Source organism: Ammospiza caudacuta, chromosome 7, assembly GCF_027887145.1.
Source record: "Ammospiza caudacuta isolate bAmmCau1 chromosome 7, bAmmCau1.pri, whole genome shotgun sequence".
NCBI classification, from domain to species: domain Eukaryota; kingdom Metazoa; phylum Chordata; class Aves; order Passeriformes; family Passerellidae; genus Ammospiza; species Ammospiza caudacuta.
The window spans coordinates 34,320,928-34,465,106 of record NC_080599.1 but is presented as its reverse complement, the minus strand read 5'-3'; the positions used below and the strand labels follow the sequence as shown (position 1 = coordinate 34,465,106).

At 42.2% G+C, this 144,179-nt stretch overlaps 5 protein-coding genes across 5 annotated transcripts; 1 reads left to right on the top strand and 4 right to left on the bottom strand.

The window, feature by feature from the left end:
• Window positions 1-13,050: 13,050 nt before the first annotated feature.
• On the bottom strand, window positions 13,051-23,375 carry LPAR3 (lysophosphatidic acid receptor 3). Its single transcript, XM_058808915.1, has 3 exons — window positions 23,154-23,375; window positions 19,943-20,700; window positions 13,051-13,591 (listed from the first exon to the last, which is right to left on the bottom strand). Exons 2-3 carry the CDS (start codon window positions 20,676-20,678, stop codon window positions 13,242-13,244), a joined length of 1,086 nt encoding a protein of 361 aa, XP_058664898.1. The 5' UTR covers window positions 20,679-20,700; window positions 23,154-23,375; the 3' UTR covers window positions 13,051-13,241.
• A 9,560-nt stretch (window positions 23,376-32,935) lies between these two features.
• On the bottom strand, window positions 32,936-50,104 carry MCOLN2 (mucolipin TRP cation channel 2). The gene is made up of 14 exons (XM_058808557.1): window positions 49,976-50,104; window positions 46,289-46,448; window positions 44,429-44,602; window positions 44,158-44,302; window positions 43,538-43,625; window positions 43,311-43,407; window positions 42,996-43,095; window positions 41,451-41,566; window positions 40,183-40,332; window positions 38,767-38,868; window positions 38,527-38,649; window positions 35,870-36,076; window positions 34,630-34,745; window positions 32,936-33,395 (listed from the first exon to the last, which is right to left on the bottom strand). Exons 1-14 carry the CDS (start codon window positions 50,023-50,025, stop codon window positions 33,359-33,361), a joined length of 1,665 nt encoding a protein of 554 aa, XP_058664540.1. The 5' UTR covers window positions 50,026-50,104; the 3' UTR covers window positions 32,936-33,358.
• Window positions 50,105-52,425: 2,321 nt separating this feature from the next.
• Window positions 52,426-67,074, bottom strand: MCOLN3 (mucolipin TRP cation channel 3). The gene is made up of 14 exons (XM_058808289.1): window positions 66,980-67,074; window positions 64,967-65,196; window positions 63,049-63,216; window positions 62,366-62,519; window positions 61,816-61,900; window positions 61,639-61,735; window positions 60,936-61,035; window positions 59,442-59,554; window positions 59,215-59,364; window positions 57,196-57,297; window positions 56,962-57,084; window positions 56,232-56,438; window positions 55,744-55,873; window positions 52,426-54,559 (listed from the first exon to the last, which is right to left on the bottom strand). The coding sequence occupies exons 2-14, from the start codon at window positions 65,192-65,194 to the stop codon at window positions 54,540-54,542; spliced, it is 1,677 nt and encodes a 558-aa protein (XP_058664272.1). The 5' UTR covers window positions 65,195-65,196; window positions 66,980-67,074; the 3' UTR covers window positions 52,426-54,539.
• Window positions 67,075-68,326: 1,252 nt separating this feature from the next.
• DNAI3 (dynein axonemal intermediate chain 3) lies at window positions 68,327-95,400 on the top strand. Its single transcript, XM_058808082.1, has 22 exons — window positions 68,327-68,699; window positions 74,037-74,120; window positions 74,363-74,401; window positions 77,895-78,076; window positions 78,614-78,718; window positions 79,549-79,686; window positions 81,075-81,274; window positions 81,527-81,643; window positions 82,308-82,492; window positions 83,390-83,511; window positions 83,613-83,702; window positions 84,110-84,223; window positions 85,617-85,748; window positions 87,620-87,693; window positions 89,024-89,174; window positions 89,879-89,966; window positions 90,603-90,733; window positions 92,080-92,143; window positions 92,504-92,634; window positions 93,290-93,494; window positions 93,895-93,986; window positions 95,215-95,400. Exons 1-22 carry the CDS (start codon window positions 68,327-68,329, stop codon window positions 95,398-95,400), a joined length of 3,003 nt encoding a protein of 1,000 aa, XP_058664065.1.
• Window positions 95,401-99,895: 4,495 nt separating this feature from the next.
• On the bottom strand, window positions 99,896-127,222 carry SYDE2 (synapse defective Rho GTPase homolog 2). The gene is made up of 7 exons (XM_058808597.1): window positions 127,028-127,222; window positions 122,960-123,652; window positions 113,395-114,494; window positions 110,231-110,357; window positions 105,510-105,691; window positions 104,411-104,642; window positions 99,896-102,296 (listed from the first exon to the last, which is right to left on the bottom strand). The coding sequence occupies exons 1-7, from the start codon at window positions 127,134-127,136 to the stop codon at window positions 101,794-101,796; spliced, it is 2,946 nt and encodes a 981-aa protein (XP_058664580.1). The 5' UTR covers window positions 127,137-127,222; the 3' UTR covers window positions 99,896-101,793.
• Window positions 127,223-144,179: the final 16,957 nt, after the last annotated feature.

Below are 144,179 nucleotides of genomic sequence, written 5' to 3'. Positions count from 1 at the left end.
GAACAGTTCTGCCTCAGAGTTGGTGCTGTTTCGTTGGTCCTGCTCACCCTCTACCTGTTTTAATCCCCAAGAGCAGTTGCATTTGCCTTGGCTGGCAAAACCAGACCCACCTCAACCATGATTGTGGAGAGCAGCAGGAGGACAGCTCTGCCCCACCTGAGCCACAGCCTCATTCTTCTGCTGGGCAGGAGGGGTTTCCTGCCCTAATAGCCTCTCCTTCCAGAATGTTCTGTGTAGATTCATTGCACTGAACCCCATCTCACCCACCTACAAGGTGCTTGTAAAGGAGGAAGAATCTCCAGGGCTCACCACTCCCAGTCCTGGTTCTGAGAAGATGATCCTTAACAGCTCTGTCTTTGGTTTTTCTACAGGATTTGTTACTGGCAGTCATGACCCTCTGCTGATCTCCCATCTCAGCCTTCCACCAGCAGCATGTTCAGCCCTGAAGAGGAGAGGCTCATGAGCAATGTTATTTCTTTATGCCAAAAAAATGCAAATAAACAGGCAAACCTCTTATTTCCTAATGTGCCTAACGTACCCCATGGCTATTAACCGGATGTGTGCAGCACGGTCAGCCTGGAGAGGAAGGCTCATGAAGTATGTTATTTCTTTATGCCAGAAAAAATGCAAGTAAACAGGCAAACCTCTAATGTACCCTAATGTGCCTAATGTACCCTATGGTTATTAACTGGATGTCTGCTGCTTTTAGTGTCTCTTTTAAGCTGTTTTCTAGAATTGTTAGGTCTGAAATGGGAGTGTGTAAGGCACCGCTTGGTTCATGGTTCTAAGATGATTTTTAATTACTGAGCCTAGCACTCGAATGCTCAGAGCTATCTTTCACTAATAAAACAGGTTATTTCTGTATCTCTCCTGCTGTAACTGCCTGCTGTATAACATCTTTTATTTTAATTTTATTTTCTTAAACAGGGCAAAGAAAGAAGCAGGACCCAGCCAGCTCCTGCAGACTTGTGCTTTGGCTAAAACACCAGCAGCTATCAAGGTTCCAACCTGCATTCTGGTGCTGGTCAAAGTAACTGAGCAGAAGGCCATGGGGGGTTTGTTATGCTGTGGTTGCCATAGAATTACTTAAAAGGTATTTCATTGCAGGACAGAAAACTTCGAAAAACAATAACATGAGTCTTTCACATTTTTCTTCAGTTACCCTTGCTCCTGTTTGTAAGTGCAAATATTTATATATGAGCCAGGATAGTTTATCCCTCCTGCCGCCTTAACAGCAACATGATATTACTTAGCAGATCTTTAGTTCCACTCACAGAGACCTCAGTCCAGTTCAGGAAAGAGTTTAGCTGTTTAACCCCTTTGAGAAGTCCAGGGATTGTAAGATTATTACCTGCAGATAATGCTGCAGTGAAACCAGTAGTGGGGTCTGGGAGCTGTGGTTGTGAGGTCTTGTGCTGCCAGCCTGCCTTCCTCCCACTCCATCCTGCAAAACAAGAAGGGTGAAAAGTTTAAAACCCCAGTTCAGCATCTGCAATAACACAGGAAGACCCCAGAACACAGTACTGGATGGAACCTAAGGTTGTTCTGTTTAAGATGCACCTAACCACACCTGAGGCTCCAACATGCACACCCATCTCTTTTTGAAACACCCATTAATGATGCTTATCCTCTCTAATGAGAAAGGCCTAGGGTCCAGCTCGATTATTGCAGACTTTCCTCACTGGTCGTATTTTCTACAACTTCAGGGGGCAGCAGAACCTCCCTTGGCATTCACACCATGCACAATCCTCCCTTAGCCCGGGGCAGGAGGGGCACAGCCGGGCCCTGCAGCAGCCCTGCTCTGGCAAAGGGCACAGCTGGAGGAGGAGAGAGGACGTCAGGGCCATGGTAGCCATGGCTGGGGGGACAAGGGCAGCCCAAACCTGCAGCTGCCTGCCCTCACCGAGCTTAATCATTTTTAAATTCGGAGAATGAATGCCATGACCTGCAATCATTCATCTTTTGTGTTGTTAGCTACAGCTCTGCGCCCTGTGCCAAATCACACGGTTCCAGACCGGTTTGGTGGTTGGAGCCTTATCAACAACCCCATCTTTACACTGCTCTGCCTGCCCTCTCCCCAGAGCACCCACCACCCCTGCCCAGTCCCTGCTGAGGGGTTTCCGAGGGCTGGGCAGGATCAGCGCCCTGTGCAAAGTCCCCAAGGTGGGGAGGAGCCCTGGGGGTGGCACACGGCCAGCAGGCACCGCACAGCAGTGCCACCGAGGGGCTGGCTGTCCTGGCAGGCTGCAGGCAGCGGGGAGGAGGGGACAGGAGTGCCGTGTACCTTGCAGGGAACGTGCCGTGCCACCTCCCAGAGCGGCTCCTGCCGGCTGCCCCACGGCAGCACCAAGGGTGCTCTGTCAGGGAAAAACCAGCCACACCAAAAGCACTCCTTACCTGACAGATTGCAGTTGTCATCACCAGGAAGAGCCTGGGTCCCAGCACAACTGCTTCCCATTTCTGGTTTTAGCCCTAAAACATGCATTTGTCCGATGTGCTTTTCAGACACCCACAGCTGTGAGCAGGGAGATGCCCAGGAAATGCTGGGGAAGCTGCTGGTGCTGCCTCTGTGTCCTTCAGCTCTCAGGGAATGTGCAGCTGCCAAAGGGCACCACTCGCCTCTGGGACTACTTGTGGGGCAGACCAAACCCCAAGAGCAGCTGGTGGCCATTACACCATCACCCCTGTCCCTCCTGGGCTGTGACTGGAAGAACTGCGCTCTCCTGCAGTTTTCCAGCTTGGCTGAAGGACCAGCAGGGGCTGAGCCCGTGGGGACAGGGCTGTAAGAGCAGCCAGGAGCAGGAGCAGGGTGCCCAGGCCTCCTGCAGACACGCAGCTGGTCTGTGTGCAGCATCATGGAGCTGTAGTGTTGCAGAATTCCTTGGATGTTTCCATGTGCCTGGTCAAGACTGTGAGGCCTCTGAAGGAACTGCAGTCCATTAGGCAATGCTTATTAATGGCACACCTGTCCTCGAGGAGTCTTCAGATCCACTCAATTAGCATAAACAAGGTTAATTTGTTGCTGCAATTATCATTCATATTTAAATGCACTATTCACTACAGAATTGTAATTTTACATTTCTGAGTGATACACAGGACTTGGTTCAGGGCATCTCCTGCCTCATGAGCTATGCTTATGATTAGACTTTTGATTTGTCATGAAGTCATGGGGGTTACCCAGAAGATGAGACGTGGGTTTGGCCCAAGTGATCCTTTTTTATCCTATGTGAACTCCCTGAGTTGGGAAGCAACCAAACAGAACACTGCAGGCAGATATAACAGAGGGTTATATATTTGTACATGGGTTATAGACAATAACACAACATTGTTTAAACCAGGAATAAGCAAATAATTTTTCTTAAAATAATAGATTAGTACAACCTCCCTCCTACCAAAAATAAAATTTCAGAGGTGCTCAAAGTAGTAACATTTTTAAAATCAGACCCTAAGAAAACTTTATTGTAATAAAACTTGGCTTATCTTCAGTGGTATCAGGTTTTACTACTTTTTGAAGATGCCTAAATAGACCTTTGACAGCTGCTACTGTTATGGTATTTGTGCTGCTGGGGCCATGGCATCTAACAGATGGAAAAGCAGATAATGCAATAACAGCATTCATGAGTAATGTTTCAGAAGTAGGAGTCATGGTCTTTAAATAAAACTGGGCAAAGCAGAGCTGAGTCAACTTCACTCCTGGATCAGAGAAAGCTCCAGTTGCTTCAACTTTGACAATGTCAAAAAAGTTCCTTAAAAGCTAAAGGGTAAAAATTTAAACCTCATAGCTGGAAAGGTGCCTGAGTGCCTGTGGGCTGTCCCAGGAAAGCAGTCACGAGGAGCCTGCGAGGAGCCCCCATGCAGGAGGGAGGCAGCTACAGCACCGTGTCTGACCAGGACCACCAGGGCTGCAAGGCCACCCGCAGGCTCCTCCTGCTCCCAAAGTGTGCCAGGAGCTGTAAGGAGCTCCCAGCCCCATTTGGGGGGCAAGCAGTGCCAGCCTCTGTGGCAACTCCAGGAGCCCCGGGTCCTTACTCTCACAGTGACGTCTCCCACTGGAACCCATGCAGGAGGGAGGTGCACAGAAATGAGTGAGCAGAGCACAGCAGTGCCACCCTCTCACAGAGAACGTTTCCAGTGTGCTGTTCATAGAAACAACACATCAAAAGAGCGTTGCTTGTCTCCCAGCCAAACATGGAGACCAAATAAAACATTAGCAAAACCCCACTTTGCTGGGCTGGGTGAGGCACTGGTTGTGTCATCTCTGGCATGTTGATACAAATACACGCTGGATCCAGCTTGCCTTTCAAAATAATGGCTCACTCAATCTTCATTGTGGGATTAAATGAATCAACAGCCCTTCAGGACAGCTCCTGATGGAGCCTGTTACCACCATTTGTACTGAATCAGTGGTTATCAGTGCACAGGAAATTATTGTAGCAAGTCAAAATATTCAGTCTGACTGCCTCAGGGGAGGATGAACTGCTCATACCAAATCCGAGTGTTATCTCATCCCTGGCACCTCTTCCAATCAACGTTTGACTTGACTGGCCAAAAGGTTTTGTACTTCAACTCTGAAGCTTGAACTGCTGCTGCAAAGGGTGAGAAAGGACAGGAGGCAAGACAGGAGGGGATAGAGAGAGAAGTGAATTGTCATCCACCAGGGATTCCTTTCTAGAAACCCTCAGTGAGCTATTTGGGCTTCAATCCCTTGAGATACTGAGATGTCACCTCCCAATATTCCTTCCAGCTTCCTACCCTTGTGTCAGGACACTGAACACCAGCACCTGGTCCTGCTACCCCTGTACCATTCAGACAAAAACAACCACAATCACAACTTACAACCCCAGCTGGTACACAAGCAGTGCAATGAAGAGTCAGTAGCAGCAGATTTCGTTAACAAGGAGAGTTTCTGCACTGGGCATCTCCTGTGACCATCTGCGTCCCCTGAGCCCCCTCATGCCAATCCCTCTGTGATTCTGACTCATTTGAACCACTTCCACCAAATGAAAGGTCTCAGGACTCACACAGAGGTAAATCCTCAAGTCACTTTGCAAAACCTCTGAACCTCAGGCATCACAAAGTAAGCACACCATACACAAGGTGAGCAACCACAGAAGCCTGATTTTCTTTCACATACAGGTCTGTGTTCACAGATGGACTCACAGCTCTTTGCAAGTCATCCTGCCACCTTTTGGACAAGCCATATTCATACTCCTGCAAAGAGAAGGAGCCAAGACTACTTCACCTCAATAATTCTTTAACAATTTTGCTGACTACAAATTGGATAAAGATGGCAGACTGGCATTTTCTTGGCATTGGCTGGGGGCAAAGATTAGAGGCACAGCAGTGATGGGATATCAGGGTGCTGGAGACTTGCTGGGAAGCCCCTTTGGAGATGCCTTCATAATTTTCCTGCAAGTCCTCACCTATGCATAGGCAAGCATAAAATTACATCCATAAAACACTTGTATCCTGATTTCTGAATGGAATGAGGCATGGGCAGTGTGCCACTTTTTGCCTGACTAGTCCTTGAAATTTTTGAAATCATCACTTACTTTCAGTAAAACCAACAGGTTTTGGGAAAATAACCAGTTGGGCAGAGAGTCTGCTCCAGAGAAGCAAGGACCACGGAGCAATCTCAGCCACTACTGGGGACAGGAGGCACAAGCACTCAACAGAAAGTCTCCAGGCAGAGCTCACACTGTATTCTGCAGAGGTTCCTCCATCCTTGGCCTTGGTCTTGTTTCTGTAAATCAGCAAAGGCTCCTGGAGCCCCTGGAGACAGAAACACGGGCCTGGGTGGGGGAAGGGGTTCAGGAGATCTCCCTCCTGCCTGGATCCCCTCGTGCTGGGAAGGAGATAAATGCACATGGCAGCTTCTATCCAGTTCAAAGAAACCAATCAGGAAACAGATTTCTTTGCTTCTGTTGAGAAAACTCACAATTTAAAAGTTTAGAACTTCCTACTCATATTTTAACTACAAAAAATCAGCCATGAGCTCAGGGTTTCCTTTTTTTTTTGACAAAGAATTTTTCTCCAAAATCTTTAACTAATGCATGCAAGCATAACTATTTTTGTTATTTTTGGTATTCTGACCTTGCAAAAACTCAAGACTAAAATCTCTGCTCAACCGTCTTTATTTCTTTTTGTGGCTCTCTGGTCTGTAAAATTGAAGGGTTGCTATAGGATCCAATACTGCTGGAATTTATCTGTTTAGAGAGAAATGTGCTTTAGTTTGTGCTTTGAAGAACAAAGCAGAACACACAAAAAATTACATGCAAAGAGATTATAAAGGAGAAAACAGGACACAACAATGTAAGTCAAATCTGGGACATGATCCAATACTGTAAATTTGTGGGTATGAGCACAAATGTCTCCTCTTTAACATCAGTGATTGTGTCTGAGAGGGGCTGGTGTGTTTGTCAGCCAGCCTCTTGCTATAGGGACAGTTTCCCATACAGCAGGGACTTTCCATCTAACCACACCATTAAATGTCTTCACCCCACAGCTGCTGACACTCACAGGGCTCCTTTCACAGAAAGGGGCACTGAGTTAGAGCATGGGGGTGAGCAACTGCAAGTTCACCATTCACCAGCCCTACAGGCACAAACCCTTCCATTTCTAATTAAATTAACTCGTTTGTACCTGTGGGAAAATCGCAGCCCAGCATCACAGAGTGCACTGCACAAGCCAATACACTAACATTCATAACAACTGATGTGTTAACTGGGATTTGAATAGAGTCATTTAAGCATTAATAATATTTCCATCTCTGGAGATCAAGCCTTTCCACTTCTGTGCATTTTGACATCTTTTAGCAACTGAGCATATTGCTAACAAAAACCTAAGTAAAGCAAACACACCAAGCAGTTGTTTGCATAAATACAAATGGAACCTGGGGATAAAATTAGTGCTACAGAACTGTGAGAGTCTTCAGCATAAGCAAAAGAATCTTAACATTTAGGGACAATATGGTAGATAATATATTCTTACCAATTGCACATGTGAAATGCAGTAATGGGAGAACAATGATGCTCCCAGTCCAGTATCCCACCACCTTCCACAGAAGCTCTAGCAGGAAAGCTAAAGAACCTGCCTAGATAAGAAGCACATCCCCAGGAGATCACATACCAAACCCCTAAGCAATTACTTGTGTTCAGAAACAAGAATTCCTGATTTTCATATATCTCAGAGCAAGTCAGGGAAACTAAAGGGATGGTAAGTGTGCTGACTTACTCCTGGCCTACAGATATGCATAATGTTGGGTTTGGTGTGGATTTTTGCTTGCCATAGCCTTTTTAATGGGAGTTTTTGTTTATTTATTTTGGGATTTTTTTAGAGAAGTTAGGCCATATCTATGATTTCCATGAAATTAACATTTAACATACAGCTATTGTTGAGAACAGATTAACAAGTCATTTGTGCTTTTCTTATTCTGCATGTTGACTTTCTTAGAGTGCCATATATCAGAATCAGAAGTGCACAAATGGGATTTTAGTGAAGGCTAGCTCAGAGAAGAAAGCTGTGCCTGTGGCACAGTTGTCTGTGGTAAGTACAGCAGAGGGTGGTTTAAATGTTGGTTCTCTCAGCTCCCACAGGAGGAGATGCGTGGATGCACGTACAAGACAATTCACAGCAGCATACCTGTGAGCTGCAAAATAGCACTTCTAAGTGGGTTGGAAGAAAACAGATGCTTCTGCCTGCTGCAGTGAAAAAACACTCTCAATACTATAAAAATGTGTACAAAAGAAGCCAGAGACCAAATGGTACTTGAAAGATAAGCAGGATGTTTTGAGTCATGGCTTAAAGCAAATGAGTCTAAATTCCCTGTCTTCCAAAAGATCTTGTGGGTGGGGAAGAACTATCATGACCTAATTCCTCATTTCCAGATGGATTTATTTTTCCCTGATAGAAGCATGCCTAGTCACTGTGAAGTATAGCATTTAAGGGAGACTGTGTTTCACAAAGATTTCTAGAAAAAAAATTATCTGTGTGACTCCAAAAAGCAAGCAGAGGAAATAATGCAGCTGCTGGTTCATGACAAATAAAAAAATCTTCTGCAGTTACTAGCAAAATATGACATTCAGGGTTATTTTTCAGACCTACTACAGTTCACAATATGATCTCACAAATGGCTGTGCCAGCATGAGTGGGAGCAAGGGGGAAAATGGGATCACTTCTTTTAAGCGATTTAATTAGAATTATAGGGGTAAATAACAGAAGGTCCCTGCCTTCTTCTTTTTAACATTTCCATATATTTTCTTTTTTTGGCTCTAGTCTTGCAAGCCATTGCTTTGGGCAGGACCAAAGGCTGATCCTGCCCTGCATCTGCTTGGATGGTGACCTGTAGCCAGAACCATAGGGAAAAGCATAAGAAATATGTCAAGCTTAAAAGGACCCTTTCTCTGTCGTCTTCCATTAACCAGTAGTTTAGAATCTTCATGCATCTTCAGAGCTCACTAAAACTGTGAAAGAATCGTATCAGAAGTATTGCTCCTATAGTTCACTGCTACTTGGGAGAGAGTTTTAAGGGAAGAATATATATGGATATGCAAATTCCTCTTTTTTAAGGGAAAAAATATAAATATGTATAAAATAAAGATCTGATCAGAGAAAGGCACCATCAAAGAGCTGCAGTAATTATTGCAGTTCAAATACACGCACAAGCTGTCATATGCACAAATACAGATGTATTTCACCAGTCTGCAGGAAGTACTGAAAATAAAAGCTCACAAAAAAACCTATACAGAGGGAATCATGGTCATGGCAGAGCAGCCCCAAAGCAGTGGAAGGGTCGTGCTCTAGAGGCACTCAAGCTTTGGCAATCTGGCTGCTGTCCCAGAGGGACTCATCACCCACACCACCTAGGTCAGACTGACAGCACAGATATCAGGGAAACTTCTCTCCCACGCACACAGCTATTAAACAAGGATCAGTATAGCTGCTTATCCAGAAAGATCCAAAAGATCTCTCGTGTAAAGTAAAACCTCATTGTTCCCAGCTTTTAATAACAGTTCTCTGAAAAGCATCTCTAATGATTGTGACCACACAGGCTTTATGGGAGAGCAAATCACAGAGGACAGACCATACATCTTTGCCTGGGAAAAGCCATGGAGCGTTTCTTCCTGGACCCTATGATCAACTGGAAAAGCAACTTTGGTTTGGGAGCAGCTGAAGAGAGAAGAGGAGAATATCACAAAGGTTTTCAAACCATAATTGCTATGAAAATGTTGTCTTAGAAGGATCTGCTTGCTGCTTCCTGCAATACAGCAGCTCTCAAAAGCAGAAAGACCTCCAGCACCACCAGGAACATGCAGAATCTCATAACTCTCCGACCTAATGGTAACTCTTCCCTTTCCTTCCACTGCCTCCCATGAACCAATGTCCTGGGGATTCTGTGAGTGTTCACCCTAAAGCCCTCCCCAGCAGAACGTGCTTATACAAATAGGAGCAGGCATATGCCAAGTCAACTGACACAGATATTTGGGGATATTAGTGGAAAAGGGAACAAAGGAGCCCTGCAGAACTTGCCTTCACCAACTGCCCTATGTTCTTTTATTTTTTTTTCCTACTCAAGCGTAAATAGTGCTTTAATGGTTTCCTTGAGACAAACTATTCTGACAAATGTTTATGGAGTTAATAAGGAATTCCCTACTCTGTGAGTAGGTAGTTGTTTAGACAGTTTGATACTGGAAACATTACACAGCCTGTGCTGTAGCAGTTCATAGGAAAGTTTGATGCAACATCAGTTTCCTTTTCCACTCATGTCACATTGCAATTTATAGCAGTAGACCATGAATGTAGCAGCTCCAAGGAAAGCATTCTGCTGCAACAAAGGGCATGTCACTGCAAATAGTACCATTCTCCAAGTACCAGTTTGCAGGCTTTGGGATTTTTTTTTTCTCTTTAATTACACAACAGAAAGGATAAGAGACCTCAAACCCTCCTACTTACTTGCAGCTGAATGATTGGTAACACCTCTCAGACCTCAACCCAGATGAGGAGTCCACTGGATGAAGTGCTGTAAAAAAAACCTAAGTCCTTTACCTTCACAGAAGTCACCTTTTCCTGCTTACCTGGAAACATCAGCCACAGGTAGTTATTTTACACCCTAAATCCCAAGCTCTGCAGGAGAGACCTAATGTTTTTTCCCCTGCTGCAGATGCTCAAGATCTTCATCCAAGCTCTGTTCAGGGCCTGATTCAATCAAGCAATACACTGGCCAGTACTGCTAGTAAATAGGAAAATTTTATTAACACAACCCCCACTCCCACCTGGACCCCCAGTAACATGAAACAATATTTCCCCATTGTTGCTCCATCACCATTCAAACAGGAGGCAAAACAAGACTTGCATTTTGAAGTACCATTTTATTTTCTATTAGGTTTGCATACAGAGCCTCAGCCTAGCTCAGACCAACTGTGCACTGCAGTAGCTGTAGGGGTGTAGGGACAGGGGTGCCTTGGCAAGGCCACCTGGGCTGGCTTTACAGGGCAAGGTTTCCCCAGAGGCATGGGGAGGGAAACAGGGGTGGCTTTGGTGAGAGGACACCAGAAATTCCCTGTGTCTGCCAGACCCAATGCCAGCTGGCTCCAAGACAGACCCACCCTGTCCAAAGCTGAGTCCATCAGCAACAGTGGCAGCAGATCTGGGATAACTTAATAAGATGGATGGAAAAAACCTGTGCAACTGCAGCTGAAGTGGAGAGTGAGAATTTGTGAGAGAAACAACTGTGCCAACACCAAGGTGGGCAGGAGGCACCCCAGGCACCAGAGCTGAGCTTCTCCTGCAGCCCATGGAGGCCCATGGTGAGCAAAGATCTACCTGCAGCCTGTGGAGGATCTCATGCAGGAGAAGGGAATGCCCAAAGGAGGCTGTGAGCACTGGAAAGGCCATGCTGGAGCAGGTTTGCTGGCTAGTGACTCCATGGGGACCCATTCTCTTGGAGAAATTTGAGGAGAACTGTCTCCTGTGGGAGGGACCCCATAAAGGAGAGGGAAAGGGTTTGAGGAAACCTCACCATGAGGAGGAAGGAGTGGCAACAACTGATGAACCAACCCATTCTCTGTCCCCCTGCACCACTGTGGAATGGAGATAGAGAAAATCAGGAGTAAAGCTAAGCCCAAGAAAAACAGAGGATGGGAGGAAAGTATTAAGATCTGGGTTTATTTCCCATTATTCTACCCTGATGTGATTGGTAATAACTTAATTTTTATCCAAGTCAAGTCTATAATTGGTGATCAATCTCTCCCTGTCCTTATCTTGAGCCTTTTGTTTTATTTTCTCTCCCCTGTCCAGCTGAGGAGAGGAGTGATGGAGCAGCTTTGGTAGGCACCTGGTCTCCAGCCAGGCTCAGCCCACCACACCACTGTCTCTAAAAGCACCACTTTACATGCTTTTCAGAACACCAGAGCAGTGAAGTAGTATTTGCACAAAAAATTGCATTATAATAGCAAAAAAATGTGTAAACATTTTTAGCGTTGCTCAAATACAGCATCTACCTTGAATACTGGGCACATCCCTACCAGATGGGATGGGATGAGCATGCTGTGGGAGAGCTCTCTGAACAGGGCCTTACTGTGCTTGCAAGATATGCTAAGGCTGCTGTGAGGTCCCCAGTGCATTCTGCAAACCCCCTGCTCAGACTTTGAGCCAAGGGCTGGCTCTGTTTTGACCAACACAGTCCAGATATCCATGTGCAAGTGGCACCCAAGGAAGGATTTGTCCCAACCACAGCTGAACTTTATCTTCCAGCTTCATAAAGTATATTCTTGCTGTTGGCTCTTCATGTTGTTCTCTGATAATTCCAAGTGGCCAAAACTTCCAAAACTTTTCAAAGTGACCTCTGGTTGTGGTAACCTGCCTTGATACTAGGGATCAGACTTTCCCTAGGAGACAACACAGGAAACTCCTCTTGAAGTTAAAATGGCAACAGGGACTTCACTGCTGTTGAAACCAGGCAGAATGAACCAGCCTTTCAGAGTGCTGAGAAATTACAATCCAGTTCTTAATTTGAAAGTTTAAATAGAAGTTTACCATAGAGCTCTGTATGCTGGATCCTCTGTTACAGCGTAGTCCATGAGTCAAACTCCAGCTGTTTGGGCTGTGGCTGCATCAGCACTAGATTTGGTCAGTCACAATGCTGAAAGCCCTCCGTGGCTCGCTGCTTCATGGCCCCTTCCCCAAGTACCTGTTCCAGTAAGATCTGCTTGCAAACCAGAGGTTAAATGTGGTCCAGACAAGGCCTGACAATCAATGCATACTGTACTGTGGTAGGTGCTTACATTGATTTCAGGCTTTTTTTGCCTGTAAATTAATTTCTATTTTAATTTAAACTTCCCTTCGAAGTTCCCTTGTAAACCAGAGCTTTGGATCTCATTTCTCTCAGCGGCACAGCAGGTAAAGAAGAGCGAGCGCACCCATTTGATGTTGTCTAGGGAAGTAAAAAATGAGCACAATGAGCACAGCCTCGCTGCTTTTCTGTCAATCCACTCTCCGTGCCTGCCTGCACAACAGCAGCAGAGAGTGCACTGTCTGCCTGCAGCACTCACCCCTCTGTGAGTGGAAGAAAAATGGCTTTTCTGTGGAAGAAAAATGGCTTTTGTGCTTTCTGTACTCTCAGATCCTGGCAGTCCATGGTCAGACACTCACACACACTGACACCTGCTCTGGCTCTCCCATCACAGCCAGGTTTCTGGCATAGCTTTAATAAACTATCAAACTACCAATTTTGAAAGCAAGATAAGGAGGAGGAAGAGAAGAGGTAAGCATGAACTTTTTCATGAAATTCACAAACCAAGAAAACAGGTCACAATTCTGTCCAACCAAGCTGGCAATCCTCCTCAAGATGCACAGAAACTACTCAAAGCATAAATACTCAATGAATGCCAAACCTGCACAGTCAGGCAAGTTTCTTCTCTCTGTAGGAGCTTAAGGAAGGTCTCCTTACATTGCTTACACTTTGTTTCCATGCACAAGATGTCTCTGAGAGGTATTTATTCCATTCACATGAAAAAACAATTTCATGTACTTGAAAGACAAAAAGGATGGCAGTACAGAAAGTTTTCTTCATTACAAAGTGTTTTTCCATCAGGCAATTATTTATAAGAACTTTTGTTAACACTGGAGTTGAGGCTCTGGAACAAAGTGGATATATTGTTTACTAGCTTTGCCAGTCGATCTCCTCTTACAAAACCTCTCCCTCCCCCCTCTCCTTTTCCAGCCAAGTCAGTCCCTTGCATAGCTCAGGAGTTTCCTTTGTCACCAAGATCTCCTTTGCCACAAATTGTCCCTTGAATAATGCCATCTTCAATGTAGTGGCCCGAGATATCCGTGCTCCTGCAGAGAACTGTCGAGGGGATCCGGGACGAGCGTCTGTCCTGGCTCCTGTCCTCAGAGGAGCAGCAAATCATCCTTTTCATGGTAGCCCACATCTCATCATCTTTGTATGAATAAATTATTGGATTCATGACAGAGTTCAACAGGGCCAGGAGAAGAAACCACCTTTTAACATGCTGAATCCCACAGTCAGTACAGTTCAGCCCATCAAGCAACAAGACGACCAGGCCAGGGGTCCAGCAGACAACAAAGGCACCTAGAAATATAGGAAACAATAAAAAGAAAACCAAATCTGACTTCAAACTTCTAGTGTTGGTTTTGGAATGTTTAATATCTTACAAGATTATTGATTTTGTCAAAATTCTACACAAAAATGAGAAAAGCAGGCGAGGACAAAATTCTAACGACAGTAGCAAGATTATGTCTGCTACAGCTTCTCTAAGCAGGAGGCAGGGCAGCTCTCAGAAGACTGCAGGGAGCAAGAATCTGAGCTGCTGACAGCATCAACTCAAACACACATGGGAAAAGGTCATCACAACAATGATTTATCCATGCTGATAAATAAACAAGAGCTCTGGAGCATTTAAAAGCAGAGAACTGACACTGGAACACATTTCCTCTGTTCATCTCTTTCATGTACTGGAGGAGAAGATATCAAGTGGTTCACTTCCACCACTGCCATAATATGATCTAAAGAGACAAGCCACCCCACAGCTGACTCTGCAGTGCCAATTAATAAGACAGGTATCGCATAATTTCCACACGTCCTGGCAGGGAAACCCACAGCTAGTGTAGGATGTGTCTCTCCCTACAGTACACCAGCACCGTGGGCTCCCCTGTCAGAGCTGAGCCCACCTCCTGCCTCTGCTCCCTTCCAGGCTCTGCATGCTCAGACACAGTAATTCAGCTGCAGGAAAAAAAATTAGCTACACAGGAAAAGAGAGGAGGAACAAACAGATGAATTGGTGAAGGTGAAGTGAAGGGAAATGAAGGGGTAGGAAAAAAAAAACCAAAAGCAAAACAGAAAAAGTATGAGGAAGTAAGTGCTTAGTGGTGGGGGAAGAGAAAACTCTGAGAGGCAAAAAAAAAATTAAAGGGAGAATGAGGTAGATATTGGACTGAACACAGCACAAAGAAAGCATTAAAACCACAGCTTAGAAGGCAGTTAAATATTGCATTTGCACCTTCCCGTGTTCCTGCACACCCACACCATAAATGAGGGTGAGCAGGGGTAACATTGCTAGCAAATGCAGCCTCAGGCACCAGCTGGAGAGGGGCCCTGTCCTGCCCCATCTGCCCCTTGGTCTCCCCCTGCACTGCACCCTGTGATCCCTTGCCCAAGCCCAGGGAAGGAGTGGCCATATGCATGATAATACTAACTTAGCACAAGCCACAATTGCTGTCTGACATTCAGAAATAGAAAATTACAACTCTGCCCAGCAGTCACAGTTTGAACAATGTACCAAGGAAATTCCAACCACTTATCACAGCAGAGTTTCCCCATTTTGGAGCTTAGAAAACAAAAAAAAAACAAAAAAAATTCAACAAATAATAGCATCTACATGCCTAAAAGCTCTCTGGGGATGTGGATATCTGTTCAACAATTTTGGTAGAACAAGCAAGTCCACCTCATCCTTTCAAAGCTGGATATTCCCATCTCCGATCTGTGGAAGGCAGCAGAGGGAGGGAGCCTGGCAATGCCCAGGAGCAGCCAGGCACCCACCAGCAGTGCTGCACACACTGGCTGGGGTCAGCAGCACTGAGACTGCTCCCCATTGAGGACTGGGGTGGGCAATGCCCATGTGACAGGCAGGCCATAATGGCATGCTAAGGGGATTTGTGGATTTAGCAAGCGCTAGGGTTGCTGAAAAATGTATCAGACAAGGTATTGTGGATCTTGCTGCAACATTTTGCTCCTGGACTGCAGACAAAATCCAGCTGATTTACTCTGTTCTAGGCAATGCTGAACAGAAAGGCAAGAGACCACTTTGTTCAGAAACTGAATTTTCTCCTCTGCTGTACCAAGATTTTTGTGATGCTAAGTGCTAATTTCATGGTGTTAGTTTTGAGATACTGGTTAACATCAGTAACATTCCTCCATTGCCCACTGGCATTGGGAGCTGCATGCTGCTACCACAACACTTGTTTTCCCTGGTCAGTCTCTGTACTACACACTGGTTTGGCTCCTGCATGCTGAGTAAGCAGTTGAGAGCAGCTCTCTCTTATCATCTACAATGGACAAAACACTGCACAGAATGGCTGTCCTGGGGTTCACCAGCAAATCCCATCAGCTTTAACAAGTTCTGTAACCCAACCAACCACCCAGACAATACTGTGCCTGGTTAAGAGTCTCAGTGAGTGTTCAGACACAGAAGTTTCACTAAAAAGGGTCACTGGCAAAGCTGCCAATCCACCAGCTCCATGCAGAAACTGAGATGGTAACAAACCTTCCTTAAGAACAGACACTGAAAGCATTTTGACCATTGTACCATAAAGAGTGCAAGGTGCAACCACGCTTGTATGGAAGCCAGCAGGAGAGGAAAGAGACCCCAAAAGGCACATTTAACAAAAGACACAGAAATCTCTCCTTTAAACAGAACCCAAAACTGCAGGCAAGAGTGGCCACAAACTCATAGGATGTATTCCTGTCTATCTATACAAGTAAACCCTAAAAGGTTTCAAAAGTAAGGGAAGATAAAAGACACCTTCAGGCATGTCTCCACACATTTCCCACAACCAAAAACAACGACAGGGCAATGCAGTGTCCAAGTTACTGGATAATGCTTTCTTGGGGTTGCTTTGACTCCATCAAAAACACATTTTGCTCTTAGCACCGCTTAGAGATGAAAGTGAGGCACGTCTCAGACTCACAGCCTTGCTCAGATTTTTTTATTTTTACCACCAAGCTTTCAGAGGGAGCCATGGTTAAGCATAAAAATACACCTTAGTCTCAGCCCTTCAGCAATTTTCTTGTTTGCAGAATATTTATCCCATAGGAGCTCCCCTCCCTGACAAAGTGACACACTCTAAAAATAATTTGACTTCTGGGACTCATTAAAATTCACAAAAGTGACATGAAATACAGCCTGACTGCCACATAGATTGGAACAACTCCAAGTCTCTTCACCAAAGAGAGAGTTCACCATGCCTCAAGGTTAGTTTGAGGATTTTCCATTATATTTAACCATGGAATTTCTTGTATATTACATCATCTCTGTTTAAAAATTAATTCCTGTGGATCCAGAAGCACTACTGATGCTTCAACAGCATCATTTCATAAACTCCTGCACATCAAGGCTGTCCCTGAGCATGCCAAAACTGAGATTAAAAAAAAAGCACAGTAGGTTCCAGATGACAATGCCACATGTGCGACCAAGTTAAAACAGCAAGTTACCAATTAAACTATAAATTCACTGAAACTGAAAATCATCCCCTCCAAAGCTGCTATTTCAGCAGGAATCTCACTGCCAGGTTCAGAGGAGCTACCACATACACAACCACCTGAAAATCCCACACCCACACACCTGCAGCCTCTCTTCTTCAGAGCTGCAGCCACAGGCTGCGCTGGGACTGTGCCACAAGGTCAGCCCAAGAGGATTGTAGCCCCTTTTTCCTGGTTCCACATCTTCCAGTTTCACCTAGATAACACCCTGTGTTTCAGCATGCCAAGGGGAAAGCCTCACTCCCATGCCATGATGGACTATTTCAGGGGTCATGGCAGGAATATGCAGGTGACAGAGACCTGGCTCCCAGCCTCTGAAAGGGACCCTCCAAGCCTAAGGGACCACAAGCTGTGGTCACCAGGAATCCATGAAATGACACTAAAATCTCAATTCCCCCGGGTCTCAGCTGTAGGGCCACAGGAGGGGAGCACCCAGGGAGGACAGGGATGTTTGGCTGGAGGGGCAGCCAGCACAGCCCAGCCTTCCCAAGGAGGGAGCAGGAGGAAGCTGGCAGGAGCAGCAGTACCCAGCACACACAGCCTGCTTCCACACAGCAGCACAGCAGAGGGATTTGGTCCTGAATCTCCCATGAAAGCAATAGAGCCATGCGGTAACAAGAATATTGGGGATTATTATGCATTATCCAGCACAGCATCTTGGATTGGGCTTTTAGTTAAAATGGTGTCAGGTGTGTACTCCAAAGCATTTTCAGATATTTCAGAAAAAAGCATTTAAAATAACTGCTTTGGGCAAAACCCACGAGCTGCATATAGCTCCAGGCTCTTGCATCAGTGGTTATGAGCAGAATTTTGGAAGAATAACTTTTGGTGATTCCTGGTAATTGGAAAGTCCAGAAAAAAGCCATTTGGCTTTTAATGCATTTTGCACACAGTGCTTGAATGACTTGGCCAGGAGAGCACATTTCAAACTGTTCCAAAAAAATAAGTTCTCATTTTTGGAAATAAATGGTTATAAAATGCCACTCAGAGTCAAAATTTGGAGAACTGATATGAAGGAACATGCCAAGATATATTTCCTCTGACCATGAGCTTGCAGTAGACTGTACACCCAGCAACACCAGCACTAATTTAACTTCTTTGGAAGCAGGCTCTGTTTCAGTTTTGTTTCTGACTGACAAAGTACATATACAAAATTAGGATCTCTAAAGCAGCATGCAGGCTAAGTTAAATTTGCCTAGTCCAGCACACAATAGCATTAAATGTTCTGCCTGAATTGTAGTTCAATTTCATGGCTGAAAAGCCATATGTTGTGAGACAGAGGAAGATAACGCTGAACTTCTGATCAACCCATAGTCCTAAGGCCCCACTCCCTAGGAAAAGAAAAACCAAGTTCAAAATGAGATTTTAAGGGGTTTGTTTCCACATAGCAGCACAGAGAACACTGAAGGCTTGCCCAGGCTGAAGGACCTTGAGGGATGAGGGAATGGCAGCCACCAGCCCTGTCCCTCCAGCTCCCACACTGGCTGCAGGGTGCAGTCCTGCTTCAACAGAAATGCTCAGAAAACTGCTTTTTAAAAGTGCTCTGGTTTCTGTCTCTTTCCAGTGCAGCAGTTAACTACAGTCTAATCATCCCTATGCATTAGGGCAGGATCATATTTGGAGCAATTCAGAGTTTTCCTGCAGGGATTTTCTCCTTCCAGATGGATGGTTTAAGTTTCACTGCATGGGAGCTTAGGTGGGACAAAAGATGAAATCTTGCTCCTGCAAGTCAAGGGCAGAGGAACAGGAACAATCACCAAATTGACTCTCAAAAAAGAACAGTTGGGGGATGATTTAGAAGGAAAAGGCTTTGGCAGTGAACAAGCCAGCTCCGGAAGACACAGAAGAATAAGTGAGAACCTTGTACATACTTTCTTTTACAAGGTCAGGCAACGTGAAGTTTAATGGATTTCAGCTTCTGAAGCTCTTTAAGAGACAAAGGTGTTAAGCAGCACAGCAATATTATTTCAGAAATAAACCAATAAAATCAGATACCAAACGGTTCAAAGAGCCTCCAAAAACTGCAAGGGAAATAAAATGTCCTCAACTTGAACTTCTTACCCTGGCAAGTCCTCCCTCCATGAAAAATTACACTTTTGTCCCAGAGCTCTCTAATACTACCATGCTGCAGTATGACACACCAGGCACACATGACCATCACCTTTCCCAAAAGTTCCAGCTCTGCTGCACTGGCTCATCCAACCTCAGAACAGCTGTCCGAGCAGTAAAGCCATATTTGTGGGTTAAGAGTACACCAGCACCTGAGCCCATCTTCACAAACGTCTCAGCGTATCCCCAGCTCCACCTGGAGCCCTGCTGACATGATATTTGGTTTCCAGGACACATCTTGTTCAGATTCAAGTCATTCTGGAGAAAATTTACTGCCACAGCTGGTATTTGTTCCAAGGATCAGTCACCTGATCCTTTCATCTCTAATTTAATGTGCACTACATCACAATTCCCTGATGAAGTGATCTGAGCTGCTCAAGTATCAACAGTGCCTTTAGGCTAGAACCCAGGGCAAATCTCATGCTATGATTTAGAGATCTAATGCTAGACTGTACCATCATTATCTAAAAGTACGTTGCACCATGCAATATCCACAGAATGAACGTGCATCCTTCCCTTGAAAAGCAAACCTCTGTTAAAGTCACAGACCCACCAGACATTCTCTCCCTTCCCCAGGGAAGGTGCATTTCCAGGGGGAAGAAGTTTCTACGCCCAGGAAACAGCCAAGAGGAAGATGTGCAAAGAAAACTATCAACATCCAACATTAGCGCTCATGGCCTTCTGCAAATACTAAAAAATATTACTTTGAAAATGTTCTACATCATATGCCTTTCTCTATAGTGATTTTGTATCTTCCCACTTTAAAAAAAGCAAAAAAAAAAAAATCAGCCAAAAACCTTTACCTTCAAATTTGTGTTTTGAGTCCTCTGTCTCAAGTTTCTGCACAGTGCAACAGCTCTACAAGTGTCTAAAGTAAACAGAAGCCTAAATGCCTCCAGCACTTAAAAGTTCAGTGATGTTTCTTTGTGTTAGGAGGGCTGAGCAATTTTTGTGGAGTTTTTTGTTGGTTTGTTTCAAATAAAAACTAAACCAAACCAACACAAAGCAATTCACTGGCACTGCCAGCCTTGCCCAGCATGGTTTGTGGTCTCTTACCTAAGACAGTCATGACAGTCTTCATCAGCTTCACTGGGGTTCTCCTCCGGCTGATGGACCCGCTGGTATGTGAGGACAAGACGTTGGTTTTCCTCTGGACATACATGTAGATTCTTATGTAAACCACCACCATAATGAAGAAGACAACCAGGTTTAAGACACTCCAGAACACCAGGTAGCTTCTGCTGTAAATGGGTGCCAGGGACGAGCAGACAGTAATGTCACAGAGGCAGTTCCAGCCCAGGGTCGGAACGGCGCCCATGAAAATGGCAATGGCCCAGATGGATATGATGAGGAAGGTGACTCTCTTCTTGGTGAGGTTGCTGTGGATCTTCATGCGCATGATGGACATGTGGCGCTCCACGGCGATGACCAGCAGGTTCACCAGGGACGCCGTCAGGCTGGTGTCCAGCAGACCCTGGCGCAGGAACCAGCGGTTCACCGTCAGCGTCTTCGACACCGGGCCTGTGTTGAACATCAAGAACACGTAGGCGATTCCAGCAAAAAAGTCTGCAGCTGCTAGGTTGGCCAGAAGATAGTAAAAGGGAAAGTGAAACCTCTTGTTCTTCACCACAGCTGCTATGACCAAGGAATTTGAGATAAAAATGAAGAGGCAGAAGAAGGTGCCAAAGCACAGAACGCCGATGAGCTGTGGCCCTTTCCACTCATCCGCCGTGTCCGCCTTTGTCCTGTTGTAGAAAAAGTCCATGCGCTTGTCATAGTAGCATTCGTTCATCCTGGATTAAAGGCCCTGCATCCTAGGGAGGGTGGGAGGGGAAAAGGGGGAAGATTGTTAATCAGCTAATAGTCCTTGCTTCAACCACCATACCTTCCTTTTTGGGGACAAGGGGTTGTGACAGGGACATGAGAAGTAAAAATTCAAGCTGTACAGGGTGGATACAGAAGATACTCTGGAGGACCACAGTGCATGATGCTTGGATGACTAAGGAACTTTAAAAGATTTTCCTACTTAAAAAATTCCAGCACAGTTCTTTTGCACAAGCAATCATACTGTACAAGCAACAAAGTAGAAGTTAAAAAAATTACTTTCTGGAGGTCATGGAGAAAATCTGAGCAACAGCCAAGCCATTTTTGCTGTGAAATCCCATGTTTGAGCCACAGCCCCATCATTATTTCCATTTCTCAGTGTAGCCAGTTGGGATAGGGAAGCATAAATCATAACCCTTCTACTCTACTGACTAATTAATAAAAGACCCATTGCAGAAAAATATGAATTCAATTATATATTAATAAATGTAAAAAGGTATGTACATAAGATACTACAGGCATATATATATTCTGAGTGCATATCTGTTATTTACTACTAGAGAACTTCAGTATATGTGCTGAAAAGAGAAAAATATTTTCTAGATCTTTGACTAGTCTAAAGCCAGGAATTATTTTACTGGGCTCTCAAGCACCACACAGCCCAGTTATCTTTAAAACCAAAATCCAGTTCCCTACACAACCACAGGTTAAAGCAAGCCCCAGGAGCAGCAGTAGTGCTGGGGTTTACTTCTCATAGCCACTCAGCACTATTTTGGACACAGGGCTATTAAATCTGATGATGGAGAGGGAGTCCAAGTTCCAGCTTACATCACACTTGTGCTGCTCTGGTGAGGTCAATGTCAGCTGCTTTGGCAACGTGCCTGCCTTTTTTATGAACCAAACTGAACCTGCACTAATTCACACAGGACATCTGACAGCAATCACTCATGGCTGCTGGAGCCCATGCAGGGTCTCATAGCTCAGAAGGGAGAGTTTGTGTCTGACCATCACCATCCCTCACATTCACTGTCAGTTTCTGAAGAAAGGTTTTAACAGTTCATTAAGAGATATTGTATAGTTTTAGCAAAACCCAGGAACACAGCCATGGCACAAAATGCTAGCTATTATACAGAGTGGCACCAACAAAAAACCTAGATGAGGTGGTTACAGGCAGAAAGATTTTAAAAGCATAGGCCTGCTACCTCTGCAGCTAAAATTGTTAACAGATAAACATCAGGTTCACTTAGCCTATTATTACCCTGTGGTTATTTTACAGTTAAATCTCATCTCCCCAGGGACTGGGTAGAAAATTAAACAATCCCCAGCAGGCTTGTTAATGCACCACCGTTATATTAAAGGCTCCTTCCAAGCTTTGAACGAAAATGGTCCATCATTTGTCATTTACATTATGCTACCTGTGTTATTTCATGCAATATTTACAGTAATATTAAATCAAATGACACTATTCCATAATGAATATTTTCAGGAAATTTATCTTTTTTTAATATTCCATTTTTCTGAACTAGCTCCTTAGCCTTTTTCCTTGATTTTTCTTAATTCTCACCTAGTAGTCAACATGAAAGCAGGCCACTTGACATTGTTGTCCATTTTATTACCCTCAAGAACCTGGCCAGCCACTTTTTTTAACAAAGACTATTACTTATAGCATCAAATTTAAACACATAGTCAGAACTAAGAACTGCTACTTAAGGACAAGAAGTGGAAGGAAACAAGTAAATCATCCCTTGTGCTGAAATATTACAGAGCATCCATCTAAAAATAAAAAAGCCTCAGCAATGCAGATCCACTGCAATGAGTCAACAGGAACTCAACGCCCACTGCTCCCTGTTCAGGGAACAAGGGGGAGTTGGGCAGTCAGCACATTCCCCATTCTCACCTAGGAGCTACTCAAAAATCAAATCCACTCTGTAAGGGACCACAAGTCCCTGAGGAGCTGCAGACAACAGCTACTGGAGTAGCCCAGTGCTGGGGACCCTGCCAGCAGAGAAGCCTCTGCTCTAACACATCAAGGCACCAAAGGACTTACTAAGCTTGACATTAAGCTTTTACAGAGCAGCCCAAATGCCTGCAAATAGAAGCAGCATTTTGGGCAAGAATGGCAGGGAAAAGAAAAAAAAAAATCCCAAAAAGCCAAAACTGTGAAAATTATAGGGAAGGTTTTCTGAACATGTTGTATCTTACTGTGTAATCATCTCAACAGATGAATCCCTTGCTTGCAGTGACAGGAGAATAAAGAAATCTACAGATGCTTTCTGCATCTCATCTGTTTAAAAGCTTAAAGAAATCCAAAATATCAGCTATGAATTTATTCTAAATACTTCAGCTTAATGAGGTCCCATCCTTATGAAGTAGTAACCAAAGAAAAAGACACATTCACACATCCATAATTCTCCACTGAAATAATTACACTACAAACACTTACTGTCACACAGCAGAGCTCAAACGACAAATTATTTTGAAAGAGATGTCTTGAGGTATTGAGGTGAGATGAGAAGAAGCAGAAAAGCATCCAGCTGAGGTCTCAGAGTCACAGGGCAGACTCTGGAGATTTCCAAATGGAAGCTGCACCAAAGCAGAAGCTGAACTGGAGCAAGTTCACATCCCAGTCCTTCGAAGTGGAGATGCAGCACGTGGATGTTTGCACCAGCCTGGGTGCAAAAAGCACTTACACACCAAGGCCTTGCAGACAGTGCAAGGTTTTCTTCACACCTTCATCTGAAGCCCTCCCAGCAGAATGAGCCTGGTACAGCTGGGACAGAGCTATGCAGCTGGATCCTCAGTGGTCCTGCCCCAGTCCACAGCAGGCACAGGGATGGGATATTCCATAGTTCCTGGCATGTGACACGTCCTGGCAGGGCTTTCTTCTCCAGGTCTTCTCTTCTGCAGTCAGATCAGAGATGTTTACCTTAATCAGGGCAGGTTTAAACTTAAGAAGAAAAAAATAACCCTTAAATATAACCCTTTATTTAAAATAATCCTAAAATATTACATATTTCATATCTGCTTATTAAGTACACAAGAATTTGAGTATTCAGGCAAAATACTGTTCAGTTAGTAAAAAAACAGCTAAACTTGTTAGGCCAGACTTAAAAAGGCAGGAGAGTCATCCAGAGTTTGCAGCAGAGAGCTCTCCTGTTGTGCTACTCACTTAAAGAAGAATTGCCTTATTTTGATTTGAAATTGGCTCTCCCAAGTTTGAGAGTTCTTGGGTTTTTATGAGAAAGGACAGCAGATAATCTCTATTCACCTGTTCTACACCACTTGGTGTTTCCTATCCCCTCTGCAGATCTCCAGCAGTTATCACATACTGCATATTCTGCAGGGCAGTTGAGCTAACAGCTTGCTCTTTTACTCGCAGGCAAATACAACAAAACTTGTCAAGTGCCAAAAACATACCCTTGTCTAAAAGGTTCTTTCTCTCATTTCAACTTATTTAATTACCTCATTTCAACCAATAGTAGCCACAAAGACCACAAACTGATGGACTATGTACTGCATTTTCCAATACCGCTCTTGAGTAAACATTCAAGCTTTTTCTCTTTTTTGAGTGGGAAAAATCCTCTGTTCCAAAAATCTCAAAGGATTTGGCATTTTAGCTAAACTGTTTTCAAACTTAAAAGCACACTTCAAGAATTCTTCCCAATATATAACATCTTAAGCATTATTTGTCTTAATGACAGATGTATATATTTTAATTGCTTATAAATTCCTCTATGACAGTATAACTCCTACCAAGTCAGGATATGTTCTTCACTGTTCTTTAAATAAAAGTCAAGAATTTGCATGATTGTGTATGAATATATTACACTAGCTACCTGAATAAAGAGTTAGTGAAATAAAACAACACCTAAATTATGTTTTTGACAAAAGGTTTGGCTAGTTGCAAGCTAGCATGCTTTAATGGTTGTTATTCAATTGGAATCTTGTTTGCTTCAATAAATTCACTGAAAATCTGTATATTTATAATGAGATTTAATATCAGCTGTTTAAGTCAAGGATTTTGCTGATTGAAACTGTGATTAAAATTAGCTTTAAGTAATTTTGATTAAAAATTAAATCTCGCCTGTAAATCAGCTCTAAGTTGAGCTCCTCATTATTAATGCAAACATTTCTGAAGGAAAAAAACAAATAATATTTTAATGATAAAGTCATTATAAAATTTAGCCTGCAAGCCATAATGTAATTCAAGGCACACTCCCATGGTTTTCTTCCCTGTCCATTAAAAACCAAGATGTTTCAATACATTGGCTACAACTTAATTGAAGGGCTGGCGTCAGTTTGGGGGATTTTGATGGCTTCTGCCCTGTTTCTGCATAAATGCAAGAGGGAGGGAGCAGACAGAAAGTCATAGTGAGAGGGTTCAAGCCGGCTTTGGCGATGGACTGAAAGGTCCTGAGAGCAAAACTGAGCCTACAAAGAGGACAAAAGTGGTTTAGCCCTTTAGCAGGGCAGAAAGCCATCCCAGAGGAGAGGGAGCGTGTGCACCCAGGCAGAACTGCAGCCTGGCTCACTGAGCTGGCACAGCAATTTCTGTACAGAATTTCAGGGTAGCTCAACAGCCAAAGGAGCCACAGGGGAGCAGGAGAGATCCCAGAGGGAGCACAGCCCTGTGAGGGCAGCTCTGTGAGATGGCAGAGCAGAGAGCTGTGCCCACGCTCAGCCTGCCAAGCAGGCAGCCTGCCAGCCCTGCCCGAGCACTGGGCCTCCTGGCTCCCCTTCTCCATCAGCACACACCAGGCATTAAATACACATCTCTGAGAGACTTTGAAACTTATCACAAAAGTTGCTCTGAGTTTATCACAATGACTGATCACAGGCACAGGTGGCACACTGTGAAATACTCTCTGCACAGACTGTCACTGCAGAGAAACATCAGCAGCAATTGCCTACTTGCACACATTCCTTCAGCTGTTTAAATCTACCCTTCAAGCAGCAGATGGCTCTTGCAGAGCCCCACAAAAGGAGTGTCTGGAGGTTTGCAGCCAGGGCTCCCCAGAGCACACGTTTGCCTGCCCTCACCCTGTGCCACAGGCAGACACAGACACCCTCTGTCCTGCCCTCTTCTTTTGGATGAACCACCCCTGATGCTTTTGTTTTTCTCACTACTGAAAAGCCCTTGCTCACCTCGTTCCCCAGAGGAAGGCACAGGCAGGAGGAAGGCAGGTGCTGGGCAGCCACAGCAGCAGCACCAGCTCACAATGGGAATTGGTTCCTTGTTCCCCTCCACACCCTGCTACATGTATGGCCAGGGAGGAAAACACAACCCAATGATTGCACAGTAACCCAAGAAACCCATCCAGGTTACCTCAGCTTAGAAAGAAATACCAGTGCAGAAAAGGGTGTGGAACATAGCAGCAGCCAAAAATGTTAATATGTAACTGTAAGGAAGAGTTTTGTGAGGTAAGTGCTCTGGCTCACTTTTAATTGCCTTTAATAGTTTATTGATATTATAACCAAAATCAATTTAGAGAAACAAACTGAAAGGAAGCACATAAAGAACACAAAATTATTCATACAAATATATCTAAACTAAAGATTTTTTTTTTCATCTGGTACTACTAGAGGACGTTATTGAAGCCAACATTCATTTAACAGATCCTACAGAGACAAATTATCTCAGAAATGCAACTGTTTTACATTTTGTTTATTACAGAAATTGTACAGGCACTGCCTGTACTTGAAACAGCATGGTACACAGTACACTTCAAGGACCTGAGAAGGTCATTTTTCAAACACATTTTTTAAATGCAGCTTTACAAATTAAAAAAAAAAAAAGTTATTACTAAAAAACCATGAGGTCAAATGAATAAGTTTTTCAACCAGAGAACTTACTTATAAGTAAGGGAATCTACTTGTGGTTTTGTTTGGCTCTATTTTTTTCTTTAACTGTAGTATCTCCAAGTTCAGATAACTTGCTGAACTCAAACCAATCACTCCCAAGCATTATCCCACTACCTTGGTCTTCAATATCTTTTAGACTAAGGAGAGCAAAGTGCCACATCCATTTTCTCTCCAAGCCTGTTTCGCTTACATAATGGTAACTTATGGAAAGTACAGCAGCACTCATATTTCCACCACGGTTCTGGATATTTCCAGTAATAGTCCATTTCTGTGGTGTCATCTTTTGGACTGGGAAGGGAGTGGGGCAAAAGGAATGGAGATTACTCTTTGGCAACTCTTAAGTATCTGTGGTGGAAACACTAAGGTTTTTATTTACCATACATCCTGCATACCAATGCAATATGGTACAAATAGAGAGCCTCGAGAAAAGTATTAAACCTACCAAACTCTCAAGACTAAATATTTAGAGTTGCAGAGAGAGGAAGTAGCACCACCAGCCACGAACCACAGTGCTCTGTACACACAGTCTGATAAGAGGCTTTAAAATCACTGTCACACAAGAGTCATCCTGTGCATGTCAGTGACAGTGCTGTTCCTCTGCAGACTGCTGCAGGCTGACACTGACAGTTCAACTGTGACACAGAGATACAGGGGCACCTCCACCTAGGTATTACAAAGCTCAGGCTCCAGCTCCTGAAATCTCTCTAGCACAAAGCTGCTCTAATGCACTAAATTGTCTGAAAGCTCTGATACACTGCAGGAATTTGTAAGGGACAGATAGCAAGTAACTCACTAGTTACCACAAGTTTAGACTTCAGACTTTGGTAATTTAAGACTTTCTGAAATTATGGTTTACTAGATCTATATATGGAGTTCAAACTAAAAACTTTGCTGCAAAGCCTTCATTTAGTCTCCTTTAAGTGTGGTTCTGGAAAGAGCTGGCAGGTCATCCTATAATGCGGAAACAGACACAGCATTTAAAGTATTTAAAAGTCATTCAAACAGCCTATACATTGTGAAACATGCCTAGAAGAAAATACCTGTTCTGCTTCTAAAGTAAGTTTCCTATTTCTGCAGAACTTACAGGTCCTCTCACTGATCACTACCAGCTCCATTTTACCATTCAACAAATCAGCTTTCTTTACAAAGCCTACAGAATCCAATAGACACTATTTCAGCACAGTCCCAAACAAGTCAATTTAACTGTTTATTTTCAGGACATACTGATGAGGACCTAAATCACACCACTGCTGATTAAAACAAGTCACTTGACTGCATCTGATCTGTGAAGAGATTCAGAGCCTGGGTTCACAAGCAAATGTGTCAGTGGAGCTGTTATAAATGGCACACTCCAAGACCTTTTTGCTCAAGACATAGAAGTTGGCCTAATGGCATAATAGTAGAATTCAGGTATGTCAGTCTTTAACACCCAAGATAAATACATTCTCTAGAGCATCAAATCATATACTGCAGAGATTTTATTGCATTATCTGATAGCATAAAGCCTATGCTGTAAGACATTCCTAAAAGGTCAGTGTAGCACTCGAGGATAAGGACACAGCCAGTCTAACTTGTCTGAAACTTTTACCTAGCATTCTGAAAAAAAAGCTAAATACATCTCTCAGCTTTGCATGGTGGTAAGAACTGCTGCTTCTTTACTGATTATGCACATTTGGTTTGTGGGGCTGTTTGATTTGTTTCCTTTTAGTTTAATTTTCAGTACAGAGATAAGCTTAGTGAAATCAGATTTTTCACTGTATAACTGGATTTGAGCTATGCTTTCTACTGCACTTTTTGAAGACCTTAAGAGTATGCAAGAAACCACACACAGAGAATAGCTTAAAGAACAAAGCTACAGCAATGCAGCTTACCAGTCTGCAACAAGAAATGTCTTTTTCTAAACTCATATCACAGATAGGAGAGCAGACCCAAGTACATGATCTCTGGAAACACAAGGGTACAAAACTGCTTCCTCTCCCTCTCCCGCGGCCCCGACTTTGTTTCCTTAAGGGAAAGAACGTATCATGCAAAATAACGCAGTGTATTTTTTCGGTGTATTGCATGGAATAAGATAACACCGTATTAAAAAACCTCTTAACACGAGACCTTTGCCGGCGCCCGCAGTCCGTCCGAGCTGCCCGCGCCCCAGCAGGGCAGGACCCTGCGCCCAGGGCCGTGCGAGCGGCGTCTCCAATGCTTGGAAACTCACGTGTATGCTCCTGAATGCGTGTCCGTGTCCGCACACACCGCGGCGTCTGTCCGGGACAGAGAGAGAGCCCCGGCTGTGCCCGCCGGGCTCGGGCTGCGCTCCGGGCACTGGGCACTGCCCCGCTGGGCTCGGGCTGCGTTCCGGGCTCTGCCCGGCTCCGGACACTGGGCTCTGCCCCGCCGGGCTCGGGCTGGCTCCGGGCTCTGCCCCGCTGGGCTCGGGCTGCGTTTCGGGCACTGCCCCGCCGGGCTCGGGCTGGCTCCGGACACTGGGCACTGCCCCGCCCGGCTCGGGCTGCGCTCCGGGCTCTGGGCACTGCCCCGCCGGGCTCGGGCTGGCTCCGGGCTCTGCCCCGCCGGGCTCGGGCTGCGTTTCGGGCACTGCCCGCTCCGCTCCCCGGCACGGCCCGGGGCTCCGCTACCACCGCGGAGAGTTTTACAGAAGTGAAGAAGTTTTACCAGCCCGACTCGTAGAGCAAAGGCGCATTGCTCGCGGAGCTCGTCCCGCTCGCAGTAACAGCGCTCCTTCCCGCCGCTGCCCCCTCACCGAGCCACCGCCCCGGCCCCGCGGTCCGGTCGGTGGCAGGGGCTGAGCCTGCCCGCCCCGGCCCCACTCATTCACTCACTCACTGGCAGCCCCGGCCCCACTCACCGGTAACCCCGGCCCCACTCGCCCAGCGGCAGCCCCGGTCCTAGCGGAGCAGCGCCAGCGCCGCCGCCAGCGCGGGCCCGCCCGCCCCGCTCCGCTCCGCTCCCCTCCCCGGCCCGCCCCGCCGCCTTAACCCGTCCGGCCCCGCCCGCACCTGCCCCCAGCCCGAGAACGGCAGAACTCGCCCAGGACTTCGTTCCCTCCCCGGGACCAGGGTTTGGCTCTCCCCCGGCACGAGCGGCTGTAGAGAACGCTAGCGAGACCCCCGAGCTGCACAAGCCCAAAGGGCTGTGCCGCCCGAAAAGCCCGTCAGAAGGTCCATGATCATTCACACATTAGGAAACAAATGCAAAACCCAGATAAAACTGCAATAACTTCTGCGAATAGATCCGGACAGTACAGACAGCAGAGCACCACACGTAGCTGTTCTTTGAAACACAGTGTAAAAAGCAAACAAGAACCATTTCACACCCAGCAGTGTGATACAGAAACTTGGCGGCTCATGCCACCTCCAAGGGGCCGGAGTGAGCACACACAGCTTTGCAATCAAAGACAAGCCAAACTCAAAGTAGACGGTAGTACAGAATCACATTTATCTGATGCCTCTGATCAAGCAGATCCGACCCGTTGTTACCCACCTCAATCACTCACTGAGGGCAAGCATATGCCCAATAGTGCAGACCTAGGCACAGCTCTGCTCAGAGCTGAACTGACTAAACAAAAGCTCAGCAGAAGATCTCTGTCCCACTTCTCAGAAATCCTGGTAACAACTACAGCATGAAACTTAGGTGCTGAAGCCTAGGTACAACCTTGCATGTGAACATAATATATGAAATGCCAAACAGACTCCGTGTCAAATTTTTTTTCTGTTTTAAACAAAAAAGAAAAGCAAAACCTCAGAATAAGAGCCCAAAATCTTATTGACTCTATTCCCCTCACTTGAATGCTCACCTTGAAGATGGCTTAGGAAATTCTCTTCTCTTCTTTCCTGTCCAAGTCGCATCAAGCTTCTTATTGTCTCATCCATTTCTATCCTCCTTTTGTTAAGTCCTATAAGCAATTAGCAAAAGCTTCCTATTCCCAAAGAACAAGACTTTGAAAGGCAACATCCCTTTTTCAGAGCCCTTTGCAAAAGTTTATGTTCCAGTTCTGCTTCCATTATTGTGCATTACCTCCTTAGCAGCTGGAGTGGGACCACCTATTAGCCAGCAACTGTGTTCAAATCTGTATTAATGTGCAGAATTCAGAGTCAACATATGCCAGATTTCCTGTTAAGTTTCACCTCTGTGGAACAGAGAGACAGTAATAGCCTCCAGCAAGTGTGTCTTATCTTCTTTTTCACGAGGGAAAAAACCAGAACACCAGATGGTGAAGATAAAAAGTGGTTTCTACAGCACATTAGTGACCTGCTCTAATATGGTAGGGCTGAAGCAGCAACCTAGCTAGCAAGCATTTCATATGATTCAAATAATAAAAAATCAATACTGGACAAGAAAGCCTTATGATTCCATTACAGAAATCAAGTCTTAAAAACAGTTAAGAATTATTAGGTCTTCTTTGCATTTCTTTTGTTGATAATGCTTTCCCTCATTCCCTGAGGGATTCTCTCACAAACAAGTATTTATCTGAGCAGTGATTTTGGCAGGTCACATTAAGAAAGAGCCACAGCTCCTGCACCATGGCTCGGTGTCAGGGGCATGGGAGGCACCTCAGCTGCTCCAGAGAATAGGCACCAGCCTCTGGAGGGGATGAACCTCTTACATTGTTCATGCCTTACACCACTAATTACCCACACACTTGCTTTACCATCTGCTTCTGCTAGGTTCCAGTCTCTAACCCAAGATTTCTGCTAGAACTGGCAGAGGGCACAGCAGTAAGGAAAACTCAGCTCATTTTCAGACATGATGGATTTAAAATGTCTGATTTAGAAAGATGCACTCCAGAAAGCTAACCAGTAAAATAGCTGCAAATTCAGAAAACACCAGCATCTTGTACATCACCAAATAGACTGCACATTGTAAGGGACAGGGGGACCTTGGCAGCCAGTTAATGCTGACCCTCCTGCAGTCTGCAGAAGAGTTTTTGGCTTATCCAGGGCCCCAGAGCACACACCAAAATACTAACATTGCCCCAAACAAGTTCTGCAAATAAACACCAGGAGAAAGGTTGGCTCTTCTGTCAACAGTGGAAGACAGCAATGCTCTGTTCTAGATCACACAGTTTATGAAAAGACTGTTAGAGAAAATCTTTGCTAAGAGCACAATGTCTTGGTTATTGGTAGCAATTTCAGTTATGGCCACAGCAAGATGTTGCACAGCTGGGATGGGAAGAAAATTCACTGTCCCAAATACATCTCAGCAATAGAAGCATTAAAATGTGCAGAACCTGGACACATCAAAATCCTGACACCAAAAATCTGTTCTAGACACCTAGCTGCAGCCAAAGTAATGTCATTCACTTTCAACAACGATAAAAGTATAATTGTTACAAATGTAATCACTAGGCAGGAGATTAAAATAAACAAGAGAAAAGGGGAAAAAAAAAAGCTGCCACTCATCTCACTCTTATCAGGGCAGCATTTTGAATTGCCTTTGCCATTTGAAACACTGACAAGGCAGAAGCTGCAGAGAGCACCATTAGTAGTTAAGAACACACAGCAAGACTGAGTCAAAACCAACACACTGACATCACCGACTGAAGAGTGGCTTTTTTAGAGAGCAAATAGTGCAGAGACACAAGTGGAGCATCTCATATAATAGTACACCCAGCCCAGGAACTGCCAGCATCCCTGGAAGTTTCCAGAAGTACCTGGTTAACATTTATGCACTACTATCCTGGAAGTCCTTTTAAAGTTCCCCAAAGTCGTCTGTTCTCATTGAATAAAGCTTATAAGGAGGCAAAAGGAAAGTACAGTCTTTATAGCTGCCCATCCCAAAGACAGCTAGAAAGTCACCTGAACAAACCAACTGCAAGGCTCAGTTGCCACATATTTTCTTCCAATTAACATGTGCTTGAAATAGAAGCAAAATTCAATGGCACTGTTTTTGTCTGAATTTGTCCTCTGGATTATGACAGTACAACAGTATAATGTTACAAAAAAAAAAAAAAAAAAAAAAAAAAAACAACAAAAGAAGGAAAAAAAATATTTCCAGCAGTCTTCAGATAATGCTTACCATGAAAGTTTTCTACCCTGTAAAAGTATTTAATTATAGCTAAAGCGGTAAGTTGAATCTGGACACAGTATAAATCAATACTGTGGGTATAACAGAAAAGATAGCCAAAAAAGATAAAAGGATAACAAACTGCTTTTTAGTAAAGCTGTTAAAGAAAAGACTGTGACCTATAACTGGTTTGTGGTAAAATTATATACATGAGGGAAAACAACAGTTATTTTCCACTTTTGTGCAGCTTTTTTGTTTTACATAAATTTAATCCCAAAATATGAAATGTGCCAAGTAGAAATGACAGGCTGAATGCATCAAGTTAAGTGATAAACTCCTCCCTTCACGACTTCTTTTTATTTAATACTTTTAAACACAGGGTTATTTTTTAAAAATTATTTTTGCATAATTCTTTTTCTTATTAACAGCAGTTGATTCAAGGCCATTTTCCTTCCTCCCCAATGTCATTAGCCAGCAGAGCTTCCACAGACAATGATCAAGGATCAGTCTTCTCTAACATGACAGAACTTGAGGCAAGAATAAAGAATTCTTCACAGCTCTCCTCCAGACACAGCTTCTGGGTCTCCTGTTGGTCAGCCAGCTGCTGTCACATCAATAGATTTCTCCCCCCAAAACCTGAATTAGCTAAGACAAGTCTGTTCATGAGGCAGATCCAGATGGCAGGTTCCACTGCAATTTGGAGAATTATCCTTCTCCACACCACTATGTTTTCTTTGCATGTATGTAGTGAATTTCAATGTGCAGCCATCAATTAATGAGTATCAAGTTGTCATCACTCTGTTGTCTGCAAAGAAAAAATTCACAATTCTCCAATCAGCAAGAAATGCAACAGGAAGCACCTACCCATATGAGCTCAGTTTTGATCCTTCTGTTCTCTGCTCTCCCATTTCCACATACAACTCTGACTCCTGCACTGGACAATGATGCAAAACCTCCCACAGTAGCAAAAGCTTTAGATTATCACTCCATCACCAGGCTTGTGCCCTCAGTACTGTACAGCATATTATGGTCTATGTTTATTATGCTCAAGCACACAAATCTCTTACTCTGCACAGTGACTTGCAGGTGAAACCTGAAGCTGAAATTCTTGTTAATTAGTTGGTTTTCATTGCGTGCCCCCAGCAGGATACCTGCCCATCATCATCATCTCACATGTTCCTTTTGTGGCTATGGGTCCCCTTCTGCAAGGGTACACCAAAAGCATAAAATTGCATTTCACAAAAGCATCAGTATACCATTAGACAACAATCCTACTGCTAAAAGAGGATTTCTTACACCAATTGTGATTAAGTGTTCACATTTTAGTCTGCTCATTCTCTCATAGCCTGCCTTCCTTGCACAGTGCCCACAACCATTCTGTGCACATGAATGGATTATCCTGGACTGCCTAGGGACAGTGACAAGGCCCCTCCTGTCTCTAACAAGTTTCACAGCTGTGTTATGCTGCCTCAGAAACACAATTCAAAGCAGACCAGCAAGCACCAGATGAGACATTTGTCTCTCACCACCACCTTAAAAAGGACCCCTGCCACAATGCCTACAAGAAGACATTTACCAGTGAGTTTCCGATATTCTGGCAAATGGTATTCCAACAGTGTGCCTCTGACACTGCACAGTTTTGGGATCAAGCACCTGTGGCTGAATCACCCTCTCACTTTCTGCAACTTCTCCAAGCTTAGTAGCAAAGCTTTTTAGAAACAGACAGCTTGAAGCAAAGACTTGGTTTGCTCCAGAACCCTTGGTAGTTTATGCTGTTCTCCACAGTCCTCTCATCAGTTCCTGCATAGCATTTTTCATAAGAGTACAACAGTTAAAACATGTTTAAGCTCAGAACTGCTTCCTTTGCATCAGCAGCTGACTAAAGATCTAACATGAAGTAAAGTGCAGGAGGAACAGCAGCACCCAAATATTTCCAGGCTGAATTCTGGATACTCCAGCATTCGTGAAGCAGCATTTTGCAGTGAGAAGCTAACTGTAGTGCTTCTCAGGAAAACACACATTAAAAACACCCTACTGACCTCCTGCAGCAGCAGATGAGTGGAAAAGAAGTTCTGTCTTTTCTGTAGCCAGCACTGCTATGGTCTTTTAGAAATTCATGTAAATCTGTTGCTGGAAAACCACTTTGTTGGTATTTCTGAAAGAAAAAGCATTTCAATTACAACACATGAGAAGTTACTGGTCATGAAATGTTCTAAAATTTCCTCTAGAGTGTGACAGTTAAACCAGATTATTTGGTTCAATAATTCAATATGTCTGTAGGAAGGAAAGAATCCATTCCCATCCTAGAAACACTACATAGCTTGCTTTGCTCCACCAACAGTGTAAATTCACATTGTTCACTGATTCTTATGTTTTGTTTGCTGCCCATAAGGCCAAGCAAGTGATCTCAGGCCATGATGGTATTGAATTCTCCCTTGTTCACAGTGAGCTGCTGTTCTCACTGCAAGTGCCCTGGGCTCCTTTTCCCTAAAACCTTTAATTCTGGATTTGAAGGGTTCCAGTGTGACTATTCAATATTGCCATGCTGAAGAAATGCTATGAAAAAACAAGTTCAGCACACTGAAACAGCTCCCAATTGATCTGTGTAAAGTGCTCAGAGGGAAGAGTCAGTAAAACACCATTTTGCAGATCAGATCATCCAGTAAACTAAGAAGCACAGACAATTGAGCTATATTTTGAGGTGCTTCAAAAGTAAATCTCTTGCCTGGCCTGGAAGTTGTAGTTCATGTCAGACCAGCATTATTTTGCTGGCCTGTGTGTGACACCAAGACAAGCAAGAGATGAGGGCTGGAGGATGGGATCCACATTCCCTCCCCACTGGCCACTGAGGCCACCAGCAGCACAGAGGGCAGAGAGCACCTGAGGTCAGAACAGAAGGTAATTACTGAGAACTGAGGTTCACTTTCAGGCAGTCCATACTGGAAATGGATGGCACAATTCTAACTGGAATGAGAAGCAGTGCACCTCTCAGAAGACATTTCCTTTTAACCACACATTTCTAAGCAGCACATTAAGGAGGCCTAGACACCTAAATTACTTTAGAGTTATCTGCCTGAACCTTTCCAAACTCCTGCCAAAGGCACATCTCTGAGATGTCAGCAAACCCAGCCACCCTTCCAATTTTGCCACAGACTAAAGGAAAATATTTTTAATAATCTCATCACACATCAGAAGCAATGGTAGATGGTATGGTGTTGAGTGATTAACAAAAATGAATGCAAAACTGAATAGAAGTGTAACAGAAAACAAATGCTTTACCTTTATGGTGTCATAGGAGTCAGTAATGAGTGCAATGAAAAGGCTGAGGATCATGTATATAAACAGACTGATGAAGGAGTACAGATACAGTCGGCTGAACATCCACACCAGGGAACTCTTCTCTTGGATTTGAGCAAATGTTGCAAACATATCATCACCATTGACCAAAGAAAACAGACATTCAGCCACTGTGTTCAGATCCTCAAACTAGAAAATAAGTACAAATTATTAGCAGAATGTGAAGATCAATCAAGACTCAAAGACTGAGTTTTACTCAAAGCAGACAAAAAAGCCAACTCAGGCAATTAAATGCTACCACACTTTCCATTCAGCCCAAAATATACATCAGTAATAGAAACATGTAGAATTATCATCTTGACTAAGCACGATGTGTTGAGATCAAATATAAGAAAATTTATTATCAAGAAATCAAACTTGTGATGTTCAACAGGCAGAACAGTCAATAACTGACCACCACAGCAAGCTACTGAATTATAGACAATTTTGGACCTGCAGAAAAGTATCATTCCATTTCCCAAAGCACAGCTGAAGTGATTTCACAGAACCTATACAGTAAATTAGTGGTAGTATGCTGAGAACACACCCACATTCTCTGCTTCCCAGCTTTGCAGCATTACTGGAGTATGGGTAATAAATCAATACTGTGTTCAGGGGCCAGAGTCAGCACAGCCTTCAGAACTCAAATGGTCCAAGCTGAATTAACAATCTGTCACTCAGGAAGACCTCTATGAGCTGTAAGTACAAGCTACAGCTTTATTATGAAGCTACTGGAGCACACTCTGTACAAAAACCATGGTTTAATTTCAAGGACAGTCTCAAACTCCAAACTCCATTTCCCCAAACTGGAATGTGTCCTGAAGCTACCAGGTAAGCCCACTTCCCCTTTTGCTCTGCCCTTCCAAATAACTGGATTTCTTAACTCTAATTTAATGGACAATATGAATAATTAGCCACATTAAAACATTGTGCATTATCAATGAACTAACACAACTGTGGCCCCACAATGAAAACAAGATGTCAAGAGGTATATGCTTGTAAGGAGAATATATTGGTGCACAGGAACAGCAGGTCTGGTTCACACCTATGGCTTATTTTATCATTATTTTTTGAGTTGAATTTTAAAGCCATTGTGCAACTCAGCAGTACATTATCTGGGAAGAAAGGAGGCATGGCACAGGTAATTTTTGAGCAGCTCAAGTTTTGACACACTGACACAGGGACATTGCTAAGGGCTGCTCACCTGGAATCCCCAAGGGCTGCTCACCTGGAATCCCCTGGACTGACTTAGCACAAAATGCAGGACACCCACTCCCTCTCTCTGACTCTAGCAGAGGGTGTATTTCCATATTTTTGAGCATAAGGAGCTCTCCAGTGTTTCTGCACATCGGAGGAGACTCTTCCCCTCTCTTCCAGGAGGGCTCAGTGCTGGAGAGCCCGGGAAGGCAGCCCTGGGCTGGGCTGCCTTGCACAGTGCCACATTGCCTTCCTGTGGGACACTGGGGAACTGGCAGGAGCGGGAATCCTCCGTAGCTCCAGCTGCTTCCCTTGACATTGATCCATGACATTTAGGGAGGAGGTAACATTTTCATAGATAAGCATGCTGTTGATTGCTCCTCCTTTGGCTCAGATAAGGTTCTTGTTGCAGGGAGGTTACAACAGTAATTATGCTGTGCCTTATAATGTTATAAACAATTGAGCCTCCAATGTGGCAGAAGATCCCTCTGCATCCAGCATCCCACTCTGGAGAGAAATGGATTGTCATTTCTGGGGGGAACATGCAGGCTGAACACCTGCATTGCCCAAAGGGGGAATTACAGTAAGCTAGAGCAATGCAAGCTCTGGGGGCAGAGCAAGCTGGAAAAGCACTGTACATGTCCCCATCACACACACACTGTGTGCACCCAGAGATCCAGAACGAGGAGTCAGACATTTGTTAGTCATTAACAGACATTTAGAGTTTGCCACAACAAGAATCTGCCTCTGTTCAAACTGTCACACAGAGCATCTGCCAAGAGAAAAAGCAAACAAGCTTCGGGGTTGTTTTGGTTTGTGCTCTAGAATATATAAAGCCTTACTCCTGCACCCAGGTTGCAGACAAGACATACCAGGCATACACTTTGATACGAACCTTAAGAAAACAAACAAACAAACCAACAGCACGCCCCCACACAGGAAGCAAAGCAAACAAGACAAGCATTCATCCATCCCTCTATGAGTCACAATTTAGGAGCTGAAGTTACATGGCACGGAAAGATTTGGAAAAACAAGGCCAGAGCCAAGGAGACTAAAAAAAAAAGTAAGTTCCAGTGAACTATTTAGTGCCTCTGTAACCCAGCTGAAGTGGGATTGCCAGAAGAGGGCAGAAGAGACAGACCAATGGTCATAGCCTGGGCAAACTATCCCCTCACCAAAACAGCCTGGTGCTGGAGAGCACTCAGTAAAAGCAAGAATAGTTATTTTGTTAAAAGGAGCAGGTAGAAGGAAGTACAGATGGAATGACTTCCATGTTCACATTACAGCTATTAAACAGACATTTCCATTTAAGACACATTTCTGTTGGTTTGGCTAGGAGCTATACACACATACACAGATATTCCCATCATTGCACCACAAAAGGAGGGATACTGCTGATGTACCTTTTCATGATAAGGCCCCAGGACAATCCAACCACAGAAAGTATAGCCAAGATAGATCATCCCAGCACAACAACAGAACCGCAGCACTTTCGGCAGCGAGGCCTGCATAGTCAAAATGAGCACCTACAAAGTCAGAGGGAAGAAAAGATGGGGGGGAAAAAAGCAAAAAAAATTAGAGAGAGATCTGGAAAAAAGCATATATACATGCTTTAATTGTTAGACATTTGATTCTCTCCTTACATTGTAGGTTTGAAAATATCCCAGGTATCGGATGACTCCAACCCAGACAAACAGAGTTGATGTCCCAAGTAAAATGCTGCAGACATCATAACTTGTGAGGTTCTGAGGGATCCAAAGAGAGCAGGTGGTCAAGTTACAAAGCAGTAGATATGTCAGCTTGACAGCTATTCAAGTTCCAGCAGTTCAAACAAACAAAGCAGGACAGTCTAATACTGAAAGCCTGTTGCTACATCACAAAAATCAGATCAATGTGAGCTGCAGTTATTTACTGAGATCATTCAAACACAACAGTGCTGCAAATGAAAGTACACCTATGCTGATATTCTTGAAATTTTACATGAAGTGCAAAGTCTGGAAGAAGAAAAGCCCTTAGTTTGGTTACAACACCATTTCAAAATTAGACTGGATAACTCAAAACTTTTAAAAAGAAGGTTACTATTTGCTGTTGGGCAAAGAAGCTCTCATTCACTATTTAGAACACAGGAGCCATCATTTACATGAAAAGTGACCCTTGGGACTACAGCTCTTTCCATGCTCCCATGCATTTACATCTCTGAACAGGTTCTCTGCCAGCAGATCAGAACCTCAGCATTGTTTCTACTACAACTAAATCTACTTGCACTTTACTTTAGAAGGCTGGAACTGGTTGCAGTAGGCACAAGAGAGCCATCTAGCTCAAGTTTTCCTACCCTCAATCTACAGCCAGTGATTCCCAAGTGCTTCCTCTGAAGGCCACTCTGGGATCTGCCCTTTGAGCCTCAGTACACATGAAGCAGGAGCAGCACAGCACCTACTCTGCTTTTCCCAGAATACAAAGTTTTGTGAACACATGAATTGTTGACACACATCTATTGGAGATAAAAAAAAAAAAAAAAAATAGAAAAAAACACAAAACCAACCCCAAAATCCTCCTGCCAGCTGGACAAAGCACATTGATTACAGCAAGCCCAGGCAGGGAGGTCAAGGATGAGCAGGTCACACACTGTCTGTGCCAATGCTGGCCAGGAAAGCAAGCTGTGACAGCTGTGTGTCCAGCCCCACAAGCCATCAAGAGCCCTGTGTCATTCAAGGGGAGGTCTCGTGGCTCCCCAGTCCTGTATGTGCTACTTCTACAGAATGAACAACTCAAATTTTTGAGTCTTTCTGTTGGGAACTGCCTACCACAGGTCCCATACCAGGGATTGGGGGTCTTAGTACTGGAAATAAGATGTTTAAATGGCCTACGTGGTATTACTGAAAGACTCTGGGGAAGAGAGACTAAAGGTAGTTATTAGATAAACTAGGAAATTGACTGAAATAAGCAAACAGATGACTATTGACTGTTATAGCTCACTTCCACCTGTCCCCAAATTAAAGCACATTACACATGGTTGCAGCAAGATTAGCAATGTTTTAGCTGAAGTATGAGATCCTTACCTTGGCTTTTATCTCCATTTTTAGGATTGACCCAATGATTGTCATGACATCACTGATAATGACCAGGACGTACCAGCCGTTCAGGAACTCCAGGCGGTCAGCGTAGCACACACGCCGCTTGTGCTTCTCCAGGAAGAAATTCACAAATCTCTGTTGACAAGCATTAAGATCATTAATTACAGGTCACCTTGGATGAAAAACAAGGCAATGTTCAAGTTCCACACAACCCATTTTCCTATAGTATTCACTGGAATAGTAATTTAAAGCTGATTCTCAATGGCAACAGAAATAAATAGGAAAAAGCTTAAGATGGATTTAGGCCAGTGAAAATGAACTTTCCACAGAACACTTGATTTCATAATCCATTCCCACCAACGTAACCATGGCCTGTTATCCCCTTTACCATAGGTTCTATCCACCTCTAACAGAGCAAGGCACCCAACTAAAGAAGTGGAAAAGAACTCAAAGGCAACTACAGGGCAAGAGCTCTCATTTCCAATAGAGCAAACAATATCACCTCTGCCCAGCACAGCCCATCTGCTTTCACTTGCTCTTTTTGCTCAGGAATAAATGTGAAGTGCCTATTCCTGAGAGCAGTTTGACAATGCCTCTGTTGAATCATGTCCTCCTGATTCTTGGTCTTGTTTCCAAGCTACAAAAAGGATACATTGAGCTAGATAAACAAGTATTTGTGTTTTCATAGCCTACCTACCATGGACTCTTCTAACTCTCATGAGCCACATGCTTACAAAAAAACCAGCCAGAGTTAGATTATGTGCTGTGCTTTACATTTTCTAGAGTTAGAGCTGGCTTTGAGGGATATTCACTAAGGCATTAATTTATAACTAGACCTCCATGGGAATTCTACTCTGAAGCCAAGGAAGAAAGATTTGTGGTTTGGAGGTGCAGGACACATTGCCTGTTTGCAGCACAAAGACTCAGAATCATTTTGTCTAAAATTCTGTAAGAAAGAGGGGAAAAAAGTATGCTTCTTTTGCCCATGGACAGATACAACAAAATACTTCAAATTACAGTACTACACAAACAGAAATAAAATCCACTCACAGTTAGCAATTGTCCACCAAGATACTGTTAACAATTGTCCACCAAGATACCTGCACATCCTTCCTAGAGGTAACAGTAAGAGGGACATCTTGCAGGAGATTTTCTCACTTTAACACCCCCTGTTTCAGAAGGTTCCCCTCACAAGGCCAGCAGCAAAGCAGCAGAGACCAATCCAGCATTAGGGCCACGAGCCCTGTGCTCACCTTCTGCAGCCTCCAGGCAAGAACGATGGATCGTGTGCACAGGATGAGAGAGGCCAAGCAACTCAATATGACAAACCCATCAAAGACTAGAATATACTGAGTGTTCTTCTGGAGAACTGTAAAGAGACAAGGCAATAAGGTTAAATCTTTCCACATCTCTTTTAATGCAAGTCATGTGACATTTTGCAACAATTCAAATACTCTCGCCCCAAAGCAGATGGGTTACAAGCTATATTCTTCCTGCAAGTATATCTTGAACACAGCTCAGCAGAGAATTACATCAAGACAGTCATGGAGACTGGACCTCAAGAATGAAAAATATGTTCAAGTTCTTCAAAATAAACCCAAAAATGGGTACATTAATACAGGTATCCTCCTTTTTACCTGTCCATCTGTGCTTCCACAGTGTTACAACTACATGAGGCAAAAGAAATGCAGATTTGGTCTGTATCAACACCATTAAATTTTTAAAAAAATTCCACCTTAGTCTGCAATAAACTTGTTGGACTTTCTGTACTGTTTTCTTTTCATCCACAAATTTAAAACCCATAATGTGAACATAAATTAGGTCCTTGGCTTTCTCACATCAACAGTCCCTATCTTTTCCATAGCATACATTTTTAACTATATGAAAGAGGCCAACACTCATTTTTAATAATTGCAATAGCCCTTCAGCTCACCTTTATTACTGAAATATGCATGCTCCCTCAGCTGGTGATTAGACACAAAATAAAGTACTCGGGAACAGGTAGTTGAGGCAAGGCACTTTGAGGTTATTCAGAATATTCTATAAATTACCACTTTAATAGGGGTACAACACAGCGTTATCAGAGAAAAGCTGCCTTTGCCAAGGCAAAAGGCAGGCCACTTGATGTATTTATTAATCCATCATACTATATAGCACACTGAAAGATATTGTTCCATCACAGTCCTTTACAGAAAGTCACCACACAGGAGAAGCAGTTGCACAGTCTACCACAGCTGCTGTTTCTTTAAGGGCCCTTTAGTGCACATTTCTGAGCTGTCAGACCAAGCCCTAACACTGGAAATACATGGCAGGTGCCAGCCTTTGCTCATACATGTCATTAATCTACCAGCAGGGGCAAAAAAAGCACCAACAGGAAAAGCAAGCTTTCAGAAATAGTATGCTTCAATCAGTTAGAAAAAAACAAAATTGAAAGCTGTAGGAGGCTTCAGTTGGAAATCTATCCAGTGTTAGTGGGTTAAATTGAGTTGTCTCAGAGCAGCACAACAATTACAAATCTATGGAAGAAACATTCACCCTCCTTGCAGATGGAACTCACTGGTAACACACACTGGCATGGAGAGGTGATCATGTCATCTCACAACACACTCACAAAAGGGATTATTTCCCAGCTCTTGATTAGCAAGAGGTGATGAATTGCATTAGGCAAGTTGCATTGTTTTACAGGCAGGGGGATGAACAGGCTGGGGAATGTCCTGCTGGACAGACTGCCACAGACCAGGGAAAGCAAAGGGACACCCATAAGTGCTGCTCTGCAAACACAAATGCACCACACTTACCTGAGTTAAATATGTGCCAGTCTTTGCACTCCTGAATTTCAGTGTCACTATCAAAATAGACCTTGATTTTTCCGCTGTGGGCTCTATTGTTGAAAGTTATCTGAAAATACAGAGCTACATGAGAAACAGGAGTAGCAAGATTGCATCCCAGAAAAATAAATCCTGCTAAGTGCCTTGGACACAGCATGTATTAATATTGTTGATCAGAGAGGCTTTAAGAAAGTTGCCACCATAAAGGATGGTGTAGACATAATTTGAGTAGATGACATGTACTGCCTACAGAGCAGTATTCCAAGAGGCCAAACTTTCACTTACAGTGTTCTGAAATGCATAGCAGTCAGGCAATTCACGGGCATGGATTGTCTGAAGAGCAATGCCTTTCAGCTTGAAGGAGATTTCAACCTGTATAAGCCTGCATATTTGAAAAAGTGCACAAAGATATTTAAATATCACAGAGATATACACAGACTGCACAAATCAGAATCCATCATATTAACATGAAAGAACAAGTTGGAATAATTTAAAAAACCCCATGACTTTACCTGTAAAATTCAAGACTGAAAAAAGAAGAGTTCAGCTTCAGTTCTGCCTTCTTACCAGTTAGTTCCTTTGGCTTTAAAAGGATACATTCTGGAAAAACAAGAGGAAAATATGTTAGCATAAAAACTTCACAGTGAAAGTGGCATTAAACTGAGATGATCAGTGTGTACAGCAAGTCCTAATGAGGCAAAACATGAATTTTGAGCAAACCTATTCAGAGGCCCAGCTAGTGGGGTCAGAAGCAGGTTTGTGTACCAGCTCGTGAGCAGCCAGGACTCAGCTCTGAGAGGCAGAAAGGGCACCCAGCCAAGGAAGGTACAGACTGCCCAGCATCCAGAATTCCCTATTTGAACCTCCTGCACGGAGGGGAACAGGTGTGTTCAAGAAAAGGAACAACAAAACACCACCTCAGCATCAACTGCAAGGATTTGTAGGTGGTTGAAGAGAGCTCCTTATAATCACAGCAGTCTTTTCTAGACAGGTGCTAAAAGCCAAGAGGGAAATAGGCAAGAAGCATGGTAATGTTCCTGTGATTGCCACACAAAAAGCTATTTGTTTTAAGCTTCAAAACTAGAATTCAAATACTCCACAGCAAGACATTTTAAGTACAACAGTACTGTACCTGTTTCAGTAGAAACATCTATGTTCAGAGTATCATTGGAAGGGAGCATGGTGCCTCTCTTGTACTGCTGTTTACAGATTTTTAGACCTGATTCTTCATGTTCATAACCAAGGGTCCCCAGGGATATGTTCTTTAAGTTCCTGTACTAGTTTAAAAACAAAAACAGAAATAGAAGTTAGAGAAAGTAATCTTTTTTTTGCATTAGAAAGCAAACTGAAACCTCAAGGTTATATGTATCAATACAGGTTTTTAAATTAAAACTCACACCTACCTGATTAATAACATAAAAAATGCTATCATAAGCATCCTGTTGTGTATATATACTGCAGCTGTAGTCATCTTCATCAGTTCCAGAATAGCCTTTCAGGAATAGGTGTTTGAAAGCAACAGTGTTTTCCTCTTTGAATGAGACCACCAGCTGGTTACTCAAACCAAAAAAAACAAGCTAACAAGAGAAAAAGAAAGAAATAGATTTGAATTTTGAACAGTGGTCAAGCACCAGCATTTTGGAAACCGCTTTAAATTACAATAAACACAAACCAGACAGGTGCCTGTTGCTGTAACTCTGGCAGGAGCAGAGCACCCTTTAACCAATGCACAAGATTCCCAAAGGCAAGGTTATCACATGCAGGGTAAGTGAAACAGACTCTAACTGCAGCAGCTGAGCAGACAGCTCCATCACTTGCAGCTTTTACACCTCATGGATCAACAACTCCAGCTGGGATTTGCAAAACCTCTGTGGAGGATGCAAATGGCAGAGAAGCCAACTTAACAGCACACCCTGCTACCCCTGAAAGGCTCTGCTTTGCTATGGACAAACTCCTGCTCCTTTCCTACCCCTGCCATGGCACAGGATTAGAGCAATAAAGAGCCTCACCTGCCTGACCCAGGTGCTGCTTAAGGGAGCTGTAACAAGCAGGGACAGCAAACAGCAGAGTTACCACTGAAGACTTGTGTTCCCCTGCCATATGGATGTTCCCATTTCCACCACCACCACCAAGGAAAACATAAACAGAGCCTAGGAACTGCTTGGTTTTCCACAAAAGCTTCTTCGTAGGCACAGTAGCAGGAGGATATCCCCAAGCCTGACATCTGAGCAAAACCAAGGGCTGACAAGAAAAGTCTCAAGCAGCAGTCCAGAAAAATCTTGTGGCCTTTGAAAACCAAGCAGAAGAGCACTCCTTCTGCTCACAAAGGACAGTGGGAGACTGGGGCAGCAGACAGAAATATTACATGTTCAGTGATAGCCCCAGAAATGGAAGTCAGGTTAGTACAGGTGGCAGTACTGAACATTTCCAGAGACAGGTGAAGTTGTATTTTGTGTCATCATTCACATGCAAAGTCTGCTGTCCTGTCTTTGAGGGAAGAGGAACAACCCAGCATGTATATTTAGCTGTTCTTGCAAACCATCAGATGTCAGTCTTGCATTTCAAAGGTTCAGAAAAAGCAATTTCTACTTATGTGTGTGTCCCATTTTGCTTCCCTCCACATGCAGTCACTGTTAGAGGACTGTAACATAACCAACTGCACTGTGATACCAGTGCAGTTTACAAACACCCTCTTCTTTGCCTCCATGTAGTATCTCAAACAATAATGACTTTTCAAATGCATTATTTGATGACAAAAGCAAGAGGCACATCCAGTTCCTGTAGCCCAGCCATCCCATCATCATCAGAAACCAGAGCATCTTCACATTGAATGTGGACAACTTAATTTCCTGATTAGATATCAGGAAATATCACTTTTTAAATAGTCCAGTGAACTGTAATCCAAGAATGGAACAAAAAGCAGTACTGTGACAATGAGCCTGAAGACAGTGTTGAATTTCACAGCAAGAGAAATTTGCTTTAAAGTAAGGCAGAAATGGCAAAAATTTGACATAATAGTTTAAGGCAAATTACTGCCCTAAAAAAATACTTTAAAGTAATGACTGCCCTAAAAACCTCCAGGAGGCTTTTATAATTTATGTTATTCTTCCCACTAGAAACACCTTTCATAGTATTTTTCCTTTATGGACTGAAGTGGGAGGTTCAAGCCAGTAGCATGTACCCAGGGATGGCCAAGGCCCAGGAGCACAGACCTGCCTCTCTTGCACATCACTGCTACCCTAAGAGTAGAACCAGAGGCTCACCTGTGTTGTAACCATAAGTATCTTCAAAATCTGCAAAGCCAATTTCCATGGTATCTGACCTCTTGCTCTGTATTTTTCACATGGGTTCATGAAGTAAAACTTCAAATCCTCTTTCAAAGCCGTCTCTTTTAGATCTAAATCTGACTGAGTCATCATATTTCTGCCACAAAAAAAAAAAATATTAATTAGAAACCAACAGAATATTTTGGCAGACAATTTCCTCATTGCAGTATCACCTCAGATCACCATATGACATAAAAGGTCCAAAATAGTTTTTTGGGTTATCTTATGGAAATGCAAAAATATTTTCCTGTGATCACATCATTGAGAAGCATTCAAACACATCTGATCATTAAAACACACCATTTAGACAAACATTTAACAGGCATTAAATAAGATGGTCTGTAATAGAAAGAAATGTAGACTTGCTAGTAAAAAATTGCATTTGATACAAAGAGAGACCACTGTTACCATATTTTTCCGAATAACCTACATTCTAGCAGAAGCAAAAGGTGTCTTAAAGATTATACCAGAGCAGGCTTTACACACACTTCTGTTATGAACGTGCAGCTTCAATGCCTAAATTAACGGGCATTTATTTATTTAAATAGCTGGACATGTAAAAATCAGAGGACCAAGTACAAAGGACTGTTGTCTTTTAAATCACCTTGGGTTTCTCCTTTTCAACTGACTGGGACATTGAAAAAAACTTTACCCATCTCCTGATCATTTTAACCCTGTTTTCCAGTGCCATAAACTTTCGGAACTTTCCTACTTCACACACAGATCAGAACACAACTTGTAATTTTTTTCTCTCTTTACATGTTAAGAGGATCATATCTGACACCAGCTGATTATCAGGCACATTTACCATTCAGAATGTTGTTCCCAATGTTCTGAATTTTATAAAGGATAACATTTTGTCTGAGGCTCAAAACCAAAAGCATTGATTCCAAGTTTTCAGGTACTTGGAATACTTTTTCATTTTTACTTTTTGTGTCCTCACCAGTCTGAAGTGCACAGATATTTAAGCTCAAACTGTAGATCACAAAGCACATTTGATTTGCTAGAATCAGCTGTCCCACAAGAAGAGAAACTTCAGTTAAAGAAGCAGAGTAAAGCTGACACTGTGGGGTTTCCTCAGAAGAGGAAGCGAAAACAACAAAAAAATCTATTTTAATATTAAAAGCTCTAGAGCTATCTTTCCTACACAGCCTTAAATCAATCTTCCATGAAGATGATGAGAGGCAGGACCATTTTGGTTTTTGAAGCAGGAAAAACATGGGAAGCTTCCAAGAAAAAGAAACTATGGGCAGCATATCCCTGTTTAAATTTATAATAAAAACATACTGGACTGGCTTCAGTAACGTCTAAGATACAAAAACTTTGAAAGATGCAAACACACCGGCCAGAAGAGGATGTGATAGTTACAGCTGTGAGCACTGACCAAGGACTCGGGTACAAAGATGCTTCAGTCCTACACTGACCCCCAAAGGCATCACTGCTCTGTACCAGCCTCTCCCACAGGCAGCAGTGTCTGTGTTGGCACACAGTGAACAAGAGCCAACCCAGAGTGAAACTGACAGCCGGAGGCGGGCAGGAAAGAGGAAACAGAACAGGGTTAAGACAAATCTGGCCACATTTTAAAGCATGAAGGTATGACATAAGAGCCACGCCAAGACTTCAGCAAAATCCTTCCCTAATCTTCCAGTAAAAGCATATCAGAAGTGACAAATCTTTAAAAATAAAAAAAGCGAACAAACATAGGTCAAAACCCTCACAAATCAAACAGCAAACTTTATAATAAACTTTTTAAAAAAATATTCAAATACATAGCATGAAAAACATAATGCTTACTCCAAAGATGTGTCAAGACTTTACAGATATTCCAAAAACTTGATGTTGACTAATAACAGCACTTTCACCTTTACACAACTCTCACTTGTGGCTAGGGATTATTTTCATTGATGTCTTTAGCTCCCTTTATTAATTAACTGTAGCAATTATGAGCAGGAAATTTGTCAAAGAAAGCAGCACTTTTTTTTTTTTTTTTTTGCTTAAGAGAGATCAAAGATTCAAGCTTGTATCACTGTTGGACTTTGTCTTTCAATTAAAAAAGAGGCATTCTCTGGTGTAGTATTTAAGAATTCATTTTTAAACAGGTGAAACAGGTAACAGGGCAACAGGTGAAATAGATCAACCGGTTTTGAATTCATTCATTTCTAGGCCAGATTAAAAATTACATCCAAATAGACGACATTAAATCAGCAGAACTAGAACCTTCAACCAAAGCACTGAAGAAGTTTAAAAGCTCCAAGAGATTACCACTTATTTACCATATTTAAAACAAACCATCTAATTCTACCACATGGTCATTAGCCTAATAAACTAAACCTAATTGAAACACAGTACCCAGCTCAGCACAGAACAATGAAGCAATTAAATCCTGACACAGTAGTGTAATTACACCACTCAATGAGTTTCCACCGCGTGCTTTGTGAAGCACCGACACATTCAAATTTTTTTTGTGAATGAAGACTAACAGTATAATGCACGCTGAGGTGCACATCCAGGTGCCATGTGTCTCATATATTAAACTGGCACTAACTCAGTTCTAGCAGCTGCGTTGCTGTAACCAGCACTGCACTGCTGTACCTGGTAGGACAGTCTGCTGTTCAGCTGTTCTGTAGCGAGGCATTTTAGAGCTCAGCATTCCACTTAACAAAGAGGTTTCAACAGTAAGGACAACAATTTACAGCTACGTACTCCTGAAATACACGTGTAGTAGTTAGCTCTTCACCCGGCAGAAAAAGAACCATTGAATCAGGAGCTAAAATGCGCTTAGTAAGTGATCGCAGTCACTTTCGTTAATGAGTAACTCACTAGAGCAGCGACACGAACAGTGCCCATCAGAGCTCCGTATCAGCAACATTTATCTGCTTGAGCTCTGTATCTTGGAGAGCTATTAACGAGAGCCCTGCGGTTCTAAGGGGGCAAGAAGGAGAAAAAAAAAAACGGGGAAAAAAGCCATCACTGAATTGAGTTCTACACGTCAGCCTGGGCACCCCCAGCTTCACCTTCCCGATCTGTACTAAGCTCTCAGCACTCTGCCAGAGGACGGCACCGCTTCGTTCTTCTCAGAAACGGAGGGGAAAGCGCTCCCGTGCGGGGCTCACACCGTCACTGCCCTCTCAGAAAAGGAGGGGAAAGCGCTCCCGTGCGGGGCTCACACTGTCACTGCCCTCTCAGAAACGGAGGGGAAAGCGCTCCCGTGCGGGGCTCACACCGTCACTGCCCCGCTAAACGCGCCCGGCAGCCGCGGGCGGAGCGGCCGCAGCCGGGCCAGCGACGGTGTGAGCCCTGCAGGGAGCTCTGCGCTGCGAGCAGCGTCCCGGCGGCGGGCAGCACCCACCGTCCCACGCACCTACCTTGTGCAGCCCGAGGCACCCGCGCCCGCCGCCCCCCTGTGCCTCCCGAGCGGCTCCTGCCGTCCCCGTGCCCCGGCGCTACCGCGGCCCCGACCGCCGGGATGGGATGGGATGGGATGGGATGGGATGGCCCGGCCCGGTCCGCAGCCGCTGGCGAAGGCGCGCCCTGACCCCGCTGCCCGCCGGGCGGGCTGGCCCGAGGGCTCGGCACCGCGCCCAGCCCAGCCCGGCCCGGCCCGGCCCGGCCCGCTTCCCTCACCCGCTAACGGCGGCCCGCCCGCCGGGGAGGGACTTGAGGGGGATCTCCATGGGCCGCGGGGTCCGGCCGCTGCCCGGCCGGGGCACGACTGCGGCGGAGCAGCCCGGGCCCCGCTCCTGCCGCGCCGCCTTTATGGGTCCGGCGGAGGAGGGAGCCCCGCCGCACACGTGCCCTGAGCCCGCCCGGCCCCACTGCCCCGGCCCGAGCGCGGTGCTCTCACACACACCGTGTGACTCCTGGGGATGTCCTGTGCAGGGCTGGTGTGACTCCTGGGGATGTCCTGTGCAGGGCTGGGAGTTGGGCTGACTCCTTCTTGTGGGTCCCCTGCAACTCAGCATAATCTCTGTCGTAACAGGAGTTGCCTTACTGCCAAGTAGTAGTTGTAGACACGGTAGTAGTTGTAGACTGCAGGTGTAGCAGCTAGCCTCACCTGCAGTCTTCCCTGTAGCATGCAGGGAAGACTGCAGGTGAGATTAGCTGCTACAGAGTTAGCTGTCTTTGCGGGTCAAGAGGTATTTAGTTCCTCAAAGGATGTGGTTTAATGCAGTTACTCCAAACTAGGGTGTTCCAAACAGAATGTAGGCTCGTAAAAGGCATCATTGCAGCAGCTGAGCTCTCTACCTGCCCACACAGGGGACATGGGCAGCACAGGATTCTTACACAATGCTCTCAGATCACGCTGTATTTGGTTGTGGTCACACTGTAAGGGAGAAGAAGGAACAAAAGCCCAGACAAACATCCATATGCAGTTTCTCAACATTAGCTGCAAGAGCATTGTGTCAGCTAGTGCATGAAGGTTTTCTTAAGGCTTCTTCTGGCATTAGCTACTGCTTGAGGCAGGAGGATGCTCCTCACAGGTGCAGCCACAGGTTTTGTTTTATACAGCAGTGTCTGTGTGTTGTCCTACCTCTGTTTCCATTCCTGTCTCCCCATGTGCCAGATAAATTATGCCTTTACACATTTTAATACTGGATAGATGCTCATACCTCTGAATTTGATTTCTTACTCTTTTGTATATACACTGTTTACCTTCTCTTGAGAATGTGCTTCAATCCAACATGGAAACTGGTACTTAGAAACAAGTAAGCCCTCCACCTCTTCCTTTCAGTGTAACTTCATTATGTTAGAAGATCTGGGCTCGCTGAAAACAAGAAGTTCTCCCTAACTGTATATGCAAAACATTGGCATTGAAATGAGCCTTGGTAGGAGAACAGCTGCTGCCCAGTACAGCACTCTGTGACTTACTTTCATGAGGAAATACTGACTATTGGACTTTCCAGAGCCCACTGAGAATCAGAACAAAGAAAATCTCTTACCCCTCCACAGCTTCTTGGTCAGGAGGGCATATTTAAGCATGAGTTTATCAGATGCTTTATCTGCTTCCTTGTTTTCCCCAGCTGCATTTTACAGCTCTGTCTGTGCCTGGTTGATTGTATCAGCATAAAGATACCCATGTCTCCAGGATGCAGCTTTACATGTGCTACCAGCATTGCTAGTGCTGAAATCACTGATAATCAAGTCACAAGGGATTTTTAGAATAAAGTCATTGTCACACATCTTGGCTCTGCAAGGCCATAACCAGCACATCATATGTTAATAAGATTAAAAAGCCTCACCACACACAACAGCAGCAGCCACAGATCTGGCTGAGCTGTACTTCATCTCAAAAGCAGCCAGCAGGCTAGAAAACACAGCATTGACTGGCTTCTTCTCAGGTGAGCAAAATAGTCAGGCAGATGAATATCTTTAGCACCAAGGATCACACAGGTCAGAAACCTGGACAAGTAAGCACTTAGACTGCAGCAGTAGCACCAAGGTGAACAACACAAGTTTGAGTGTCTGCTTCTTACTTTAAAAAAACCCAGAATGTAAGTATCATATATATAATACAAGCAGCATTTATTTTCCCAGTCGGAACTGGACATTTTGAGCAGTTGGAAGCCTGTAACCTTTCAGGGTACTGTTCTTCTTTCCCAGTGTAACAGCCTGCACCCATAGCCAGAAATACACGATTGCTGCCCTGCTAAATTTATAAGCAGTCCCTTTCTTTCCCCTCACCCCATCCCATCCTTGCTTTAAACATCCTTCTCCTTCTTTTAGCTAGCCCTCCCCTCTGGCCTCACAGTCTGCCCCTGCCCACTACTGTCTGAAGGCAACTTGTAATTTATCAACTCTTTCCTCCCCAAACCCACACAACTCCCAGCAATGCTAAATTAAAAGTTATGGAATCCAGCAGCAGTAACACAGACCTTGGTTTTCCAAGTAATTTCTGCATCTCAGTTTATTGACTTTTTAGCTGTAGCACAACCACCTGTCATCACTTAAAGATCTACCAGGGATTTCCAGTGCTTCACTTCAGGCAACAGAAACCAATCTTCAGTGGAAGGCTTCACCACTTGTATTAGTAATAGAAAGACTCTGTATACAGTGTATTTTCCTGCTTTGTGGTCACCTGTTGATTTCCATGCCTTATGCTCATGCTGCAGGCTTCTATTAACATGCTTTCTCTCTGTTATTCTAAAACTCTGTAAGAATTTGATACTTTAGAGCTCTGTCAAATTTTCTTGAAACTTGCTGCCAAGTCACTAAGTTAATGGTGACAAAGCACATGTTCTATCCCTTTTCTAAATGAAATCAGATCATTTTTTGCTTTATAATTGTATTGGCAAAGTATTCCATAGCTCTTTACAAAATGTACCTGCATTTTAAGTGAATTATTAATCTTTGCTTTCTCTTAACTCTGTATGAAAAAGCCATGCAAGTCTGCCTTCTGCATTTCATTGATCTTAAAGTGCTTGCCACCCTTGCCAGAGCTCCTTACATCAATCACTGTACACAATAGAGATGTGCACATTATATTTTGTGCATTGTCAAAGATCCATAAGGAGTTAATCATGTCAAGAGAAAACATGGTCACTTCATATTTGCTTTTTAAGGCAAGACTGCCTTGTGTCTTCTTGAAAAGTCTTCAGTTTTAGGTTTTGAAAGAGAAGGACCTCAGTACACAAAACTTTCAGATACTGTGAATAATCTGTTCTGCCTATGCCTTTGATTTGCCTTTGCTGAATTTGAGGAGTGTTTTTAGTGTAAGGTTAAATACTTGAATATTTGTTTCTATGGCAAATTCTGAAATGCTGTTAAACATCAGCTGGAAGCACGTCTTCACCAGGGTCCACAGGAACTGGCATGGCCATAGGAAATCCAAGTTCACACACTCCACTCTCCATTTCATGCCAGAAATTGCATAGCATTATTAAAAAACAAAACTCCTATATTAACCTGGCAACATATTTACTCTTAGAATGAATTCTGACACACTCAATAATTACTGCAGCTGTAAGTGTTTATTGTAGCACATTTAAAATGTGTAAGCATTGAGAACATGTTTAGTGTCCTCTACAGCATGATGCATTGTCACACACAGCTGCAGCAATGCTGCTCACAAATGCAAATTCTCTAAAATATGCTTCCCTTTAGTTTTCTATTCTGCTCCCAGAGTGAATAGACTTTATAAAATAAGGCATCCATTAAATAGTATCACAATCAACAAAGAATATAAACTAAGTTGTCAAAACTGAACTTCCGTACGAACTAATGTTTCATCCAGCCACTGACAGTAGCAGATTATTAGGTTGCTAGGAAACATCCAGTTTCTAAAGTGTGGAGAGATTAGACTCAAACATATACCCTGTGTCTTTAAATCAGTTTACACTTCAGGTTTACAGACCTGTATGCCAGAGGAAGATTTCAAATTTTTTTTAAAAAATAGGTATTTTGAAAGTGTTTTTGTCTGATTTTCCCTCTAAAAATGTAAGATCCAAACACTGTTAAGCTGAAGACTGTAACTGACTCTGCCCAGTGCTTGATACATGAGAACTTTTCCCACTCAGCTCATCCCTGGAACTTCAGTTCAGCCTGGCACATCCCAGCCTCTCTGAGAATAGATTGCCACTTACAACCAGTGGTACTTGTGTTAAAAGAAATATTTATTTTGTGCTTTCAGCTATATTTGAGTGGTTTGTGTATCAACTCAGTGTAATGACTCCAGAAACAAATTACACTAAATTTCATAGTATTTATTTTTACTATGTGAGTGCAAAAAACCAAAAAATGCTGAGGGCTCTAGTGAGCTTTCATTCCTTCAGTAACAGGTCAGCCACAGACAGATAATGCCTGCAGTTCTGAGGGCTAGGTTGGTGTTCAAAGCTGAAGATGTCTGACACTAGCTCTACTTAGAGTTGAAGTTACTACATTTATATTCTACTTCTATAATCTAGCCAAGTCTCTGAACACAAACAGGTTTTTATGCCATTTGCATTCTAGCATAATTTAACTAAGGAATCAAATAGAATAAAACTACTAAAAACCATCCCCAAACCCCCTGAAATAGCAGTGTGTCCAATCAAAAGTCTGTAAGTTTAGCATAAACTTCTGCCATAGGCTTACACTGTTTTTTGAGAAAAGCAAATTAAGTCTTCAGAAATAAGGTTTTCCACCAGCTCCATTGTCAAGTTCTTGCAATGTGTGCTGCTTCAAAGCCTCCATGATACACTCCCACAATCCATTAAATATGGCCACTACAACCTGTACAAGAGAGGAGAGGGAAGTTGTCAGGTACATGCATCAAAATAATAGTTTCACCGTACAAGGAGCCTTAAAAATGCAACTGAACTATTAATAATTTGACATCCATTGACAAGAAACTGCTAGGAACCACCAGAAAACATTCTGAATATGAGACTGCTCTCCTAGATGCCTGATCCCCACTGCACAGTCAGTTGGAAGATTATTGCATCCCCACCCTGACCCATCTTCTGCTAGCTTTCTTGTCTGGTTAAACTGAGAGGTGTGTGCAGAAAAGGAAATATTAATGTGTCCATGCCCGTCACCCAGGAGCAAGATGCCCTGCTCTGCTTCATCCCACACTTTTATCTCCAGCAAAACACTTGCTCAGAACAGGGGCTGGCTCACAGCAGGCTCTGTCATCTCCTTGCTCCAAAATACATCCCCATCTCCTCCCTCTCATAAACATGTTCTATCAGGCATAGAACAACACTGCCCACCAGAAAAGCCCAATACAAGGAGTTGCACCTCAGATCTTTTTAATCAAGAGGCAAATATTTTCTAGCTCCCCCACCAAAAGCCTCTTCAGCAAGGAAGACTCAGACTTGTTGCCAGGCAGGTTAAATATAAACCATATATCCTGCAATCAGTATTCCTGAAGAAACACAACTTCAAATAACTGAAGCATTTTCCCTCCATAATGGGAGTTAGGCAATGTTTTCCAAGTGCTGTGGTAGTATCTTAAACTGCATGCTGTCTGAAAACCTTGACAAGCTGATTTTCTCCCCAAGTTTCAGGCCTGTGACCTGCACAAGGTGTGATTACAAAGTGGATAAGAGGACACTAAAGGAGTTCTCTTAGTCCTGCCTGTCACAGTGACTACAGGAAATGTTAATGCCTACACATTACACTTATGGTGTTCCCAAGTTACTGTATGTCTTATCTTACTTTCTGTATAATTTTTTGCATTAAGTGCTTCTTAATTTGGAAGTTCCCTCACATTTTCTAAGAAAATTGTTGGCTGTAGACATTTTGCTGAAGTTCTCTGTTCATTAGAAATAGTTTGGGATTTTTGTGTGGGTTTCTCCCACATATACAACTTCCCCCAAAATTTAAGTACTTTTCATAAACATTGTACCAGGGACATTTTTTAGCACGTTCTTTTTGTATATACCTTAATAGGTAATTTTAATATAGATACATACCATTACAACAGCAGAAGAGTGATGCAGAACTTTCCTCCTCTAACCTGTATTTTCCAGAGTTTGGTGAGTCTTTGCACTGTGATATAAATTTCTGAAGTTCTGTCTCTGGAAAGCCATCTTGCTGATAGTGCTAAAAATTGATAATTCATTAAACTTTTAACAAGGCAAAAACCTACACCAACCCAAATTCTCTCCAGACCACTTTTGACACTGCTCAAGTCTGAAATTGGAAGATTCACAGAACCTAATGTGAAAATAGTGTTGTTTAGTTGATATTTAGCTTCCATTGGAGCAGAAAAACCGACTTTTTAAGAAAAACAAAGTAGAGAGAGATTGAAAACCCTCCCATCATCAATTTGCACCCTCAGAAGTAGCAATTATATTTATTCTTTAGATTGGCATGCACTGAAAGTTAAAAGATTGAGGGAGATGACAGTTTGATAGCACCAATCTTGCACTGTTATTCCAAATGAAGAGTCTGTGCTTACCTTGACTGTTTCATATGTATCTGTAATGAGTGCAATGAAGAGACTCAGCACCATGTAGATGAACAGACTGATGAAGGAGTAGAGGTAGATCCTACTGAATAACCAAACCAAGTAACTTTTCTGCTGCATTTGTGCAAAGGTGGCAAACATGTCATCTCCATTGATCAATGAAAAAAGGCATTCAGAAACCATGTTCAGAGTGCGAAACTAGAGGAGGGAAGACAAGGCTTTGTCACTGCTTTATTTGGACACAAAGACTGTACATAACATGAAGAACATTCACTGAGATGACCGGCTGCCTCAGATCTCTTCCTACACCCAGGGGATGACAAGGTGCAAACAGTAAAACATCTGAGGAACAAACAGCTTGGCACCTCCTATATGCATGCACATTCAATTCAGATAAGCAAACTTCTCTCATAAGAGGGATAAGCATAAAGTCTCCTAAGTTTTAGTCTGATACTCGTGTTCTGCAAAATGGAAATTATTTCTTAAAATATCAGCATGTGATTGGGAGTCACGGCAGCTTCCACTTCTGACTTGGAGCTTTCATAACTTGAGGAAAGTCTGATTGAGTCATGGAAGTCAGACTCCTCAAACAGAGCAGCATCATGTTGAAGATGCACTATTTTTACATTAAGGGAAGCCTTGACATGGAGAACTAGAAAACAGCAGTAGTCACCTCTCATTCTGTTATTCAAGCTATCTTTTCTCATGGTCAGAACATTACCTTCACGTGGTATGGTCCCAGTACAATCCATCCACAGAAGCAATAGCCCAGGTAGATCATAGCAGCACAGCAGCAGAACCTCATTACATTGGGTAATGCTGCTCGCAGTGTTAGGATGAGAAGCTGCACAAAGCAATGCAAACAGTTAGAATTCAACCAGAAATTTCCTCCAGTCCTCTTATAGCAACAAACAGAATAAATACCAACAATATGAAGATCCCAGGAGATCCTTACATTATACTTCTGAAAGAAACCTAGGTAGCGAATGACTCCAAGCCACACAAGCATGGTAGATATTCCTAAGAGTATGCTGCAGACATCATAACTTGTCAGACTCTGAAAAAAAGCAAGAGAAGAAGCAAAAAAAAAAAAAAAAAGGAAATAATTAATTATTGTAACAACTGACAGATTCTAAATAATGACTCTCATTATCACAAAAATTTGTTTAGAAACATTTTTCCTTTGGCAAACTCTCTCCAATTAGAAATTAGTTTGAGGCAATATACATTAGAGAGAGGTTCCATGAAAGAGCAGGGGCACTTTGAAGTGCAACTCATTTAATGAGTTGCTCATGCCTTTACACATGGCTGTTTGTAAAACAGATTCTAACAAGATGAGCTTCATTTGCAAGGCCAAGAGTGCAGGTGCACTGCAGAAGCACAGACACCTCCTCTGTACCCAGCTCACCAAGATCCGCAGTGGCACTGCAAACATTTTCATGCTGCTTCCAGACTTGCAGCAACAGCTTCTAGAACCTGCATTGACAGATTCCTCAGAGCATCTTAGGAATCTCTGCACTGCAACCCAATGGACAGTATGAACATGACAAAGAACAAATAAAGTTCTTCCACTAGATAGGAAAAGCTCTTTGTAAAAACTAGCATGACTTGTCAGCATTGCTCAGATAAAAACTCAGGAGGCTCTTGTTATGTAGTTGGGAACTATGAGCTATATAAAGCTATCAAGGAGAAGACTAATTAGCTTCTAATGAATTCTATCTGAATTCTATTTAGCTGGTTTTTCCACCTATAGATACTGGCCTGTTTTCATCCAAATTAGCATGTACTCTGTTCCTGAACTGCAGCTCTACTCTGACATGGATCGTGACAGCTTATTTGAAAAGAAGTTTTCATTCATTTCTGTTTCTATTCTCCTAAGAATAAAACAAAAATAATAGATATTGGCAATGGATATTAATGCTAATCTTTCCTCTCAGCATAATTCATTTAGAACTTAACAAGAAACAAATTTAGGCTACTTTAATGTGAACTTGTGATTCAACCAGTTTCATACAGTAACATGGAACAGGATCTTGTCATTATGGTCCACAAAGCTTGCACAAATGGACCAAAATGTACCTGTAGAGAGGAGTTTTAGTAAAATACTCTTGCATATATAAATAGGTGTATGTATAATATAAGATATAGGAATCCCAAAGGCAAGGTCTTATTCCAATCTTGTTCTCTTTTCTGCTTTTCCCAAAGCAGGATGGAGCTATGTCTTGTCTTGGCCAGCTTCCTCACAGCTTCTTTCTACTCTCAGTGAGTTTATAGGTCCTGTGGTGAGAAGGGCAATTTGTACAGGCTGTTTGTGATAGCCAAGCTGTCAGCAGATGGATTTCAGACCCATCCTCTCATCACGAGTGTCCAAAGTTCACTATGTTGCAATGTCACACTTCAAAGTCTGCTACAGACTTTGTGAAGACCAGTATTATCTGAATATCAAAGTGCCTCAGGATAGCATATTATAATAATTTTTCTTTCTTAATTCTGTAGAACATAATGTTTTACAAGTTTTGAGTTTTGTCCATATCAAGTCTCTTTTAGAAAGTGAAAGCCCAGACCCTGCTGTGGCTGACTGTTACATACATGCTGGAAAACAGAAGCTGGGAAAGCAGCAAAGTGATATTTAAGGAGAGAGACTCTGTTAAACACTTGTAAACAGAGTTCCAAAAGTTAAATCCTAAATTTGAAGAAATTTATCAAATGAGCAAATATAAGTGAGAAAGGGAGGAAGTCAGAGACAAATTACATTTTATTCCTCAGAGTCACAGGGAGCAAAAATAATTCAGCACTATAATATAGAGTGATATTTGGAGTTTTTAAATCTTGCTACTAGAAACAACATGCATGAGTTGCAATTCTGGAGGAGAAGGTAGAGTTTTAAAATATCATGCCACTCAGAAGCAATTACAGCCAGCCTAAAGTCCTCTGAGAGATTTAAACCTAGGCTGGACAGAAACAGTTTTCCTACCTTAGCTTGTATCTCCATCTTTAGAGTTGATCCAACAATAGTTAGGACATCACTAACTATAATCAGGATGTACCATCCATTGACAAATTCCATTTGATCACTGAAAGATACTTCTTTCTTATAATAATACAGGAAAAAGCTTACAAATTCCTAGGGGAAAGTAGGAAAGAAAACAGTTAATCAGGCTTACACAAGACAAGCCTTTCCAAAGAAGGAGCTGTACCCACCCTTTGGAGCCAAATTCCTTTAATCACTGATCGTGTGCAAAGGATCAATGAAGTCAGACAAGTCAATATGACAAAAGCATCGAAGATCATCATGTAATGAGTGTTCTTCTGTACTGCAAGAACAAAAATGTACATGTTTACAGTGCCTTTATTCTTGTTGATCATAACTGAAGTAAAAATCAAGTTTTGATGTTAACTGTATTTATACAACTGAATTAAGAAAAATTGTAGGTTTTTTTCCAACAAAAGTTCATCTGACATATTTTATGAGAGACAGAAGTGCATCTGCACTACAGATACCACTTCAATAAATTTAGGAGGGTTGATACCACATCAAAAATATACCAAAGTGTGAGTGCTTCTTACAGCCCTGCAGGATTACAGGTGAAAGTTAATCATTTTACAGGGACTGGAATGGCCTTTGGAGTCATAGAGCTGTTCAGATTTTTTTTTTAAATCCTAGGAACATTATTATATGTATCTTCCCTCTCAGATCAGTATTTGATAATCAGCTTTTTCTGTCCTAGGGCAGTGCAGATAACTTGTACTATTGCTCAGCTAGTCAAGATCAGCATTGAGTTAGACATGAGTTCTCCATCCCTTACATTACTAAAATTTACATTCTTGATCATCTAATGTTAAATATTGCACCAAATATTTCTGTTTGTTTGTTTTTAATACCTACCATACAGCTGAAAAGAGGTGAGACAGCAGAAAGATGAGATGTTTAATGCTGAAAGATTTCAGGAGGTCAGCGAGGGGCTCCGGGAGCGGCCCCGTGTTCGCGGCACCAGCGCGGGCGCGGCAGCGCCGCCCGCTGGGCACTGCTGGCACGGCAGCCGCCAGCCCGGTACCGGGGCTGTGACTGCCAAAGAGATTCTTTTCGCTAATGGAAAAAGATGATGTTTTGACCGGGGCCAAATATCTGCCAACAAAGGTGGCTCATTCTTGTGAGTGATTGTATAAGAAATTTAACTATCCTGTGTACCTCAGTTACAGCCAAATACACAGCAAATGGCATTTAAGCAACAATAAGAAGAGTTTCTAGCCATTCCACTCCAGCAAGTTTTACCAACAATGCTTCCTTGTCTTTCCTGGTGCTAAGTCCTGAAATAAGAGTAAATCAGCTTCAACTTTCAACCACTATCATGTGTCCTGTTGCCTGGTGCTAGAACATTTCACAACTCTGCCTTAAGAAATGAGCAGAGTGTTCAGTAGCAAAAGAGAGAAGGATGCACAGTGAGGCATTGACAAAGTTTGGTTTGACATTATCAGTGGTGCAAGCCTTGAGAATTGCTACAGAAAGTAATGGTGTGACTGGATTCCCAGGTTTTCAGATCAGGAGTTGAAGAACAACAAATTTTTAGAAAATCAGATATAGAGTGCACATACTAGAGATGGTATCTCATATTTCCATAAAGAAAAAGGTTAACAAACATTGTGCTAATGGACAAAATTTCAGCATGAAAATTTGAACACATTTATGTCACTTACTTGATCCAGAAACATGCCAGTCTTTACATTCCCTGATTGCTATGTCATTGTCTAGACTTATTTTAATTCTTCCACTGTGTGCTTTATTATCAAACACGATCTGTATTAAAAACAACAAATAAAGAAAATATGCATGTCTTCATAAAGTTAAACAATTACATATTAGCCCACTGTATTGCTAAGCCTGCATAATGATGCAGAATAACTCTCCTAGGGGAGAAGTGACAAAACATTTCTAAGCTTAAACTAATTCAAGTATCTTCAAATAAGTGGTGTCAAAATGAAAGACAAATCTGCTGAACCATGTATTTCCCACAAATTGTTTGATCAACTAGTTTTACTAGTGAATTTTTTTTTAACTGCATTCTCATTCCTCTATGATCTGAAAACAACCTTTCCCAGAAGCATCTCTAAAGAGAAGAGATTTACACTTCCATTATACTTCAGATGGATTAGAGCACAAGTGGCTGTAAGCCAAGCAAGTACTTCAGGACCACATCAGGAGCACTCAAAGCTTAACCTCCCACAGTGACAACTGCTGGTTATTTACAGGGTACACTAAGCCATACCAGAGTAATCCAGGCACCACTGACCCAGTGGTACTCAACACTCTTCAGAAAATGCCTGTGCTGACTGTGTGCAGTAAAGCAGGAAGTCATTTTCTGGTTTTGAACAGAAGCACACGTGGCAGGCTTCCACATACCCGCAGAGTGAAATCGTAGCAGTCGGGGAGCTCGTGGTGACGAACGGTCTGGAGGTTGATTGCCTTCAGATTGAACATGAGCTGCACTGCCACCAGCCTGCAACAGAGCTTCAGCTTAGCCCTGCACAGGGAGAATGCACCAAAACCCCCACACAGGGGGTGCTCTTTGCTCCTCACCTGGGGAAATCCAGAGTGAAATTCAAATTGTGCTTTCCCATCGTGGCGTTGTGCAGAGAAGTCGTTGGCTCAATGTACAAGCAGTCTGGAATGGATAAGGACTCACAACAATATCTCATGGATTATCAGGCTCTTTAACTGTAATCTGCCTGTCCCACTCCCGAGGCTGTTATGAGCTGTTGGCTACACCAGACAAGATAGCACACTTGAGTGAGGAGTCATCTGAGAAGCCAACTGACAAATACACTGGCTTCCTTCAACACCAGCCAAGCTACTCATCATGAATTCACAGGGATCACTCCTGAAAATTAGCCCCAAACACTTGTATTACATGGTCACCAGTGCCAAAGGCCCATCACTTCTTTGTGGCATTAGACATTGGAGGTGAGGGTTAGTTAAACAGAACTTTTCTTACCAGTTTTGGCTGGTAGTAAGTTCAATACAGATTATGTGATAAGACTATATCATACTGTAAAGTTTTTAAAAGAATTTATCAAAAATGTAGGTCCCATCCTCCCAAAGAACTGATAAAATAGATCAGGTTCATCACCAGTCACAATCTCTGGGTCTATATCAAAGGTGTCGTTTCCAGGACAGATGATTCCTCGCTTGTAGAACTGCTGACAAACAGCCAGAGGGGTCTCCTCTGCTCCCCTCTTCTCATAAGCATGATTTCCAACAGAGATGTTGGGCAGCTGGAGGTACTAAAGTCCAAAACAAACAAACCCATTTAAATAGCAACAAAACTGTTAGTCTCTGAGAAAAAAGCAAAACAAAGCAAAACAAAACAATGAAACAAAGCAAAGCAGAAGTGTTTGGATTGGTTATAACCCATCTCTTTTATTTAAAACATCATTTAAAGAACTGTGAAACCTAAACCACACAACAGCAGAGTCCTCAAATATCTTAAGTTATTTGACAAAAACACTAAGTACAGGATTTGGATCTAAATACCTTTTTGCATATTATGTTTTTCTCCTTCCAATCTTTACTAGAAAGCCTAATTTGTTACCTGCAAATGATTCTGGCTAAAATCCAAGGAGTGCTTTTAGTGTAGAACCAGTACACCGATTAGCTTTAAGGATGTTACCACACTACAGTGCTCTAGCAATGACAGAAAACCTAAATGAGTTGATGTTTTAGTCTTAAGGAATTGGCACAGAAGTTCAATTCAAAAAGAGGTGCCCAGGCAAAGATCATATATATTGTACATATTGCAGCAGCAATTCCTACCTGGTTTATTGCAAAGAATATCTGGTCATAGACATCTGTTTGTGTGTATACAGCATAGGTATCATCCATTCTGTCCATGTATCCTTTCAAGAACAGGTGTTTGAATGCAACAGTGTTCTCTTCTTTGAAGGCAACCACCATTTGGTTGCTCAGTCCAAAAACCACCAGCTGAAAAAGACATATATTTCTTGTTCAAAGACAGAGTTGGCTTCTGGATTAACACATGAACCTGTTCTATGAACAGCCAGCCTTTTGCCTCACTGGTAGACACAGCAGTTACATGCAGGCTGCTCCATCCCACAGCTGCTGAAATGAAAGCTTGACTTTAAGGAAACAGTGGGTTTCACAATGTGTCTCTAACATGTTTACAGCATCTTGGCCAAGGACTTGAATTTTCACAAAGAAAATGATACCATCTCAGATTTGAGCTCCCTGTATACTGTTACAAATGCTTTGTTAGCTCGGCCTGGCTCAATTGACTTGCCCTGGGGGAATATCATTGTTCCTCAGCCAAAAAGGCAGGACCAGACTTAACAAGACCCCACTTTGAAGTCCTTATTCCAGTCCACAAAAGGGAAATTGAGGACAACTCAGGAAAACAAACATCTCTCAATCAAGTTTCAGTGAAAAGTGCTTTGAGAATAATTCACCAAAGCTGTGCTTGTAACAGAGTAACACCTGAAGCTGGTTAAAAATATATATTGCAACCGTTCATGGAAAGTGAGCACAAAACTCTTAGCTACTATCCAGACTGGAAAAGGTTTCTAGAAGTACAAGATGTATTGTTTCTGGGAGCTCACAATTGCTTGACTGTTGTTTCAAATCTGGTGTCAGGTGTATTGTGAAGAAACTCATCAGAGATAAGTCTGAATCGGTACTCTGCAGATTTATGGCCATGGTGCAAACTGGATATGCAGGTTTTGATAAGGGTAACTCAGTTACAGAGATACTGAAATGCTCTGTAGGCAAGCTCAGCCCACAGGAATACACCAGCAAACCAACAGTGCACAGACTGCATTACCACAAGGCAGATTTTCTCTGAAAATGTGAAATCAGCATTAGTTCCTTTCTTACTGGATTCTTCCATCATGAAATTTTACTTTTAGTTGCAAAATGGGAGAGATGACAATCAGAAAATGATGACACATTTAAAAATGAAACAGTAAGGGACACAAACATGCTGCCAGATGCACAGCAGGAGAACTTTTCTGCAGTTTGTGCCATCATTCATGCAAATGGAAAGAAAACATTTTTTTCTATACATGCATTGCCATAGCACTGGCATGACCATAAAGGGAAATCACATGTGGGCAACTCTGAAGGATCATCTGAGGACTTAGAAAGGTTTTGTGAAAACTTTCTTCTGCCTTAATCACAGAACTTTGAGACAAACAATTGTGTTTTGAGCAGTAGATACATGAGTTATATGGAATCTCTGGTGCAAGGCTGGGTGAGAGGAAGAATTTCTGAGGGTTTTTTCAATGCAAGAGTTTGTATGCCATATGCAAGTTAAAAGAGAAACAAAAAAAAAAAGAAAAAAAGTCACCAATTTCAGTTCTTATCACTGTGATATTGAAACAGAAACGCCTTCTCCTTCCCTCAAACACAACAGTGAAGTGGGTATTGGGGTAACAGATGCATTATCCTTTGGGGGAGAAATGGCAAAGAAAAAGAAAGTAAACTAAAAGGTCAAGTTGAGCCTTTAAACACAGCTCCTTTCATCTGTACTGGAAGGCTGTTTTTTCAGTCCATAATTTTATGAGAAAATTAGGCCACCTGAGATCTTAGCCACATATATGCAAATAAGATAATTTTGCAATCTATCCTTTCCCTTTCTCTGCACCACACCATGAATTGCACATCACCTGCATTCATCTGACTTCCCATAAGCTGAGTCCCTGCTTCCATAGGTACTCACCTGGACTGTAACCATTACTATTTTGAGTAGCTGAATCCCAAGTTTCCAAGGCTTTCTGCCCCGGGCCCAAAATTTCTCACACGGGTTCATGAAGAAAAATTTTAACTTCCTTCTAAGCTGGTCTTCCAAAAGTGCCTCCTGTGATACCGATGAGTGTCGTTTGTAGCTGCAAAGGTTTTCATCATCATGTGCACTGCAGCTGCTCACAGCCACCTCAGGATTCTCCATTTCTGAAAAGAAAAGCAGCCCTTGTCCATTGAAAAGCCTGCTAGCATCAATAGAGTAGCAGCAGATCAGTCTGCACTAACAACCTGGACTCCAGGTGTTATCTTCTGTGAAAGGCACTCACACTTTACACTGAATTTCAGACCTTTCACATATTAGCGCACACTTTCTGCAGAATTTCAAGAAAAATATGGCCAAGTTCTTAAACTTACAGCTAGGCTGCCAGGACACTTATTTAATAGTGGAATTTCTGTCCATTTGGACTTACAGGATCACTTCCTGAAAACTTCTTCCTCTCTCACTTGACAACACAGCATATGTGCTAGATATCCTGACTCAAGAGGAGCACTAAAAGCCTCTCATGACCATGCACTCTTCTGGAAAAATTATCTACTGCTGGAGCCAGTATTTTCCCCCACACCTACAAGCCTATGTCCCATCCGTGGAAGAAATGGAATTTTCAAGAGAGGCAGAGGTTTTCTTATACATTACTATTAGCATGGTTTACTCTGGGAAATGGAGCATGACAAATTGCAATTCAGATAAATCACCTGAGAGCATTAACTTGTCATTTGGCAGGATTATGTCTTTTTCTTTTGCCATAAAAGACCCAGTGCAAACCACCAGTGATAATGAACCAGAAGAGGTAATTGAATCATGATTAGCCAGAGGCTCACATCTGAGCTCAGTGTGAGGGGAAAAGATTAGATGAGAACCTTATAAATGTGTTTAAAGACATTACTCTGCATAGTATTCAGCATGTTTACATTTTGATCTGGTACTAAATTCAACATTTTATAAATGCTTTATAAAGACTCCCAAACATTTTATAAATGCTTTATAAAATATTAAAGAACTAGCCAGGAATTTTTTTTTTTCAGATGACATTAAGAACAGAGAAGACTGCCTGGGCTGTGAATAAAGGTGTGCCTTATTGGACAGCTTATTTTTGAATCCTATAAGAATAGTTTTGTATATATCTCAAACAAAAAATCATCATCAAGATATTGATCAAAGACAAATGTCCAGTCACATCCAGTCTCCTCCAGCAGCCCCTGCACACAGAAGAACAACAGTCTGTTTCAGACATGATTCGAGACCTTCAATTTCCCCAGCTGTCAGGAACGCAACAAAAGTTTGCAGTCAGCAGTGCAGCGCTAAGAACAGGCCCATGCAGAGGCCAGAAAAGTTCAGCTCCTATTTTATCAGGCTTCCACTGTCCTGCAGGATAGAGTACAGCCTGCTGTGCTTTCCACTCACCTTACTGACAGCTGATCCAGCATTTCTAAAATAAAGCCCTACTCTGCCCCTGCAACAGTCCTGTCAATATCAGTGCTAGATTAAAAAAAAAAAAAAAAAAAAAAAAAAAAAAACAACCAAAAAAAACCAAAACCAAACACCAACAAACCCAAATGCATTTCTGGTCCTCGCGGTGGGCTCGAGGCGCCGTTCCCACAGGGCAGCCCCCTGCTCCCCCACAGCCCGGCCGGGGTCTCGGCAGCCGGGGCGGTCACAGCGGGCCGGGCCGGGCCCTTCCCTCAGCCGCTCTCCCCTTGCCAGCGCTGCCGGCAGCTCCCAGCCCCGCGGGCTGCCGCAGCCTTGCGGATGGCACAGGGCCGGGGCGGGAGCCATCCCCATACGCACCCGCATTGCCGTCCCCGGCCAGGCCGGAGCGCGGCAGCCGCTGCCCCTCAGGGCTGGGCACCCCTTCCCCGCCGCACCCAAAGGAGAAGCCGGGGCCAGGGCGCACCCCCGCCCCTCTCCCCGCTGCTAAAGGCCCCCGCGTACCTGCACCGGCACCGCTCCTGCCGCTCCCCGGCCTCCGGGGGCCGCCGCCACCGCGGGGGCGGCCGAGGGAGCGCTGTGCCCGCTGCCGCCCCCGCTGCCGCTGCCTCCCGGCTCCGCTCGGCTGGGCGGGAGAGCCGCGGCCTCCGCCAGCCCGCCCCGGCCCCCGGGCAGCGCCGTGCCGGGCTCGGCTGTGAGGGGCCGTGCCGTGCCGGGCTAGGCTCGGCTGTGTCGTGCCGTGCTGTGCCGGGCTAGGCTCGGCTGTGCCGTGCCGTGCACACCGGCACCCGCGGCCTCTGACACCTTGTGCCGCACATCTCCCTCCTGCCGCACGTGACGGGCGGCTCTCCACACTGTACTATACTCCCTATAGGATGGGAATGCCGGCTCCAGATTTACTGACCTAGGCTTCTCCACAAGGGGAAGTAATGTTAAAAACAGCTGTGTCGCACCCGTCATAAAAAAAAAAAAACACACAAACAAATAAAAAAAGCCCCCAAAATCGCTTTCAGGTCACAGAACTGTAGTTATGAAGGGCAGCTAGTGGTACAGTGGATATACTGAAGTCATTCCACTCATTACACAATTAAGCTATTAAAGTTATTAACTGAACTTCAAAGAGAATGGACTCCAGCCTCGGGTCTGTGCCAGTCCCACTGCACTGCGGAAATGATCCTTTTGGCATGGCTGCCTGACAAGAGGATAAACCTCGGGTTGTAACTGTGCATAGTCTTCAGCTGCCTAATTTCTGCCACTGGTATAAAATAGGGCCAAGACCAAAACAAGGAGAGTAGCGGGCATTTTGAGAAAGGGAACTTCCTGGCTGTACAGGTTGACAAGGAAGACAGAAGGGATCCTCCTGCTTACCATAAGAAGGGGTGGATGGACCTCGGAGTGGCACCAAGGACCAGCATCAGGTGCTCCGCACAGGGAGGAAGATACTCCGGGGCTCCTTGCGTTTTACATTGCAGCAAGGAAAACTAAATTATTTTTATGCATCCAAAATACAAAATATATAGATTACAAATCGTCATATTAGCAAACCGCATCGAATCGCCACAATCCCAGCGGCAGACGGCCTCAGCACTGCCCGGCAAGCACCGAGGCGCTGCCTGGGTTGGGGTGCGCGGGTGGCCTGGCTGCAGAGGGGACAGCCGCCGCCTGGCGCCTACAGACCCCATCATGCCCCGCGCCCCAAAGCCCCGCCGGTGGTGGGTCTCCCGCGCACAGCATGCTGGGACAAGTAGTTCTTGCCTGGCGCGTCCCTTCAAGCAGCAGCCGCGGGGGCGGGTTTGCAGAGCAGGGCGCTGATTGCCTGTTCGAGCCGTCAATCACGGCTGCCCCGTCGCCATGACAACCGCGCGCTGCCGGGGACGCGCCGGGGCCGGGGCCGAGTTCGGGGTTCCCGCGCAGGTACGGGACAAAGGGCACGGAGGGGACCCGGCCTGTGGCAGTGGCAGCGGCAGCGATGAAATGCCCGAGGTCCGGGCAGCAGCCGGCAGGGCACAGCCGCTGGTGGGGAACCCGCCACTGCCCCGTGCGGCCCAGCCGCCCCTTCCCGCGGCTCGGCCAGCGGGCCCCAGGCGGCGCCTTCCCCGCTGCCCTGAGGGGCGCTGGGGCTGCGAGCGCTGCCCGGCCCGCGTAGACCGCGGCTGCTGCAAACTCCGCAAACCCCCGCAAACCCACACCCTGCACGGGATCTTGCACAGCGACCCAGCTCACAGTTCATAGATGAGATGGTCATTTTTCTTACCTCTGTTTAAAGAAGTCTTATCTAAAGTAAATTTTTACAATATAGCATTTCTGTTTCAAAAGTCCCGACAGTGCAACAAATGTTACTGTTTGGATCCCGGCAGCACCATGTTATGACAGCTTCTATGTCATACTTAGTAACTTTTTAAGTACCAACCAAATTGTTACAATATTTTAATGACCTAAACCAGCTGTACTGGCTCATACCAGAAGTTCTGTCCGGGTAAGATAATAGCAAAGCCATATTTCCACTTTTTGCACCCTTTTTATTTTTTGTGTGGCTTTTTTTTTGTTTGTTTTTGTTTTTTGGTTTTTTTTTTTTTTTTTTTTTTTTTGGTTTTGTGGTTCAATTTCTACAGCCAGATGTATTATCATAATTTTTAGTAGCCCTCAATTTTTTCATCTGTCAGTTTGCCCTGTTACATTGTGAAATTGTGTGCTTCTGGCAGCTGTCCTGTCCACAGGCAGTATATTTTCAAATTCACACACTTACTGTGCAATGAAACACTTCTGCAGTCCTGTTTGTTCCCAGTTGTTTGTTCCACATCCGCAAGCTCATGTGATGCCAGCTGGATCTCGTGTTAGGACCATGAATCAGCATCTCCTGGTCACTTTCTCTGTGTCTCTTGTGATTTCACTGACTTCTATCATACCATTTTCAGGCTAAAAATAATCCTAGTTTACTCCCAGTACAAAATATGTTCTATGTCTTCAGTCATCCTTGTTATACCTTTTTCAATTTTAATCTATTTCTCTTTGAGTAAGAGAAAGAAGACAATCAGAACACAGTATTAGCCAACATTCTAATGAAGTTTTCCATTTTGTTCTCTTATGGCTTTCTTATTAGTTCTTAACGTAATTTTACACATTTTGTACTTATCATCCCAGATACTGTAACTACACCTGCTGGTTTCTATCAAATAACAAAATCAACAGATTCAAGTAAGCCTGATTTAATGAAAAGTTGTAAGTGTGAAACCAGGTACATTCAAATTGAACTATTTATATGCTGAAATGATTTGGCAGTTGCCAAAACTTCAGCTTTACTCCCTACAACTTATACAGTGAAGCTGTGTCCAAATATGCACAAGATTATTAATATTTTTAAAATAATTTTGTATTATTTGCTCTTTGTGTAGAGCAAAATAGAACAAACTTAATTAAAGGCAGCATTACATGTGAATCTCTGGAGAGACAAAGTAATTTTCAAAATGATATTTTTAACAGGTTCCTAAATGTTTGCCAACAGAAATGTGGTTTTTAGCTTGTTAGTGATGCAACAAAAAAAGCAATTAGCACATGGTTTTGATCCTTTCCTTGTATTGCTTTTGTAAAATGGACATGCATCCAATTCTTCTGTCATTCCAAATTATAGTAAATTACAGTCCTGAAATAGTAATGCACACACACTTGACCTTAAATCATTCAATTAGGCAACTAATGAATCATTCTGTGTCCTAAAATCAGGCAGCATCTTTTGCAGAACAGATAGCTAATTAGTTTTTGCCTTTTGCAGAACCTAGCAACTTCACGGATTTGTTTTTAGCTGTAAATGTTTCAGTACATTAAATTATTAGGAGAACACTGATCTTATTTTTTCCTCTTAAGCCTAATGTTCAAAATATTAGAGCCATCTGTAAACAAACTAGGCCATTAAATGTCAAACAAAGTTGTCAAATATTTACCCAGACTTTAGCAATTACATAACGTAACACTGTGTTCCACTGAAAAACTGCTGAAAAACTAGACAACATAATTAATGAAATCTAAATATTACTTACTTTCTAAAAATAAAATACATGGCAATATTTATGACGATTGATTTTCAAAAGCTATAATTTTATATAGATTTTGCACTCTTAAAATTTACAAATTATGTTAATTTACATGTTGTTTCCAACCTCTTCTCAATCATAGAATCATACATTTTTATAAACATAATGGAAAGGCATAATACATTTGTGTGTGCATTAACCAGCTCTTTTTAAACTAGCAGTATAGAAATACCCCTAAGAGAACAGGAACTAACCATAGATTAAAAAATTAATTGTTTTGGTGACATTTTTAGACAGTCCATTAATATAGAATTATTTTTTTCATGGCTTTCTTGACAGCATTTAGTATTTTGTATAGAAACTTAGGGGGAAAAAAGCAAACCCCCAAACTAAGAGGTAACTACGGAAAATAGTAGCTTTTAACTTACACATTGGGACTTTTGTTCTATTATCCTTTTTTGGAAGAGGGGAGGTACAAAAGGCTTCTCCCCAATACATATTTGGAAGTTTGGTGTGTGTGTTTCCTGAAGGGAGCACCTGGAGGTTACCACATTCCTGTGTAAAAACCAACTTTGCATCGAGGCTGTGGGCCTGGTAATGCTTCCAGAGAAGCTTCTGGAAGCTCTGCCTTTGCTTTCCCTGCAGGCTTTCCCTGTTTCCTGAGCACTGCCGCTCACATGGCCACAGGAGGAGGGAGGGGCAGGGCGATAGGGTTCTGGGGATGCTGCAGAGGAGGATAAGCAGTCTGCAATTTCCTATCTGCTCTCTGGCTGGGAGGCCCTGAGCATGCCAGAGGGAAGCACCAGCAGTGCCACTGGCTGCTCTGCTCACCTGCAGCCCTTAAACAGAGCACTTCTGTATTAACAAATGCAAATACATGCACCAGGCACTGACACCAACACCACGGCCCTGCTCTCTGTGCTGCTGCAACTACCTCTGTACCTCCTCCTTTCAGTGATGGAGGAGGAACTGAGTACTGGGACACCATTTTCAAGAGTTTTAACTCTTTTTATAGGGAAAATATGCTTGAAATCCATTGAAAGGAAGGGGATTTTGCTTGAAATATGCTTGAAATCCATTGAAAGGGTGAGTTATTTTACTAAACATAGGATGTGACTTCTGTCAGCCTTCTCAGTGTTTCCTCCATTCATGTGACTTAGAGATTAGGATACTCAGAGGAACTCACTCAAAATTTCCAAACTAGCTTTGTTGCAGTGCATAATTATGAAATGGTGAATTAAGACATTGTGACTGGAATATATATATGAGATGGTGTATATTGTCCTTCAACTAATTTCTACAACAGCTGCCTCTCCTCCTGGCGGGGATCCTGGAGGGCTGTCTCTTTTACACAGAAGCATAAATGTTGGTTTCAAACTAGAATAGTCACAGAACTATTTACAAAATGGGTCACAATTTTTATACATAAAGTATGCAAGAAGCTAGATAAGAAACAGCTTTGCACAGCTTTCCTTTTTAAATAAGGAAAAATTAGTCTCTTTTGACCATCTGAGTTGATGTGCACTCTCAGTGAGTGTTTCAGAGCTATAAGCTAAGCACATTGTATAGACTCCTTTGAAAGATTATACATATCTATGAAAATATATTAAAAATACATATATATATATATATATATAGGCTTACACAGAACTATATTAACAGTGTTTCAACTCCTGTATTTGAGAAAAACACTCTGAGAAGGAGGGTAGAAAAAATGCCCAACTTTCTCCTTAGATTAATTATATTTAATTTTTGCAGGGGCAGGGGTTAAAAAACGTCATCCCACATATAGCAAAAGTTTCAGAATTCTGAAACATTAATTTTCTTTGCATTGGTATCATCATTGCTTTTTGTAAGAAGCAGAAGATTAAATTGCTACTGTTCTTCAGACAGATTAATGAAGGGGACTGCATTTGCCATAATCAAGAGAGATTAAACAAGAGAGAAATACACTAACATGCCATGGATGGCCCCTGTGATCTGCAAGACCCAGTATGGCACAGGAAAGAGTTTGAAGATTTATAGAGTATATTTTTCTACTCTGATTGGAGTGAAAAAGAAAAAGGCATAACTGTTATATGAGTGTCAGACTGCTCACATTAAAGCAAACACTGAAATTTACCTTGAGTTCACGGGAGGCCAACATGTATCCCAAACCTCAGCTATTCCATCAGGCTATAATCCATGACCTGTATGTTGTCATCAGTGGCCATCTCCATGCTAAAACTGAGATCAGAAGCTAAGATTATATTGCTTGCTTCTGGAGTATTTGAGAACTGTGTTACAAAAGAGTAAAGCACTGTTTCTCAGTCTTGGTATGCCACTGAAATTGCAAATGCACAGGCCACAGCATGTTTGTTTTAGCACTCACTATTTTAGGCTGTTCATAAGGAAACCCTCAAGATAGAACATTTATTTTATAAACTCACCTTTTCACCTTAAGCATCTTGACAGAAAATGTGCTGTTCATGTGCACAGGCAGACAGGCTGTAGCTCCTGTAAGAGATCACCAGAAATAGTTATGTCATGCCAGTGTTCCTGGAGGTGCCATCTCTTTCTGTCCTGTCTGCATCTACTTTCCTTTCATTTGTGGTAAAATTTTAATAGCACCCAAATAATGTTCCAGGAGGTGCCATCTCTTTCTGTCCTGTCTGCATCTACTTTCCTCTTGTTAGTGGTAAAATTGTAATAGCACCCAAACCGTTTAAAAAATGATTCCTCTCCCAGTCAGTTTCCAGTCTTAAAAGTGTGAACATGGAGAGGGAGGATACAAGCAAAGTGAAAGCCCCATTGTCCTCATCCCATCTGAACACCTCTGGCAGTTCAATATTAACACCAAACAATTTTAACACTGCTAAGAGAATTGGGCCAGCCTGATTTAGTTGTTCCATCGGCTGCTGTGTGAGCACCTCCCACACGATGGTGCTGTCCAGCCTGGGCAGCGGGAGGCTGAACCGCGTTTCTTCTTGCCGTGGAACTGAGTCTTTCCTGCCCTTCTGTTCTAATCCTTTCTCCAGATATTGGGATGAAGGAGAGCAAATGAAACAACAAGCCTTCTATACAATATAATCTCCTGCCGTGTAGTTGCTACATTTAATCAGGCATACATCTTCTTCCCGAGTTTGTCCTCTGCAGAGCTGCACTGAAAAATAAACTGCAAATAGAAATGCTTTGTGCAGCTGAGTAATGGTTGATGCTTACAAACATTGGGACAAACATTTATAACTGCTTTTCCCACTTTATCTCAGATCCTTAGCTTTCAGTAAGGGAAACCTCTATCCTCATTTAACCTGCTAGTATTTTGGACAATCAGTGTTCATTCTTGAACACCCTGGGCAAAAGAAGTTTTTCCATCTATTACACATGATATGAAAATACAGCTTATGATTTAAAACTATGAAACATACCTTTAGCTGCATATGAAAATATTATTATAATGATAAGCTACATAAAGTCATGGACAAAATTTTCACTCATACATGGCGCATTCTGTTGTCTACTTAAAATTATTAATGATATTTATCTTTCTCTAGAGAAATCTGAAAAAATGTCAAAAAGTGTCAAATCCAGCCAGAGCACCTTGAAAGATTCAAAACCAGCAGCAAAGAAACAAAAAGGTAAAACAAAGCTAAGGAATCATGAAAAGGAAAAAGAAACACATCTTGGTAAGGTACAGCAAAAATGAAACAAGCAGCAATCTGGGCTCACATGAGATCTACCTTAATTATTTTGGCCCTGTGCATTAAAAAAACGTGAGATCAATTAGAATATGCTATTTTATATAAATAACTGAGAGAGGTAAAATTACTCATTATAGTTCTGTAACCAACAGTGATAACATCATGTCCTTATATTTCAGGTAAACAAGATGAAGTTGATCTTTCTATGGGCAGTATAGGTAAGTGCTATGATGACTGAGCTTTAAAGCAGTAGTTCTGAAATACTCAAAGCAGTTTGAAGTTTCAGTGTTACTAATGCAGAGAATAAAAAGAAAATGTTTTTTAATGAATGGGGAAAAATAGAAACTATTTAGAAATGCAGTTATCACAGTAATTACAGTGGCTCTCTGAGTAGCAGGCAGTGCAGCAGGAAACAGGTATGGGGTTTAGAAGAGGTTTTTTTCTTGGTTTGAGAGGAGTTGGGATAGAGGGAAATAGGCATCCTAACAGAATTATAGGGTGCAAAATCTTTGCATTTAGAAATAGTTTAGCAATTGAAGGAAAAACATGATTATTTTAATAATTCATTAATCTTTGATCTTTTTTGAACCATTATTAAATTTCATGAAAATATTATTTTAGCATACCACTTGTGGTTCTTAATCATAGATACCAATAGACATCGATTAGCATCTTTTTTTCTTTGTAAGGGAAAAAAAATAACCATTTAAAAGTCACAATTAGGTTTATGTTCAAGTAAAGTTAGGTTTTAAGCATGGCCATAATTAAGGGCTAAAAGTATGCAATTATCCAAATTTAAATATATTCCTTTTTCTTAGACACCAAATGATTTCCAATGTTTTCTTATTTTCCATATTTCTGGTTGTATTTTTCTTCTGACCCAATTTGTGCAATTATCCCTCAGATATAACTTAAATTGATACCAAAGTAAAATTTATCTGTGGTTTACAGGAACAGTCCAAAGGGTTATCTTATTAATTGGCTTGTAACAATACAGCTTTTATTGTTAAAAGCTAAAACAGAGTGGCAAACAAGGGGTACACAAACTTGGTAATTCTAAAAGAAACTGTAAATCACTTGTTTTCCTCCATAATCCTATGAGCACTGCGTGAAAATTGTTCTCTGGTTAGCATCACCAAAATGGCTAAGCTGCAGTTTATGAAAATGCACAAAAAGTGATCCCTCTGATGATTAAAGTGGTACTTTAAAAATGTACCACTTTAAAAATGTGCTTTCCGTGTTGCAGGAGATAGTTAGTAAGAGAGAATTGTACCTCCACCTGCTGGCAAATAAGGTTAGAGCTCTAAGAGCTAAACCAGTGCCAGGAACCTGGTGCTGAAAGCAGGAAAACAACACGGGTGTAAGCAAACTCTGCCTGTGCAAGATTTAAACACTGAGCACACACTCCTTAGGCCTGCAAGTGTTCTTTACTTCTTCCTTAGAGTTTCTTGGTCTTTTATGGAGATCTCCTAGCACTAAGAGCTGCTGACTGTTACAAATTATACAGGTACAATTTACAAATAGAAAAACAATGTGAAGCCTATGATCAGATGTTACATACTTTTTACTGGAAAAGAACATTCAATAATAATATTTATAATGTAAGAACTCCAGTGTCAGCTCCTTATGTTATAGACTCTGTTAAAAACAATATTCCACAATATAGAATTTTAATTCTTTAGACTGAAAGGTATAATTTTAATTCTGATCATTTCTTTGTTTTTAGTTTGGGCTTATAGCAATAGGGAGTTGAAAAAAATGTACTTAGAGTATCTGTATTACTCTGTTTCCTCTTGTAGTGATGTCCATTGTATTCTTGCTTAACTTTGATGCATGCTTGTATTGTTTCATTTGGCAATGAAACCTACAGCTCTTTAAAAGGATTTTTTCAGCATTAGCATTTGTGCACAAAGCTTACACATGATTCAGCATTTAAAGAACAGCACCATAAAAGCTTATTGTAGCAAACAATAATGTCTAAACCAAACATTCCTCCTGGCTGGGATTTTTGAGGTCTGGTGTTACCAACAGTGAGTTTGGACCAGATGACTTGGAGGTCTTTGCAATCAACATCCCTATGATTCTGTATTTTTTGGAAGCATCCACACAGAAATCCTGGAAATCTCCAAGATATCAAAAAGGAAAATCATGCAATATTGATTACAGCTTGTGATGAGAGTGAACTAATGGCCTGTGCATGCTACAGATTGTATGTGCTATGAAATAAGTAGTGGACACTAAGTAATCCATACTTGGAACAGTGTAGCATGCACCAGAAACATCAGGCATGCCCTTAATTTTAGTGATGACTGTGGCAGAGCAGATGCAGTGGAGTAGCAGTGCTGAAAGATTTTAAAGGATAAATGTCAGATTCATCAAACATAATGTATTATGTGATAGGATTATGCAGAGATTAAGGAGGATTTACCATTTTGTGAGTCCTTGTTGGCTTAGATTAGAGATGACTTCTCAAAACATGCTGACACAGCTGGTCACAATCATCATTTGAGGTATGGCAACTTCTCTTCAAGGCATGCACAAAGAGGAAAAGCCCCACAGGTGCCGGGAATTAAGATAAAATACTAAGTGATTTAAACTAAGAGACTGAAACAAAGAGAGAAAGTATCACCTATTATCACAGCCAGCACATTTCAGTTCAGTAAAACAGTATACACATCCCTAAGTCTTTTCGTTTCCAGTTCACCAAAAAGATGAACATCTCCTAACCTGCCCAGACAAAAATGTAGCGGCCTTCATGAGGAATGCCCTTTCTGGGCAGCTGAGACAGAGCATGAGCCTGCTAGCAGGGCAGTGCAGCAGAGGAGTCTCAGGGGCAGGAATCTACTGGCTGGGCCTAGAGGGATCTTGGCCCCTTAGAGCTGTCATGCAGCTGGAGACAGAAGATGTGAGGTGTAAGAAAGGCCAGCATTACACACAGTGCCCTACTCACATACAGCTGGCACACACAGTGAGAAGCACTGTATGCTATCCCCAGACTGAGTGTTGGCAGAGCACAGCTGACAGGTCACCTAACTGCATCCAGCCTCCCCCAAAACAATGCAGATATCCATGCTAGCACAAAGATAAGCAATATCTTATTCTGAGTTAATATGAATGAACCTAACAGACATCGTGTGTGTAGAAAACAACATTCTCCAATAGAACTGAAAATAAATATCTGACTTTAATCTCCGTGAGCTTGCTTTAGTCTCATTTGATTGGTGAGGAATAGTCTCTCCTGCACTCTGAACTCAATGGGAGCAAGATGAAAGTCCAAAATCAGAAAAGCATCCTCACCTAGATTTGGCTTAATATGGTGCTGCCCTATAAGGAAGGACCACAGGGTATTTATTCAAAGGCTTTCTTAAGTCAGAACCGTGCAGTTTTGCCCTTAATATATTAAAACCAACCCCTTAAAGATTTTTCACTGAAGTTGTTAATTACCTGTTCATCAAAAGAAAAAAAAGCTCCCCATACCAGGGAAATCATATTCATTATGTGCAAAATGTTGGGTAGAGTATTTTCAAAGATTAATAAAGTAAATATAATTTGTATTTCACGCCTTCCAAAATAGCAAAAACAAAGCCGAGAGATTCAAAGGCATAGGTGAGAGATTCAAAGGCATTATGCTAGAAACAGTAAAGACATAGACTTATCAAAGTTTACATGCATGTTTAAACAACACTCATGTAATTTTGCTTTTTTTCAAAGGCCACCCAGAAATCTTTCCTTTGCTTTTGACTGAAAAGACCCAAGAAATTTTTAATTGCCGACCCGACGAAGATGTCACAGAAGAAAATAATTTCAAGTGTATTAAAAAAGAGGACATAATTCAAGACATGAAAACAAGAGCTAAATCTTCTGATTTCCTCCCTTTCAAAAAAGTTATCCTAGTATGTAGCATATTTCATTCTCTCTTTAAGACTTATGCTCTCAGAGTGTCCATTCTTTTGGAGAATGGGTCTGTTCTTGTTTGGCTCTGTGTAAACACACTGATGCTGTAATATCTGAGTGCTAGAGGTCATGGCAGTTGTTGACTCTAAGTTTCTCATGGCTTGCCATGCATTTTTTTTTTACTAGCTTCAGATTGAAAATATGCTAAAAGTAGCATATATTAGTTTTGATTCTGTGAACTGACAGAGCTCCACATACTTGGCTTCCCCTTATGCATGGCCTATATATTGAGAATCATTAAAACAGTTTATTTTCTGTTTAATTGTCTGTATAAAAGATTAGTTTTGTCCCAGACTTATTTTTATTACAAAATAAACCCCCATCTATTCCTTTCAATTGGCACATTAAATTCTCCACTAAGAATACAAAATTAAGCTAACACACTAAATTGGTGGTAGCTTTTCCAGTCACAACTTTATGTTTATTTTGAGTATTATTTGTTTTCAGTTTTCCACTAATTTTTTTCATTAAAATAGGAATATCCAGGGGAAGAACTCTTGGTAGTTTTTGATCCAAGCTCACAGTATGGACAGAACTTTTATATTGTTGCTTCTGAAGAAGCCAAGGAAAACTTTCTAAAGGTAAAATCCAAGTATAACAGAGCATTGTTCTATCTATAAATATTTTAGAATCTAGTCTCAAACAAAGATGTCAGGAATAGTATTCTTAAGCACCCAGTATTTCTTTAATGGTTAAGCTGATAATGGAAAAATATGTGTATCACTGTAAAAATATATTTTATTCTGAGAAGGGCTAAATTTAGGTTTTGCATTTTACTTCAGAGGGCCAGTAGAACCCCCACTGCTACGTTTTTATCATAAGCATTCATTTTCTCTGCCAATAATCAGTTTTCTCAGACATAAAAATAACAGAAAATAAACATATAGAGCATTTTCAAAGAAGTATTGTACTTATTTTTCATAATATCTATGAATATATTCTTCAAATCACGAAAATGTTCTTGAGTTCTAAACAGCTCCAGATAAATAGAACTTGTACACTGCATCATAGGAGAATGTTTATAGAAAGATTATATAATTTTTGAATATGAGTTTGCCATCCAGCATCAGGGAACGAGGAGAAGAAAAAATTAAGAAAAATAAAATGCAGTTCCAGGCTAGAGGGTCTAATGGAAAAAATCACTATAAATTCTTTTTATAAAAAATTACTTGCTTTCAAGACAACAGTCTCTCTTTAGTAATTAAATATTAAATATTATTGGAAAATTCTAATGCACAAATGAACAGGACCTAAGCCAGCCCTGCCCAGAGGCACAGTATACTCAGACTCACTACTCTGAGACAAAATAAAGAATGTGTGATTAAGACTGAAACCTGGGTTTCTAGTTAATACTTACATTTCTGTAACAATTTTTTGAAAAAGTACCATTTCTCACTGTTTGATATCACAGTCTTTAGAAGCTGCAGAAGAAAAAGAAGAAACAGAAGAAGAAAACATAGAGGAAACTCCAGAACCCCGCAAACCTTGGGTTTCCCTTGGCAGCGAAAAGGAAGTTGAAGAAGAATCTCTTATAGAAAGGGAGACAAAGGTCAGAATCAACAGATGTTAGTCAATGAAATAAATATAAAACCCCTATGTTTATTTTTAAAAAGCAACAAGTCAGGAAGTTGGAAGCTGCAATCCTAGTTTTTCTTGAGGTTTTTCAAGAAAACTAACAGAGAGAAATAGAGACATATCTAAACTTTTAACAAAAGCTGAAAGTGCTGCAGAAACTTTTATTTTGAACTCTATTCCCTAAGTCTTGCAAATTAGGCATGTATCACCACCTTGGACATAACCACTTTTTAAGGTTTAAGGTCAGAAGTCCTGATCATCTTTGATCACTGGCAGCTCTGCCACTTTTTGCTCAATTTACCAAGTGGCCAGATGCCAATGGGAGTCATTGCTCTGTTTCCATGAAGCTCAGGGAACAGTTCTGGTATATGAATGGCCTCTAAGTAGCATGCAACAGTCTTTAAGTATCCATAGGTATTATAAGCTGACTTTACAGAAGGACATATTTGATTAATTACATCTACAGATTATACATATATATATAGAGAGAGAGAGAGAGAGAGAGATTATATGTCCAAAAACTAGACCCACTCACAGCTGTCAGCTAATTGGTGATGTGTGGGGCATCTCCAAGTATCTAACTGTTCATGAGTGATTTTTACTCGGTACCTAAATCCCTCTTCAGGGAAGACTGGCTAAGTTTTGATAGTTCTCAGCAACTGAACATATTGCATACACCTAAAATAATGTCTGATTGCTCTAAAGCTATTTCACAGTAATTTAATTTAATACATGCACAGTCCAAGAATTCCATATTCTGCATTCTGCATGGCTGGCAAGGTCCACTCACAAGTATTTTAGCTCACTTTCCTTTCCAATTCTGTGGGAGGTGCTGGGGAAAAGTACCTGGATGTGAAACCAAGACAAATCAATACCCCTCTACTGCCTGAAATCAAGTGCCTACTTCTCTTTGTGGACAGAAGTCAAGACACATCCTTCTCAACATAAGGAAACCTTCATCCTTCTCAACATAAGGAAACTCCTCTGAACTTCCACCAAAAGGGAAGAGCTGAAAATTAGGTCTTGGAAGCCTAATTCAGTATTATATAAGGCTTTCTGTAAATCAATTAATTAAATGTGCAGTTTTGATACTGGATGAATTAGAAAATGTAATTCTGTTTCCTCCTAGCAGTAATCCAAAAATGCTACAACTTCTAGTTTTACAAATACAAACCTGTCTTCTATTACATATGTAGTTTATTTATAAGAGCACTTCAGAACTTCAAAATGCAGAAATATTAATAAACTCAGTGCAGAAATTGTTAAGGGAACTAATTCTACCATTATATGAATGCAGCCATTTTAAAGAATGAGCTTTCCAAAAGCTTTCTCTTTTCAGCTATGGAAATGTATCTTTTGCAGATTAAGTACAAGATCTCTCGAGTTCGCAGGCAGTTTGGTGCACCCATTACATTTACTGACAAGAATGCTGCAGATGACAAAGAGAGCTATGCTGAATGCACAGCCTATGAAGACAATACTTTCAGTATTAAACTGCTTGAAAGGGATGTGGGGGTGCAAATGGTTCCAAAACTAAGAGAAGCTACTACTCAGACAAAATGGTAAGCATGAGAAAACATTTATCAGCTGATTTATTAAGCTATGCACTGTTTCTTATCTCAACTAAAATTCTGGACTTACTCAGTTACAAACTGATTAATAGAAAAAAATTGGATTCTCTGTTTGCATCTTTTTTCTTAAATATTTTTTTTTGGTGTCTAGAAAAACTATATATTTTAATTTTACACATTAAATAGGTTTCTGTCTTTGAAATGTTTTCTATACTTACATTCAAATTTATTCCAACTTGGTAGGACCTATCCAAAAAATGCATCCACGCAGTATTATCCAAGGCAGTTGTCAAATGAAGCAAAAGCAGAGAGTCTGTCATCTCAGAGGCTGAAAAAATTTCTTACAGCAGTACATTTAAGGTAAAATTATTGCAGCAGTACATTTGAAGACTACCTGAAATAATACAGAACACAAGCAAGAACTCTTGTCTGAATGGATCATTGGTCTAGTCAAATACCAATTTTATTTTATGTTTCTATATACTTTTTTCCTTTTTTATTATTATAATATTAACAAACAATAACTTAATACTTCTTTATGTGAAAATAACCATGATGTCTATGCTATACAGATATGAATGTTGCTTTACATAGATATCAGAACTGCTAAAGTTAATAGTGATACACGTTTTCAAACAAACTGCAAAACTTCCCACTCATCAGATGGTTGTGCAGTGAGCAAAGGTGCTGTCCTACCCCTGATTATGCCCTTAGCCATGTCCCATTAAGTGGGACAAATCATACTTAATGACATTTTTTTGCACAAAGAATTGGACAATTGGTCTGTACCTGGCCCACAAAGAAATGAAGCTAAATTCTTGATACAGTAACTATTTCTGTTTAAATAGAAGATTGTTTCCTCGCAGTGATACAGCACTGAGGAATTAACACTTGATTTTTAAACTAATGTGACCATAATTTTGTGAAAAACAGAAGCTACCTCTTTACAGAAATATTTGTAATTCTACTACTGAGTAGTCACATCTGGATTATTGAAGTCTTAACTGTTCTTTTCACAAAACAGAGTGGAAATTGCACTGCAGCAAAATGAAATTATGAACGTTTTTTTTGATGACTGGAAGGCTCTTGCAGAAGACCAAGAAGAAGGCAAGCCAGATGTTTATTTTACAGAATACCAAACATTTACAGATGTGCAGTATCTCAAGAACAGAACCATTAGCTGCGTTCGCTGGCATCCAACCATTTATGGTAATGCAGTTATAGTACTGATTTATATGACAGCTATAAAATAGGCATCTTTCATAAAATCATCAACTTTTAAATTTAAAAAGAAATCAAAACTGATTTAGTATCCCTGTTTGTATTGCCAATTTGAGGCAAAATGAAAAATGAGACAAATTCTTTGTAGAATTCATATAGGCCATGCCATGTCCTTCACCCTAATGTACAAGTGGAGATTATAGGTTAGAGAAATTTCCCCCTGTGAGGCTCATTTAAGCAGGGTTGTGGTGCCAGAGTCTTCAGATGGCCCTGCATAGCACTGTGCTTGTGCCCATGCCTGGCTCTCACAGCAGCCTCATGCTGGTGAGGATGTCACAGCCTCAGCAGGACACGGCTCTGCCAGTGCCAGGGAGCATCACAAGACACACAAAATATCAACTCCTGCTCCCTGCTGTGCATTACTGCTCTGCACAGCCAGACCCAAAGGCACAGTTAACTTCCATAAAAATGCCCCAGCTCCCAGCATACTACTAGCCAACACTGCAGCCTGGGTAAGAAAATGAATTGGGTTACAAAGATTTGTTTTCATGGTGGGTGGCCAGGTCTACATGTCTGTCACATCATTTCAGGTGCACTATTACATCATTGAGGAGCATGAGTGAAAAAAGAGGAGTTTTATCCTGATGCATAGGTTCTATGACTCATTTTAAAATAACCTAATGTTAAGTATTGAAAATAGTCTCCTCAAAGCTGATCTGAAAAAAAAGAAATATACATGGTTGGTTTGTTTGGGGTTTCTTTCCTGCTTGGTGGGGTTTTTTTGCTGTATTCAGAAGGTATAAATATAAGTCATTTAGGATAATTATCAATGTGTTGAAACTTGAGTTGTCTCTTTTGAGAAAATTTATTTTCTCTTTTGATTAGGGATTATAGCACTGTCAGCAAGAGAGCAGCCTTCGTATGAAGAACAAGTAAACCTTTCTAATAAATCATTGCTACAGTCAGTTATACTTCTCTGGAGTATATTTGAGCCTTCCTGCCTCCAGGTATTTAATCATGACTTTTAAATATGCCAAGTATTTAAATAACATGAGAACAAACAAATGGTGTGACTATTTCTCAACTATCTTGTTTTTCTTCTCTCTAGTTGGTGTTGAAGGCTCCTGAAGACATTTACTGCTTTCAGTTCAGTCCAAGCAATCCAAATTTCATTGCTGGTGGCTGTGTTGATGGACAGGTTTTTCAATCTTTAAAAATAAAATTGCATATTTCTGTATTTTCTTCCAGTATAAAAATAAGGGTGGAGAGATGTACTCAACATCCATAGTAACACAGTGACAGACAGAAGACAGATGTCACAGAGTCCTGAAGCTATGTCTGGTTATTCCATAGCTGAGCCATTACCGTACTGATAAATAGGTCAAGTCATAAAGACTTGTTTTTAGAGACATATGTAACCTTTCTTCTGATTGCATCAAGCTGAAGAGAAAATACTTTAAAGACTTCACAAATTCTGGTGCAGAAAGTGAATTTCTTCTGTTTCCCCAAATCACCATAATTTGAAAAAAAAAAAGTGTATTAATGCACATTGTATTAATACACATATACAAATATAATTTGTAACATACTAATTTATCATTGTAGGTTGTATTGTGGGATATTTCTAAACATGAAGAAAGGCTGGAAAGTACAAAGCCTGTTGTTGAGGAAGTCACTGACTCTGCAGAGGGTGAGCCAAGAGCAGCAGTAGTGACTGAGGTAACTCTGGTGCTGATGGGTGGATATGGTGCACAGGGGTTCCCCAGCAGTGAGCCCTGGCACACAGAACACCAGCTGCATCCTGGGCTGCATCCAAAGCAGTGTGGCCAGCAGGACAAGGGAAGGGATTCTGGCCCATACTCTGCTCTGGTGAGATCCCACCCAGAGCACTGCATCCAGCTCTGGTGCCCCCAACACAAGGAGGACATGGAACTGTTGGAGCAAGTCCAGAGAAGGGCCACACAGTTGATAAGAGCACTGGAGCACCTCCTCTACAAAGACAAGCTGGGAAAGTTGGGGCTGTTCAGCCTGGAGAAGGTTGCATGAAGGGCTCATAGCAACTTTCCAGGATCTGAAGGGAATCTAGAGGGAAGCCAGAGAAGGACTCTTGGTGTGCAACTGTAGTGACAGGACAATGAGTAATGGGTAAAAATTAAAAGAGAGGAAATTTAGGTTAGATATTCAGAAGAAATTGTTTGCTTTGTGAGGGTGGTGAGACACTGGCACAGTTTGCCCAGGGAGGCTGTGGATGCCCCAGCCCTGACAGTGTTCAAAGCCAGGTTGGAAAAGGCCTTGAGCAACCTGGTCTAGTGGGAGGTGTCCCTGTCCATGGCTGGGGGCTGGGACTAGATAATCTATAAGGTCCACTCCAACCCCTTAACATTCTGTGATTCTATGAAATCAAGATAACAACTATTAATATGTTAAATACTTCTGTTATAAGTATATTGCAGTGTATCTGTATGTCTGTGGAGAAAAAACAGGCGAGGGTATCCTGACTCAAAAGAGGGGAGTAGATAATCTTTGCAATGAGACACTAGAAAGGAGAAGATGAGTTCATGAAATCAAACCTTTATCACAATTAACATGGTATAATTTCTACCTGGTTAGTACAGCTTAAAAGGTTTACTGCATTTTGTGCAACTTATGTTTTAGTGAGTCTGTTCTTCAATGGGCACCAATATACCCTCCACTCTAACCTTAAAAAGCCTGTCAAACACATATTGTTTCTACTGAAAAAAATACTGAAAGTATTCTAGATGTTTATGAACATAGAAAAGGTAGCTTGGAAGATGAGAAGATGATTTCAGTAGAAAAAGACAGTAAGGAGGATAAGCAGAAGAAAGCCCCGAGAGGAGAGGAGACATTTATGATGTCTGCATATGTGTGGAGGCATGTTGGAAATCTTTTTAGAACTTTATATCCAAAGGCCTTTTTTGATACTTCCCTTTTTTTTTCCTCAAATGGAAGGTATTAGACCCCTAAAAAGTGCTATAAACTGATCTGAAATATATGAAAAAGCGTTAACAGAATGCAAAGTAACCTTTTATTCTTTGATCTACTATTTTATTTTGAAAATGCACTAAGATATCTTTTCTTAAAACATTTCTAGCCATCACCTAAGAAGCAAGCCCAGTACAGTAGCACAGAGCCACCTCTAGTGAGAAATTGTGCAGCCTCTCCCACACCATATTGTCATACACAGCCAGTAACAGATGTACAATGGCTACCATGTAATGTTGAGGTGAGTTTAAAAATTAATTTCTCTTCTTTTTATTGCTTTTCTAATCTACTACCTCAGAAATCCTAATGTAAACTCAAGAGAAAATACTAGAGAGTTAATTATTTGTATTCATTATTTCTCACTGCATTTAGTAAATACTAATAATCTGGTGCCTCTTGTTGTGTTCATTGTGCTTTACAACTGTGCTGTGCTCTCAGTCTGATATGAATCTACTAATACTGGAAAAAATTTCCACAACTTTACAGACAAGCATAATTCAAAATTATAGTAAGCTTTCCATATTTAAAATGTATTGAATTTCTACTATGAGCAACCTAGCCTGTCACTAAGAATTCTAAGCAATAACTTCAATTACCTGAAGAATGGCATTATTGTAGTCACCTTACTTTTTCCATTATAGTTTTAAAGCACCAAAGAGCTTATGGTCTATAGGAACACTGGATACTGATTTACACTGATTTACTATCAAAGTATTGCAAATGGTGCTAAATTCATTTGAAATGCAAATGTAGTCAAATGCAAAATAATGCCAGTGGAAAAGCAGGCCAAGAAGAAGAAAACTGAAATCTTTAAAAGGTTTATGGAAATTATATATCTATACATTTTTGAAAAAAAATCTAAAACTTCACAGACACTACAGTCCTTAGTGGCATTTCCAGAAAAGTGAGAAAAGGGGGACACATATATCATCAAATGTCAGCTGATCCCTCTGTTCATTATTATTTTATACAGTAATAGTCATGGATACTAACTGGTACCAGATGTAAAGTATGAAGAAAGGGATTGGATAGCAGAACATTGTTGTGGTTTTTGTTGTTTGGGTGGGGTTTTTTAGTCAAACTTTAGGCTCAGAAGCCTGTTTTTGTCTTCATCTGGCATAACAGATACAGGAGACCCATGCTTGATAAATAACACTGACAAAGGAGTCACTTTGCCAGTATTTAGCAACATTACTGGGACATACTTTTGTTATGTAAACATGGAGTACTGTCAGCCTTTGCACAACACAGCAGCTTTTATGGCACAGTTCCTGAAATCAGCAGTTTTATAATTACATATTAATGAAAAAGTATTCAAAGTTATATCCAGAATCTAATTCAGCTTTGCCTGCCTGCATTACTACCATTGTGATTCCAGATAGACAAACTGATTTTTAAGCCTAATTTGGCTTACAAAAAATAGCCGAAATTTTGCCACATACTTGGTAAGTACAGTTTTTCCCAAAATATGTTTGGTTTTATATACTGGAAGGTAGATTTGATTAGCCTATAATCCCTTGTTACCTCTGACACCTTTCAGTTATTTTCCTGAGTAATTAAAATTCATTTGCTATAAACCAATAACTACTTGGTAAATTATAAATAGTATAAAACTTGCAGAACCCCACACACAAAAACTAAACAATTAATAATTAACATTTGAGGGCACCACTACAATCCCTAAGTGAGGTCTAGCCAAGTGATAATTTAAGATAGGTGACCCATGGTATAAACTTGGCAAAGACACATCACTCCCACTACCCTGAACTGTTGGAGATAAATTTCTCAATTACTGGTTCTTTGGTTAAACTGCATAATAGAAGTTATAAACATGGCAAATTAAAGAGGTAAGTATTTATCCTGCTAAGTTCATTTAGAATTTTAGGTGTGAAGCAAGCAAAGCTGGTATCAGTTCACTTGAAGCATATTTGTAAAATACCTTGACTTCATAACTGCAAATTAATGAGCCCTGATTTCCAAACCTTATCCAAGCAGAAACAGTGACTTAATTTCTAGTAGCCTGTTTATGTGTTGAAGTACTTACATATCAGAGTGTGATTTTTGTCTTTCATCATCTTCTTCCCCTGTAATAATTATTACCATTATTTTCAGGAAAACCAAAAGGGTGGAACTTCTGAAAACAAAGATGAAAAAAACCTGCAGCTTGTAACATGCTCCCCTGATTGGTATGTACAATACATACTCTACAAGAAATCTTCCAGTTTCCTTTGAAAAGCTTTATGAGGCATAATCCATAATTTAACTGGCACATTTCTGGATTCCTATCAGCAAATCCTGAGTGGCTGAAATTCTGTATGCAGAAGACAAGCACTTTGCATTCTTGTCCAGTTAAACCCTTTACAGTAAAGGCATTAAGAGTTTATTAACTGAAAGCCCTTGCATATATATGCTTATATTCTGTGTACCCCCTTCAGAATAGTGTTGATCACACACATATTAGCCTGGAAAGCCACATCCCCACACTTGCATTTGTTTGTAGGACATGCACAAAAAGCTGTTAAAAGATTCCAAGGCTTATTTCTACAGAAATACTTTAAATTACATATCAATTTGGAGACTTAGCTAGCAGAATTACTCTTTGTGAATCTCCTCTTTTGTGGACAAAATAGTCATGATAGTTATATTATTATTCTGTATGAAAGACTAGCAAGGGAGGCAGAATGCAAAAAGTGGAAATAAATGTTTACCTTTCATGATGTCAGAAGGCTTAAGGCTTCAAGGCTGCATGGGTGGGCTCAATCATATATTTGTTAGTTACATCAAAGGGAGTGTCAGAGAGAGAAAAATTTTATAATATTGCTAAGTTATTTTTCCTAATCAAATAACAGAGAAGACTTTGAAGAATTAAATGAGAAGTAAGATTACAAATGCAGTTCTTAATAAGTTTGCAGTGTAATATAAGTAATACACATAGAAGAAATTATTTTAACTACTCGCACACCAGGATTCCAAATTGAAAGTATTTGAAGTTAAGAACAGGGAAGTCACTGTAATGTCATACTTGAAGAGCACATGTCCCTGAGCAGCTCCTGTTAGAAAAGGGAAAGAGATATCAGCAATGAGGAAAGTTTCATTGACTATATCAAACCTGAGAGTGAATGTCCAGAGTAGACCAAAAGGAATAATCAGAGGGCTGAAGAGTCCTATGAGATGACAAATATGAGTGGGACCATTTGCCTTGAACATCAGCAAATTAATTGGTACACAAAAACTGAGACTGAACTTCAGTTTGAGTTACTAAATTTCCTGCTACAGCCTTCAGGAATTTCACCCAGACAGTGCCAGTAAGTTCAACTGTCCATAAGCAAACTGGATAAATACTGAAAGGGTGAATGAAGAAATATATTTCATCATTTGCAAAAGAAGCAATTAATTATCTAGCCTTTGTCTGACTTTCAGTCTCTACTGTTATATAAGGCTTTAAAATGTAAGGAGAATTGCATGTAGCTGCAAACCAAAACACTCTAAAATATACATTATACAATTATTTTGCAGCTCAATATTATTTTGGGATATTCCATCCACGGAACGTCGTGAAGAATTTTTATCTGCAAAAATAAAGGAGGAGAAAAGATCTCAGATGCCCCCTGGTGCATATGATGACACTGATGAGGATTTAGATCTCTCCTGGAAACCTCTCATAAAGGTAGTGTCCACAAATACAAAACACAGGGATTGAGCCAAGCTGTAGATATGGCCAGAACTCCATAGGAACATATTTTCTTTCTGATTATAAAATTAAATACTTTGACATTCCTTTGAAACTTAAATAAAATACATTTTGAAAAGCTAATTCATGAGAAACAGCATGACTGCTTCTAAAAAACTGCAGTAGGTGCAAAAGTAGTTGTGTAAATACTGTAAGTTCCTGTCAACCTTTTCAGATGCTCTACTGTCTATCTCAGTGGGTTCCAAATAGTGCAACATGGTCATGATCAGCAGAACCATAATTACCAGCAAACCAACATTCACTCTCATGAAAATAGCCATAGCAGGTTGTGAAAAAAAAAAAAAAAGTGAGGATGGAAACAATGTTAGGTAAGAAAAAGAAGTTATAATTTTAGACATGCTGATCTGTGCTGCTCAGAATACCTGCAGCTGATACAGTTTTTGAACAAGCAAGAAGTTGGGTTGTTTGGGCTTTTTTGCTAGAAACAAAGCAAAATTCTTACAGGAAGGAGGTAACACAAACACCATTTTTTCCATGCTTGTATGTGAGGCAGCAAATACTGATTGTGGAGTATTACAAACACACTGCAAAGTTCTGTTCCATTACAGCAGAAAGTAATTTAGACTTGTACCTCACAGATGTGACAAAATGGTTTAGCAAATGCACTTCTTCCTGAGCAGATCAATCTGCGTGAAAGGGATAACGACACAGAGTATGGTCCCACGAGAATCAGCTTCAGGAAACTGCAGTATCGTTTCAAAGCCCCAGGTAACATTTTTATTACACCTTACTTACAGAGGAAAATGTTTTTAATAAGCTTGTATTTCAGTATATACATAATAAAAGCTGAGCAACAAAATACTGTATAGCTACACACATTTGGAGAAGATTTCCTAAGTATAGTGTGTAACCTACGTGCACTGACTAGGAAGAGATGTACAAAAAAAATCCAAACTGAGCAATTCCATATACACAGTGACTCTATCCAGCTTCACTTAAAAGCCTATGCAAATCCCTCACCCAATCTCTTTATCCCTGAAACAATATGTCCTTTTCAGCCATTACAGAAAAGTATTTTTAGAAACATAATCCATTCCCTGGAGCAGAGATGTTAGCTCCTGGCTGTGGCAGCTATGGGTGATGTGTAAGGGCAGCTCCCACAGAGACACTGGTGCTGTGTAAAACTGGCACAGAACAGGATGGTGCAACACCCTGAGCATTGACTGGGTATAAGAAGCACTGACTTCAGAGTTGCAGCAATGGGGAGACTCCACCAGGAAACAGTAAACCTACAGAACTGCTGCTTTACTTGGCAGTCTTTCTTCATATCTCTTCTTGAAATTCCCCTTGTCCACAAACCACCTTTCCAGTGTGTAACAAAAAGATGCCACTGTCATTTCCCAGGGAGGGTAAGACCTCGGAGCACACTAAGAGGATCCGTCAAAGAGAGCACATGTGCAGAGATGAATGTTTCTTCAAGCAGAAATCTGGAACTGCTAGAGAATATATCCACAGACTTTTTTATTGGAAAAGAAGTAAGTGAAAATAATGTATTACCAATGAAAATGTTAATCCAAGATGTCTGAAAGACTGAAGAGTTAAATAACAGGGTTTTCACAAATGTATGGACTTGCACGTTTTCTTCAGGTATAACTGAAAAGATCTCTCTGAACATGCCACCTTTTACTTCCACTTTATACATTATTAATATTATATTATTAATTAATACATTATTAATACTGTTAGCTACGTGCTTAAAAATAATAAACCTCCAATATTCAGTAGACTGTGAACCATTACTTTAAGAGCAGAATTAGAAGACATTTCCAAAATATGTTGAGCTTAAGCACCTATTAGGATCCAAAGACTATTTCCTTATTCCAGAACACATAAGATTAGTAATTTTTCTAGTGTCTCCCCACATGTCATGTGAAAACGTTTATTCTACAGTTTGCCCCCCAACTTAATTTCCCATTTGGAAATTCCAACTATTCATAACCTGCTACCTACCCTATGCTACTAAAATTCATGGGTCTTTCCCAGTTCTGAGTTCACATGGAAATGAAAATTAGACTCCTTTTTGCTTCCAGTCAGCTTTTCCCCAAATACTGGAGCAAAGTATGAACTATCAAAAGCAAACACCTGATTCTGCAGAAAGGACTGCTTACATTCATCATGGCAAGTAAAGCTGTTTTGGCAATACATAACTGAAAAATGGTGATGCAAAACTATATTGTGTTTTCAGTCACTGGCTGCAAATTCAGGTTCTCATTTACTCAGATCATATTTAATGATGGTGATGCCTTTCCCTGGTATTAAAAGTGGAGAGCCAGACAAGGTTAAGGGATAAGGGGTTTTTGCCTCAGTATGTAATAAGGTTCATTACTGGTGCATCACTTTGCCAATGTGACCCAATGCACACACACACCAGATCTTGTATACAATTTATAGACCTTCCAAATTAGCTTATCCCCAATGGGAGACCTGGATGAATGGCATTATATTCCCCCATATGAGGAATTCTCCCTGGATGGGCCAAATCTCCAGTCTACAGGAGATGTTCTAGACAGGACCTTGGTTTCCCAGGATAGTGTGGGGTTTTCCAGCCTCCTACTACAAGGCCTTTAGGATGTTTGGTCTCCTGGCCTAACAGAACACTAGGACTGTGCTAAATTATTAGACTTAAGGAATTACAAGTCTGCATGCTAAGAATACTGAGGATACATAAAAGTTATATAAAAAGTATATAAAAGAAAAAGCAAAAAAATCATCTTGGCATCAATGGTTATAATTAAGAAAAGTCTCAGCTTAAAAACAAGTCACTTTGAAATAAACCACCAAGCTCTAACATTAGCATTTGCTTGATTTTTTGACATTACAGGATGGAGAAGTTGTTTATTCTGAATGGAAAAAGAAAATTGATGCTAATACAGCAAAACCAGTTAGTAAGTTCAAGCTTCTCAATACCTGTTTAAGCCTTTATATATTACTAACTTGAAAATATTTGTGTCTATACTTCATCTTTTTAAGGTTCTTGCTCATAGCTCTAATAGTCTCTCTCACTGATAACACCTGGATTTAACAGTACACCCTCAAAAGTGCAAGCACTTTAGTTGGCATGAGAAAATAGTACAAAGATATTGGCACAAATCATGAAAGTAACTAGATTTGTGGCAAATCCAATTCCTGTACCTTGTGAGTAAAAAGAAGAGGCTGATATCTTCCAGGGCTGTGGTAGGTCCTGCACTCTTGTTTCTTGATCCCTAAGGCACTGGGAACAAGCAACTGCCTTTTCCCTCCAACAGGTCAGAAGCACTCCCAGAAATACTCCCTCCACACCGAAACTATCAACACTCTCCAGAAATCTCCATTTTTTAAAGACATCTTTCTAAGCATTGGAGGCCAGAGGTTTGCCATTTGGAAAGAAGGAGTTACAGTAAGTTACTTTAACACAGCTGTAACATTTGTGATAGGTGTACAAGAGTACAGTCCTGCTATAACAGGCTCAGAGACTGTATTTTCAGAAACATGTAAGTCATGAAGCTTCATATCATCAAACAGATATAAAAGAAGCTTTCCATCTTCACATCAGAAAACTGTTTTAGATAGAGCTTAGTAGACTTGCCTTTTACAGAAAAAATGAAGTGACTTTCTTAAATTCTAACCTTGTAAAAGGCATAGCTTACCAACTATTCATTTCTTCTGCTAGGGAAATGCCTGCTGAACAAATCTGAAGAAGTTGTATTTTAGGACAAGGTTATTTCAGCACATGAAAACAAAGAAACGTGGGGGTTTTTTAAGGTTCTCATGCAGGAACCCAGGTTACCTGCACCTGAAAAAATCTCCAGACCACAGGTTTTAACAGCAGACAGACAGATTACCTGAAGAGACTGGAAGTGAGATACCAGGGTTTTTATTTCCCCACAATCCTTTTTATCTGCAGCAGGTAGCAGGAATTTTGCCATTGATATAATTTTTGTAATGGAACCATTTAAATGGTGAGCATTTTCCAAGACAGAAGCTCTGAAGCAGTGACTTGATAGTACTGTTTAATTGTCTGGTCTATCTTTTGTTTTACAAAAAAAATTAAGAATGGACCAATACTTCAGTCAAGCTGCTCTGCAGGAAGATACACTGCAGGACAATGGTCCTTAACAAGACCAGGAGTTTTCTTCCTTGGCAGAGACAATGGAAGTATAGATATTTGGGACTTACTGAAGAAAACTCATGAACCATCTCATTTCCAGAACATCTCCAAATCAATCATCACTTGCATCAGCCCCTCCATTGCCTCAGGTATGTGGGTGGTGATTGTGCTTTATTGTGCTACACTGTTTGCAAAATGGCTCATGACTCTGAATTACACAAATCTTACTACAAATGATCTTATATAAGTACATACTTCCACAAATTTAACATTGTACATACAAAAATGGATACTTCAGTTCTAAGTGTATTATCATGGCATAAAGGCAACTAAAAATATTTCATTTTTTAAAAAAGTATTTTAAAAGAAAAACTTGAAAGGGATTAATGAAATAACAGAGCAAGAAGGTTGTTTTTTTTGCTGCAGTGAACAACAAACTAAAAAGACCAGAAAAAAACCAAGAACTGTCTGTAGCTTGTCTTTGGGTGGAGGTTCACGTTGCTGTTGGAATTTGGATTGTTTATACTTTTTTTGTCAAATATCTTTCAGCAGAGCAGCATTTTCTGGCTGTTTCTGACAATCTTGGAGTTCTGCACATTTTGGAAATCTGTCAAACATTATGTCAACCTCCAAGTAATGAGGTTAGTAAGAATTTTTATTAAATCTCTTTGACACTTTATCCTGAAAACTCCAACACAGAAACAAGTCTGCATCTTCAAATAATGGCAATTAATTTGAGATCAGTACAGCCATATTCTCCAAAGATCACCTGTAGCCAAGCTGGCTTTGTACTGAGCTTAGGTAAGAGTCAGCTAAAGGAAATCAGTGATAGGTAGCAGAATTCCACGTTCCAACCTGGCTACATGAAAACACAATTAAGAGGCCAGCATTTTTGTCACATCCATAAAATGACACCTTTCATGCAGTAAAACAATGTTTTAGAGTGCATAGCAATGTATATATATTGAATTCTTTTTTCTTTACACCTTCTTGTCCACATTTGTGTTAATTTTTTTTTCCTTATAATTTGGACATTGAATTTACATGTCTTTATATCTGGTTCTGGTTCAGTGAAAGCACATTTTGAAAGCTGTTACTAACATTCCCACTCATTCACGCTCTTGAAATAAGGACCATCTGTACCAAAAGGCCATGGGAACAATGCAAGCAGTTTTAATTTCCCTTTTTTTTCTACATAGTTTTCAGTTTTTCTTTTCCTCCACCTCCCAGCCAAAGATCCAGCTAGTGTGTCAGTCTAGCAGTCTTGCCTCCTGCCTAGTCTGTTACTCTTACACCACAAAACCATCTTCCCATTCTCCTGCAGTGTAATGTTTATGTAGGCACTTAAATAGTTTATAAACATCCCATAAAGGTTTGCCATGCACAGAGATGCAGTAGGCAGCAATAAAACATCTCATCAGCAGCTTCATTTTAGTAAAAACAACTTCTCCAAAGCAAGGCAGGAGCTGAGTGATCTGAGGAAACACATTGCTTCTGCACAGATTACGTTTGCTTTGGAACCAAACTCTTTAGGGTGCAGAATTATCAACCAAAGAATGGCCACTAATATTTAGATTATGTTCATTGTAACTGAAGTATTCACTGAAAACCACTAGGCTGTTGAAGAGACTAACAAAAAGTAAAACACAGAATCCCAGACAGAATAAATGCAAAATGTACTACCAAAGTATGGTAGTTGATGGTTTCTTTGTGCCTGAAGTTTGTCACACCTTTGAATTGTTTTTCTGCAGACTACTGGGATAAATAGAGATATATCTATTTCCAATTTGGATGATACCATTCAGATCATCAGCAAGAGATCTGTGTCTTTCAGCATGTAGTGACCCTTGTTTGTCACTGTGTTTACAGCATGCAAAAGTACTCGATTACTTCAAAAGAGAAGTCAAATATCTGAAGCACTGTGAAGAGGAGTTTGAAGAGTATCAAAAGTTTCAAGCCAAAACAGAAATGAAATTGAGCTGGAGACAGAGAGACAGAAAACAGTATGTTACATTTGGAATTAAGAAAATGTTCTGTATTTCTTTTTATCTTTAAAATGCATCTGTATTGCTAGACAGGATTTTCCAAAAAAAATCAGGATGGGCATAATCAGAATTGTTTAGTATCTCTTTATTTCATATCTATGGTTCTTAAGAATGGAAAAGATGGTCCCAGTTCACGTGGTGCATTTCTTGGTCAAATGAACCCCCCTGGAAGAGCATTAGAGCCTATGGACATTTAACAACTATAAATTTGCTTTTCATTTTACACCAGTTGCTTGGTCAAAGAATTACATTTTGTCAACTTCCCTATAAACTTCCCTATTGCTCCTTCAAGCAAGGATGGATTCCAGCCTTCCCTTCTTTACATACGAATTTTGCTTATCCACTTTTGTTAAATGGTTTAATACTAAATAACTAAACTGTCATAATAACTAAACTGCCATTTCTCTGGTTGATTGATGCAGCCCATGGTGATGCCTATTTTCATTAATTTGTGACAGCACTGGCACAATCCACTGGAAAGCAATGGGGTCACATACAGTTTCAAAGCTTAACAGTGCATTATTGCCTGGTTTGTTTTTTTCCTTCAGATTATGACTACAGAAAAGAGAAGAAGAGATGGAGGATCAAGAAAATTATACTGTGTTTCTAGAGCTGGAGAAGCAGATAGTAATGGATTTAGAAACAAGAAGTACTTTCCTGACTGGATGCTTAGAGCCCATTAGAACCAGCAAGCTTCTTATTGAAAGACCTCTATTTCAGCAGAATGTGTTTAGCTTTGGAAATAAAGAATCTTGCAGCAAGAGATTATTGTTTCATTAACCTTATCTATTTGTTTGCTCAGTGTGGTTAAAGAACAATTGATTTGGACCTGGTTTCCCCACTATTTTTCCTTAATACAGTTATAATGAATATTCTCTTTAAATAATAGTTTTCAAAGCTCTGTCAGGACTCTGAACTACTTTTACTTGCTATCATCAGTTTACAAACATATTGTTACTTAATCCTGGCAAGTCCTTACAAATAGAAAACCAAGTCCATTAAAATATATTGTTCTCTCAAATAAATCAGTATTATTTAGAACAAACAGCTTTTAGTAAGCTCACTGTAGCTGTGCATTTCTGTCAAAAGACAATTATCCCTCAGAGAGATCAAATGGTGTTATACAGAAGTTTTAATATTTAACAGTGTAAATAAGTAACAGCTCATGCATATTAATGCCCACTCTCCATCCAGAGAGGACTCTCTGGTAAGTGCTTCTGCTGCTACTTCAATAGCCAGGTCAGACACCATGTAACTGAGCAGAGCCTGTCAGGCAGAAATTAAATCTATCAGAGGAGGACAGATTAAACCCTATACGGGTGAGTTCACTCTTTCCATGACTCACCAAACTGTTTGAGGGTCACAGACTCCTGTCAAACAAATGTCCATGTGGTCACAGTAGACACTAAAGCACAAAAGACAACTGACACACAGGGGATTTGCAGAAAGGATCTTCAGCTGACAAGCAATAGCCAGCCCCAGTGCTCTGCTTCGTCAGAGTAAAGCACAGCCAAAGAGAAAACAGGATCAATGTGAGGCTCCTGCATCCCAAAATAAACACTGCAAAGTGGAGTTAGGCAGTATTAAAGACATGGCCCTTCAATTTTCTACAGCCAGGATCTCTCTATCATGTACTTTTAGCACTTTGATTGAACTTTGGTCAGATTAAGAGAGGTTTGGAGCGAGTAGATAGGACTTGGTTTGAAAAATGGTCTTGTTTGTTACTTTGAAGTTTAAATATTATAGCAATATTCCTTGTCCTCACATTGAACTAGTTCTAAATTATAACCAAGGAAAATTCAACAAGCACATCCCTAGCACCTGCAGCACAGTGTTTGCAGTCAGAGTGCAAACAGGAAGAGAACACTGCTCCTCTGCTAAATCAATATTTAACTAACAAACAGCCTGCTCTACACAGATATGTAAACATCATACAACTGACTAATTAAAAAGCTCACCTATTATCAGGCTTGGACTTCATTAGCACACCACCTCAGAGCATCTTCCACAGATTTCTTTTGATTAACAGGGCTGCAAGCTACACATAAATCAATCAGATGGCCATGGCTTATCTGGAAAGCCCAGCCAACCCCCTCCACTGCAGCTCTGTCACTACTCCCCAGAAGAGGCAGCAGCCTCAATGGGAGCCTTGTTCCCCACCACAGAGGCACTCTTAAGAGTTTTGATTTAAAAAATATCCCAAAAGACAGAGGGATTTCAGATGGGCTTTCCTAACAGCAAGGCCAAAGAGGCAGCAGATCAGGATTCTGCTTATCAGAATCCCTTCCCTCCCTACAGCAGTTTGGGGAGCTGCAGGAATGACCAATGGAAAGGGAGTCATCTTCCTGAGAGCCATTTTCCTCCTCATCTCTGTTCCCAAGTAACACAGGAGACATGAGATTAGACATCCCACCAGGATCCTTTAATCTAACACAATTCTAGATGTTCAAATACCTGCAGGGCCAGCTTTGCATCATCTCCCATCGGGCCGTTGCAGTTCTGCCCTGAAGATGTTAAGGCACATCACAGGTTTTCCTGCTTGGTTCTAAGGGACAAGCACAATGAAAACAGTTAATTTCGTTATGTAGGATAACATTTTAAAAAAATGTATCATAGTTACATGACAGTGTAACATCAGTCCCCCCTACACCCCAAATAACCATCTTTCAGCTGGTGTTAGCTGCAGAATGTGAAACAACATCTTCCTATACCAAAATACAGTTCCTGTCAAGAATGCCAATATCCCCATCCTTGGGATGGGGATGAAGGGGAAGGGGTTGAGATCAGACAGTGGAAATACCACACGCGTCTCTGCTTTATCAGATTTATAGATTTATTCTGTAAAAATCCTACATATCCATTGGGGATGTTTCCCTCTGTTTTTAGAACGTGTCTAAGCTGCAGATCCATTTCTTGTCTGGTGCATTAACAAACATACACATAGGTTACACATTTGGAAAAGGCAGATGCAAATACCTGAAGTTTCTGAGCATGTAGGTCCCCAGTGGCTTAAGCCAGCCTGAGGTCATGCCACCCCACTATCCCACACTCCACACCATCTCCACTCCCCTCTTGCATGCTCCTGTAATGAGCACTTTGGGAAGCTAATAGGGGAAAAAGCAAAAAGGTGGATCAACCACACAGCACCAACAGTGTTTGGAATGTGGAAAATCCTATTTAAACAATCAGGAAAGGATTAAAACTCTACAAATGGCCCTAGTTCACTCCTAAATCCACTGAAGTGTATCATATCCCTAACCCTTGGCAGTAAAGAAAGCACAGACCTACCTTTGCATTTCTGCTTTTCCCTGGGGACTACAAACTACAATTCTTGGTTGTGACCCATCCCTGCACATGGCCATCAGTGTCTTGTGCTAGGGTAAAACCATTTGTTTGTGATTTTGGTGCAAGCCCTGGAACTGCCTCTGTAAAAGCACCCACACCCATTTTCTTTACCTGGAAGCAGAGGTCACACCTGAAGGAAGTCCACGGACTCCAAGGACAATTTGCTCTCTGAACTCCACTGCAGGCTCTCCCTCTACTGTTAACTCTTCCAGTCCTGGTGAACAGGAGCTGCTCCTGGTGCCAAAGGAGGCTCACCCAGCAGACAACAGCACGGGTCAGCACAGCAAAGGAGGCTGCTGGCTGTGGCCACAGGGCTGGAGGAGCTCTGCCCTGCATCCACACACAGCCAGAGGCTGCCCTTTTGTGTAAAAAACTTAATTACTGCTTTGGCAGAAGCAGGTTGTTTTAATCTCCCAGTTTAGTGTTCCTAGATTAAGGTGATTCCCACAGTAATTCTGTTCCTTAAGAATCTGTAACAATCACAAAAAGAATGCAGCTTGACCAGATTCTATAACTCACTATATGAAATATAACAGTCTCTATAAGAATATATATATATAAGGAATACCATAACAAAATACCACTTGGGAAATATCTCATTAAAGGAGGATTTCTAAGATATGTGTTTTACAAATTGTTATAACTAAATTACCAGGAAATGTTACAGTAATGCAATATATTAATGTATTTTAATTACTTCATGATATTAACATGAATATAATTTATGGAGTCACAAATTTCCACTGTTGTAATATTAAAGTACTAAAGTTGACAGAGTTACAGAGCCCTCCTGGAGGAAAAGCTTACGTGCATTCAAGAGAGAACCACCTGCCTCATCTGGATTATTACAGGCAATGAAAGATTAATAAATAAATTTAAATGCAAACATCTTTCAAAGAGTGCTAATGGAGTAGTGGCTTGTTTTTAATTACCTGACTCAAACATTTGGTCAATCTGGACATGACAACAGAACAAAACATCTGAAAAGCTAAATGTCTTTATATAATTAATTCACATGTGCAGCCAGTGCAAATGGATGACAGCAGTTTGGACAGGTTTAAATAATCACAAGCTAGGTACAGACAGATTTTGTTCTTAATTCAAATTTTATTTAGAATTTAAATTTATAGTTTAAAAAGTATGCACATTCTGTAGGTATAAAAGTTTAAAAAAATACATCAATTTATTGATAAATGCTTCAGGTTAAATTTACATTTTCATTCATATCATTATATTGCAATAATTGTTTTGCATCTTTTAACACTTATAAAAATAAATTAGTGAGACTGAATAACCCATTGGAACCATGCTAAAATAATTCCTTAGAAAAGAGGGGTGAAGTTTGCCATAGTAATTCTTAATTCCTTGCTACTGTAAATAAATAACTCTTCAATTAAGGAGTATAAGGAAGTACAGGTTAGCAGAAAAGCACTTACCCACAGGGTGAATGGAAAGCCATGGTGGGATGTCAAAAATCGTACCAAAAAAATGTAGAATTAATTTCTACCCTGCCAGCTGGCAGCAACTGACCTCTGAAAATACCAAAGCCTTCTCAGCCCCACCTGCCCAAATCCCCCCTTCCTTGGGGGTGTGTATGTGGCCTGTAGAGGACAAGGAATGGCTCTGTACATCCTTTTGGTTAGAAGGACTATCAAAACACCTCTATACAATTTGGTGACTATTTTTACCTGAATCAAGAATGTGTTTCCTTAACAGGAAATGTTTAATGGCTCACCATAAATGACTAGAGATAAAAGAGGCTCTGACCAGATGGTGATAGCTGAATCTAATAAGGTCACAGTGAACTGCAATCCCACCCAAACTCCCCAGGAGTAATATTACCATTCCACCCCTTCAACCTCATGTGACAATTCTGGCTTCCATTTTTGGGAGAGTAATTTAAAAAGAAAAGAAAAAAAAAAAAGTAACTGGCTTGGTGCTGAACTTGTATCTCCAGAGCCACAACCCTTTAGAGAGGGCTCAAATGCATCTAACTATCAGCAGCAGCCAAGAGTACCACAAGAAAAATACATGAAACTCTGGAAAGAGAAAAACGTACCAAAACATCAAAAAACAAAGCAAGATGTTATAAAGGAAAAACAAAAAATAATTTTTGAAAAGTAAATACCTTCCAGACCTTCTTTATATGTGAAAAAAACCATGGAGGAAGAAACAAACAATGAAGAAAAAAAAAAACCAAACCAAACAAACAGAGAAAGGGTGATGTGTGTGTGTGTGAAAGTTAATAGTCAACACCTGCAAACGGCTGTTCCTGCAATACACAAGGTCATTTACATTAATCATTCACCCTACCTTCTCTCTGGCCATGTTTCTGTGCATAAATCAAATGCAATGTATTACCCAAAGGGTAACCTTGTCCTGGCATCACTGAACATTCTTCCTGGAAATGGGAACATTTCATAATTCTGAGACCTTTCCTTTACAAAGATGGCTACAGACACATGCACATTTATACATAGATATATACAAACAAGGTTAGAAAAATATTTATTTTTGCTTGTTTAAATAATTACTGAAAAGTGTTAATACAGTAATACGTTAATATTTGTACAATTAAAACTTTATATATAAATATTATATAAAGCATTTTTCATAGCAGCCATTGCATATATAGTAAAACAAGTCTATCTGAAGTCCCTGCTGCAAAACTCAGGCCAAGCAGCGTTCATCCTCTTCTGAGAGAAACATCTGTACCAGAGCCAGGAGTTCAGGAATGAGGAATTCTGCTGCCACTGCCAGCAGAGATGTTGCTTTATCTTCTACCAGGTACTGCCCAGGCCACCTAAGTGCATAGTGTTTTTGGGGAGAAATGTCACTATGTGGAATCACATTACAGCCTAAGCTTGGCTCCAACACAAATCAGGACAACACCTTCCAGGAGAAAGGCAGAAACATTACGGAATGGCTTCAAATGTGCTAACACAAGGTGGGCCATGGCCTTACCACGGGGTGCTCAGGGGCACCATCACTCCTCACTCAGCCAGGGAAGCCCAACAAGGGGCACGGAGGCACAAGGAGATGACGTGCAGGACAGGATTTAATAACTCATATTTAGTTTGTTTTTATTGAGTTCCCTTTCCAGGTTTCCTATGAGAGTATCAATACTTTCCTGCAGGTCCTTGAGGTGTGCTCTGTGATCCACTGCAGAGTCCACGGCTGGCACCGCCAGGCAGCTCCCACAGGGGAGGTCTGTGGGGCCGGGCTGCGGGCGTCCCGCGGGGCCGTCTGGCTCCTCAGCCCTGCCGCTGTCCTCCCCGCTCTCCGTGCCCTCGGAAGGGACATCATCATAGTCTGCCTCCCCCAGGCAGTCCCTGGGGCTTAACAGGTAGTTCTCCCCACAGCTGCTCCAGTCCCCAGCATAGCGGTTGCTGGACGGGCTGTCGAGGCCGGCTGGCCTCGGTCTGAGCACCCCCGACATGTCGGCACTGCTCAGATTCAGCACCTGCGGTCTCTGCCTCTTGGGCCTCAGGTAATTCAGGCAGGAGGAGTGCTCAGGAAACACACTCAGATGTGCTGGCTCTTTGGCAGGCGAGTGATGAACTAGAAAAGAGAAGTTAAACCAGTCACAACTGAACCCATGCTGCAAGACAAAAGTCCATGGCAGCTGCCCACTGTCATCCCTCAATGTCCCACTAAGCATGCACGAATACATGCAATCTTACAGCCAACACATTGCACACTTTTTGCCATTGTTTGATATAAAATAATTAGGAAAAACTACTTTTTTCCTAATTTGAAGATTCATGCCAGATTCAAATTACAGTAGACAAGCCTTTCTAAAAGTAGAAACTCCCAGAACACCAATTAAATTCATTTTGAGTTAATCACCATTCAGCTCTGGTCAAAGAAAAGCAAACTGCTCAGTTCACACACTTCACCCAGGCTAAGGAGTAACAGAAAGCAGGCACAGCAAAAGAGGTTAAAACACAAGAAAAAACCACCTCTGAGAAACCCCTAGAGAAGCTGACAACACATTGAGCTGAGCTCTCGTGCTTCTCTTGTGCCCTGATGCTCTGTGCTATTGAAGGAGCTCCCCTGCAGTAATTTCTCTGGGCAGCACAAGCAGAGGAACACTCACACAGGTTTGCTGGCAGGGTTACCTGAGTTCACAACTGCCCAGCACAGTCCCTGACAGGCTCCTCTGCTGTGACCTGCTGCCCAAGGCAAACAGCACTGCTCTGCTCACTGCCCTGGGCCTAGTAAGTATCTGAGCTGCAAAACTTCTGGTTTATACACACCACTGCTTCTTGTAATGAGCAGCACAGACTTCCTATTCCCATTGACCACTGAAAAGGCAGTGCACACAAACCCATGCAGCTCACCACGTGAGCCCCTCCTTGTTAGACTCCCCACACACAAGCACAAAGCTTCAGTCCTGAAATGTGCCCAATCCTTCTCCTTCTGGACCCAAAGTAAGGCCTCTCCAGGGGATTTTGCTTTATGTCTTGCACAGTAACAAGCAATAACTCTCACTGCTTTCCCCCCCTTACTATAACAAACCCCTTCTGTTTAGACTATGCTCCATTAAGCGAAGGGCCATGGGTTAACAATAACTTGCCAGTGTTACACGGGCTGGCCAAACAAGGCCTATTTGTTTTCGCCTGGAAACATACGGAAATTGAAGGATTGCACAACACGTTGGTTATCAAGCTGTCTCAAACTGCAGGAGATTAAATATAAGGGACCAGACTGTGATCCTTCCATTCAATCCAAGTGTGCTGTTCACACTGTGTGGTATTCACCTACTCAGGTCTCTGCATTTGTGTTTTACCTCTCTTTTAACACAACATCCTGCACAGTTCTTGCAAGCCAAGGGATAGGACTCAGCTTTTTCTTCTAAGTGAAGGAAAACTCTACTACTTACCCTACTCCTACCCTCTTAGAGCAATACACACTCCCATGGGCAGAGCTGCATCCACTTGGTTTTGCAGCCCACAGCAGCCATGCCATAACCCATCCCCAGGATTTCAGGATTAGTTTCTGCACAGTGCTTGCTGCCCAAACAGCTCTTGGTCTCCCTCTTCCTCCACCTACATGCCCCACCTCTCCTGCACAGACTCACTCATCTAACTGAAAGCTTCTATTCATTTTTGGTGATCAGCAGCTTTGGAGCTGCCCACCTGCAGCTGACAAGTGAGCAGCAGCACCTTCAGTCACCTCAAACCCATCATGGAGTAGCAACATTTTTCCTTATTCAAAGCTCTGCAAAAACAAGTAGAAGTTGCAGACCTCTTACTCTAAGGATATCTTCAACTCTGCCAAACTACAAGAATGGAAATAAATTAACCCTATCAGGTCAAAGCTGAAGAGCAGGGGAAAAAATCCTACACCTCTCTAATATAGATGTGGAAACTTTAATGTCACTGAGTTAGTGTTTTCTACTGTCTTTACTCACATAAATTCTTCACTATTTCTTTCATTATACTCAAACACTGCCATATGGTAAGAAAGTAATTAAAGCAACAAACTTCCCATTTAGCAAAGTGCCCAAATAGAAACTGTCATCATTTCTTTAGATTAACAGTGATGCCACAGTACCTCACATTTTAAGAATTCTGATACTGCTCAATCATCCTGTGAATTAATGTACAGTGTCACACAGTGCAAACACACAGCAATGGTTTGATTTTTTTTCCTTGATCAGATGAAAGTACCTGGCCACAGCTGCAGTAAATAGTGAAGAACCTCTATGTGCTTTTTAAAGTCCAGGGCACTAGCAAGCTCCTCTGAGTCTGTGAAGACTCTGTTGTTATGGTTGGTGGTCTCCTGCCTCTGGCTCAGTAACACAGGGCCAAAGCACACAGCTAAATTCTGGCACGTCATCTTATTCACTTCGTGGTAAGAAGCCACCAGCTTCAGGTGATCCAACAGCATCTTCAGGGTAGCCTAAAGAAACAAAATACTGCTCAGGAAACCAAACACTAGACAACAGTGGAGCTGGTCACAGCTCTAGAGGGAAAAGATCAAGGCTGATAGCTCTGGTTTTACCACTAACACTCATCAACAGAACATCCAAGTGCTGAATTAGAAAAGCTGTATTTGACTATGACAGAGCAGACCAATTAAGAGAGAATTTCTGGTAAGACTCAGTTTGTTTCTTATCTAAACTCATTTTCATACGGATGAGTTTTCTCACAATACATCAGGAAGGGAAGAGAGGCTGCAGAAGCAGTAGAGATGATCCAGGTACATTAGAAAATAAAGAAACCCTTGAGATGATGTCAGCATCTGAACAAGCTTCCAGGTAATTCCAGATACTGTGCAGGCCCCTTGCTCCTTCTCTCTCTCCTCTCAGAAGGGGCTGTGGTTTGTGGTGCTACACAGGAATTTGGCAGGTAACAGTGCACAGCTCTCTCACACTGCACAGCAAGGGAAGCAAAGGCTTTATTGCACATACTTAAGAAACAGGAATGGATTTGCCCAGGTAATTCCAACACACAGATCAGAGAGCTCTGCAGAAGTGGAGCAGGACAACACACAAGAATTATCATTTATCTGATCTTGTAAAAGTAGAGATCACTGCCATTCATTCAGTTTTAAAGAAACAATTTAAAACGAAAACTAGAGCAAGTCCAGCAATGCAGACCCTCCAATTCATTGCAGCATGGAACTATTTCACACATGTGGAGCATCACAAATGCAAGTGAACCACTTGATCTGATAAATAGTTCTGAGACATTTTATATCCAGTGTGAAAATGTTCCTTTAGTTTCTGAAGCTTGTGATTTACCTGAATGTGCTAACACGACTCACCTTCTCAACATCTGGCAGGCAATCCAGAAGGGCTGCTGTGTGCTCAGAGTCACTTGGGTCATTCTCACAACCACTGGCTGTCATTTTCAAGGGATTTTTCACCATTGCATCCAACACTGCTTCATAGAGCTGCTTGGTTATCAGGGGAGAGGGCAGCTCTCGCAGATAATCCTTTAGGACACCTAATGGGACACAACAGCTGCCTTTAACAAACTGCAGATTCCCTTTGCAGCAATTTTTGGGAGCATTAAAGCACATCAACTGCACTCATTACACAAGAAAATCTTCTGTGTCAGTGCCAAACCTGGCACTCAGGAGTGAGGGATGGGAGGACAGCACCAAAAGGGCACAGCAAAGAGGGGCAGGAGCACAGGGCTGCTGCATGTGCAGCAGTGAGGACACTGGGCACCAGGTGAGCATCTCCCCAAGCTTCCCTCCTTCAGGGTGAGAGGAGGCAAGGAAAGGACTCAGAGCAGTCCACCAGCAGAGTATTCAAGGAAAGGAGCTCCTACAAACATCAAAGTCCAGCTTTTATACAAGCCTATCAGTTAGTTTTCATCTTCTGTTTATTTTCAGCTATAAAATGATGAGCAAACATCCCAGTGCCAGGGGCACATACAGCAAAGCACATGGTGCCTTCTCACCCAGCCGACAGAGAGAGCCACCAGCCCCCTGCTGCCCCAGCACACCACTGCCTCCAGCTGTGACAGATGTGATCCACATCCCCGGGAGGCACTGCCTCAAGTGCCCAGCACCGAGCCCTCCCTGGGGCACAGAAATGCTGCAGCGTTTCTGCAGCTGGGTCTGCTGGGACAGAGGCTGTTTCAGGGACTGCAACAACCAGGCAAGCACCTCATTAACACCTGTTCTTTCCAAAGAGGAATTGAGGTTTGCATTCTTGTAAGCTGGCTTTGGGACCTGGCTGACACTTCATTTTGAGAGGGGTTTCAGTGATAAAATAACCCAAAATATTAAGGCTTCTAACAGCAGTCTCTGGAAAGGGCATAGCAGGCTGCTATCGAGGACCAATATCCAATACAAACAACAAAAAAATTGAAGGAAACAAGTCTGCTTCCCAGCAGTTTTCATTTTCCTTAAAAATTTGCTTTCTGTGCCATAAATATCTACTAATTTTAGCTAGATCACAACTGCATTTAAATACTTTGTTAGGAAGAAATGCTGGACTAAAAGAAGCTGTTCAAAAGTAGGTACTGCAGTTAACAAAGCAGCCTGTCCTCCAAACAGGTAAAGTTTGAAAGGCAGATTTTTTTAGCAGGCCCTCCTCACAACCTTGTAAAATCTCACATCACAGCAATTACCATCACACTGTGCCATTTAATAAAGCAACAGTTTTCATCAACTCAAGTCTGTGTAACAGAGCTGTAAAATGAACTGTACAGGGTGGGCTTTGTTACAAGGCAGTTTCTAACAAAGTACACGGAACAGAAGTTAACATTTTGTCCTTCACATGCAGAACGCATGCAAGAGTTGTCTTCTACCTATATAAATATTTTTATTTAAAAAAGAATCCTGCCCTTGCAGCAGTGCCCTGAACCTGAGCTGCCCAATCACCTCCTGCTGCAGCACAGCCATGGGGCAGCCAGGCAAAAGCAGCTCTGCAGACACCACACGGCCTCCAGGAGCTCACTCTGTGCTCAAAATGGGAACATCCCCTCAGGACCACAAAATATGACAACAACCAATTTTTCCTGAAAAAATATTTCCCCTGGTGTTTTGGTGGGATTTTTTTGTTTGCTTTAAAAAGAATATGCACTTTTGGTACTGCTCCACTAAAGTGGCTAGTTTTTGTTTAGTAACTTACTCATATTCCTCCCTTCCCACCAAATATTTTTTCTTCCCTGAATTTAGAGGCTCAGGTTCCCTATGTGGTTTAGCTGGTTAAAATATTTATGAAACAAATGTGGCAGATGCTGATGCTGTACAACATATCTGGGATATTTTCCTTTTTTCATAAGCAAAATATTAGCAAGAGATGCTGACTTCTATCAAGATCTCTGTTTCAGTTGTGCTTTTTTTGGAGGCAGAGGCTGAAATCAAAAACAGCTTACAGTAGGAAATTATATGTTCTAATCAAATTAGCTTATACTAAACACAACTGTCTATTAATAATTATTCAGCAGGAATTCCTGCAATAGCATGCACAATCATAGGACTGCCACCTGCCAAAGCACTTTCTCCTGTCCAACTCCAGATAACAGGATGGTTTGAGAGCCATGAATGCCCCTTGACCTTTCTAAATCCTTTTGCCATTCACTCAGCTAAGTTAGCCCTCTAAGAGGCTGCTGTTATTTTTTTTCCATCAATCTACGCTTCCTGCTGCTGCCAGCCCACTAGCACATTCCTCTTGACACAACCACACACAACAAATTTAGACAGAGAGCAGAAATTGCCATCCACTTCATTAATTCCTCATTTTTCTGATCCACTGAACTGTTAAGAGCATTGCAAGCTTTATGCAGAGATATAAATTCACGTGGATGCCAAGAGACACGATGCAACATGGCTACAGGTCAGTTCCATGAACTGCGTGCACGCCTCAGTTTGGTCCATGAGCCCACTTCATTGTGTGTCAGCTTGTGCCAATCCCAAGAGTATTTCTCACTCAAGATTTAATAATTGATGTTCATTCTTTAGTCTTTGGAGAGCTGTCAAAAAAAAATATTATTCATCTTTTTGGAAAGGAGCGCTACTCAAATTTCAAAAAGGACATAAGGCAGCACTTCTCTTCAAATCAGCCAAGATTTATGCTGAGGATTCATATTCTGTGGAACACATGTTTTGGCTGATAGAAGTATGAATCATGTGCATCAGCCTCAGCATTAAGTAATCAGGGGAAACATTCCCTCTCAACCCAACTCCCTAAGCACATGCAGTGAGTTTTGTGGGCTCTCTTATTCCTGGCACTAGGCACAGTGGCTAACTCAGCTGTCCACTAAACTGCAGTTTCCCCTGTCAATCCACAGCAGGCAGCTTCCCATAACTGGAGTGGCTGCATTTGGTCAGTGGAAGGTACAGATGCCAAGAGCCCTTCCCTCCCTGCTCCCCAGCCCACAGAGCCCCCACAGTCAGTCCCTGCAGCACAACGCTGACACAGGCACTGCAGGCACCTGCACAGCACAGCTGCAGGGCTACCAGGGCAAAGAAGCTGCTTTTCAGTGTAATTCCTTACAACTCTTTTCCCTTGTAAGGAAAGCAGCATGTAAGCTAGCTCTTGCAAGAGAAGGCCAACTAAAGGACACCCAATAGACTTTCTGTAAGGCAGAAAACAAAGCTGTGGTCTTTTCACTCTTGCAATGCAAACTCTGGATGCAAAATGATTTCATGGAACAATCTGATATTAGAAGTTCTCACCATTTTTTCTCATTAATTTATTTGTAAAGAGAAGAAAATGACCCAGTTTAAAAGATCATTTATACTTTTTACCTTTACTGGACACCCCATTCATAAAAACTGTATAACATCAGAGTGAAACACTGGTGGGTTAAAGGCTGGACTTGATGATCTTAAAGATCTTTTCAACTTAACAATTCTATGATTCTATAAATACAAGTTTCTGATGCTGACAATGCTGGTACTTATGAACAACACTGAACCCACAGCAAAATCAGCCAAGGCAAGTAAGGCAAGCTGACTGGCTGCACACCCTGAACCAAGAGGTTTATGGAACTCAGTAAATGTCATCGGGTAGCATCTTCTGATATGTTGTATCATTATAAAATGTAATGAATAAAATTAATTCCCAGTACATTGAAATGAAATAAACCTCCAAACAGGGTATAACTCTTCTATACAGCTGGATGTTGGCTATTACAGAAAGGGTTTTGGCACAGAAAATTTACACCCCAACTACTGTTACAATTTCCATCCCTTGATATACAGGCAGTGAATGCTTCTGACTAATTTCTCAGAGCAACTGGCTTACTCAGTGATGCCTGAAATTAGATCAACTTTAGCTTACATCAAATATCAATAGTTATAAAACTGTTCCAGTTTTTAGCAAACCAGAAAAACCTCAACAACTGAGTTCAGTTCTGCAGTGCAACTCCTGTGAAGAGAGCCATGTAAGGAGCTGATGCAGACAGGCTGCCCAGGAGCAGCCTTACCTCTGCCTGGAGCTTGCTGAGTGACACCAAGTGAAGGGCCACTCCAGGGAGCAGGAGAAAGCCCAGCAAGGTTTTAAAAAAGCAGTGATCAAATGAAGGCACTTTCCTGCAGTTCTAACTAGCCTGCACAATACAATGGGAAATCTGCTTCCGTATCTCCTGCAGTCTCCAACATAACGGGGAGAACAGCTGGTCCAAGGCAGCCCTGGGTCACGTGGTGAGGATCCACCAGCAGAGCAGAGAGGCCTGATCACAACCAAGCTTTTCCAGATCTTCTCCAATACAAACCAATGGCAGAGGTTTAACCAGCTCCAGGACCCCAGCTCCTTTTAGACTCCCACTTCCCTCTGTACCTGGTGGAACAGCTACTGAAAACAGGTCCTTCCATGTCTTCCCCTCCCTAAAAATCACTGCTGCTTCATCCATACTTACACATCCCCAAAGTAACCGCACTCATTCCCACCCAGCTTTCAGCAGAAGTTAAAAGCTTGTTAAAATGACAACAGAAAAAGAGTTCAAAGCACAATTTCCCCCTTTTAAAGGTACGTGAGGAACACGGCACAACTCTGTTGGAAGAAAAGCAAGTCAATGTGTTACCTGTTATGACATTAATATCTGGGTACTGGCTCTCACAGAGAGTAACAGCCTTGCTGTCCCTCTCAAACGCTTCTCGAAGCTCCTTCTTCACCGCTGCCGAGCCACAGAGCCGGTACAGCCCCACCACCTGCAAGCACAAAGCACAGCCATGTCAGCCCTGCCTGCCTGGGGACCAGTCACTGCACCCTGTGCTGGGCCACCAGAGAGCCCAGCAGCAGCAGCACTGTGTGCTGGGCCACCAGAGAGCCCAGCAGCAGCTGGTGACTGCACCCTGTGCTGTGCCATCAGGGAGCCCAGCAGCAGCAGCTGGTGACTGCACCCTGTGCTGTGCCATCAGGGAGCCCAGCAGCAGCAGCTGGTGATGCCCTGTGTGCTGTGCCATCAGGGAGCCCAGCAGCAGCAGCTGGTATTGCCATCATGTTCTGTGCCATCAGGGAGCCCAGCAGCAGCAGCTGGTGACTGCACCCTGTGCTGTGCCATCAGAGAGCTCAGCAGCAGCAGCTGGTGACTGCACCCTGTGCTGTGCCATCAGAGAGCTCAGCAGCAGCAGCTGGTGACTGCACCCTGTGCTGTGCCATAAGGGAGCCCAGCAGCAGCAGCTGTTTGGGAATGCAGCTGGGCTTGCACAGTTAGGCTGTGCCATCACCCCACACAGGACCAGACACTTCCCAGGACACAGGAGCTGGGAGCACTCAGAGAAGGATGCTCCTGTGTTCTCAACAGTCAACGTGCTGAGCAGTGTTTTTTTGATGCAACACGAGTCCTAAATTGGAATGGCTTAATGTTTTGCTTTTATGCAGAATCAGGAAAGAAATACAGATTAAGCATATATTTGCTTCTCACCCTACTTTTGCAGATCATTATTTTTCCTGGCATAATTGTTTGATTATACAAAATAGAATTCAAACATCAGCAGAAAGAAGTGAGAAGTGTTTAGAGCTTTATGTAAGCAAAATTGCAGTACAAATACAGTCATTAATCATCAGCAGAAGAAAAAGTCACACAACTGACTCCATACTAAAAATGGGCAAAGTTACAAATCAATTAATATACCAACACAAACCCAAAATAAGTGAAAGCATTTTCCTACAGTATTATATTATATAGTAAAAAATAAAAAATTTGGTTTTATACCCTTAACCAATTTCAAGAAAATTATGACTACTCCATTATTACACCTATAAGATGTTGTTTTAAAAGTTGATAAGATGCTGACTTCCATGTGTTTCAAATTATATTAAAAATTTTCTGCAAAACAGCTATTATTTAGCATGCTTAAGGTGACAGGAGTGAAACCTGCACCATTCTTCAACTAAATGGCCATTTAAATAATGCACTTTCGTGTATTGAAATTTTCCATTTTATCATTATTTTCATCAGCACCATTTATGTAAAGTACTACTATGATCTTACAAAACTAATTCTTAGAAATATTAATTTTATTTTAATTAGTATTATGGGCAGGTGTATTGAGCAGTAAAAGATTAATTCAAAAGTACCATGGACTCAATACAAAAAATTATCCAAAACCAAGCCAAACAAAAGAACCCCACCTGTACTGTATTAAAACCATGAGAATGAAGGTATGAAAGCAAAAGCATTTTTCTGGTCATATATTAATTGGAAAGTTACCCAATGGAATTTGTATCCCCCATTCTCAAGACCAAATATGACCTAGTATATGCCTAAGAAAATTTCTTTTAAAAATTTAAAGTTTCCTAATGCCACATCTGAAATTCAGGTGGAGATTATGCACCATGACAGTATTTCTAGTCTATAGGAAAGTCAAAAATGTCACACAAGCATGTGGTTAAAAGAAGAAGTTAACAGTATATTTTGCAGTTTTGGTTCTCTCTGTGCAAATACAAAAATAGATTTCATGCTTGTTGCGGTGTGAAAAGCATCAAGTACATTCAGATAACTCAAATCCCAATTGCTTCATTACCAGTGTTGCCTTGATTACCCAATATCATTTGCATGACTAGGTGCTAATAAACCCATAATAAAGTGCTGAAACCATAGGACACATATACTAGAAAGAATAAAACTTCTCTTTTCCAGTAATTGCATGTTAGGAGAAGTACCCACAAGAAAAATCACACAGCTAATAGCAATGATGACTTTCAGCAAAAGAGCCACGTGGAAGTTCCATTTCCCTCTATAGTTCATGACCTGGGTTATAAACAGCAGAGCTAATCTCATCACACCTGCAAGCATATCCAAACCTGTCAGCAATTTAAAATAGTAACACTGGTAGGTGTGACTACTTCTCAGTTTCACCTGAGTGAGAACAGGTGCAAAAGACAAGGAGGGCTCACGTATGCTGTGGAACAGCAGGCAAGAGTCCTCCCACCAGCTTCAAACTAATTGCCATGGGGAACATCTGAGCCTAAGACTCTGCATAGTCCTTCTTAACAGACCTCTTGTCTAGCACCCATAACCAGTGATGTTTTTCCATACCTCATTTCTCACGCATATTTTTATTCATTAGATTACATCAACCAATAATGGGATGAAAAAAAAACCACTGGGCACTTTTGCTTTGCAGCACTCCCAATTTTGAGGACAACCTGTAGAAAGACAAGGAGCAGTGGTGTGAGGAAAGAACTAATTCAGGCCCTCAGGGACTCACCCTAATGCTGTGTACAAAGTGGTGACAGAGATGGGTCTCAGGCACACTGGCTTCAGACTGCACCCAAAGATGGGCTCACTGTGTCCCTGCACAGAGTGTCTCAGCTTTGGGTCTGAGCAAACACTCCACCATATCATTTTGGCATTTAGATGTGTGTCCCTACAGACTGACCCATGTCTCAGGGGTCAGACAATCTCAAGTTCTCAGCTGATCTCTGCTTTCCAAGGGTGACTCTACACACTGGGGGCTGCAGATTTGTTTCACAAACCCCACTCCTAAAGCTCTGCTGGAAGCAGTTCCTGCGAGCAAGTGTACTTCTCCTCTACAAAGGCCAAGCTGGAAGTGCTGACTGCACACAGTCCTGTTATTCTTCCCACATTACAATAGCCAGTACACACAAGAGCAAAGGAAAAAAAATTGACTTGTAAAAACGTTTTTAATTTCCCCCATTTCCACTCGCTATTTACACTGCAACAACAGCTATCTCTACACAGAAATATTGACAAAAGAGATTAAAAAATATGCACAGTACCTGACAGCCTCTCTTTTCAATCTCCAGAATGCATTTCTGCAACAAAAGTGGCACCATCAAGCCTGCATTTTCCTTCTCTACAACTTTCCGAGCATCCACCCCAAACATCACAGGCTCACGGTCAGTGTCAAGGCCATCAAGAGAGTTTTCCCACTGCTCCATGAGTGACAGCTTGACATAAATAAGCCCCCTGGGCTCCAGCTTGACAGCCAGCTGATGTGTTTTGGTGACCCGAAAGAGAGTGGGAAGAGCCACAGTTCCATGACAACACACTCTGTTTTTCCGTGGGGTGGGTTCCCAGCTGAACACCACCAGCTTTAAGTGCTGAGCATTTTCGATTTCTATGTTGAATGTGTGGTCCATGTCAAGAAATGTTGTCCTACATGTGAGCAGGGCAGTCCTTGCTTTGTTTACTGAGTCAACCTGTATTGCACAAAAGACATCTTTTGAGTCTATTCGTGGTGGCTTTAAGTCTTCAGCACCATAAAAGTGAATGCTCATGAGTCCAGAGATGTACTGAGAGCACTTGGGTTGATCAGAAAAGTTGTAGTGTCTGAAGGCATCGATATCTATTTCAGGTTTACCACTGTTACTTGGAAGGCTCTCCTTTCCTTTCCCACACTTGGTGTCATGTCTGTGTTTACCTGATTTTGTTATAAGTTCAGGAGAGTCACCATCACTGAGGTAACCACCTTTGTTGAAGGATTTGGAGCTCCTCAAGCTCTTCTTTTTGTAGGTGTGTTGTGAGGACACACTGCTGTCAAGATGGTAACGGCTTATGACATTCCTGCTGGCAGCTGTGGTGGAGTTTCCAGAAGAAGGCAAAGACACTGTATGGCTTGTATCCCGGCAGCTACTTTTCAGCAGGGAGGGAGGATTATCTGAACTACTATGGCTTGAACTTCCCTTCACACTCAGCTTCCTGCTCAGCTCTGGCAGCTTTTTCATTTTCATGGAAAGCTTTCTCACAGTCCTGGGAGATTTAATTCTATCAGGGAAAGGCCAGTTGATTGATCCGCTTTTTTTCAGGGGACTAGGACTTGGAGGAGAAACCTCTGTGGAGGGTATATCAGGTTTGCGTGCAAGAGCAGCTCCAAACCCTTTAGAAAGAAAGAAAAGGAATAATCATTTACAAACTGCAATTCTCAGCAATGAAAAAATAAAACTTCAACTTGGGGAGAACATGTATGATTTGTCATAACCTGGTAAGTACAATTCATTCAGACACCCTTCACTCATTCACTCAGATGTTCACAAGTGTTCAGAAAGCTGCGCTCTGCTGACTCAATCAGCCAAACTTGGCAATTCACTGTCAAAAGCCAGATTTGTTCTGCTTTATGGAGATGAAAGGGCCAGAAACTTCATATAAACAAATGAGCAATTGCACCCGCTGCATTCAGCTTGAGCCACTTGTGCTGCATCCCCCAGACAAGCACACACAGCCACATTCCTGGGGCACAAGTGCAAGGAAACCAGACTGAAAAAATCCTGGAAATATGGCAAAGGCACCCTTGTCTGCAGAGCAGTTAGCTACACAGCCAACACATCAGCACTGTCACTCTAATGTCTAGAGGAAAGACACTTGTCTCTAGGAAAGAATGTGGCTCTTTGTGTCCTTCTATTACCTCAAAGAGCCCTAAATCTCTCCTGTGTAGATGCAGGCAGTCTCACACCTTTTCTTTCATTCTTCTCAGCCTCTCCTTTCTACAGCATGATGTAAGATTTATTCCTTCCAAAAGCTGCATCCTGCACTGCCTCATTTCACTGCCTGCCAGCAACCTTCCATGTTTCCTGGCACTACCACCCCACAAGAGTTTTTAAAGTTAGACAGCTCCCAAGTAACATCCTCACAGGAAATCACCCCCCTTTCAAGGTACCAAAAAGGAAAAAAAATATGTAACAGCAAGCACTGATGCTAAAAAGAGCAAAAGAAAAAAATCCAAACCAACAACACTTCCTCAATTTAGCAGCAAAGAACAGTTAATTAAGGAACACAATTAGACATAAGTCAGTATTGCACACAGACAGGAACCTGTGGCTCACCTCATGCTCTAATACCCAAGAAAATGCAAATACCAAGTTTTGCTTAAGTCATTCTCACTTTTACCAGCATGAGGCAGCAATAACTGTAGGAAAATTGATCAATTTACCTTAGTTAAGAAACAATGCAGAAGGGAAGCTGAGGGAAAAATGATAGATATTAATAAAATTACATTATTACTTTCACTTAGAGTCACTTTTCCTCCTCTTAAGAAAAAAAGAGTGCCTCTTGCTAGCAACAGCCATCCCAATCACCATTTTCAAATGTTAGCAGCTCCCAAGAGGACTGGGCAGCCTCGCCTGTGCAGGCTGGGGCTCTACAGAGCCCCTAAACACACCAACCCTGTGTGAAGCAATTAGCCCAGGCAGCTCACAGAGACTCAAACACCTTTATCCATCCATCATTCCCCTTTGCTAGCCACAGAAAAGGACATTGCTTACAGCATATAAAAAGACAGAAAGAAGGGTTGTTTTCACAAGATGCTTAGTAAACCATACTTTAAAGGAGTTTCTCCTTCTGATTTGCCAAAGACTTACTACTTTAATTCTAAACTAACCACTTCAAGTCCACAGCAAGTGATTCTTACAAGTGCTTTGTGCATTCAAATTAATTTTCACCACTGGACTGTAATGTACTTTTTATACTTCACCAAGCCTTAACAGCTAAATCAGGCAATCTGGTCTTTGACCAAAGTCATCTGCTGTGGTTTTGGTTCCCTCGCCCCCTTCCAAGAAAAACCCTACAAAGGCTAGCTCTAGTCTCAACAGAAGTTTGGATTAAGTAACTTTTGCAGACGGTGGCTTAAAAGAGTACCTTTAGAAAAGGAAGTTTCAGTTACGAAGAATAATGCATAGAATCTGTTTTCCAGAGGAACAGAAGAAAATTCATTTAATCCTGCATCTCATGGAAGTAGTTCCCTTGCAGGGGCAGGGCTATTTCTAGCACGCCTGCTGTGCTTTTCTGGCAAGCAGCTAGTTAGAAATGTGGTGTTTGACAAAGGCAGACAAAGCCTTCCCTTGTACTGCAAATCACCGCACGGTCCCACTGGTGGGCTGGCGTGGAGCGCTCTATAGCAATCACTGCCACACTGCAGCCTCTAACATTAATCTCCCCTTTCTGTCAAAACTCTCTGGCACAGGCTTGCAAAAGCAAGCCAGCAAATTAAACTTTCCCCACCCCAACTCATTAAAACCAAAGAGTCACTCTAACACTATGACTTTTCTGTGTCCAACTTGTGCTGCGTTCAGCAGCAAACAGTTAAAGTGAAATATGCGGCTGGAGGAAACTCAACAGTGGAGCATTATGCAGGATGGTATTCCCATCAGCACTGAGCCACATGTTGTTCCACTAAAGCCAGCAATGTGCTGAGGTATGCATGCAATTTTAAAAGAGTGTACATGACAGCTCTGAACAAGCTGCAGGAGGAGTTGTAGCACAGTCCAGTAACACTGCACTGCCCAGCCTACCCAGCTTTCTCACAAGGGTGACAGCAAAACTGAGTTGCACCTCTTTTCTCATCCAAGTTATAAGATTGTGCTGCAAACAGCAGACATTAAAAATATTGTTACAGAGAGGTGACAGAAGACAAAACATAAGAGGCACCTGTTGCACCAGGACAGCACAGGGATGGCCAGTTTTATATACACAGCTGACCATGTGTATGTAATGTTTGTATTTTACAGTGAGAACATTCAACCCCTGGAAACACCCAGGGACGCAGTAGAGTCTTCACTCCTGTAGGATTTCAAGCTGCAGCTGCACAGGGTGGGGTAGGTGGTCTCACTTAGGCTCCTTGTTCCTCTGAAGGGTGAGCCAGATGATCATCTGATCCCTCTCCAGCCTGGGCTGTTCTATTATACTGGCTTTAATATATTTGCCTTGTGTCTTCTGACACTTCAGCAGTATGAATACAGAAAAAAAAAAAAGCTTTTGCAGGACAATGCAATCCAAGTCAAAACAGACAGACACCCTAAACAACGGTGTGTAACATCAGCTGTGGATTCAGCTTGAGCAGAAAGCCACCCTTTACTTTGCTCAGCACTGTGGCTCTGTGAAAGCAAAGAGCCTTTCCATGGCCACAGAAACACGAAGAGCCCACAGTGCCTCACAAACCAGGCCCCTCTGCCCGCCCATCCATCCAGGTGTCCAGTCACCAGTGTCCCCTCAGCCAAGCACACCCCTACACAACACTGCCCCAAGGGAAGAGAGGGCTCAGACTCAAGCACCTCCAACACAGGCCCTGCCAGACATGGGCAGTGATTTAGCACAGTAAACATGCTTGTCTGTCCCTGTTTAATGGACTTTATATGTGTCTGGGCACATTTATCACTGTCACATCCATTGCCAGCAACACATGCCGTTTTACAGGCACATTTGACTACCCTGTCATATATGCCACATTCCCCATTGCTTAAGATAGGGTTTCTGAGTTATTTTAAAGTTACTCAGAAAACCTGCAACTTATTTTTGGGGAACAAGTTGAGGGGAATAAGTTGGTCAGAAAGCTATCAGTTGCTTACTACACCAAGCTATTAAGTATCAAACAGCCACTCTCACACCTAATGAAAATGCTGAGTTAATGTATTAAAAGTGAAAAAGCAGCAAATCAAAATAGAAGAGCCCAAATATCTCAAATCCATTCTTGTAGCAAACAATAGGTGAAAGAGGGGTGTTTTTCTGTGGCAGAATCCACAAGAGATACTGATGTGGATCCTCAGCTGACACACTGCACACCAGCTCTACTGATGTCAAAGGTTGTTTCTCAGGTGCAGGCATAAAGATATAAAACTTCAGAGCAGAACTGTAAATGGCATTGAGAGAACAACTCATGATATATCAAGTTGAAGCAACTTCAATTAAGATGTAAGGTAAGCATCACCTCTATCTACATCAGCAACTGGGCAAAAGAAAATTAAAAAACTAAAAAGCACTTTTAAAAACTGTGTAAAAAACAATTATTTCTATGTAAATCCTAATTACTTATCTAACTGAATAGAAGAATCTCTGCATTTAACATGTAAAGAAAAGTCTTTTTAACCTCTATATAAATGACTACTTTGACCAATGCAGTCCCTATCTCACATACTGCTTCAGAGTCAAGGAATGGAGAAATTATTAAAATGGTAAAAAAAAATCTCAGAATTTTGTAAAGATAGTTTGTTTTCTTTGATTACTATACACACTGATACTAATAAGGTTGTGATGAACTCATCAACTCAGGGATCACTTTTATAGGAGCAAAAGACAGAAAATACATTGCTTAAAATTGAAATGGGAGGTGGTTACAGCACAGCCCCTCCAAGGCTCAGGCATGAGAGGTGAAGGGGGTGACCAGTGCCTGCTCCTCATCCTGGTGGTGATCCTCAGAGCATCCACCATGGGGTATCTCACTGCAGACAGGAGCAAGCACATGTAACAGCGCTTTACTGACCAGATTTAAAGAGTTCAGTATCTCCAAAGCAGCATGAGTTTGCTGCAGATGTTTGAAACATCAGTGACCCTGCACAGGAACCACAGGCGGCTCTGCTCAGACGCTGCAGCCACACCAAGGCACTCCAAGGCTGGAGCATGGCAGTGATGCCAGGCACTGCCTGCTCAGGCTGCTCTCATGAACATTTCCTCTCCTCACTGGGTCTCTCATAGCATGAAAAGCAGCTCTGCCCCTATTTACCCATCAGAGGATATTAACAGTTACTCAAGACAAATGAGAAACTGAAAAAGGCAATAACTACTTTGACAGAACTGCTCCCACTCCAAGTTACATCCTGTTGTTTCTCTCACCAGCAGGTCTTTATGGCATTGTCACCCCATGAAGCCAAGACAAATGCATGAATGAGCCTCTGACCTCCAAAAGCATGTGCACAAACTCCCCAAAAACCCACCTAAAAACTGGCTTCACCTCTGCAGGAAAAAGAGGGAGCAGAGGGACCTTTCTGCCAAATCCCTAACCATTCTGGTATCTCACACATTGTGCAACTATTTCACATTAATGCACTTCTGTCTTGTGAAACCAAAGCTCCTTGCACTTGAAAAACAGGTAAACCACAAAGCATCTTCCATCTGGGAAATAAGCATTAAATTTCAAAAATAGTATTTGTAACATGTGGAAGGAAAGGTGTAGAAAGCATTTGCTGCCCAGTACACTCAGATATATTGCTGGAAGCTTGCCTGCATCATGTAAGCATGCGAAATATTTGCATACACTGGCCCCAAAAGATGTATTTGGAAACCAGGATAATGGTCACAGCCTAAGTGGAGAAAGAGCCCTGCAGTTTTAACAGGAATTAAGCCAAGTTCCAGTTGGCACATATCAGGGTTAAGTGGGAATATGGGATCCATCTTCACTTGCCATAACATTGGAAAGAAATTGTTTACAGTGACTCTTACCAGGATTTTCCACCCAGACAACTAACTCAAGTACATTTTTAGTAGCAAAAGCACAATCTAGTTCCTGGCAGCCTTCAATGCACCAATCCTACCGGGATGTCTCTCAGATACATGAGATGATTCCACTCCTTAGGTAGGCACTAACACCAACAGTTATCCTCCCCAAATGCAAAAATATTGTAAATATTGTAAGAAACAGAAGGCACTATTCAGAGCTCTGTGGTGTAAATCTGTCTCAGGAGTCAACATTACAAAGGGATGCTTTTCTTCAGTAATTTGCAGGTGATACACACAGCAATAAAAACACACAGTTAAGAGCTCAGTCCTAAAGAGTTATAAAAAAAATTTACTTCAACATTTTACAGTGAAAAAATTCTCATCTTGCATTTGTAACAAAAAAAAAATTCTATTTTTCAATCATAACCATTTTGTCTGTGCAAAGAGACACATAATTAAAAACAGCCTCCAGGGTTCTTTCCACTTAAATTCTTCTCCCACAGACCTAAGACCCTAAGCTGGGCTGTTTCTACATTATTAACTTGGAACCGAGTTACCTTCTTACTCCTATCTTTTGAATGCATGTTATAAAGAAAATACTTTTTTTTTTCCCAAGCTCTGCTATAAGAGTGCCTTATTTCTAGTCAGTTTCTTTTTTAAAGCCAACAAGGCTAGAATTATTCACTAAGGAATTACCTGACAAATCCTATTAACATAAATGGCATTTACTGTAGAAAGTAACCAGATTAATACCAGGAGCTAGCAATGTAAATTAAGACTATGGGACAAATTAGCACCTCTACAACTATGATCCATTGTACTGGAAATAGTATTTCCAGTTACAGGAAATACCTATTTGGTGCTCTGTTTAGAAAGACCCACAATAACAGAATTCTATCATTTATTCTTTTCATAAAGAAATCTCCTGTCTAATAAAGACTCAAAAAAGCAAGCAAAAAGAAAAAAAAAAAAAGGCATTACTATTTTCACTCTACAAAGTTGGAAATCCAAGTAAGGCAAAAATTTTAAAGGTAAAATTGTTTCCATTGTCCAAAGAGCAAAATACCAAATGACAAAATAAACAAATATATTTATTTTCTTGGATTTTCTACTGCCCCACTTTTTTCTGTCTGTGCTTCCAGAAATCTAACCTTTAGGCTCCAATGCTAACCAGTATTGACATATTATATATGACATCAATAAGAAAGGTAGGCAGACTTTTCCCCAAAGCTTTAATTTCTTATTTGACAGGAGTTACTGCTTAATGTACCAGCTCTCTGCAAACAGAGACATCCATTTCATACCAGCTCTATAATTCAAACAAGGTCCTATCACAAATAAAGTGAAATTGGCCATGGTGCCTTTCATGTAGTAATTTTATATGGATGAGCTGTCATTTTAAATTTGACTGAAAATAACTGTAGATACTTTAACTGGATTAAAAAGAACTAAGCCACTTCTCCATAATAAAGCCAATTACCAAGCAGCAGGGATCCACTTCATCATCAATTAATCTATTCAATGTGATCACCACCCAACACATGGAGAAGGAGAGCTGCATTTGAAGTACCTTAATTAACTAAATGCATAACAAACAATCAGGTGAAATTCATTACTTCCTCCCAGGTTCAGGAAACTTTTAAATCAACAACTTTGCTTTCAGAAATAAATGCAGTATGAAAACAAGTTTGACATTTTTCTTCTTACAGAAAGGGACTAGCTTCTTTTGAAAAAGAAATAGTCACCCACGTACGGAGAGATTAACCAACTAAGTGGAGGTCAAGCAGTTTGCAGGACACACACAGCTTTCCTAAATAACCACACTTAGTGACCTCTGCAAAGCATCTAGAGCCCCAACAACGACAAAAATCTACCAAAGAACATATTATCTCATCTGTCTTGCAAGCAAATAAAACTGGTCTAGGTATTTAAAACAGCTATAAAGTGAGCTATTTGTCATAAATGCCCAAAAACTTTAACACACTTTGCAACTAAAAATATGCCTGTATCTGCAGCATTTCCATGAAAAGAACAAAATGTGAGCCCCAGAAGACCAAGAGTTTTTTCTTCTGCTGTTAACAGCAGTTGCTCTGGTGCTTTGAAAACAAACCCTGTTCCCAGAAGGAATATCTCTACACCAGGAATCCAGGCACAGCAGCTCCCACTACACAGGGACGTGGGGCCAGAGACTGCCAGGATGGGGACAACCCAAAAAGAAGTTCCTCCAGAAGGCAATGCACACCTGGGCTCCCACACCAATGTTTCAGGTCCTTTCTGATGAACCAGGCAGAAATACAGGCTCTTAAATGTCAGTGTAAAGTGTAACCTTTCTCCAAAGAAAGAAACCTGGCATTCCCTGTCTCCTGAACCTTATGCTGTTTCTAACTTTGAATAGGATACTAGAGTTAAGGTTGAGATAATATGAGGCACATAAGTAATTAAAAGTAATACCTTTTTGGAAAGGGTTGGGAGAGTTTTTTCTATTTTTGTTTGGTGTGGTTTTATATTTGTTTGGGGTTCTTTAACAGACTGGGAAAAATCCTTAATATGATGCTGAATTCACACACTAATGGAATTATGGAAACGAGACTATCAAACACTCAGCCAAAGATAACAAGGAACAAAGAGACTGCCTTCTGAAAGTGAAAACCACTCTTCTGCAGTCTATTAGATTAGCCTGAGACAGTCAACAAGACAGTAATTACAAAAAGGGACGTGATGAATAGCATTTACATGGTCTACCAAAAGGTCCTTATTAAAAAGTCCCAGACAGCAAGTTAAAGAAACTTCTGCAGACATTAAGTAGCTTTGAGGCAGGAATCCAAGGCCAGGGCTAGACACCAGCTGACAAAGGAAACCCAGTGTGTCCTCACATTACCAGGCTCATTTTGTAAAACCTTTGTCTTCAGTGAGGTGGGGGCCAGAGAGAACCCAGGCCAAGCACACCTGGAGATGCCACGAACAAACTGACTGGGAAACAACTGTGCACCTCTGCACTTAGCAGGCATCAGCCTCACAACCTCAGTCACTTTCAATGCACTCGACATGCACTTCCACCAGAAGTTTACTTGATAACGTAAGAGGCGGAGAAAGAGAAAAGAGACATAACCAAGGAACACCTATGTTCCTGGTCAGTCTTACCTGTGGAAGGACACTTGAAGGCAGGATTGTCCTCTGCTGCTGGCACAGCAGGAGCCTTGCAGGCAAACCTTGGCAGGGGCTGCTGCGGGTGTTCCCCGGGCTGGGCGCCATCCGCCGGGCTGCCCTCAGCGGGCTGTGCCGCCCGGCCGCCCCCCGCGCCCTCCGCGGGGCGTGCGGCTCCCTCATGGGGACTCACGGCCGCCCCAGAGTCACCCCCGGTGTGGGCTTTGTACCGAACCGATGGGGAGCCCCCAGCAACAAGGCTATTCACAGCAGAAGGGTGCGCCCCGGGCAAGTCGGGCTCATCGTCTTCAGGGATGGGGTTGTACCATATTTCTCCTTCATCATCCGCGTCGCCGTCCTCGCCGCAGTCGGGGGCGGCGCTGCCCAGCGCGGCCGGGCCCGGCGGGGCGCAGCTCCGCGCCGGCCTGCACGGAGCCCAGGGCACGGCGGGCTCCGGCAGCGGCACGGGAGACCTGGGCACCGGGACAACGGCCCCGGGCACTTCCTGACAGGCATCTTCTTCTTCCAGGGGAGGAGGGGGCCGCCGGTGGGTGCTCTGCTGCAGCCAGCTGCGTTTCTTGGAAACGGTGATGCTGTTCACCTGCGGCCTGTGCTCGGGCACCTCGCCGGCCTGGGGGCACTCAGGCTCCTTCCTGCTTCTCGAAGCTATGTAAACATTTTCTATGAAATCTGAAGGCAAAAGGAGAGGGAAACACAAATGTTTAGAATATCGTTTGGCTTTTGACAGATGAACACATTTGCTGTCATATAACACTTGCATCAGACCTCATTCGAAAGGACAAAAGATAAGGTGATATGAGCACAAAATTAGATTTCAGCCCATCAAAGCAGAATGTGCACTAATATAGCTAATAAAAAGCCAGGCATGTTTGGCTGTATTTTTAACACCACGTAATTTAGATAAATGGCAGTGAGATAGCTCTGCTGAAAGGTCATGCATACTTCCACAGAAATGGCTGCTTTTTTCTGCCAAGTTCAGGTGCAATCGGTCTGAAAAGTTACTACACAGTACTTCTCCAGTTTACTTATGCCAATGAAGAAACAGTCCCAATGTACTGCTTAAATGGCTACAAAATCCCCACATAGATTAATTTCTAGATTTCTGTATAAAGGTGATGATATGTCCTACACCAGAACCTCCAGCCTCCTGTCCTTACCAGCTTTATCCAACAATTAAGACAGAAGCATCCCTTGATTTGGGGGGAATAAAACAAAACACACCATCATGAAAATAAGGAAGGAGAAAGAAGAAATGTAGAGAAGTTTTTAAACAACAAAAATTTCACGCAAGAAGTAAACAAATTCCACTGACTGTTCCCAAAACTTGAGAGTTTCATTGAAGCAACAAACATTTAATTGTCCATGAAAAGTGCTGCTCACACTTGAGCCCCCTGTCAGATCACAGCCAAGCTCCATTCAGCAGCAGTGCCATACCCCCCTGGCTGCAGCACATCGGGGAGCTGTGACCCCTGCACTGGGACTGGAAGAAAAGCTGCAAACACATCCAAATTAAAATCAGGGAGCAGGTCAGGTAACCCTCATGCTGCTCTGCACACCAGGACAACCCACACTGGGCTCACTCAGCCATTGAGGCTGAATGGGGGTAACTGGGTTCACATAAACAGACAACCTCTTTTCATGTGAAGCATTCTGCAACTGGATATTAGAGATAGAAGCAGCTATTCATTACTGCTTGAACATTATTCTTAGCAAAGAATTATTTTCACATCAATAATGGATGTTAAAATATGGGCACCTTTCTGGAGGACTCATGGAGCAGCTCAGTAAATCCAGCCAAGTTTGCTGTAGAAAGGGAGACATGAAAAAGACTCATTTGAACACCTTCCCTTTGACCCTCTTTTTAGGTTTGTACTTTAATGATAGAAGAGATCCTTGATAAGATCTGAAACACCACCATTTTATTTGATGAAAGATTCATCATTTGGTGATTTTTCAAAAGCATACAGTTTGCTTGTTCAGCTCAACTGCAGTGTTATCACTGTTTGTGATGAGAAGAACTAACTTGTTTCAAAGAATTAACAAAATTAATCATGCTCCTTCTGAAGCCTTTGCACTCCTCCACTGAAGTGCTTTGCTACACTTGGGGCCTAAGTCAGTCAGATAGCAGAATCTGAGGGAAATGTGCATGCAGATGTCTTGTCAAAGTTTCAGTGATTTGGCAGCAATCATGCTCCTTCCCGCACCCACAGCCTGGAAATGGAAGCATGCTGTTGTAATGGTTCCTCCTTACACACTGTCACACTACAATTTCACGTAAGAACTAACCAAAAGGATAGGAAACTAATCGGCAACAGGCACAGGGCTATGCCTACGTTTCCAAGAAGTCTCTTTGGGTCAGGGACTTCTCAGGCAGGCATTTTCCTGCCAGTGACAAATATCCCAAAGTCCTTGCTTCATTCCAAGGCTGGTCCCTGCTCTGGTGACATAAATAGATGGAGCATCCGAGAGCTGTATTTCCACAAACAAAAATATCTGCTACTTCCTGCTCTGCTGCACAAACACGGGTCCTTCCGCACTGCTTAGGGCAGGCTGCAATTCCCAAAACAACAGCTCCTGAGCAGCACAGTGTGCCTAAACACACACCCAGGGACACATCTGGTGTGAGCCTCAGGCTGCCCTTCAGCCCGAGCAGCAGAAAACTTTGTTTTCAGCATCCACCCAGGTATCTCCATAACGAGCCATCTGCAAAAGCTTAGTGCAGAGCCATCAATGCAGAGCCTCCAGCCTCCTCCGCCAAGGCTGCCCACAGGGACACTCCACCTTCCACAGGACTCAGGACGATCCCAACTCATCAGCCACATGCTGCCAGAGGTCATCAATTGGAAATGCCCACTGAAACTTATCCACATTATACACTTACATCTCCCAGCTGCAGTTTCTGCAATTGCTAGCAGTATTTGCAAGCACTGCTTTGCCTTTATTCGAACTTGGCCCTGATCCTGAAAGCCCTTATGCCTGTGTTTATTTTAGTAACAAACTGGTTCACATGCAAGTATCTGCACAACCAGTGGTTCAATATCACAGAGCTAGTTTTCAATGTTGTTAGCTGTTACAGGAGTGAGTCAATTTTAAATAAATACAAAGCTCTGAGAGACATACAGGTCAGGAACATACTTTTTGTTCTAGAGTAATGCTTCATTCAGAAGAATGCTACCTACTATTAGCATTTTCCCATACTTATTTAATATTACATTTAATATAGTTAAGACCGTGTCTCCACACAAATACCAAACATGACAACAGTTCCTTTTCAAAAGGCTTCAATATGGTGTTCAAGAAAAAAAAAAAAAAAGTCAGGTATTTCCTTCACCTTTCACTCCATTGACAGAAAAATTAAATATATCAGTACTTCAAGTTAAGCTATAATAGTACCAACACGTGTATGCTCAGAAATCAAAGCTACAATGTTTCAACTTTACTGCAGTCAAAGCTGACCTTATGCCAACTCCGTGGGCACAGAAAATACTTCACCACGATCCCATGCCTTGCTTTGCAGATTGCATGGAAGCAGGGAACAGCTTTATCCAGCCTCTCCATATATGGATCAAACAACTCTCAGTTCTTCTGGCAGATATTTAAACACGTTCTCCTTCGCTAAGTTTCCTAACAAAAGTATAAGATACAACTACTATATATTCAAACGGAACACCGACAAAACTGAAAATTGATCTGTAAGATTCCGAGTGCATCTTTAAAAAGCGAACAAACCAACCGAGCCCAGCGGGCAAACAGCAGCCGAGGAGTGACAAGCAGATGTGGGAGCCAGGACAAGGAGCAGGGACGCGCACCCAGCGCTGGTCGGAGCGCCAGGAGCTCTCGCTTTCACGGAATTCCCGCTCCCAGAAGCAGCGCAGGTAGCGATGGCACGCAGCCGCGGCCGAGGAGCCATCCGCGACCCAAGCTCCCGCCGGCCCCGGGCAGCGGGCACGGAGCATCCCGGTGCCGCGGGAGCCCCCGCCCGGCAGGTGGAGGAGCAGGAGCGGCCGCGGGCGGGCAGCCGGAGCCTCGCGGCCGAGCACTTACCCTGCGGGGCGCAGACCCCGCCGTGGCGGTGCCCGGCGCCCGCCGCCGCGCCTCGCTGGGACCTTCTGCCCCGCAGCTTGGAGAGCGTCCTGCGGAGCGGTTCGGCCATGCCTGGCGCTGCCTCCGCGCCGCGCTCAGCGGGCGCTGCCCCCCGGCCCGCGGGAGCGCGCAGCCCCCGAGCGCCGTGGCCGCCCCGCCGGCAGCCCCGGCCCCGACCGCCCCATGGCGCCGCCGCCGCGCGCTCCCGGCCTCGGCTCCGCCGCGCACATACTTGGCATAGCTCAGCGGGGTGAGAGGGCGCCCGCGCCGCGCATGCGCCGGCGCCCGGCCCCGCCTGCGCGCGGGGTCGCCCCGGGGGAAGGGGGCTGGCTTGGGGGGCGGGCTGTGTACGCCGGGGGGAGTGCCGAGCCCCCGGAGCCGAGACGGGCCCGGGAGTGCCCGCCGGAGGGGCCCGGGCGCTGAGCAGGCACAGACTCCTCATCGGTACCCGTTCCCCACGGCGGCCCCAAGCGTCATCATCTCTTTCGGCCACCATGTGCGTGGCGTTTCTTGACCAAGGCCAAAAGAATCGCAGCATATTTTAAATACGTGCTTTCCCTTGTTGTTGGCTCCCCCTGCCCCCAAAGGAACAAGTCCATGGGCTGAAAGCCCATTTCTGCCCCTGGGCTCAGGCTGTGCGTGTGGCAGGTCTCAGTTCCCGGCAGGTTCATCGCAGGGCCTGGCGTGTGGGGATGGAGCTGGCCTCGCTCTCAGCAGCTGTTACTGGCCCAGCCCAAATGCCACGCCGGTAGAAGACAAACTGCATTAGGACAGGGCAAATAGTGTGCTCAGGCTGCTCGAGTGGGCAAAAATGCAATTATGGTATACGTGCTGCTCAGCTACATCCTGCATCGGTACCATTAGCAAATGCACAGCCCTTCAACACCGATCTTAGGAGATGATATGGCATTGATTTTTTACCAAGATAAAGTCCTGAGATGGGTTTGCTGGTTAATGTGTACCTGAGTCTACACCTCCTACATTAAATTTCATTATAAACAGCTTCAGGACTATATTTTGCAGCTTTTTAGTTTACAAACAATCTGCAGTACACCTGTCTTGTGGCGGGTGAGAGCACAGGACCCACTGCCATCTACTACCCGTTGGCTGTCACCTCGCTGTGGAAGGCAGCCAGGAGCAGCCAGACATTCCATGCATTCTGCATGCCCAGCACAGCGCTCAAGTCCTGGACCAAAGGAAGTGCTTGTTTGGTTCTGGAGAAAGCACCATGCCACATAAGAGCATTTCACATATTCATAGATTTCCTCTCTTACTAGATTTTGAGGAAGGTCTAACAATTTGCTCATCTGAAACTAAATCTTCCTGAAGAACCAAATTATATTAAATTTTTCAATCTTTAAATGTGAGACACCAACAGTAGAAACCCAGTAATACCTGTATTTCTACAAAGTAAAAACAACTCATTACAGAGTACTTGTGTTTTCTCTTCATCTAAAATAAATCTCACAGTAGTTACCATATATCACAGCACAACAACTTGAAATGCTATTTTGCCATCCAGTCTTTTGAAACCATTTGCATTCCTTTAAATACACATATTGTGAAATAACTGTGTACATATTTCAGAGCAAGATGTGAAACCATTCCAGAATGCCTTTGGTTGGGAAAAATCCCAGAAGCAATGGTGGTGGTTGGAATGATCCCAATACTTACTGCTGTGCAGATGGGAAACTGTGAGTCCCAATGGATCTGCCCCCGTGGCCTCAGATCCTGCTCCTTCTGGCAGCTGCATTGCAGCACCCATGGACTGGGTTTGGAACTGCATCTCAGGCAAATCAGAGTGCAAGAAATGCACAAAGCCAAAACTGGCAATGCTTTTCTGACAGCACACTTGCTGTGTACAGTCCATGTCTGTCTCCAGCATGCATCTGTCTCCCAGAAATTCATCCACAATTATATTTTCTTCATTATACAAGGGCCCAGGTAAAGGAAAAGCCCAGCACCCCGTCACCTGAATTGATCTTACCTGTTTAGGTGGTTTTCTTTCCCAACAAAAATTTCTAGCTGGAATCTGTATGTAAAGCTAAGCCTTTTACTATACCTCCCAGAACTGATCTGTAAGGATACAGGAAGAAGAAAGTATAAACAAATTTGATGTTGTTGTTGTGCATGTCATAATTAGATGCCAAAACAGGTTGCCCAGAAAAGCTGTGGGAATTCTATCCTGGAGACATTGGAAACTTGCCTGGCCCTGGCCAAAGTCACCTGCATGGTTCCTGCTCTGTGTTGGGGCTGACCAGACAACTTCCAGAGGTTCCATCCAACCTAAATTACTCCCCTAACCATAAAGCTTCCCTCTGCTGGAGCTGCCATGCTCTCTAGCTGAGACATGGCTGGGATAAAGGCATGAAGCCCAGCCAAGCAGAACATCAGCAACAAAAACCCCATTAAAATTCTGCATGGGCACCACAGCCTGAGTGCCCTGACCTTACAGGTGCTGTCAGGAGGTGAGATGTGCCACCAGCACATGCATGCCTGAAGCAAAGGGCATGCATTTGAAATCTGGGAGAGGAAACCTGCCCCACTGAAAAACACCAAACAGCTTCCAAACAGCTTCCAAACAGCTACCAGCTGAATTCTGGGCTTTTTCTGCAAGAAACTTTTGCTGCAACCATTTCAAACTGAGCAAACCAGTTTATGTCTACCTTGAGTCTTATCTTCAGACCTTCAGATTTTCCACCCGTTCTAATGGGAAATCAGATTCCTTCTGCTCATGTGTACATTTGATTGTCTGAATTATTTTACTAAGGAGTAATAACTTACTGCACTTAAAGCAACTATATAACATTTCGCAAGTTTGTCTAATTTAAGAAGCATTTTTGAAAATGCTTGTTATTTGGATATTTCAGCAATTAAAACTACAAAAATACTAGTAGAAAGTAAGTACTGGCCAGAGTAAGGACCAAATCCTGTAAAGAATTGGAGTACTGGCATTTGGTGTGCAGTACTTACTGCCTTCTCCCATCAGTTTTAGCTATGAAAACAAAAGAAAATTCAACACCATTGTGCTTTCCATGCTGCTTCACACAGTATTTCCTTCATGTTCTGTATGGTTTTTAAGTTAGTTTAAGCACTTAGATTATTTCTCTATGCAATAGGCACACAGGAAATAGCTTGGTGAAAAGCTGCCAATAGTTGAGTCTATAAACACAGTTTGATCTGTATCTTAGAAAATTGTTTCCATTCCAAACTATGGTTACAAAGCACTTTTTCTTGTTGGCAGCTGGATTTTTTTAACATCCCAATGCTTCCTGTATTTGTCCAACAGTGTTGGCATTGATCACACGTAAAAACCCCAAACCTGCAGATAAAGTAACATTAAGGATCTGGCTGGAGCTAACTTGAGCCAGTGGAGTAAGAGTCAAAGTTGAGCTTTTGTTTTCAGCTCAGCCTGTTTTGTTCAGGAGCTGCAAAGCACACAGTGCTGAATGTGAGTCCTTTTCTTTGGCCTTCTGCAAAAAGTAAAAGCTACTTTAAGAGAATGGGACTAGAGCTTGCATAGACTTGAAGGGGCTTCTTGTCAGGAGATGGGCAAATATTTAGGACCAATTAAACAGTGTAACTTTTAGCAAAGAGAAAACAGTATTCCTCTGATAGTACAAAGAGAAATCTTTTTAAAAGTTTTTTTCATTAACAGATTGAGATTTCACCAATTACTTATTTTTTTCCAAGCTGATAATGTAAGAACTGTACATAACTGAACAGGCAAAAAGTCCAACTTAAGTTGAAAAAAAAATGCATTTATCAGAAGGATATCCCTGCTGAAGATGCTGGTGCATAGGCAGCAATGTTTGGGCACTGATATAGCTGAATAATGAAATTATGCAGCTAAATATTTCCTCATGAAAGACTGAAAAATAACCTTTTCCAGCCTTGCTGACAGCACCAGAAATAAGCTCTGCCTCAGCAGAAGTTGTGCTTTCCTAAGTACACAGGCTTTCATTTCTGTACACACTTGGGGACTGGGTTTGAACTGCTCCGGTCTGACTTCAGAAAATTCAATCCCTCACAGCATACAAGATCTCCTCAGATCTATCTGAAATAATAGTTTCTTATTAATTTTGGATGTACCTGTGGAAAGATGTACTTTATTTTCCTTCAGTGGGATTCATTTGTGTGAGTAAAGCTAAAAGTGTCTGCAAACATGAATGAGTCTCCTTTTCATTAAAGCTTAACAAATCAGTATCTTTCTTCTCTCAAGACCTGTTGCAGACAGAGGGATAAAGTGACAACTATATGACTAAAGTGGAGCTGATGACAGCTGGGAACTGGAAGCATTTGAATGCCCCAATAAAATCTATGAGCACTCTTTTTGTTGAAAGCGTCTGCCTTCCTGACATCAAAATGGACTGAAATCAGAGTCCCATGAAACTCTATCAGGCAGCTAATAGCTGTGTGTCTTATCTCCAGCCTGCCAAATGACTGATCTCTCTCAGACCTAGACACCACTACAGTCATCCAGACCTTTGTTACCCCCATACCCTATTTTGAACTGGCCAGCCAAGGCACCCCAGAGGCCCAGAATACAGCTACTTAGCTTAGGAAGACAAACCAATGGGAGAATAAAACATTTATATTCTAAACCTGAGGAGGTTGATAGACAACAGGCTTGACAAAGCTGAAGGTGTTCATTGCCAAAATGGGTCCACCATCTGCTTCCTGGTCACTGGAAGTATTTGCAGTTGGAGTACCCTTTTGAAAAGCAGATTTCAGAGACTCCAAGAGCAGTGAAGTGTTTGGCTCAAACCACTGCCTCCTTGTAGACAGCATCCTTGCCAGACACCTTCCTGAACCAGAACAGCTTTGAGGCACTGCTGTCAAGATCTTACACCTGGTGTGCTGCACGTGTATTGTTGTTGCTTGGCCATGTCCAACAAAACGTGGGTGGCCTTGTCACCAGGAGGTAACACATCTCTGAGGAGCCACTGCCACCATCAGTCCTTCTCTGACCCTAGTGGCATGGGCCACCTGGGCTCTGGCAATGGGACCTACAGCATCAGGATGGCTACCTTACCTTTACATGAAGTACTGAGCCCATCACTTCCAGAGGCATGGTCTACGTGTCCTGGTAAACTGTAATTACAATGAAACAGAAAAGAATTTGAACAGCCATATAAGGTAAACCTAGAGTCAAATGAGCTATGTGATGGAAATTCTTCTGTTCATAGTTATCAGCTAACTTAACCAGCTGGAATGTTCACAGCTCTGCCTTCTGTGCTTTGCTTAAGCAGAAATAAGACAGTAATTCATGCTCTTTTTAGCATCTTACATGTATTTTTTTAAGTTAGCATTTGACTTTTTAGAAAATGCAAGTTTACATCTCTATGACTTTTTCAAAACACGTCATTGAACTTCAGGGCTGTCATTACCACCTCTGCCTGCAGTCTTACAACATGCCAGTGCTATGGTAGGATGTCAGTCTCACTGAAGATATGCTAAAAATACCAAAGTATTTTGGGTATAAAGAAGCCAAAGCATGACCCACACAGTAAAAATAGTCTGTATCATGAGCATCACCACAATTACCTTCTCCTAACATGGAGACAAAAACAGCAGATTGGTGGCACTCAACCTTGCTTGAAGTGAAAGTAAATACTAGAAAATAGTGTAATATATTTGGTCAAAAGAAAAACAGCTCCAAACTTTTGCTCAAAACATCAGGAGGTTCTCTGTGATGGAAATGAAATCAGTAAAAAATCATTTGTCTGTCATATTCATGGTCCTGCCATTTCTGCCCTAGGAGGGCAGAGAAGAAGTAGAGCTCTCACCCATCTACACCTGTGGTCCATCATTCTAGTTGGCCTTGTGCCTTCACAAAGTCTCCACCACCATTCAGGCTCTCAGAGAATTTGGTTGTTAATCCAAATTTAGATTAAATGTAATATTTGTGACTCTCATCCCCCATCTAGCTGGAGCTACAAGGTTTTCAAGCTGTGTCCCTGTAATACTGAACAGCAGCTTGTAACACCTGCAGACCCCTTAGCACAGCTGGCTCTGCCAGGCCACCTAACACTGCCCAGGGGATGTTGCAAGGTACATCTGTCATAAATGACATTATGCATGGGGCCTTAAAGCATGCAGCATATGCAAAATTTATTTATTAAAAAGTCTGCAAAACTTAAAACCCTGTACGAATTGAATGACTTCCAATTACCTACTATCAGCCAACAAAATGCCAGACTGGGGGAACACAGTTAATGAGCATCTTCTTAGGAACAGTCAGAAAGTAGATTCCCCTTTCTTCCACTTCTACCTTTAGAAATAGCCATTTTTCAAATAATCAACTTTCAAACTCTCAGTTTCACATAGAATAAGAGACGAAGTTTCACAAAGTATAAGAGACTTCTGAATGTGCTATCAGGAAAAGCAATATATAGGAAAAAAAGTGGAAACATCCTTCAGTTGAAAGACTGATCCTTTTAAAGAACAGTACATACTGTGTGGTGCTCAAAATACTTGACTTAAGATAATCACAAGGATGCCTTAAAGATGTGTTTTCATAATCTTAAATCTTAAGTAACAGATGTTTCTGTAGGCAAAATCTGGCAATGACTTTTAAAAGGTGAAAGGACCTAGTCTATTTTTCTCTTTTACGTAAGTTAAATAATTTTATTACTCAAAAAACTTTACAAGCGTGCATAAAGATAATTTCATTATAGTTATCCTGTATGTTAGAAAGCCAAAACAAATGTGGGGGGGAAAAAGCCAGAGAAACACAGCATATCACCTTAGGCTGCTGAGAGATCTGTGGAATTTCATACCTGAAATATTCTCTTCATTCTCTCTATTGTGTGTGTGTCAAATGGAGCAATCAGAGACATTAATGGTGAGGAACCATGGAGGGATTTTTGCATGTCCTGGAGTGCACCTATCAAGTAAAACTGTGTTTCATCAGAGAAAAGGTTTTCCTGCTTTGGACAGCCAGTATAGGATACATGTTTTGACCTGATGAGCTTTTTTGACTTGTAAAGAGCAGTGCAGCAAGGAGATTAATACTTGAGCCAGCTGGCTGCAGCAGGGAAAGTCCCTTATTTGCAAACTTGCCAGAGTTGCTGCCTACTGTCTGCTGACAGCTTGCTCCCAGCACTCACTCACTGCTGTGATAACAAGGAATGGTAAAAGCCAGCAGCTCATGGGAAGGTGCTATGGTCAAGCTTCTTTGCATTATTGATGTCCATCATAACATTCAATCACTCCTGGAAGACAAAACAGAATCCATGGAAATGGAGGTGAAAAATAGATTTAGAATCTCATTTGTGGTCCCTTAATCACACATCTCCTCCATTTGCTCATATTCAAATCAATCTGGGTTTAAATATCTCGAGTTATGTGGTCCTATTATTATCCCAACAACCTCACCTCATCCGGTGGTCATGTAGTTAGGAAGCATTTCCAAGTATTTAACCCAATGTTAGTCAGCTGTTCTGTCTCATCGTGTCTCATGATGAACTGGAGTAATTTCCTGCTGGTCTTTTGTGGCTGCTCAGGCCGTGGCACATGGTCCTGGGTGGCACCTTTCCCTGCCCAGCCTGGCAAACCACTCTGCTGGGGGCAGAGGTGACACCAGGCACTGGCACAGGCACCACCAGCCAGCCCTGCATGGGTTCCTCTGAGCTTCCGGGGATATCACCTGGACAAAAATATCTATATTCAAATGCAATTTACTCTTTTAAATAATTGAAAATCAATTGTTTAAAAGAGTAAATTGAAATATTGTCTCCATGGGAGAGGAAAGTCACTGTGTCTCAGCTGATCAAGTATTCAGAAACGGCTACAAAGGCTTCTATGCTTTCTCTAGTGGGCACTCACAGTAAGGGCACTCTTCAGGTGAGACCTGTTAGAGAAGTGGGAGCTATTGAAAATATTCAAAATATTTACATTCTTTAGTGGATAGAAGCACTACTTTATCCTAATCTCTTCTCTAATTACTTGAGTTTCCAGCTATGCCCCAGGATAATCTGTGTAACGTTCACAACAGAGACCCACAGCATTTTAATACAACAAATTTCACAATATCACAGTATCACAATATTGGGGATTCTGAAAGAATGTATATCTAATAGATTACATCAACTTTTCAATGTGTATTTCTCCTTATTTAACCCCTCAGCTTTGCTTCTTAGTGCTAAAATTTGTTTCCTAGATACCATATTCTCCAGAATAACAAGACCCACTGTATATAAAAAACAATAATTTAAAGTTAAGCTTCTGGGTTTTTTACATTGAGCTCTGAGATCTAAAATGACTGATTTTAAAATCTATTTTTGGATGGGTTTAACTTTGTATGTTTCCAAACACCAGTTTCTGCTCTGAAACATCATGTGCAAGGTCATTTTCAGTGTACTTCCACTTTTGTCTGGCAAATTCCCCTGTTGTCTATTTATGAAAGAAACACATTTAAACCGGATATACTGAGTGTAAAACCAGAATTTGCACGGGAGGGACAAGGGCAGAGGAAAGCCTGAAACTAAAATTACTCCAAGTAGCTTATTCAAACTGTGTTTCCAAGGTGACAAAAACCCCTTTATTGGAAGGTTGCTCATTTATGTTGTACAGTTGCCAGGATTTTGATCTAATTTTTAGTGCTGAAGAACTAAAATTATCCCACTTCTTCCCAAAATAAAACCCAACCAAACACAACAAAACAGATTTTAACTGTGTAGTGCCTTCTGTCTTTATGACCAGCAACAAAAGAAAATCAGGTCCGATTGTAAAGCTGCAAATTTTGGAAGATGTATCCCCAAACAGCACATTCTAGTTGTGCATCCAGTTCATCAGGTGTCACAGGCTGAATCATGCACTGAGAGCCCATCACCAGTTGACCTTTCTGAGGTGGCACCTTGCACATGTGTGTGACAGGCAGGACCCCACCTGGGCAGCTACTGGTGCAGCACAGCAGGCTGAGAAAGGAAAACCCTGAGGAAACAGACCCTGAATGTGCTTCTTCAGATCTTCATACACATATTTTGGGAAAAAAAGAACCCTAAGCAAACACCAGAGACTGCCTCCTGCACTGCCCTCTGAACAATCCCAAAACTGACAAATCAGTTCAGCAACACTACTGAGGCAGTAAAATGGATGTTCTGTTAACTACTGTATCAAGTCTCAGAGCTTTAACACCTCAGTATCATCAACACCTTGTCTCAGGATTCAAAGCTCTCTTTTGCACAGCACATTGTCCTTTACAGACAAAAACTGGAATGTTCCTTTTACTTCCCCAGTCCTGCCCCTTCTTTCTATCAACATCTTTCTTTTATAGAAAACACTCCAAAATTTGACTTCAAAGTCATCTTCCCCATCTACTTTGCCCGCTCCTGAGACACAAGAAATCAATTAATGCCCTAAGCTAGCATATTTTTCCTTTCTAAAGAATATAGGGGCTCAGTGAAGACCCGTAGATGTTTACCTAAAAAATCCCAGAGAATCATGCCCCCCTTAGTTTTACTTCCTGCCTTTCTCTCTCTTACTGTCACATCTGAGGCTTGGGACACGTGCCATGACACATCTCCATAGAAGATTCATTTCCTGAAGTGGACTTTCACCATCTCTAGACCTCACATCCATGGCAGTCCTCACACTCCTGTTCCTTACGCCTTCAGAGAGGCTTTGCCTGTAATGCTCCCAGAGCTCTGAGCTTTGCCCCTCACAGGGGCAGAGGCCTCTGTAGGCAGGAAAATGGGTTTATCAGTCTTTTGTCTGTCAGTTACTTAAAACAGTCCTAGCAGTCAGCAACCTCAGAAAGCAGACAGGTTTACTGAGCTTCCAATGGAACCTATTCCTTCAGGATTCAATGGAGGCAACACGCAGGGCTGGTTCTGCTGACTGCCCCCACCTCCTCTGCCCACCCAGTGAAAACCAGCTTGTGACTCATGAAAGCATCCTGGTCTCCAGTGGCATTTCTGGTTCCACACACCATTTGAGAAGGACAACAGTTGTGAGGAAGGACTGCTTCCCAAGGAGGCACTTCCTTTGCTGCTGACAGGCAGGAGCTCCGTTATGTCTCATGATCAGGCTGCTGTTGCCTTAGAGACCAGAACAAACTGAAGAAGAATCTGCGCTTCCCAGCGTTTCCTACAGAACTGATTGATGTTTATCTTTCACCACTAAGAAGTCCTCAGGTTGTAGCCACTGGAGATTACTGCAAGGCAAGACAGCCAGTGCCAGGGTGAGCCTCCATGGTGCAGGAACTGCAGGGGTGATGCTGCAGTGCTGCTCGGGAAGCCACACAGACACACAGGGAGCAGGACACCAGGGCCCAGCTGCTCCATGGGCCTGCCTGACCTCCCAGGTGACATGTAGGACATGTAGGACACCAGCTCCCCCTGCTTTTGCTAATTTGAGGTACTTCCCAGAAGCCTGAAGTCAAACTACTTGTTATTCACTGGGCCAAGTCTTGCCAGAATGTAGTGTGCCATGTTTAGGAATCCTAGTATGAAATGTTCCTAAAATATCAAAGAAACAGTGAATTATCTATTTTAATATACCTGATTCATCAAATACCATGGAGCCAAGTGTCTACCTCAAAGCACACTGCACGTGGTGTTTCTGTCTAAAAAGCACATGCATCTCCCCTGCCAGTCCCCAGGAGATTACAGGGAGAGAAGTTCCCAAGGCTTTTAGCCCAGTCAGCAGGGGCAAGCCCTACCTTATTAATGCAGCTATGACACTGCAAATCTGTGCATCTCAGTCCTTGCTGCACTGGCTTGTGCTCTCCATGGCAGGTCTGTATACAAAATGTGTATTTTTAAAATGCATTCGCAAGCGTTAACCTGAAGCAGAATTTTTCTTGCCTGTCAGCGAAGAACATCTGGAAATGATCAATCTCTCTTTCCACCTTGCCCAAATGTCTTCAGGGAGAAATTAATCTTTTAAGACATCTATATTAAATTGAAAAATGCATTTGTAAGCTTGCAAAATTCAGTGAAGTTCTCCTGAGAAGAAAGCATAGAAAGGTAAAGGAATCCATTCTTTCTAGGAGTAAAAAAAGCACAAATCCCTTTCCTTACTCTGCTGCAAGGTGCACAACAAGGCATCAGCCCCCTCAAGAAACAGAGGCTCACTGCTATCGTCCCAGCACTGTAAATTCTCATGTGCAATTAGCTCATAGATAGCAGAATTTCCATTGCCTGTGGTGGGATTAATACATAGCTGAATTGCAGCCACATGTGTAGATTCTCGCAGAAATGAATGCAGCACCTCTAAGGAAAACGTTACCATTCAGGGAACCCACAAGCAATGAGCAGTGCTGCAATTTACTCTCCTCCACCACCCTTTGTAATATAAGAACCGGTGAATCAATTGCTATGAAAGAGACAAGCTAAGGTGAGGAAAGAGCTGACTTTAGAGGGCGGTATTGGCGTGCTACCAAGAGCAGAAACATAGAAGAGAGCTGTTTTCCCAGCAGGGTGTACTCTGGGGGCAGAGGTGCGTGCTGGAGGGGCTGGGTGCCGAGCGAGCGGGGCCCTCGCACGGGCAGGGTGTGCCTGCCCAGGTATTTCGCTTTGGAGCAGGAGCAGCTTTTGAAGTGACTCTCCCTATCAGCCTGGCAGACTCCACTTCGGTTTCCAGAGTGCACCAGCTGGATTCCTTTCAGATGAAACTCCCATCAGAGGATGCACTCTAGGAGGGCACTGAATGCACTTGGATGGCGGCTAGGTGTTGGTCCTGTGGGAGCAAAGCTGAGCAAGCCCCCAGCATGGACGAGGTCACGTTACAGACACTCCCCTGTTGTGCTGAGCGACTTACTAAGGGAAATAGAGCCCCAGATTAAAGAGCATCCTTTAGATATCAGAAATAGAACCACTCACATAGAGCTTCCCCAAACCCTATAGCATTAACCAGGAGAGTCAGTAAAACTTATTCTTATAAAACAGAAGAGCTACTAATTTAGCAAACAAAAGCTGTAAGCAATATAATGGAAAAAACAAACAAATGTTCAAGATGGAACTGATCATCTGAAATGGATTACTTCTCAAGTGCCAGGGGAGCAAATTTCCCAGCTGCTAGTATTTCTGGTTCTTAATGCTCAAGTGTGTATGCACAATCCGGGATATAAACACAGTTCTGATAGAAAATCTGCAAGAGTTTCATGGGAATTAGTGCTGTTATTAAATGTGATCGTTTTTCAGGTTAACTTCAGCAGAATGCTATTAAAATCTAAGGGATTTTTGCAGCATGAGAAGGAAAAGAAAAAATCAGGGTCTACAATATATTCCCACTATAAACCAGCTGATTAATCTAAGCCCCTTCACATTATTGGCTGAACTCAGAATTTCAGAGCAGTCCATGAAAACAGCTGCATCACCCCCAGCATTACTGCCCTGCTGCAGCCAAAGCAGCCATCAGGTGAAGTTTCCTACCATATGGCATATCCAGCCCTGGAAGCATTTGCCCTATAAGCAAATCACATTAGGTATTTTCAGTGAACAAGACCATTATCTTTCAGCTCCATATGTTGTGAAAAACTAAATTGGGTCCTGTAATTAAAACACTAAACACATATAGTGGGTTTATTTCATCTCTACAATCCCCACTGCTTCTCTCAAGTATAATGGTATTTTCATTCCTTTTGAATAAGCTTGAGAAGAAAAAGTTGGTTTTAAATTTAACTTCTGAGTGAACTGCAGGGCCTTAGTGTTAAATGCTGTCCAGAGATACCCCAGTTCAGCAGCAACACAATCCTCAGCAAAAATCTGTTCCAAGGAAACTTGGAGTTGCTAGAGAGAGTTCAACTGCATGTTTTTGCTGGTTTCTACTGATTCAGTAAAGCAGCTAGCTGCCAGCACAGGCAGAAGGGCTGCTGGGGCCCTTCTGAGCAGTCACTGTTACGGCATCACTGCCTCCCCTTCCAGCACTGCTTCAAAGCCAGGAGGTCTGACAGGAATGGAGTGGGCCTGGCTGGCCTGGGGCAGCCAAGGGCTGGGTCACCTTGGGAAGGCACATTCCAGCCTTATTTTTGTAACCTTCCCTGAAAGAAGAAGTCCATGCTATTATAAGAAAAATGCGATTTTTCAAAGCCAATTCTTCCTCACTTTCTTATTTTACAGAAAGAAGAGTTTTTCTTGAGTATTCTTAAATTTAAACCAACTATACCTTTTTCAAGCACAAGATCAAAAACCCCTTTTTGGGCTTTCCTCTTCTAAGTTAGAAACCTTGAAACTCCGTAGTTTGTCTGAAATAGACACTTAGCATGACATTTAACCATTCATTATTTTCATATTGATTTTCACTGCTTGGTTGAGACAAACACATCTGACTAAAATTGTGTGCCAAATAACTTTTTTCACCATGATCCATCAATATAAGAATTATTTTTTTTAAGAGCAAAGATTACCATAATCTCCCCACACAGCCTTCAAAAATCATGTGAAATTTACAGTGCAAAAGCTGCTGAAAATGCCTTTGTCTAGGGCAAGATATCAAGAAAGTAAACAAAATAGATGCGTACTGTTTTAAGAGACACTTAACCAAGCATTAGAAAGAAAATTAGAAGGGAATTGGGTTCTGTAGAGTGGAGCTGAGCTGCAGATGATTCAACAGGCTCCGTGCCAGCAGTAACAGAAGCGCTCTCTGCCGGAGCAGCACAGCTGGAAAACCTGCAAACAGCCTTTACAGAGATACTTTAAAAAGAATAGGTTTTCAAGGGGGAAGCAGTATTTCATTACTATTGCCAAAGATCATGGTGACACAGCTGCCAGAGGTACAGGTTCTTTACAAGGACCCAAGAGTCATGCATAAATGTTCCTGGGAGAACAAGCCACTAATGTAAGCAAACCTTAGATCTTGTACAAACCCCACTATCCCTAACTATTAAAACATTATGTTTTGAACTAGTCCTTGCCATTACCAACCTTGTAATTGCATTAAATAATGCAACTCTGAATCATTTCAGACAATGTATAAACTCTTAGTCTCACAGAATACAATTTTATGAATCCTAAGGAAGGGATTACCACAGAAAGTGATACATTTCTAGATCAGAAGCCTAACAGAGAAACTTTTTTGTGTGTGTAAAAAAACCCCTTCTTTAGGTTCTTCATTAAATAGCAGTGATCCTTTCTGCAACACAAGTGAAATTAGTCTCTCACATTACCTGGCCTGGTTCCTCAGAACATCCCTCACCAGTGTCAGAGAAGCTACTTTTTTAACAAAGCTGGACCATGTTCTGCTTCCAACAGAAAGACTCCCCAATGACTTTTGCTGTGAGCCTGTTGCTGGCAGGGCTGTTTGTTTGGTGGTTTGGTTTGAGGACAGTGTGTTAATCCTCCCCTGAGAAGTGCTGTGGTTCAGGTTTAAGTCCCCATTACAATTTCCTGGTGTTACCCTGTATTAATTCTCTATTTGCTTCTGTATCAGTCCATCTGTAGCAAGAAACACAAGGTGGGAGAAGTTATGGGAAGGGATGGAAAATCAGGGTTTGCTCCTTAGAACAAGTTTACTTTGTAAGAAGACAAGAAAATACAGAGTTCTTGTGCTGCTGCTCACAGCTGCAGCAAAGCAAATACATCTTTGGCTTCTGAAGCTACCAAGACTAAAGCATTCTAAAGATGAAGACCACTTCATCTTCTAAATGAACAGCCTTGATAAAATTATTTGATAAGAACAAAAAATGCTTATCTCCATTCATTGAATTCATTACATTCTTACATCAATTGAGCTCCACAGGCACAGGCTTCCCTGAAAATTCCTGCTTTTTTCAGAAGTGCCCTGAAGAAAACAGTTCAAAGGACTCAGCAGCACAAACCTATTCCAATCTCTGCTGTGACTCTGCCTTCCAGCCCCAAACAATCTTTGCACATTTCTAACAGTGACACAAATTCTGTGGACTCCTCTGGAGATGATGTTCCTTTGGTCTGATACTCTCAGCATAAAGAACTAGCTCACTGCAATCTTTATCCCTCCATTATTCCTGCTATTTATTGGTTCCTGATTATGACTTTTAAACTGTTAGAAAGCAGCCCACTGCTACCAACATATTTGTCCCAGAACTACTCCCTGAGACTCCCATGTCTCACAGGAAGCCTCCTGTGCAATGAAGACACAGTATTTCTTCTCAGCAGTTTTCTGTCAATATTTTGTTGGACAAAAATCCTGCTTCTGCTTCAGTCTTGACATTCTGAGACAGCCACAGCCTGCCCAGCTAATAACTGCCTCTTGCTACATCATTTGTTGGACTTCACCTCAGTCAGTGCAGCCAGAAAATGCCTTTGGCAGTAATGGAATCAGATTTCTTAGCAAGGTGCCTCCATTTGCTCAAGGGTTTTCTAATCACATCTTGTGCTAGTGTTTTTGAGAATTCTTTTCCTCTAACATTTGCCCTCTTGTGAATTACACAGGGGTTGGCATCTCCTCCTGAGCATGCCTGGACAGCCATTCCCACTCAGCTGCTGCAAGAGCAACTGGCCTGTCAGCAGTGCCCCTCTGTAAGGGCACTGGTACCACCATGGCTGTGCCCAGGCCCGAGGTCCTGGCGTTTGTCCAGCATTGGGAAAACAACCTTTCAGATTCTTCCAGTCTAACAATGAATTGTGGCTGTCCCTAAACAACATTTCTCAAAATGGAAATGCTGCACAGCTGTAGCCATTGCCAGGGTCCCTTTCACCTGGTACAACCATTTATCCTGCAAGAACACAGAGTTCAGCTGTAATCATCCTCCATGCTTTTAAGACAGTCCTGCACTGTTCTCACATCCAATCCACACCCAAAGCAAAAGCACAAACATCTGTGCCCAGTGGCCAAAGGGGCTTGGATAAAATGAGCAAACTAACACATAAACAGGAACAAGAACCTTTCAAGCCTGCAAAGACTGAAAACATTGCATCTTTTTGTCCTGATTCTCTAAGATTAGCAAGCTGGCAAAGGAGCTTCCTGTCACCAGACCGAGCCAGCACTGCACAGCTTCTCCTTCTCTCCAATGATAAAACCCCTCTTCCTGTGCTGGCTCCAGGTTCACAATAAATCACTCTTCATGGAACACACTACATTTCTCTGGGCTTACTTTCATATTGGCTGCACTAAGCTTATCCCAAACTATCTGTTAACAAATCAGCACTTCAAGAGCAGTGGTCTGCATCAAGAACAGAACAGCACAGTAACAGAGGGATGCTTTTCCACAACCTCCCTGTCAGCTCTTCTGGGAAGGAGCACTGCCTGCCATTACCCTCACCATTACCTTTACTTCTATACTAAGTATATGAATTCTTCTTTTCCAGATCATCCTGCATCTCCAGGAAAGCCAAGTACTGCAGCTGCTATTGTGCCACCATCTGAAGCAATGCAATGTGCTCACTGCAAATTAATTGCATTCCAGACACTATTTTTCTGATTTTGACAAATTTTTAAGAGAATTTCCTCAAATCAAACCTGTATGCAATTTTACTGCCTTTTTTCCCCCAATACACATAATGATTGTAACCATACTTGATTCATCATAAACATAGTAGAATTATGAGTTAATAGAGCACTAATTTTCAGAGGCAATCTTCCCAATTTGTCAGCAAGGGTGTATGTTCACTATCACAGTCTTCCCTTGAAAGATAATCCAGGATAAACTGTTCTATAGTCAGAGATTTTCTGAACATCTGAGCTATCAGTTTAAGCTGGTGTTTACTCACATTTCACAGTGCCTGATGTGTCGACAAATTTTCATTATTAGCTGTCCTAAACTGAATAAAATTCTGTTTCTTGAAGTCTTTTGAGTTGCTTCAGAAGCTGCAGCATTGTACCACTTCTCTCATCATCTCTTTCTGAAGATGCACTGAAGCATCTCTACCAAAAAACTTCCAGTTACAGAACCAATCTATCCAGATAATTCAGCTTCACACAGGCTCTCACAACCTTGTTTCAGATGTCTTACTTCAGAAAAAGGCAAAGAGTTTTTGTGCCATTTCTCCTAAACAGGGAAGCTGCCATGGTCTCTGCTTATCACGAAGATTCCCTCAACCTGCAAAAAATACAATTAATTGTTCTTCTCCCAAGCTAGACAGGCTGGTTTTCTCCTTGGAAAGTGAGTATCAGATGGTGTTATCTTCAAGAAAACCGGATACTACATGTATCACATGGTCTGAAAACAAAAGGAGCAATTGGCAGGATA

Excerpts from the sequence above, each read along its gene's own strand:
- MCOLN2 (XM_058808557.1), bottom strand. The coding sequence starts at position 50,025 with ATGGAGATCCCCCTCAAGTCCCTCCCCGGCGGGCGGGCCGCCGTTAGC. Across the intron at positions 46,449-49,975 it reads GGGCGGGCCGCCGTTAGCGG|AAATATGATGACTCAGTCAG; the intron begins GTGAGGGAAGCG and ends TTTTTGTGGCAG. Across the intron at positions 44,603-46,288 it reads TACTTATGGTTACAACACAG|CTTGTTTTTTTTGGTTTGAG; the intron begins GTGAGCCTCTGG and ends TTCTCTTGTTAG.
- SYDE2 (XM_058808597.1), bottom strand. The coding sequence starts at position 127,136 with ATGGCCGAACCGCTCCGCAGGACGCTCTCCAAGCTGCGGGGCAGAAGG. Across the intron at positions 123,653-127,027 it reads CGGGGTCTGCGCCCCGCAGG|ATTTCATAGAAAATGTTTAC; the intron begins GTAAGTGCTCGG and ends TTTTGCCTTCAG. Across the intron at positions 105,692-110,230 it reads AGATATTAATGTCATAACAG|GTGTCCTAAAGGATTATCTG; the intron begins GTAACACATTGA and ends GTGTCCCATTAG.
- MCOLN3 (XM_058808289.1), bottom strand. The coding sequence starts at position 65,194 with ATGGAGAATCCTGAGGTGGCTGTGAGCAGCTGCAGTGCACATGATGAT. Across the intron at positions 59,365-59,441 it reads AAGGAATTTGGCTCCAAAGG|GAATTTGTAAGCTTTTTCCT; the intron begins GTGGGTACAGCT and ends ACTTTCCCCTAG. Across the intron at positions 54,560-55,743 it reads ACTCTTCTGCTGTTGTAATG|GTTGTAGTGGCCATATTTAA; the intron begins GTATGTATCTAT and ends TCTCTTGTACAG.
- DNAI3 (XM_058808082.1), top strand. The coding sequence starts at position 68,327 with ATGACAACCGCGCGCTGCCGGGGACGCGCCGGGGCCGGGGCCGAGTTC. Across the intron at positions 84,224-85,616 it reads GAGCAGCAGTAGTGACTGAG|CCATCACCTAAGAAGCAAGC; the intron begins GTAACTCTGGTG and ends AAACATTTCTAG. Across the intron at positions 90,734-92,079 it reads ACTTTTTTATTGGAAAAGAA|GATGGAGAAGTTGTTTATTC; the intron begins GTAAGTGAAAAT and ends TTGACATTACAG.
- LPAR3 (XM_058808915.1), bottom strand. The coding sequence starts at position 20,678 with ATGAACGAATGCTACTATGACAAGCGCATGGACTTTTTCTACAACAGG. Across the intron at positions 13,592-19,942 it reads GACTGTCATGACTGTCTTAG|GTGCCTTTGTTGTCTGCTGG; the intron begins GTAAGAGACCAC and ends CTATATTTCTAG.